At 35.6% G+C, this 119,602-nt stretch overlaps 4 protein-coding genes, 1 long non-coding RNA gene and 2 pseudogenes across 5 annotated transcripts; 1 reads left to right on the top strand and 6 right to left on the bottom strand.

Annotated features, from left to right (window-relative positions):
* Positions 1–13,117: 13,117 nt before the first annotated feature.
* Positions 13,118–14,069, bottom strand: LOC132171272 (germin-like protein subfamily 1 member 17). The gene is made up of 2 exons (XM_059582554.2): positions 13,899–14,069; positions 13,118–13,793 (listed from the first exon to the last, which is right to left on the bottom strand). Exons 1-2 carry the CDS (start codon positions 14,023–14,025, stop codon positions 13,258–13,260), a joined length of 663 nt encoding a protein of 220 aa, XP_059438537.2. The 5' UTR covers positions 14,026–14,069; the 3' UTR covers positions 13,118–13,257.
* Positions 14,070–25,015: 10,946 nt separating this feature from the next.
* Positions 25,016–25,785, bottom strand: LOC132172193 (germin-like protein subfamily 1 member 17; annotated as a pseudogene).
* A 42,082-nt stretch (positions 25,786–67,867) lies between these two features.
* Positions 67,868–68,756, bottom strand: LOC132170757 (germin-like protein subfamily 1 member 13). The gene is made up of 2 exons (XM_059581853.2): positions 68,597–68,756; positions 67,868–68,489 (listed from the first exon to the last, which is right to left on the bottom strand). The coding sequence occupies exons 1-2, from the start codon at positions 68,721–68,723 to the stop codon at positions 67,954–67,956; spliced, it is 663 nt and encodes a 220-aa protein (XP_059437836.2). The 5' UTR covers positions 68,724–68,756; the 3' UTR covers positions 67,868–67,953.
* A 6,275-nt stretch (positions 68,757–75,031) lies between these two features.
* Positions 75,032–75,712, top strand: LOC148589788 (uncharacterized). Its single transcript, XM_088515059.1, has one exon. The coding sequence runs from the start codon at positions 75,032–75,034 to the stop codon at positions 75,710–75,712; it is 681 nt and encodes a 226-aa protein (XP_088371185.1).
* Positions 75,713–80,129: 4,417 nt separating this feature from the next.
* Positions 80,130–81,085, bottom strand: LOC132169687 (uncharacterized; annotated as a pseudogene).
* A 336-nt stretch (positions 81,086–81,421) lies between these two features.
* Positions 81,422–82,306, bottom strand: LOC132172171 (germin-like protein subfamily 1 member 13). The gene is made up of 2 exons (XM_059583621.2): positions 82,180–82,306; positions 81,422–81,957 (listed from the first exon to the last, which is right to left on the bottom strand). The coding sequence occupies exons 1-2, from the start codon at positions 82,304–82,306 to the stop codon at positions 81,422–81,424; spliced, it is 663 nt and encodes a 220-aa protein (XP_059439604.2).
* Positions 82,307–94,381: 12,075 nt separating this feature from the next.
* Positions 94,382–96,105, bottom strand: LOC132168595 (uncharacterized). The gene is made up of 6 exons (XR_015909808.1): positions 96,045–96,105; positions 95,818–95,886; positions 95,657–95,725; positions 94,742–94,810; positions 94,560–94,653; positions 94,382–94,447 (listed from the first exon to the last, which is right to left on the bottom strand). It is a non-coding gene; the product is annotated as an uncharacterized LOC132168595 (long non-coding RNA).
* Between the last annotated feature and the right edge of the window lie 23,497 nt (positions 96,106–119,602).

Here is a 119,602-nt window from a genome sequence, read left to right as displayed (position 1 = left end):
TATAATATAAATATCCATAATAGTCTCCAAGGGGTAGCTCAATTGGCTGTGAACCACGCCTAATGAAGCGGAGGTCACTAGTTCGAATCTCCTCTCCTCCTTCCCTTGTATGGACATATCAAAAAAAAAAAAATATATATCCATAATAAATTTAAATGCTATTTAACATACTGTTTTCACTATTCACCAATCAACACTTGATTTTTTTTTTTTTTTTTAATTTTTAATTTTTTGGTTCTATTAACAAATACAAATCTAAGGGTAAATAAGCAAATACACTATATCATCATAGTGAAATAATGGTGTAATGTATAACATTACTCTTTTATTCTACCATATAGCCTTATAGAAAAGTGTACTAATAATAGAAATTATATTTTTATTTTATAATTATCGATCTCACAATGCTAATGTGTTAGTCTCAAATAACCTTTAGATCATGAATATAGATTTTGTACTAGTGGCCCTCATAAGGTGACATGACCCAACATCGGTCAAGGGGTGACCCACTGCAAGGTCACCGCCAGACCTTACCATGGGTGGTGTAGTCATGACCCAATGTGGGTCACACCACAGGGAGTCACCTTTTTTAAAATTTTTAATTTTTAATTAAAGGTACGTGAATTTGAAAATTTTAGTATAAAGGTCATTTCATCGCTTTTGCCGTCTGACTTAACACCAAAATTTAACGGATGGGTGACATTGCAAAAATGAAAAGTTAAATATACTAAATTGAAAGTTTTTAATATTTGGAAAGATAATCGCAAATGTCATGAAAATTTATGGGGATTAAGTAGAGTTTCCAAAAAGAAAAAAGAAGTTACAATCACAACACAACTTATGTAAAATGTTAGAGTATATGTTTTTCAAATTAGGTTGATATTAAAATATTCCCAATTAGGGTTGATTGTAATCAAATATTTATATTTGTATTCCCTTACCTACCATAGGCCAGTTTCCATTAAATAGAGATCTTTGTATTGTAAATATTTTTTAAGTTAATGAAAGCAAAAGATAGTCATTCGGGCAATTCACAATGTTGAGCATATATGTCTAAGATTGAACCACTCCAAAATTCATTGTGTCAAGCATATATGTCTAAGATTGAACCACCCCAAAATTCATTGTGTCGTTTATCTCTATATACTTCCCCTATAATTCTCATATTTTATATTTCATATAAATTTTTATATGGTATCAGATCCTCTTTCCTTATGGACTCCGACATTCTCTCAATTTTTTTAGTGTTCTTTATGGTAAAGACTCCTCCGAAATTCCTGTTGGTTTGTTTATCCATTGTCCTCTTTGGATTTCAACTTCCCATGCCTTCTCTCAAATTGTTGTATACATACCATTCGCAAGCTTGGAAGCATTTCTACACTCTGCCGTACAAAACAGCCCTAACCGACCTGTAACGTGTCGTCACGCGCCGCCTAAAGTTCCTACTTATAATTCCACATGGTTCCAAGCGCCACCAGAGTCTTCCACGTACTGCCTGATGTTTCTAATCGCGATCCACGTGCTTATAAGTGCTACCAATACCCTGCACGCACTCTTAGTGTGGTCCATGTGTTGGCCATTCACATCCTTTATTGATCACGCTCTTTTACTCGTTGATCGGTTCCGGTTACCAGATCCAATAGCCAGCCCAAGTGGGTTAGTGCACACGCCGCACGCTTGAATCGAATTCGGTAACTAGCCCTAATGGGCTCCTACATGCGCGAGATGTATCCAAGTCCTACAAACTGTTAATTGCCCAAGTGAGCCCAACTCAAGTCGGATCTGATAACTGCCCAAGTTGGTCGAGTACACATGCTTCACGCGTGAGCCAAATTCGGGTCACTCGGTCCATTAACTAACCCAAGTGGGCCAACTAAGATGATTGCCAACACACCATTGGCTGCCACCGTCTTCGACCAGCTACCTACCGCGTAGTGTTGTCTCCGACTCTCCAACAACTGGTGCCGGCCACCTTCGTTCGCCACTCTCGCTGGTCTTAGTCTGACCACCTCTAGGAAACCACCGATCGTCACCACTGTGTTCACCACTTACAACATCCACCATCGTATCATGCCGGCTTCATAAGAGCGAGCACAAGCTTGGTTTGGGTCTACATCACACCTAATTTGGTCCCATCCAAGCTCACAAACAAGCTTTTGTTCGAGCTGCATAGGAATATCACCTGTTTTCATCAATGCATCATATATTTGATTAGTGGATGTGAAGCTCCAGCTCACACTTTGTTCTTGGTTGTTGCCACACCATATCTCTTCATCAAAAAAAAAAAAAAAAAAAAAAGACGACTCGTTTGTCTTCCAAACTCGGGCTTCTACTTTGAGTTTGAGGGGATGTTATAATATATTTAGAAAAGATGTTTTCCACATTAGGTTGGTAGTAGAATATTCACCATTTAGGACTGATTGTAATCAAATCATATTCCCTCACCTACCACATGTTTTTTTATAAATAAAGACTTTTGTATTATAAACATTTTTTAAGTTAATGATAGCACAATGTAGACATTGAGGCAATTCACGTACAATTGTAGACATAGGTGTCTAACACCGAACCACTCAAAAATTCCTTGTTCGTTTTTCTCTCTCTTTGCTTTTGCTATAGTTCTCATATTTTGTATTTTATATAAATTTCTTCAAAAAAAATTTGGCTCATCCATTTTTCTAATTTGTCTAACAACCCTTCACTTTTGATAGCAGGAAAACATTTATGCACATCCCTTGTTTTGTATAACTTTTGGTTTAAGAACACTAGCTGTTGTGCAAATATCTACCTAAATTAATAGGCAAATAATTGTACGTTTTACTTGCAAGTGCACAAGGTCAATATAGTCGTATATAATGCAAGTACGGGATCATTCCCATGAGGATTGCTAAACTTTACTTAAAATAAATTCCTTAAGTAAAACAAAACAAATATTGATTTTGATTTGATAATAATAAAAAGGTAGGGCTTTGATATCCACCACTAATCATGCTTACATAATATATCAATATGCCAATGCTTTGATCATGTTATGAATACTTAATGTTTGTCAACCTAAAGGCATGGGTGTATACTCCTTAGGCTATAAATTTCCCTAAACAATGAGTTAGACATGGGTGTATACTCTAACTCTTTTCTTTCTTAAAGGATTTAGCATGGGTGTATACTAAGTTGTTTTTTAAGAAAGCATGATTCTATGGAAATCGACAAACATACGGAACCTAAGGCATGGGTGTATACTCCTAAATTTTCATGTTGATTAACCCAAGAACCCGGTGTAGATTTCTTTTGTTACTTTTATTAAACCCAGGACTCGGTCATCCAAATTGATTTAACTAACTAGTCCATACCACATGCCTATGTTGATCAGGCAAACACATATGAGGAATTCATGAAAATATGAATTAATCAAGTTAAATATCACAACATGATCATCACAAAGGCACCAATATTGAATATTAACTAAACATAATTAGGGCTTCAATCTAGCCCTACTAAATAAATTAGTTACACATGAGTTTGATGTTAAACATCTTCATAAAAATAAAATAGAAATGAAAAGAATAAACCCGAAACTTGAACTTGAAGAGCTCCAATTCTTCTCCTTGGAAATTGTGTCTATTCTAGAGGTTTAAGGGTCTATTTATAAGTCTTAAGAATACTCTAGAAACCCTAAAATCGTAGGGTTTGAGCCCTAGTTCACGCAAAGTTACAAAACCCTAAAAATCACACTTTCCATATCAAGGCTAGCGGCTGACTTGCTCCTCATGCACGGGTGCGCTCGATCGCAACCCGTGTGCGATCGATCGCAGGCATGCGATCAATCCTTCGTGCTGGCGCTTGATTGCAGGTGCAATCGAGGCTTCCTCTGGTGCGAACGAGTGCAAGCCTTGCGCTTGTGGTCTTCGCCTGTATTGCACTCGATCGCAGCTCCCCTGCGATCAATTGCACTACCAAATCCTTCAATTTTTCCAAAATAGCTCTTTCATGCTCAAAACTTCCGAAATTGCTTCCTTTTCTTCTAACAACCTACTAAAACAAAGAAAACAATAAAAGAACTAAAATGGCATAAATTAATCAAAACTAAAGGATTAACAAATGTAAGTTAAGGGCTAAATATGAATATTTTAGCACTTAACACTAGCAGCAGACTTTCTAAATTTCATTTCATTCCTTAAATGTATGGAAAACTCCCAAAAAGTTCCATGCACCAAACTCCCTTGATGTTCCCTATAGTAAGAGGAGAGTTACAAGAACTCAAGTGATAAGAGTTACAGTTATGGTTATTAATGTAGAAGTAAAAGAGACATGTAACATTCATACTATTTCTCTATAAATAGAGCCTTGTATACAATCAAATGTTGAAGTGAAAGAAAAGATGTAGCAAAAAAAAGGCTTTAATGTGTGGACGTAGGCCATAGGCCGAACCACCTAAAATCTTTGTGTTTCATCTATTTTCTTTCCTTATTTAGTTTTTTATTTGTTCTAATATGGTATTAGAACCTCATATACTCATGAGAGTATCGATCTTGTGTCATTTTTTTCTCTCTCATCCCTTTCGCATCTACAACTACAATCAAAATTCAAAGACTCATATAATCACAACAACAAACAGACATCAACCTCTTTCATCTTCCACGGCCAAAATTCACCTATCGTTGCAACTTGTCGTGGGTTCTCAATGCAAGTTGATTTTAGTTTGTCGAAAAAAAAAAGCCCTAAGAGGCATATGTTTGGTCCATGTGACCTATTTAAGGCCCATAGTTGGCCTAATTCCGGCCATTGTAGCCGTTGCCGGCCAAATAATCATCGATGTCCATGTTTCGACCATAGTAGTTGATGACGGCTAGAGTTGCTGAAGTCCAAGTTTTGGTCATAGCAGTTGATGTTTCAATTCAAGCCATAGAAGCCATTTCTCAGCCCTTTGAGGTTCAAGATCAAATCTCAACGTACGTGATCTACCGTTGGGTTTGCAACGGCATATGAAGATGAGAGTTACAAGAACTCAAGTGATAAGAATTACAATTATGATTGTTAATATAGAAGTAAAAGAGACATGTAACATTCATACTCTTTCTCTATAAATAAAGTCTTGTATACAATCAAATAATGAAGTGAAAGAAAATATGTAGCCAAGAAAAGGCTTTGATGTGTGGACATAGGCCATAGGCCGAGCCACATAAAATCTCCATGTTTCATCTCTTTTATTTCTATATTTAGTTTCTTATTTGTTCTAATACCATAGACCAAGGGATCGAACAAAAGTACTGGGGCCACACTTTTGCTTCATTCAAAAAAAGGATTTTTCTCATCTTTCCTTTCCCTATCATTTATTTAGAAGAAAATTTAATTAGTATATGAGAAGAATAAAATTAGCTATTATGAAGTTTATTTGAATAGAGATGAAAAAAGTAGTTTGGTTCCCTAAATTTAAGAAAAGTTTAAGAAAAGGTGTTGCTAGTGTTCTAAGATATTAACTTTTTTTTATTTTATTTTTTTAAATTTTTGAAAGGAAAAATCATTCCAATCTCATTAATAAAAAGGATCACGACCATATAGTTCTTACATCACAAGAGCACAAAGCTCAGAGAATGCAAATCATAGCCGAAGTTACAAGGTTACAACATCATAGACACATACATAACATTCTATCATTTAAGACCTATATATTATTTCTAACTTCCACTAACCTATGACTAATCTTCAAATGAAATAATAGATTTGCTCCAGGAAAACATAATCCAATGCATAGGTAGCGCTTATTCCTTGGCCCTGGGCGCATAAAACGTCCATACCAACACTCATCCTCCTAGACCTGAAAGCCAGGATATAGTTTTTGTTCACAACCAAGGGTCTGGACTAACAACAAATACCCCACAGATCAACAAGAGAACAAGGCCTTATCACAAGCAAATAAAACAAGAACAAAAACTACAGGGAAAGCCAAAACCGAATATAAGGAAAATCAAGACAAACATAAACAAAACAAGGAAACAAAAAACAAAACCAACAACCAAGAATAGCATCGGAGGGGGAGTGGCCGCCAAGCCCTAGAGAATCAAGATCAAGCTTGAGGCAAACTGGATCTGAACCCCACAAGGAGACCGGAGCATTGGGGAAAAGTTAGCGCCCTGAAGGGGGGCTCAACAGCTGCGCTGCTAGGATCGGAAACAAGGCGCAGTGAAAACCCCTAAAGAGGCGGAGAACGGGAAACAAAACCCGCACATGCAGGGAGGGGGAGGGGGGGGGGGGGGGGGGAGAGGGAGAAAGAACAATTGCCTCAATGAGGATCTCAATAGAGCATCAATCTATTGTTACAGGCCCCTCCCCCCCTCTCTTCTTTGACCCTTCCCCCCTGTAATGACCCTGATGGAAAAATCAGTTAACTAGTAATTGATCTCATGGTTGTCTCCCAGCCCTATCCCTCGCGGAACAAGACTTAGGAATTTCAACATTTCTCGTCTAAACAAGAAAATCTCAGTGGAAGACTTTCGAAAAATATAGGAAATAGAGAGTAGTAAATTTAACATCCACACAACATGCACTAGAGTAAATATAAATCCTCATAATATAACGATAACCATCAACGGTACTGGTCATCAGACCGTCATCAAAATAGGATTACAAACCATAACATAAAGTCATAACATTGTTCCAACAAAAGATCAACAGATCAAATCCTAGATCTAAGCTTAAGCAGGGCTAACGAGATTAAAATCTCGAGCATATCATCACGGGCAGTTCCTCCATCCTTCCTCATAGACTTCAACCAAACCGAGTCCAAGTCCTTAAAAATGACTCGAATTAAGTTCTGTGCTATTACCCAAGTCGATTCTGACGGCATCCTCTTCTAAAATAGCTAAACCGTGCAGATATTCGTAATGATAGAGGAAAACATAAACAAAAAGGGGGGGGGGGGGGTAAGTCTAAGACTTAGTGAATGTTAATGCAAATAATGTCCATGCCAGTTTAGTAATGAACTCCATTTTCATAAAGCAAGAAACTGTTCCATATGATAGTTTTTATCACGAATGTGGTATGGATATATGATACATGCATATGATATGGAGTGACAGTCATAGTTCAACAGTATGGTCTACCCGAGATATTACCCCTTCCCAGCAGGGTTGGTGTTGTCCCGAGGGACCTGTAATACAATGTAGGTGCCCCAGCCATTGTATGCTACCGTACATAACACTAGCGGCACAACCGAGTCTGACCTTGGGTGGCCTACACCACTAATGATGGCCGTCCTGTAGTAACCTAGCCATTTGGGAATGGCTGCACTAGGTCACAAAACCATTGGATCCAAAGCCCACATAACACTTATACATTTGACCATAAAGCTAACATGTATAGTAAGCCAATGGCTATTATACCGCACGTATCGGTGTACCATGTCATACGATGTGAATTATCTTGTCTGTATTTTACATGCATGCTTTTACAAATCTCACTTTTTTAACATATTCAGCACACCATTTTTCTCAGAATGCTAGAGTTCTTGTATAACAAGTATAAATCGTGAGAGTTGCAAATATGCATATTTTTGGTACACAAAATAGTCGTGCAGTGCATGAAAAATAACAATGAGCATTATGTGAGTTAAAACTCACCTGGGTCGTCTAACGTCTCTGAGTATTCCAAATGATCTGGGTTCTCCAAATCTGCGGAAATCCTTCTATTAGTATTATTTCTATCAAAAAAACTCTAAAACAAGAAAATAGGAGCTATTGGACGATTGGCTAAAATAAAGTCCTCTGTCACACTCTGGGCTGTACGTCCGGGATCGGGACAGTACGTCCTTTGTTATATCTCCGACCGTACGTCCGCTTCGAGATTTTCAAGGAGAACCTCATTTTGTCCACTTGTCCTCCTATTCTCCAGAACCAAATTCTAAGGCTATCAAAGGGCTTCCTAAGGTCTCTTAACTCAAAACAACGTCTTCAAGCAAACAAAATCATGCTAAGTCAAGACAACGCTATTCTAACAAAATTTAAAGCATAACTAAAGCTAAAACTAAACTAACAACTCGAACAACAACGAAGACAACGTTTAAGTAGCATAACAATGTAAACACGAGCTACACTTAAGAGTGTTACTTCCTTGAAGCAAAACTTCAAGAACTTTCCTTCCGTTAGCAGCAAACGCGCACAATCTCATAAAACACTCATAAAAGGGTTTCTGGCAGCCTGGGGGTGAAAGAGAGAGGTGTGAAAAATTGAAGGGGGTAGAAGGGTATTTATAGTTGAGGGGCTCTACCAACTCTCCAGAAAAGTAGTGGACGTCTGCCAACCCTAGCGTACGTCCGGTACTATTTCCATCACAGTCCAAAGGGTGCCTCGTACGTCCACGTATTATCCAAAGGGTATTACAAAAAGTAGCGTATGTTCGTGTGATCCCGTGTACGTCCGTGTACTATTTGCAGAGCGTACGTACGGTACTCCCCCACGCGTACATCTAAACTACAAACAGAAGCGTACGTCGACTAACCCTAGCATACGTCCAATCCAAAAGTCCAAATTACCCTTCTAGTGTCCTTAATGACCAAAAGCCTAATTTAACCCACTAACTAAGCTACCTAAGCTTAGTTAATTATTTTGGTCACTACACCCTCCCCCCCTCCCTTCCCCACCTCTTCCCCCCCTCCCTTTTATTTTTGTTTACTTTTATTTTTGGTCACTACCGCGCCGGGTGTGCCATCTACCATTTCTACCGTGTCTTTTTTTGGGGTTTATGGGGCCTTGGATTGGACTGTTCAAAGCTCGATTTATGTCCCTCCATTTGACCCACCTCGACTTGCGCCTTTCCACCACAAGTGATGTGTGCCAAATATTACATATTTGAACCACTTAATTGACATTGGTTAATCCTTTAGCTGTGTCATAATCTAACGTTTTGTGTTAGTTCTATATTTTTAGTGTTTTGTAGGTTGCTAAATGAAAACTACCACTTTAAAGGGAAAAAATGCAAAGTTTGGAAGAAAGCATACTTTGAGAAGACCTAGATGATGTGGTTAAGTTTAACCGAATCAAGGAAATGATTAAATCGAAATTTCTCTAATTTGAGTCAAAATCGGATTGAGTTTAAATTTCAGATTCTGTATATGTCTCGGTATTTTGACCATAACTTTTCACTCAAGTGTTGCATTGAGGTGAAACTAGCGGCATTAAAAATATAACTCAAAATTATACAATTTATTGTGCAATAGGATTTTCCTAATTTTGACGTTTACTATGCCAAAATTGTCCTGCAATATAAGAATGCAAATTTGAACGAATCCTATTCCGATTTGTACTAAGATTGCTTCCTAATTTGATTGGGAGACAGACCTTCGAATTTCCTAGGATTACTAGGGCTTCTAGGTTTCTCCTAAGCCCTATAAATATACCTCTAAGCCTTCAAGTAAAATACACAATTTGGATCCACAGTTTTTCTCCCTTTTAGTTTTTCTTTAGGTTTAGGTTTTATTTTTCATAGTCATGTAGAGCTAAATTCTCAACTAAGGTTAAGGATCAATGAATAGCAACATTATTCTCATGTAAGTTAATGTTATCCAATTTTATTGAGTTTTTATTTCAATTGTTTTACTTCAAATCAATTTGTGGAGTGATTCTTGTATATCTTTTGTGATTCAAGGATACATTTGATGATTTGAGATAATTTCACATAATTGATTGCTTGTGTTTTTATTTATAAAACAATTGGATATCCCTAGTAATTTAGATACATGAGATGGTTTTGATTAATTTTTTGAAGTGAAAGTAAAACATACCTAAGATTCTATTGTGAGCACTTTGGATAATATTGATGAACATGAAACATGATGCTATGATTTGGTGTGTGTGGATTCCACAACTTTAGTACTTTATCTTTTGACTATTTTACTTTATTTAGTTTATGTTTTCTTTTTGTTGCAAACAAAAATCAAATCTCTTTTGGAACTGGGTTGAAATTAAATTAGTTTAGATATAAATTATGTTTTCAAAAACACAATTCCCTATAAGATCGACCTAGCACTTGCATCCCTATATTGCAAAACGATTTGTACACTTGTGAGTAATTAAAATTTTCACAACAGTGCGCACCGGCCACGCCTGCTTCCAATGGCTCTTGCCGCTTCTGATTTCGGCAACCCCACGACAGATCGTGACTCACACGCGCCTGAACGTGGTTTGTTTGCGCCCTGGCCAGAATCATCGAGCAGCCTTCCTCCAATGGTGTTTTATGGGATTTTATGCATTTTCTTTATTTTCCCTATATTTTGTGGTCCTCGCCTTTTGGGTTGAAGATGTGAATAATTTCCTTGCTTGTGAGTCGAGGAGGATGAGTTACTACCTATGCATTAGATTGAGTCTGTTTGGAGCAGACCTGTTGTTACAACTGAAGATTAGTCATGGGTTAGGGGATATTAAATTTAAATTAGTTGATTTGACAGAGTCAAGGTTCTATTTCAGGACCTTTAGCTCTAATACTATGTTAAATTAATGATGATGTGTAAATAATAGATGAAGCAATATAGAAAATAACACAAAGAACTTTATGGGTGGTTCGGTGTTAGACACCTACGTCCACCACTCGGAATACCCTTAAGGGTTACATTGTGCTCATTAACAAAATCAATGGGCCTAGATGCATAGAGCATATGCTCTCATCCTCAACAACTTTTTGTCCATATGCTTTTCAGAATCATTGCCATTGTTTGTTTAAAATTAAGAGTTTGTTTGGGTTTGTGATTTTAAAAAGTGCGATTTTTTAATATGCAATTTGAAAATATAATTTTTAATAACGCAATTAAATGCTCGGCAAAATCGTGGTTTGACCTTTAAAATCATAGTTTCACCTTTAAAATTGTGTGTTTTTTTAAAAAAGCATCTCCTTACTCGTAATTTGAAAGAGAATAACTTTAATTAGGTCTTGGTGTAAACGGAGTATTTTGCACCCTTTAATAGGAAGCAAACACCTCAGCTTGAAACATCAAAAAATAATATAACGATTCACATCAAATAATTTTGCTTTCCCTTGACAAAATACCTCATAGACAAAATAGCGATTGATAAAACCACTGGACCCACCGTCTTGGTTGATTTTGAAGACACTGGTGTTAAGGGCTTGGAGGTGGGTGGGGGTTTCGATGGTGGGTGATGGCATTGGGTTAGAATGAATGAAAATGTTCACAACATTGATTTGAGTTTAAGATGTAGTATTTTCGTTTCCATTGTAGTTGGTGTTTTTATCTAATGTATCAAGTTTCTATTGAAGGCTGTAAAAGGGAGTTTTATACTACATCCTGATAGAAGTAACTCTTAATTTGAAAATGCAAATTTTCTAATTTTTCAAATCGTAGTTATTTAAAAATGTAATTCCAAACAATTTATTTTCTATGATTCGGTTTAAAATAACACTTTTGTCTATAAAATCACAATCCCAAACACACTATAAATTTGGACTATTCAAATTTTTAATTAGGTGGAGGTGTTTAGTTTGTAAACTAATTAATTAGATGTAAGCCTTCCCTAGTGAGCTCCTCAAATAAAAGATAGATTTGTGGAAAAAGTTTACTTTTTCAAATTTGAAGTGCCACTTTTAAAAGTAACCAAATAACAATTACTCTTTGATATATTTCTCTACTTTTGTTCAATTTTTTTTTTTTTTTTTGTTAGTTTTAGAATGTGTTGTAGCAAGATCTAGAGTTAAAAGTAAGAAGTGTGTTATATTAAAGTGGAGAGAGAGTGAGGGGAAATAACAGTAAAAAAAATTAAAAAAGTAGGGAGTGAATTTTGGCTCTTCAGATGCGGGTAGAAGTTTCCAACAAAACTAAATATAGGGAGGGGAGTAGGGAGTTTTTTGGCGCTTTTTTGTGTTTTTTGTAAATTAATTAGACCAAACTTGACTAAAAGTAGTATTTAGCTAGCCCATTATGAATGCTTTAATTAGATGTAATCTAGGTCCCAAATATTATCCCTGAGAAAGAAGACAAAAAAAAAGAAAAATGTTTTTATTTGGGAAGTGAAATCTCATTCATTCAAAAAGCATCAAAGATTTTGTCAAAAATAATAAAAAAAAAGCATCAAAGATACAACTTTCAACATGTACAACTTCATGAATAAAATCAAGTTATTCTTCCATCCAAATTTCATACGTTGATGTTTTGAACGCCCTTTTTGCCAACAGATGTTTGCTTACCTTTTTGTATGTATTATGACCCAAAATTGGATACTGCGCAAAACAATCTTCGCATCTTTAACCAGCGTACAATATATTTCCACAATTGGTCTTCCGAATAAAGCATGAACAATCTTTAAAGCATTACCTTCCAAAATAACATTTCATAGTCTCAAATCTTTACCAAAAAATACGAAGGTTGGAAAGCTACTCGCTAACGGCAGTAACCCTTAACTGCTAACCGCTTTTAATAGATGTTAAGAAAAATCTGTAACTGGTAACCACCTATATATATATATTAAAAGTATATGAAACGACGTCGTTTTGATTTTTTTTTTTTTTTAATTTTAATTTTAACCTTTTATTTTAAAAAAATAAAATAAAAAAGTGATTAGTATTTATTAGGATTATTAACCGCTAGTCGTTGGTTAACCGCATAGGTGGTTATAGAATTGTACTAACCGACTTTCCGCCTCAAAAACATATTGTTTTCTATGGCGCATAAGCCTCTGCCATTGTGTTAGGGATGATTATGATATGAGTCCACCATCAGTCAATTATTTATTTATTTATTTATTTTTATGTTAATAGTGATGGAATGAGAAGAGTTCAATTTAAAATTCCTTGATTTTGTAAAAAAAAGTGAATAGAAAATAGTCAAACAAATTATTATTTTAGTAAAGTAGAGAATAATTTGAAATAAGTTGATGAAGACTTTTGAAAAAGGTGTGTAGTTACAATAAATAAATAAAAGTGAATTTTCTAGTTAAAATTTAGATAAAGGCTGATATGAATGCGTAGATGGTGGAAAATATTTTGGAAAATTGATAAGTGGTTAATATGACAAAAATTAGAATTGGCTCCTTATATCTTTATCTCATTTGTTTATTTGGGTTGTTATATATATATATATATATATATATATATATAGAGAGAGAGAGAGATATGCACGCTCAACAAATGTCAATATTATTTTATATTTCAACTCCACTTAGAGAGTGTTACATAAACAAACTTTTATTTTAATATTACTATAATGGAACAAGGCAAATTATTATAATTGTTTTAGAAGTTCCTCTAAATGATGTACAATTAGAACTTTTTCTGAAGATCTTCAATAACATTCTTGTCAAGTTGGAAGGCCTTGGCGAGAACATCAGGATTGATGGGAGGATTGGAGCCGAAAACAGTATTTGCTATTGTAATGACACCTGCATTTTGGCTGCTCAAACCCGCAAAGGCTATAGCATTAGTCTTTCCCACATTGAACTGGAAGTGAATGAGACCAATTGGGAACACGAAGACATCTCCCTCGTTTAGAACCTTGGTGAAAAGGCGATTCTCGGGGTTGGATGTGACAAAACCAACTAAAAGAGTACCTTCTATGACTGTCAGAATCTCAGTACCACGAGGGTGAGTGTGGGGAGGATTTTGGCCATATGGTGCGTAGTCAATACGAACCAAAGATATGCCTAGAGTGTTGAGGCCTGGTATTTTGTCCACATTCACAGTAGTAACACTCGATCCAATCTTGTCATCTATATTTCCAGGCTTTTGAAGCCCAGAGTAGAAGAAATCTTCAGCCTTGGCATACTTCAAATCCTTGCAGAATTTTCCATTCACAAACACTGCAGGAAACAATAGATTGCAAGATAGCATACAAGATCAGTAAGTAAACAATAACAATAGCAATGCTTCTGAGCAAAAGGTAATGAACATAATAATAAATATACCGGCAGACTTGGGGTCATCAACTGCAACACAGATATCCTGAAGAGGGCTGGGATCGAAGGCAGAGACAAGGGAGGATGCAAGTGACAAGAGAGCGACAATTGCAAGGAAATGGACTCCTTTCATCATATCTAAGTAAGCACCGTATTCTCTAATACTTTGGTTTAATGGTGATGGGTGAGATATCTTGTATGGGAAACATGCCTATTTATAGAGAACCAAATGGAAATGGTCATTGTTTCTGCTGCACCAAGTCTTTAGACATCAATGGCTATCGAATTAATGTGAAAGGACGTACGAAGTTCTTCAACAACTAGTGTAGACTTTTCACCTCCCATTCCCATTCCCATTCTAATTCGATTGCTGGGAAAAACATGCACGTAGGTACAAAGCTGTTTCCCACTTGATCACACTTAGAAAAAGTCAATTCGCAATTAACATTTTTGTTTTCTTTCTTTTCTCGTTTTCTGACGTATATATAGTTTTCGCAATTAACAATTCGCATCTTGGTGGAGCATAATCATATATAGCTAGAGAACAACCGAAGATATATAAATCAAAGTTAGTTTCGTTAAATACATTATTTATTGTACTAAGATGGAATTTTGAGCTTTTTCGTCTGATATAAATGGAGGAGTACCAGATGGCCGGTTGAGCTAGTTAGCCAAACTTTCTTTTTCTACAATTTATTTCCTTGGCTGTGTCATTGCCGTTTCTTCATGAGTATCATCTACTCCGGCCACCATCTACTCCACCATTTATTGCATAGGCTGTCTTTACCGTTGCTGCATGATTCTAGGTAGAGATACCTTAGTTAACACGCCTGACCATAAGATTTTTTGACGTAATATATAGTAGTTTTTTTTTTTTTTTTTTTTTTTTTTTTTTTTTTAATGCGGTTAGACAAGAGTTGTTCATGGGTGGTAGTAGGTGAAGTCTAGACGTGATTTATTTTTGCATGTAGATATATTTAAACTTAATTAATTATTAGCTCAACCAAACCAAAGGCCAAGTAATATCCCACCAAAGACTGATAAGTGGGGAACAAACCACAGATCAGAAGGAATTACCCGATGGATGTTGGGCTAATCGTCAAAGTTTAGAGGAAATTTGTTATGCTTGCTTCCAACTACAAATTAGGATAAAGTTCAGATACACCCTCAAACTACCACCCAATTGACAATATCCTCCCTCCCAAATTATCAAAACATTGTCAATGTCCCGCCAAAGCTAGAAAAAAGATAAAAATACCCCTATTATTTCTCCGTAAGGCAAAAATACCACTATAAATTTAAAATAATAATAATAATAATAATAAGAATAATATTAATAATATTTTTTTAAACAAAAAAATTTAATCTAAAAATAACGATTTTTTAACCAAAGTTTTTAATTTTTTTCGTTTAAAAATTTATTTTTTTAATGAATATATATTTTTTAAAGCTGAAATTTTTATTTAAAAATAATAATTTTTATTTTTATTTTTATTTTTTTGAGAAAGTGAAAATTTTTATGTTCTTAAACGAAAATTGTTAATTTTTTAAAAACATAATTTGTTTTTTTAAAAAAAAGTTAAATGCAAAAATTTTCAATTTTTATAACAAAAAAAAAAAAAAAAAATCGATTTTTTTTTTTTTTTTTAGTTTAAAATTTGCCACCCTGTGAATTTTATTTTTTATTTTTTTTATTTTTTTAGGTTTTTTTTTTTAGAAGTTTTGGTATTTTTTGTTTTTACTTTACTAATGGTAGTTTTGTCATTGGGAGAACATTGATAATTTTTTGTAATTTGGGAGGGACATTGTTAATTGGGTGGTAGTTTGAGGAGGATATGTGGGCTTTCCCCTACAAATTACCGGTCAAACCTGGTACGGAGAAATGTTTGCTTGGCATCCTCATCCTGGCGAGCAATCTAATGACTAGTTGTGCAAACTTGGTAAACCACAATAACTAAATAAGTCTACGACTTGGTAAGTAAACCTTGCGGTTGATCATGAAATGAGCTTGTGAGTTACAATATGCATTCGAATAGTAAACGTGAGTTTTCACAAATGTAATATGTTTTGCCCCTCTTACCAAACCTTAAAAATGTAGTTTTACTTTTTGAGAGATATCGGCATAATCTTAGTGACAATCACCAATATTTCTAATGTAAGAAGATATGCTTTATATAAGTCCTAGTTGTCTTGCCTGGTCTACACGAGATACTACTCATTCTTAGTAAAGTTGGCGCTGTATCAAGGGACCTGTAATACAATACCTGTACCCCGAATATTGTACGCTGCTGTCCATAAAACTTGCACCCTGAACGAGTTCGACATTGGGTGGCCACGTTATTAATGATGTACGTCCTGTACTGACCCGCTATTCAAACATGGTTGTGCAGGTCACGAACAACCATTGGATTCAAGACCCATATAAACACACCCGAAGCCCATGACCATTAAATCGCACGTACCGGTTTACCATGTCATACGATACATCTCATTAATCAATTAGTTAGGTATTTTAGAAATAGAATGCTCATAACATATCACACTTTTTTAGTAAAAAAAATTGTAAGTATTTACTTACCTTATCTGCTCATCCTTAGATTTTGACATCTCCTGGCTATTGCGAAGTATAGTCTAATGTCATTTGTAATATATCGATAACTTATGTCATGCATGCAATGCTAAACCTCGATAAAACCCTAATTAGACAGTTTTGGATATTATCGAACGTGCAGCCTCGACATCGATTGTTCGGTCTATAATGATCGATTGTTTGGTTACCAAGGGTCAAACATTTGGCGAGCACCAAAATGCATGCAAAACTCTAAAACTCTTAACTAACCAATGTTCTAATCTAATCAATGCTACTAATAGATCAACTAATCATATCAAACCATATAACATGTCAAACCTTAGAAAACAAGAGTGTGTGCATGACTTCCTTGAAAACTATTTACTTCAAAATAAGGGGACATTCATTAAACTATTAAAGCATGTTGAAAGCTTTCGTAAAACATGTCAAATCATGCAGGTAGAATTTAAATAACACGAAAATGAAATGAGGTTCAAAACTTACCTTGAAGAGGGTGTTTTTTAAACCAATATTGTAAAGGATAAATACTCTCACAAGATAATTTCCACTCTTGTCTCAATGGACTCAAGATAACCAGTTGTAACTGAAACACTTTAGATTAGGATAATTACATATTTGAAACTGTATAGATAGATTACATTATCTCACAAGATTGTAAAGGATAAATACTCTCACAAGATAATTTCCAGTCTTGTCTCAATAGACTCATGATAACAAGTTGCAACTGAAATACTTTAGATTAGGATAATTACATATTTGAAACTGTATAGATAGATTACATTATCTCAAGATTATTTTGTACATTTAAATTGTAGCTCTTCATATTATAAATATCATCAGCCTATGCTAGATTATAGCAAGGTGGCAAATATTCAACTTCTCTAACTTTACATGGTATCAGAGCTAGCAAAAGACTAACGTCAAAATTTCTCTCCTTTTGCAATTTTTTTTTTCCTACATAATTTTTTTTTCTCCTCACATCGTATATGCTACTCTTCATCAATAGCAGCCGAACCCACCATTCTCCAACTTGTTACCTTCCAACTTCAACCTCACCAAACTCACTCAAGAAAATTACCCTACATGGTTACCCCAAGTCATTCCACATCTTAAAGGGGGTAATCTTTTTGGATATTTTGATGGCTCTCTTCCATGTCCACCGCCCTCCATCACCACCATAAAGGAGCACATCTCCTCCACTACGAAAAATCCGGCTTGTCTCCACTGGGAGATGCAATATCAAATCATCCTTGGCTTCCTCACCTTTGCCATATCGGAGAAGATGATTTCTCATGTCGCAAGATGCACAACGTCCAAACAAGCCTGGACCAAACTAGAGACCCTCTTTGTGTCTCAATCCAAAGCACGTATTTTAAACATGCACTTTCAGTTGGCCACTTTGAAGAAAGGAAATCTATCCGTCATGGATTACTTCCACAAGTTTCTGACTCTCATCGACGCCCTTGCAGCCATCGATCAACCTCTCACTGACCTGGAGAAACAATCATTCCTACATGCTGGACTTGGTTCAGAATACCACCATTTTGTCACCTCTATTACAACAAAAGTTGACATACTTTCCATTGAAGAAATTTATGGTCACCTATTGACCCACGAGCTGCGTCTTGCACACACTCAATCAGACATGGACATCTCAGATGCAGCTGTGCATCTTGCCTCCCAAAATCCACCTCACTGTGATGGTCATAGTAATGGTGGAGACTACTACAACAACTTTGGTCATGGCTCCTCCTTCAACCGTGGAGGCTACAGATGGCAATGGTCGTGGCTCCTTCCCAACTGGCCATGGCTCATACAACTATGGATCTTCTTCCACACGTCCTCTTTGCCAGATCTGTAATCATTTGGGTCATGTTGCTATTGATTGCTACCAATGCTATGAAGAGCATAACACTACCCGAGAGCCTCATCCCCTCGTGCAAGCCAACATGTCAACTTCATCAGGTAGCCTAGACCAAAACCGGTACCCTAATTCCGGTGCCACTCATCACCTTACATCCAATTTCAATAATCTCATCCACCGATCCATTAGCTACACTGGATCTGACCTAGTCCATATGGGTAATGGTATGGGTTTAACCATTTAAAACATGGGTGACACCACTCTATCCTCTCCTAATGCATCTGTTCTGTTGCACAATGTTTTACATGTTTCATCCATCACAAAAAATTTATTACATGTTCATACATTCACTTTTAAGACCAATACTTTCATTGAGTTTCATCCTTGGTATTTTCTTGTGAAGAAACAGGGGTTGGGAAAAATTCTTCTTCAAGGCCTGAATGATCGTGGGCTATACAAGTTCCCAGTCAAGGTCTCTCCTAGTCGTCCATCTCCGTATGTCTCTTCGTCCGCAATCCAATCTCATTTATCCTATGTGTTGCCCAGAACTACATTTGCTCATGTTGGGAAACGCACGTCTCCTCAAAATTGGCACGCACGGCTTGGGCATCTTGCTTTTTTGCATTTTTTTTACTGTTTTGTCTAAATTTAATTTACCAGTTTCTTCAAATAATTAGCTTTTGACATGCTCTGCTTGTCACATGTCAAAAAGCAAACATCTTCCTTTTTTTTCGTCTTCAACACGTGTTAATCATCCTCTTGAGTTGATATGCACTAATGTTTGGGGACCAGCTCCTATATTTTCCATAAATGGCAATAAATTTTTTGTTTCCTTTTTTGATGCCTATAGTCATTATACTTGGTTATTTCTAATATCTCACAAAAGTGACGTTTGCTCTATTTTTCTGAAATTCCAAAAATATGTTGAATGGTATTTTAACTCAAAAATCAAAATCATTCAATCTGATTGGGGAGGCAAATATCGCTCCCTCAATAAAATTCTCACAAATTTGGATATTTCTCATTGTCTCTCTTGTCCACACACACAACAACAAAATGGTGTTGTGGAGCGCAAACACCGTCACATAGTCGAAACAGGATTAGCTCTACTCTCTCATACTCATGTTCCATTTGAATGTTGGGAACAAGGTTTTCAAATTGCATGTTATCTCATAAATCACATGCCTACACCTCTTTTGAAAAATTCATCTCCTTGTGAAATTTTATTAAAAAATTCTCCGAATTACACACTTTTACGTATTTTTGGGTGTGCTTGTTAGCCAAATCTTTGTCCATATAAATCTCAAAAACTACAACCTCGATCTGTACAGTGTATTTTTTTTTGGTTTATAGTATATGTCATAAGGGTTATCAATGTCTCAATCTCAAAAATGGTCGTCTTTACATCTCAAGAGATGTTGTTTTCAAAGAAACTGTTTTTCCCCTCCTAACTCCTTTACCTAATGAAACACAAAATCCTTACAATAATACCCATATTTATCCAAGAGCTCATCTTATTATCCAACAATCTTTATCCCCATCTCCACCCATTCATGGAAACACACCCCTAGCTAGAGTCTAAATCTCACAAGATAATACCCATCCAGCTATATTCCAAATCTCACAAGAGAAGACCCATCCAGCTAGAGTCCAAGCCTCACACGAAAATACCCCTCCAACTAGAGTCCAATCTATGCGCCCACACATTCCTCCAACTACATCTCAACACATGCACACCTCTACCCAACCCGTGACACACTCCTCTACATAGCCCACGCCTCAACCAACACCCACTCACGTGACTTTGTCCCAACTCACCAGCCACTCTCCACATCATCTTTTTCCTCTTCAATTATTAAAAATAACTCAGAATGCCTCTTCGAATAATACCGTCCCTTGAACCTGAACCAATGCAAAATTCCCCTCCCTCCACCGCATCACCCATACTAGTAAATACCCACCCAATGCTCACATGAGCAAAAAATAATATTAACAAACCAAAGCTTTTCCTTATGGATCCATAAAATACCCATCTCGACATGCTCATGGCTGACAGTGCTATCAATGTTATAGAACCCACATGTTACACTCAGGCATCCACGGACTCTCACTGGAGAACAACCATGAATTCTGAGTTTGATGCACTCTTATAGAATCACACCTGGTGTTTAGTCCCTGCTTCCACAACCAAGAATATAGTTGGATACAAAAGGGTATTCTGCATAAAAAGGAAAGCAGATGGCTCAATTGATTGCTACAAAGCTCGTTTAGTGGCAAAAGGCTTCCATCAACAAGCTGGAATCGACTACTCAGAAACCTATAGCTCGGTAATCAAACCAACAATGATAAGCTTAATTTTGTCTATTGCAATTTCATTTGGTTGGTCACTTAGACAAATTGACATTCAAAATGCATTTCTGCATGGTCACTAATATGGGGAAGTTTATATGTCCCAACCCCTGGATATGCTCACCCTTAGTTCCCTAACTATATTTGTGGACTGAAAAAGGCACTCTATGGCCTAAAATAGGCACCACGGGCCTAGTTTTCTAGGTTAAGCAATAAATTACTAGAATTTGATTTTAGGGCTTCAAAATCAGACACCTCTCTATTCATATATAAATCTGCTGCTTGTACCATATATATTCTTATATATGTCGACGACATAATTATCACTAGCTCAGTTGCATCAGAAATTGATAACTTACTCCATAGCATGGCCTCTGAGTTTGCAGTAAAAGATTTGGGTGAGTTAAATTTTTTTCTTGGAATTGAGGTCTTACGGCTACCAGATGGTGTTCATCTCTCTCAGCATCGTTATATGTTAGACATTTTACAGAGAACAAAAATGGCAGATGCAAAACCTATTTGCACTCCTACGTCTACTTCAGTTATTTTATCTGCATTTGATGGTGAGGTATTTTCAGATCCCACCATGTACCAAAGTACGATTCGTGCTCTACAATATCTGTCTATTACCCGACATAGCTTTCACAGTGAACAGATTGTCACAGTTCATGCACAAACCCTTACTTCCTCATTGGCAGGTTACAAAAAGGTTACTAAGATATTTAAAAGAAACCATTCCTCTTGGTTTAAAAATTATGCAATCCACATCCAATAACATGTAAGCATTCACTAATGCCGATTGGGCTGGGTGTCAAGATGACCGTCGGTCTGCTGGAGGGTACTTCGTATTTCTAGGAAAAAATCTCATCTCATGGAGTTGTAAAAGCAAGCAACAGTGGCTCGGTCAAGTACGGAAGCTGAATACAAGGCACTAGCAAACACAGCAACAAAATTATCATGGTTAAAATCCCTTTTATGCAAATTGGGGATCGCTGTCTCACATCCTCCAGTCTTCTGGTGTGACAACATAAGCACCAAATATCTCTTAACCAATCCAATTTTTTCATACTCAAATCAAACACATAGAGATTGACTTTCATTTTGTTAGGGATATGGTAGCTTCAAAATCTCTAGACGTTCGGTTTATCTCATCTAAAGACCAAGTCTCATATATCTTCACCAAGCCTTTATCCTCAATCCGGTTTTCAAATCTAGTAAGCAAGCTAAGAGTTGTTTCACCCCCACTGAGCTTGAGGAGGAGTGAAAAGGATAAATACTCTCACAATATAATCTCCAGTCTTATCTACACAGACTCAAGATAACAAGTTGCAACTGAAACACTTTAGAATAGGATAATTACATATTTGAAACTGTATAGATAGATTACATTATCTCAAGATTATTTTGTACATTTGAATTATAGCTCTTCATATTATAAATATCATCAGCCTATGCTAGATTATAGTAAGGTGGAAAATATTCAAATTCTCTGACTTTACAAAGATCAATCCTTTTTTCTCTCTAAAATTCCTTTATCTCACAAAATTGAGGTAGGGTGCAACATGGAAGCTATGTCTGATCTGAAGGGTTGAGTGAGGTGGGTTTATGTAGGAGTAGTTGGTGGACAAGGCTGGAAGAGGTTGCCAATACGTTAAATTTGCATCTAGAGATCATTGAATATTCGGTATACTATTCTCAAGCATTCGGTGTACTATTGTACTAAAGTTCTAGGTTTTTTATTGAATGTTCAATGGTCCACAGGGGACCATTCGATGCTAGGGTTTAAGTGAATGTTTGGTGGTCCATGGACGAACGTTCGGTGAGGAGGTAAAAGTTAAAATAGATATTTGGATTTTTCTAAAAATGTTTTATGCCATCTTTTAAAATAGTGTGTGTTTTATAAAATTTGATTAATGGTGGTTAAATGCATTTCTTAAATGTTTGGGGCATCACAATATATATAAATGGAGAAGATTAAATAATAAATATGAGAAGACTAAAGAATAGAAAAACTTTAATATTGCACAGAGCCATAAAAGTGCAAGCTAAGTGAAACACTTGGAGAATCATAATGGAATATCTGACTAGTCTAATAAGGTCATTAGTTCAAGATTAGCTCATTGATCAACTTGGCATAGTCTTGATATATTTACACTAGGTGGAGGTTCAAGCCCAAAAGACACCTTCATTGAAGCAACTTAATTTTGCCAAAAATGCAAAAAAGTTTTATTTTACCAATTTCAAAATTATTTGAAATAATGGGTAATTGTTACATTTATTTATTTCAAATAATTGTGAAATATATTTTATTTAAGGATTTGGAGGTTACAAAAGAGATTTGATTTGGTGGTTACAAAAGAGATTAAATATGTTATTTAAGGTTTTTGTGGTTACAAAAGATACTAATATGCTATTAAGTTGGATGTGGTAGTTTCGAATTGAGGAATGCTATGTGCTTTCATGGTATTCTTCTCATATCCTCCTAATCGTAGGTTGATATTATTTTCTGAAAAAGTAAAAAAGAAAGTGGTCTAAAATCACTATAAATATGACACTTTATAGCCTATTTGAAATTGCGTTTGAAAGACTTAAATGTGCTTTTAACATTCAAAAGTCCGTTTGAAAAAAAGTACTCATTTGTTAAAATTAATTAAAAGCGCTTTTAAAGGTCTAAAAAGCCTAAAAATTGTCAAAAACACTTTTGGCAAAAGCTTAAAAATGAAGTTTTTGCCCAAAAGCTCTTTTTGACTTAAAAGCTCTATTTCTCAAATTCGATTCTAAACAGGTTCGTAGTCATATTCAGAAAAACACAATCATATAGCTTCTTTCTTGTCTCTAACAAATTTGCTGTGCAATTTTCCAAAAGGGTGATTTCTTGTTACTCTAAAAAGTGTTATTTTAGTGCAACGCTTAGAGCATGTTTGAAATTGCGTTAGGGAAGTTAAAAAGTACTTTTAATTCGTAGAAAGCTGTGCCAAACTCACAGCTGACATGTTTCGTAAAAAATTTCAAAAATACTTTTTTTACTTTTTACTCTAAAAATGGTCAAAATGGACTTTTGAGAAAAACTTAAAGTTGAAACTTTTTTTTTAAAAAGCTCTTTTAAACTTTAAAAGTTTTACTTCTCAACACAATCTCGAACATACTCTTAGGATTCATTGTATTATGGGGACTATTTTGTCATATACCCTTACTTGAAAGGGGGACAAAATACGTTCTAAATATATATCGAGCCTTGAAGTCTTAGTTTTTAGTTTTTTTGCCTTCATATATTTTTCCTATATTGTATTATGGGGACTATTCTGTCATATACCCTTAGCACTTGAAAGGGGGACAAAATACGTTCTAAATATATATGGAGCCTTGAAGTCTTAGTTTTTATTTTTTGCCTTAATATATTTTTCACATATATTCTTTATATTTTTTAAATAATTTTCACCTACCATACGTGTATTATCTTACCGACCCCAATTCTCCTACAAATAGGAGTTTTTGTATTGAAAATATCATCAAAGAATAAGAGCAAGATGTAACCGTTTTAAGCTTTTCTCTCTTCATTCGACTTTTGTATCAATTTAATTTTCCATTGCATTATAAGTTTCTTAAATATGCGCTTCTAATCAGTTTGAGGTGCATTGTATATGCGTAACCAAGAAGCTGGGCTATAACTTTAGATCAATTTTCTTTCATTCTTGAATCCCTTCTCCATGCACTAAGAAGTGAACTTCATGTTGGGAGTTTGCATGTCAAAATTAATGCCATTGTTATAGCAGAGGTTGGTATTTTTCTGACTTCTTACAATATGCATCTATGAATTTGGCTGAACATTCTATTCTGATGCTTGTTACCATTTGTGCAGAATAAGTGTCTGTATTGTTGGGTATGGGAAGTGGCAAGTCAAATCGTTTACAGAGTTTGAGGATTATTATTTTAGTAAACTCGAAAATAATTTTAAATAAGTTGATGAAGACTTTCGAAAAAAGTGTGAAATTATTATTATTATTTTTTTTTTTGAAAAAAAAGACATTTTCCTAGTTAAAATTTAAATAAAGAATACATAGGCTGATATGTATGCGTGACATAAGTGGTTAATATGACAAAAATTAGAATAGACTCTTTATATCTTTATATCATTTGTTTATTTAGGATATTGTATGTATATATATATAGAGAGAGATATGCACTCTCAACAAAAGTCAATATTATTTTATATTCCAACTCTACCTAGAAAGTGTTACATAAACAAACTTTTATTTTAATATTATATGATGGAATGAGGCAATTATCATAATTGTTTCAGAAGTTACTCTAAATGTTGTACAATTAGAACTTTTCCCAAAGATTTTCAATAACATTCTTGTCAAGTTGGAAGGCCTTGGCAAGAACATCAGGACTAATGGGAGGATCAGATCCGAATACACCATTTGCTATCGTGATGACACCTGCATTTTGGCTGCTCAAACCAACGAAGGCTACTGCATTAGTTTTTCCCGCATTAAACTGGAAGTGAATGAGACCAATTGGGAACACAAAGACATCTCCCTTGTTTAGAACTTTGGTGAAAAGGCGATTATCTGGGTTGGATGTGACAAAGCCAACCAACAGAGTACCTTCTAGGACTACTAGAATCTCAGTAGCACGAGGGTGAGTGTACGTGAGGAGGATTTTGGCCATATGGTGCATAGTCAATGCGAACCAAAGATATGCCTAGAGTGTTGAGGCCTGGTATTTGTTCCACATTCATAGTAGTAACATTCGATCCAACTTTATTATCAGTATTTCTAGGCTTTTGGAGCCCAGGGAAGAAGAAATCTTCAGCCTTAGCATACTTCAAATCCTTGCAGAATTTTCCATTCACAAACACTGCAGGAAACAATAGATTACATGCATACAAGATGAGTAAGAAACCAATAATGGTATAGTAATGCTTGTAAGCAAAAAGTAATGAGCATAATTATATATATACCAGCAGACTTGGGGTCATCAATTGCAACACAGATGTCCTGAAGAGGGCTGGGATCAAAGGCAGAGATAAGGGAGGATGCAAGTGACAAAAGAGCCACAATTGCAAGGAAATAAACTCCTTTCATCATATCTAAGTAAGCTCTGTATTCTCTACTATTTTGGTTTAATGGTGATGGGTGTCTAGGTGATATATCTTGTATGGGAAACATGTGTATTTATAGAGAACCAATATGGAAATGGTCATTCGTTCTGCTACACCAAGTCTTTAGACTTCATTGGTTATCGAATTAATGTGATAAGGACGAAGGTCATCAACAAGTACTGTAGACTTTTAACCTGCTTTGGTTTATTCTTCTCAATTGATTACTTCTTCTTATGCTTAATTCAACAAATAATTGACAAGTTGTCATTTTTTAATTGGGTCATGCCACTTCAAGGCCGTATGATATTTGTAATGGTTCTTTAGTCAATTGGCAACCGAAGCACTCAAATCATCAAAAAATAAATAATAAAATAAGAATAAGTAGAATACAATAAGAGAAGAAGAAAGAAAAATTTTCCCATTCCCATTCTAATTGGATTGCTGGGAAGCATGCTCAAAGCCGTTTCCCACTTGATCATTCTTACCACTTGTAGGTATATATGATAGATTTAATGTATTAAGATGTAATACTCGGCCTCCCAATTGAAGGAAGAAATGTATTTGAAAACCATATAATTCTTCTTCTTCTTTTTTTTTTTTCTTTTTCTTTTATATATAATAATTAAAAGAACAAGTCCGTATGGACGTCAATTAAGAACAGGAGGTAATTGAAAGAGTCCCTTGTCCAAGCATTAGGATAATTAGTCAAAGACTCAAAGGATCAAATCTCGGCCAACAACATATCCCCAAATTGTCAATTGAGATGACCTCAGGCTCAGGGGACTTTAATATTACCTGAGAAAGAAGGTACAAGAAAACAAAATGAAAAGGATAGTTGTTGTTGTTGTTGTTTTTTTTTTTTTTTTTTTTTTTTTTTTTTTTTTTTCTAACATGAACATATTCAACAAGCTAAAAAGAGGGGTTTAAGGACGTTTGGGAAAACGTCACTAAAAGTCTTCTTTATATATATATATATTTATTTATTTTTTTTATTTTTTTATTTTACTGTTCAATTGACATCATTCTTAAGTGGTGTCCTTTGAATCATGTTATTGTTCACGCCTCAGTATTCACGCGTCAGAAGATGTCGTTTGAACAGTAACATTGTTCAAAGAACACTAACTAATTTTTGAAAAGTTGGCACTTATAAACTGGACATCTCTCTTTCTCTCACTCGAAATGTCTCTCTCTGAAATGGAATTTTTTTTTATATAGAGGGGTGGCTTGCTAGCCACCCCGAAAGGTGGCCGGGGGTGGCGCGTAGCCACATCTAGGGTGGTTAGGATGGCTCGCGAGCCACTCCAATGGTTAGGGTGGCCTTGCGCCATGCCACCCTTCCCTTCAATGAACCGGCAGCCACCTTTCTATTTTTTTTTTTAAAAAAAAATTCCTTCTAGAAATTTATATTTTTTCGGTGTAAAAAATTTAAGGTCACTTGCACAGTAAACACATTAATTAATGTCGTTAGAACAGTAAACTACACTTCATGAAAAGTGGCGTTTCAATGTTAAAACATCACTTTTCATGTAGTGATGTTTGAACGGTAATGGCACCATTGATGAGGTGTCGTGTGAGCCAAAAAGACATTAGATAATGTCATTTGAACAATAAACGACACATTCTCAACCCCATGTTTAATGTCTTTAACCAAGTGTCATTATTCAAACATCACTAAATAAATAGTAACTTTTTTAGTCTTAAACGTCACTATTCAAGTGTTACCGAAGGGGTTTTTGGTTTTTTGTTTTTGTAGTGAAGTTCTCTCATTTTCCACTTCAAAATGGCTTCTAGTGGTAAGCTTGACCTAGAAGTTGAGGTGAAGTCTCACGCAGATAAGTTATGGGGAAGTATAAGGGACTCTCCCACTATCCTGTATACATAACGCATTTCCTAACCATTGAATTATATCATTACTCATATATTTATATTATTTTGTAATATATTTAAACACTTATCTTATTGTAAATAACACGTATCTTTAAAAAATAATAATGACTTTTTAAAATTCAAAAACTGTTTGTGATAACTCAAAACCACGTACACCAAGTTTAGATTTATCCCTTGAAAATGTTGAAGGAATTATAAGTTGTACATTACTGCAACAAGGCCTTGAGAGGGAGTCTAATTTTATATTTGTGGCGTTACATAATGATGGCATTGACAAATGATAGTAATAAAAAGACTTAGAATAGTAGGTAGTGGACATTAATGACAAATATTCCTTCTTATCCAAACAAAATACGCAACCCGGCCATATTCCTTGTATCTGGATTCAAACGGATCTGTGGATTCTTTTAGATATTGCTTGAAATTGCGCAGATAACTTCCTTGCTGCAAGTATGTAATTATAGAGTGCAATTTTCTTCAGAAAATGTGCCTTTCTTGAGTTAAATGCAAGTATTTCCTTCACCACTCTGATTACCAATTGGGTGATTTGGGGTGGTTGTAATTTTGTAAACCAGCCATGGCTTTGTTTTACCAAACTCTTCAAGTTGGAATCTTGGGTGTAGCTTTTTCAGAACAAACGCCATGGTTTGTATAAAATTAAATCGACTATTCAAATTTTGAACCGGAGGTGTTTAGTTTGTAAACTAATTAGATGTAAGCATATATACTACAAAAATCAGGCAGTTTTTTGACGTGTCAAACAGTAATACACTTTTTGCCACATCAATAATTATTGATGTGGCTAAAGTCACACGTCAATAAAAACTTTATTGACGTGGCGCATTTCGACACGTCAATAATTATTGACGTGTCAAAGCGCAACGTCCATAATTATTGACGTGTGGAAAAGGCACATCAATAATTTATTGACATTCCAAAAAGGCACGTTAATAATTATCGACGTGGCAGTTTGCCACATTAAAATTTTTTGACATGTTAGAATGACACGTTAAAATTTTTTGACGCGTTATTTTTAACACGTCAAAAATTATTGACGTGCGATTATTTCACACGTCAATAATTATAATTAATTATAATTAATTTCAATCATATTAATTATATGTGTTTGAAAAAAAAGGGTAATAAAATTTAATTGGTGTACAATATATACGTATAATTATACCTAATTCAAAATATTTTTATGATTTCCTGAAAAAATATATGGTGCAATTTAGCTAGAAATCATTATAATAATATTAATATAATAGCCATATTAATTTTTAAAAAAATAAACTACAGAATACATTTATTTTATACGACCCGCAAACCCCACATGAACCTGGCTAACACAAAATATGGGTTTCTTGTTATTTCCAAGTGCCAAAACAAACATTTATTTCTTTAATATTCTGGCATGCAGTGTATTACTATCGTACTACCATTAATACACTGCATGCCAGAATATTAAAGAAATGAAAAGACAAAGAAACAACAAGCAAGCAATTATAAGGAATGGAGTATCAGTTTCTTGTCGTGAATAATGGTAGAGGGGCGGATGATCTTGAAGAAGTACGAGGGTATCGTAGCCGCCATCGAACTCTAGTTCGGTGCTTGACTTAGCTCAATTGTTCATTAATCCTACAGTGGAAATGCCTGGAAGCTTAGCTTTGATTCTCGGAGAGTGGATTATTGAGCCATCATGAAAAAATGGATTTTATTATTAACAATCTAAAATATTAATTTATTTGTTTTCTAATTAGTCTTAAGTATATTGTATTTATAAAAAATATAAGAGAAAAAAATGAAATATATATATTGTAGGTATAAAAATTTAAAAAATTATTTTTCTCTTGTTGACGTGTCTATTTATGACACGTCAATAATTCTTGACGTGCCACACGTGACACGTCAATAATTCTTGACGTGCCACACGTGACACGTCAAGAATTTCTTGACGTGCCACATGTAACACGTTAAGAAACTTCATCGGGAAGGCGCAAACACTAGTTGCCCCCCTTTTTCTTTTTTTCTTTTTTTCTTTCTTTTTCCCCTCCTCTCTTTCTTTCTCCCCCTGCGCGCCCACAGCCCTCCCTCCGATCCATTTTTTTTCACTGCCAGTGGGCAACTGGTTTCTCCGTCTCCGTCGATCAACTCGCACGCATTCTCTCACTCACTCACTCACCCTCTCACTCGTTCTCTCCCTCACTAGCTCGCTTAGTACCGGTTCTCTCTCTCACTGGCCGTCACAACGCCGCTCCTCCCTCTGGACGTCATGAGCTCTCCCTCCGGCGATTCTCCGGCCTCTCTCCTGATCAGGTATATATATATATATATAATTTACAGTGTATATAATTATATATTAATTGATGTGGTTATTAGCAAATTTTACATGTTAGCTAATTAATTTATTTGTTTGAGATATATGTTTTGTATTTATGAATTTGTTTAATTAATTTGTATGCTGGGATTGTTATATATGACCATGCATACAAAATTACGTATGTAAATTGTTTGAAATTAGGTTTTTTTGTACAGGTTTTTGCATTTAGCTTTAGACTTTAATTTTGTGTAGGTTTTGCAAATGTACGTTATCAAAAAAAAAAAAAAAAAAAAAAAAAACAAAAAACAAAAAACAAACCTAAAAATAAAAAAACAACAAATAACAAATGCATATCCGTTTTGGACTTTAAGTTTGTTTAGGTTTTGAAAATTTAGAATATATATGTAAATGGTAAAAAAAAAAACAAAAGAAAACAAATAACATAGCTAGCTAGATTTATTTTATCTAGGTTCCCCATATATAACAAATGCATAAATGTTATAATAAACGAAAATAAATAAATAAAACAACACAAATAACCTAGCTAGCTAGATCTATTTTATCTAGGGTCCCCATATATAAAAAATGCATTTAAGTCTTGCAAATTTAGACTATGTAAATGTTATAAAAAAGGAAAAAAAATAAATAACAACAAATAACCTAGCTAGCTAGATCTATTTTATCTAGGGTCCTCATATATAACAAATGCATTTAAATTTGGACATTAATTCTGTTTAGGCTTTGCAAATTTAGATTATGTAAATGTTATAAAAATAAAATAAAAAATAACAAAAAATAAAAATAAATAAAAATAAAAAAATAAAAAAACAACAACAACAACAACAAATAACCTAGCTAGCTAGATCTATTTTATCTAGGGTCCCCATATATAACAAATGCATCCTTAATTCTGTTTAGGTCTTGCAAATTTAGACTATGTAAATGTTATAAAAAACAAAAAAAATAAAAATAAAAATAACAACAAATAACCTAGCTAGCTAGATCTATTTTATATAGGGTCCCCATATATAACAAGCATTTAAATTTGGACCTTAATTCTGTTTAGGTTTTGCAAATTTAGATTATGTAAATGTTATAAAAAAATTATAACAAAAAAAAAAAAAAGAGGGGGAAACTTCAGAAAGCCCCCTCTGAACTTCCAGCTGTTTTGACAAGCACCCCCTGAATTTTCAAAACTCTCACTTAGGTCCCCTGAACTTTGGTTTGCTTTCACTTTGGACCATTTTAACGTTAAAGTCAAATAATTTGACTTTTTATACCCATTTTACCCTCCCCCAAAACTACGTCGTTTTGTGTCCTAAAACTACAATACCTACCTAGCCCAAAACGACGTCGTTTTGGGCCTTAATTTTTTAATTTTTTTTTTTCAAAAAAAAAAGCAAAATATTAAAAAAAAAAAAAAAAAAAAACCGAAATCGGGGTGGCTCCTTGGCCAAAATAGGGTGGCCGGACCACCCCATTTCTGGCCAAGCGGGTGGCTGGAGCCACCACCTGGCCGATCTGGGGGTGGTCGAACCACCCCCATGGCCTAGGGGGTGGTCCGGCCACCCCCTTGGCCAAAAAAAAAAAAAAAAGGGATCGGATGCTTTTGGGGGTGGCCAGACCATCCCCAAGGGGTTAGGCATGCAGTGTCCCAGAATTTTCAAAGCTATTTAAATAGATTATTTTGATAATGATGTTATTTTAATATCCATTGTAGCTAAGGATTTTAATTCTTGGGAAATTTATGAGAGTGGTAATTAGAGAATGGTAATTGGTAAAATAATAGGATAGTAAATGGTAGGTATAAGGATGGTAGAATAAGAAGGTAGAATAGTATAGGTAGAATAGTATAGGGTTGGTAGAATAGTATAGGGTTGGTGAAATAGTATAGGGTTGGTGAAATAGTATAGGGTTGGTGAAATAGTAAAATGAGGGTATAATTGTAAATTGAAGGTAGAATAGTGTTTGATTTTCTCCTATAAATAGAGCTCTTCTCCTTCACAATTTTCACCACTCATCTCCTCTCCCATCTCTTGCATATATTCTTCCTTCTTCCGCTTTTTACTCGGTCTTTCTTCTTTCTAAGAGTGTTTACTCAGAACAGAGAGAGAAAGGGCGAGACCAAGCGCTACAAGAAAGAAAGAACACAAGAGATAGCGGACTTTAGAAATTAGTTTCAAAAGATATACTAGTGGTGTTAGTCATATTGGAGCAACTAGATTCCTTCATACCACTTTTAGCTTCAGTCTAGAGGTAAGTAAATTCACTACCCCTTCTAAAATTACTTCATGTCATGCTATTTATTCATTCTTTAGTAAATTGTAAATGATTATTTTATTTATGTATTATAAAGTTATGTTGCATGCATGAAGGATTTCTAAAAGAATTATCTAGAAAGTTTCTATTTATTTAAACGCTTTCTAAATACAACAAGTTTATATTTGAAAAGGTTTTCAATTTGAGAAAAGAAAGTTGAGAAATGATGATGATTATAAGAAAGAAAAATGATGATAAACCCTCCTACATGTTGCCCTAAGATGCATCAAAAGAAGTACAAAGAAAAGTACAAGAGATGAGATAAATGTTTATGAAATGAGGGCACATGTATGGAGGAGAGTATTTTTGGCCCCAAGATAAGTAAGAATGAGAAAAAGTTCGGTACCGATACTCGGATGGAGGCGAAACCACTGAAGGAGGCTATGCCAGAAGGTGGTATTCCATCAACTAGACCGTTGAGTGCACCAAGAAAGAGTTAATTGACGGTCGGGCATGGCTGTGGCCACAGTTCAGTGCCATGGTCACAAGGACCCGCAACCCTCGTGCACAGGGGTAATAGTGTACATGGGCCCTATTATGAGAAAATGATACTATATTTTCAACGATGATATGCTATGATGATTTACAAAGATTATTTATAATGATGCATTATGATGATGATTTATAAAGATGATTTACAACGATGATCTATTACTAGATGTAATAGTATGTATATGTTACGGGAGATGCAACCGTACATACAGATATTATTATGGCTAGAATTATATTTATTTGCGAAAACGATTTTCAAAACTGAGAACAAGGAGTAAAACTATTTATGGTTGTGGATTTTACTTGCTGGGCCCCCTTTGGGCTCATTCAGTTTTATTTCTTGTTTTCAGGTAGAAAGGATGCTGGAATAGGAGGCCGGAATGGGGTGGGAATAATTATTAATTTTCAAAGTCTTTTCATATAAGTTATTGTAATGATATGATATTCCGCAACTAAAATCTAATGTTTTTTTTAATTCCGCTTGTAATAAAATCTCTTGAAAGAAAATGTTTTACGCATTTATTGTATCTTTTAAAATCAAGTACTCTGATAGACCTTATAGATCTTTGCAAGAATTTTTGTTGAAAAAGAAGAAAAGTGGCAAACTCAGTCTTAACGGACTAGGGATGTTACAAGGCAGGCCGTATGGGGTGGCCGAAACTACCCCCAGCCTCGGACCACCCCCCAAATACACCCAATCCATAACCCCCCCCTCCCCCCCCTTTTTTTTCTTGGCCTTTTGGGGGTGGCCAAACCACCCCCACGGACCACCCCATTTTGGCCAAGGGGGTGGCTTTCAAATCTTTTTTTTAATATTATGCTCAAAACGACGTCATTTTGGGTCAGGTGGTGATGTACTGTTGAAGCCCAAAACGGTGTAGTTTTGGAGTCCAAAACGACTTAGTTTTGGTTGAGGGTTAAATGGGTATAAAAAGTCAAATTGTTTGACTTTAAAGTTAAAAAGGTCCAAAGTGAGAGCAAACCAAAGTTCAGGGGGCCTAAGTGAGAGTTTTGGAAATTCAAGGGGTGCTTGTTAAAACGGCTGGAAGTTCAGGGGGGCTTTTTGAAGTTCCCCAAAAAACAAACAAACAACAACAACAACAACAAATAACCTAGCTAGCTAGATCTAGTTTGTCTAGGGTCCCCATATATAACAAATGCATCTTTAATTCTGTTTAGGTTGCAAATTTAGACTATGTAAGTGTTATGAAAAAAGAAAAGGAAAAAAAAAATAAACAAAAAATAAACAAAAAACCTAGCTAGTTAGATCTATTTTATCTAAGGGTTCCCACATATAACAAATGCATTTAAATTTTGACCTTAATTTTGTTTAGGTTTCGTAAATTTAGCTTATGTAATGTTATAATTAAAACTAAATGTATGTGTTTATTTGTTAAAAATAAATAAAAAAATGAAACGATGTAATTAAAGAAATACACTAAAAAAAATAACAACTAACTAACTAACCTAGATTTATTTTATTCAATTAGTTTTCCAGTAACTAAAGCTATGGACAAGAGTTGGATGACAAAGTCTAGAGGTACGAGGGAATATAAAGACGGGTGTAGATTATTCGTGGACTTCACAGTTATGAACTGTACAATCCTTGATGAAAAAATTCACTGCCTCTGTAAGGTGTGTCGAAATAAGCAGCGCCACCCGCCAGGTTTCATACTTAACCACTTGACAGGGGCTAAAGGAATAATGACTACATACAGAAACTGGTATTATCACGGTGATAAGCTTGTACAGTCTCCTATTGCAGTCTCTAGTTCGACTACCACAATCACAGATGCGGGTATAAGCGTAGGACAAGGTGGAAACATGCATGCAATGTTGCGTGATCTATTCGGCATGCAGCTACCAGGGAAGACAATTATGAGCCTCAAGTCGTGGTGTAGGGGAATAAAGAAGCCGTTGAAGGTGCCGTACTAAAGTACTGCGAGTTGCTTAAAAAGGCAGAGAAGCTACTTCATGATGGGACCAAACATAGTATGCTTAGTGCTACTGTACATCTGTACAACTTGAAGTGCATTAGTGGACTTAGTAATGTAATATTCTCGTCTTTCCTTGAGTTCATCAATCAGTTGCTGCCTAGGAGTGATAAAGTTTTGCCAGTTAATACATATAAGGTGAAAAAGTTTCTAAGGGATATGGGACTCTGGTATGAGAAGATCCCAGCGTGTCGTAATGACTGTATGTTATTCTAGAAGAGTAATAAGGATTTAGATTCATGTACCATTTGTGGTGTATCTAAGTGGAATGATGAAATTCATTTAGATGAGGATGGTCAACCTATATCGTCGAGTAAGAAACGCCTGGTCAAGGTGTTGCGGTGGTTTCCACTCATACCATGACTACAGAGGCTGTTTATGTCAGAGTATACTACCCTCTATATGAGGTGGCATGCAGAAGACCGAACTAAGGACGGTGTATTGAAGCATCCGGCTGACGGTGAATCATAGAGGTCATTCAAAAATTTACATCCAGAATTTTCAGTGGACAACAGGAACGTAAGGCATGGACTAACCTCAGATGAATTTAATCTATTTGGGAACATGAGCACATCCCACAACAGTTAGCCTGTAATGTTTGTACCGTACAACTTGCCTCCTTGGACATGCATGAAACAAACGTCTTTTATACTATCCTAGGCCCCAAGTCACCTCGAATGGATATAGATGTCTATCTTCAACCCTTAATTGAGGAGTTACAGGAACTATGGATTGTAGTTGTACGCACATTTGACGTCTCCAAGAAAAATAACTTTGTGTTGTGAGTGCAGTTGATGTGGACAATTAATGACTTCCTAGTATACGTAGATTTGTCCGGGTTGCCTAACAAGGATAAGAAGGCATGTCCTTGCTGTATGTACTCGACAAGGTCCACAAGGTTAAAACACGGCAAGAAATCTTGTTATATGGGACACAGGCAATACTTGCCTATAGATCATCCGTGGAGGAGGAACAAAAGAACATTTGACGGCAATAGAGAACTAGAATGTGCCTCCGATGTGCCAAGTGGAGATGAAATCCTGAGACAATTAGAAGAGATGGTATTTGGGGATGAGAATGCCAGTAAAGCAAAGACGGATACTAAGAAAAGAAAAAAGAAGCGGAAGAAGAGTGGGCGTACAGAACGAGGAGGAGAGACTGCTAATGTATTGTGGAAGAAGAAAAGTGTTTTCTTTAGGTTGCCGTACTAGAAAAATAATTTATTGCGGCATAACCTTGAAGTCATGCACATGGAGAAAAATGTGATGGACAACATACGTGGCACAATACTGGATATTCTAGGGAAAACAAAGGACAACCTCCAAGCCCGCATAGACTTGCAATAAATGGGGTTGAAACATACACTTCATTTGTACACAGGCGAGGATGGTCAAACCTATATGCCCCCAGCTTGCCACACGATGTCTAAGGATGAGAAAACACATTTTTTGAAAGTGCTTCGAAATGTAAAGGTGCCAGACGGATATGCCTTGAACATTTCCCGATGTGTACGACTTAAGGATCGTACGATATTGGGTTTGAAAAGTCATGACAGTCATGTGATTATGCAACAACTTCTTCTTATTGCATTGTGTGGATCACTGCCAGGTAACGTGGTTAGACCACTTGTTGGGATGTCTGCATTCTTCAGGGGCTTACGTTCAACGTCATTGACACAAGAGGATCTGGACCGACTAGAGGATGACGTTTGTATCACTTTGTGCACGATAGAACAGGTCTTACCCCCCAATTTTTTTACCATCATGGTTCACTTGGTCGTGCATCTTGTCCGTGAATGCCGACTCGGTGGTACCATGACTACGTAAGACTAACGTGATGTTTAACTATTACAGTCTAATTGTATTTACTTCTGGTTCATAACAACTAGCAAAACTAACTTCTTTATGGCTAATTGTACGTAATATACTCACAGGTCGATCGACGTAGGAATAAAATAGGTAACAAACTAGTAATGCATGTAGAGGGCCTAGGGAGACATCTATCAGATATAACAGATATGTGGTTAACAGGAAGCTGTTTTGCACTCTTGTATTCGATGCCAGAAAGAGGACGCAAAACAGCGGCTTGTGCGTGCCAACTTTTGATGATGAAATGTATTACGGGAAGTTAACAGAAGTAGTTGAGGTGGAGTACTTTGACAGGACCAAGTACGTTCTGTTCAAGTGTGATTGGCGGACAACACGAGGGATAGGGGGTACAAGGTAGACGAGTATGGCATGATGCTTGTCAACTTCAAAAACCTTATCCATTGGGATAGCAAATTACTGATGAGCCGTATGTGCTAATGTCACAAGTTGACGAAGTCTTTTACGTTGAAGATGAAAGGGACCCTGGTTGGGCTTGCGTTGTAAGGACTAAACCTAGAAACGTATACGACGTTGGTCAGGGCAAAGGTCCTGATAATGAATGTGCCAACTACCACGAGTGTGAGCCGCTCCTATTGACTAGCAATAATGAAGTGGATCAACAGGAAGACATTGAATACGTCCGACCAGACTAAGATCCAATATAATCGTATATGGTTCAAAAAAATAAAATTATATATGTAGTTTACATTAATTGACTGGTTTTCTGTTATTTCTTTCTATATTGGTTGGTAATTGTGGTGCATATTGTATCTATTGTATACATAATTAATTGGATACGTGATGTGTTTCACAGGTAGATATGAGTATTAGGGGGAAGACTAGATGACGGAGGTCCCCACTTGTAGAGCGGATGTCTACGGCGCATGGGTCGACATCGTTCGACCAGGGGTATAGACTAGTACTTTCAGAGCATGTGGAAGGGTAGACCCAGCTGGGGTATCAGTCTCAGTCGTCTCCATACGACACAGATGGAGAGTATCATACACCTAGTTCAGTGCCTACGATGAGCGAGTTAGGGATATGTTCACATGGCCATGTACAACGGGTATTCCTCCCTGACATGAACACAAGTTTGAACTATAGTGAGCCACAGTGACCAGAGGACAATGAGACACAGGCACCGAAGGAAATGGATGACGGGACAGGTGCCGCACATGACTCGTAGCCCGATGACCCTTCTCCACAAGTGTTGCAGAATGACCAGGTCCGAACAATAAATAAGTATATATGCTTCAGATACCAATATTGAATATGTATATAAGTTATATAGTTAGTATTGAATTCCAAATAACTAACATCTATAATTATTAATGTGTTAGGCATTGGTCGAGATAGGTGCACCCATATTCAAGTGTTAACCATTAAAGCCTCGAACAAGACATGGGATGTTTCCAGCAGGCAAAGGGTCGTGTGCGAGTACAATAGAGCATGGCAGCCCCTAGGATTTAACGGTTTGAAATTCTGAAGGACAATTGGTAATATTATAAGGAGCGAAAATTATGTTAGATTACAGGACGATTGGACGGAGGGACCGCAAAGTACAAAGGAGGATATATGGGAAACCTTGATGGTATGGTTAAACTATATGTTATATTTTAGCATGTGTATTTCATTATGTCAAACACCCTTAATGCATGAATACAATCTCACATCCCACCTGAGTACGATCTCGATGCTATAAAACGGGACGCGTTCCGAGATATAGGCGTGAAGCTGAAGAGTTGGAGATACTCAGTGAAAGATGAGATTAAAATTCAACCGGGCGATACTCCTGACACTGTGAAGGCGAGAATGGGTCAAAAATTCATTGAGAAATACGACCTCTATGACTTGGATGTGTTGTAAGATAAATGGTTAGACCCTAAGAATTAGGTAGGTCACGAGTGTAGTTTCATTAATTTTAATTGTGTAGTTTCATTAATTCTAATTATGTTAGGACTGACATATTAAGAATGGTATTTGTGTAGGAGTATGCTATGTATATGAAGGGATTGCGAGCATTAAACAACACACCTCACTGCACCGGGTCGAGGAGCTTTGCTAGGGTAACACATGAAGAGGTATGTGTGTGTCTCATTTACCATATATATATATATATAACCGTATGTTTATGTTTTTTTTTCTTTTCATTTTTTTTATGCAGACCTTATCTGTGGGCACTCCTCCTACTCGAGCGCAATCTTATATCTCAACACACACGAAAAAGGATGGTGACTATTCAAATGATGTGATTAGGGAGAGATGTGTAAGTACTCACCGATATATCTTGTGATAACTTATTTATGATTAACCTTCTTTATATGAGGCACTAACTTTTTATTTAACATATAGGAGAGGATGAAGGAATTGATACCCACTGACCCTGCATTGACATCGAGCATGACTGAAGGGATGGTACGGTGGGCATTGAATGACGCGTATGCTCAGGCGCACGGAAATAAGCTGAGTACACTAGCAAGGTTTGATAGGTGGGTCTGAATGTTCTACCTGTGCGGGGCAGCATGCACTCGTACTGTACCCCGTCCCAGGCACGGTCACAGAACCTTGGGGACTCCACTTTCTCATAGATGACGGATAGGATTAGAGAACTTGAAGAGGAGATGGTAGCAAAAGATGTGATGATTGAGGCCCGTTTTGGCCAGCTTGAGGCCATGCTCGCGTCGACCTCTAGATCCGTACCCAACAGAGGTAATGCTATATTTCTGTTGTTTTTGTTAATTTTCTTTTAACACGATTATAGCCCGTATCGATTACTTTAACGGTTAGAATTATGTCTCCACAAAAGTCTCAGTTAGCAACGCATTGTTCCCATGGTTCATTTTAGAACTAACGTATATTTACATCACTGTATATTTGTGTTTTGAATTTTTTTTATTGATTATTGTTGGTTTACAACTCATTTGCAGGTAATGCAAATAAGGCGTTGGGTGATGATTATGTTAACTTGGATTGAGCAAGTGGTTTTCCATCGCAGTTTGTTAAGTTGTATATATATTTTATTACTGTTTGTTGATGTATATAGTTATATCAAATTATATGTTTGTTGAGACTAGTTGGTTTGTCTTGTGGCAGATGGAACTTATTTGTGTTGTGTATTTGTGTTTGATTATATATTTGTTTCAGATGGAACAGAGATAGTTTGATTATATATTTGTTTTGTGTTGGAACTTATTTTCGATGTAGATATTTGTAGTAGATATACAATTGTCTATATTTGTATTGTATCGAAAATATTTCGATGTAGGTATTTGTATGCAATTTTAGTAGATGTGTTGGAATTTCGATGTGTTGGTTTGTGTTGGAATTTCATATGTATTGGATGTATATGCAAATTGAATTGGAATTTAACATGTGTATATGTATTGGATTGAATGTATATGTCTCGGATGTATATGTATTGGATTGGATGTATTGGATGTAAATGTAAATATTGGATTGAATTGAATGTATTGACTTTCATATATATTGGATCTATCAGGTTAACACGTAAATCCGGGTATAAACCCGAAAATTCAGAAAAATACAGGAAAAAAAATTAAAAATTATTGACCTAGCAAGTTTCTGACACGTCAATAATTACTAATGTGTCAAATTGTGTGCCACGTCAAAAAAATTTTGACGTGGTGATTTTCACCACGTCAATAAATTTTGATGTTCTAGTTTCTGACACGTTAAAAATTTCTGACGTTTTAAAATTGACACGTCAAAAAATTGGAATTTTTGACACCCGCCTTCTTAACCTTTGACACACGTCAATAATGACACGTCAAAAAATGGTTTCTGACGTGTTAGTACCATTGACACGTCAGAAAATATTGGTAGAAAAAAATATGTTTTTTGTAGTGATAGCACCTCAAATAAAAGGCAAATTTGAGGAAAGAAGTTTACTTTTCAAATTTAAATAGCCACTTTTAAAATGAACCAAATAGCAAACTCTTTATATATGTCTTTAGCTACTTTAGTTAAATAGTTTTTATTAGTTTTAGAATGTGTTGTAGCAAGATCTTTTTTTTTTGAAATGGTGTTGTAGCAAGATCATTGGAAAAAAGAAGTGTGTTACATTAAAGTTGAGAGAGAGGGAGAGAAAATAACATTTTTTAAAAAATGAATAGGGAGTGAATTTCAGCTCTTCAAATATGGGGAGGTAGGGAGTAATTTGTTAGAGCATGTTTTCTTGTAAATTAGCCCAAATTTGATTGAAAGTGGTATTTAGGCCCATTATGAATGATCTAATTAGATGTATTCGAGATCCCTAATATTATCCATGAAAAAAAAAAAAAAAAAAAAAAAAAAAAAAAAAAAAAGAAGAGAGAAAAAAAAAATGAAAAGAAGAAATTGTAATTTTTTTAAAATTTTTTATTTAAGTGAAATCCCATTCATTCGATCATTTAAAAAGCATAAAAGATTGCAACTTTAAGAATGTACAACTTCATGAATAAAATCAAGGTATTCGTAGATGTGCCGCCATATTTGCTTCCCTTTCTATATGCATCATGACCTGATATTGAAAACTGTGCAAAACAATCTTCGTATCTTTAACCAACATACCGTATCTCTACCATGTTGGAAAACTGTTACAAGGATCTTTACATAGAAGGATTTTATCCCTTTAGGGTAGAAATCCAATATAGGACCAAAGAGGAGAGAAAATAGATTGAATGTAAAATATGATTGAATGAATTGTAACGTACTATTTTCTCCATATATATACTATTGCAATACAACTCTTCACAAAGAGTTGTATTGTTCTCTTCTAACCTATACAGAAGTTATCACCTTCCATGGAGATGATTAGGTGTGGAGATGACCACACTAATTATGGTGTGATCACCCCTACATCTATATCTCCCACTTGATCACACTATAACATTTTGTGATGAACTCTAGTACAACATGATTACTATGATAGTAATATTTTTAACCCAGGCCTACTCTCATCTGTAAAAGCTACAGGTCGGCATTAGATTACTACATGATTCCACATGCACACGTTTTGTCATTTTAATATAACCACATCTTTTACCATATACTGTTAAACCAACAACATATTAGAGATGATTTCATTTCATTATCTTAAAAACGAATGGCATCAATTTTTCATGGTTGGGAGTATAGTCCATACCCATTCCATAATTGACAACTTCAGCCATACACAATATTATGTGTTGACAAGTACTAAACTTTTAATCAAGTACTTCCTATAACATCACTTATTGCTAAATTATTTCCTTGATTCACCTTATTAGTGTCTTTAAAACTTCTAGAGCATAGATATTACTTAATTTCAACATAATGCCTTATAATGGACTTTGCACTTATGTAAAATCTAATATCTGTTCTTCGTAGTTTTTATTTGCCCTTAACTGACCAATTGTTTTATATTAGGCAAAAAAGCATAGAATCATTCTTCCAAACGTCCCCAGATTCTTCTGTTTCATGCGTCAACCCATGTAGCTATCATCTAGATGTATCTTTACCCCATTATTGCTACATGCCCTTTGAATTTATCCAAAGGCAATCCCTTGGTCATAGGATCGACTGCCATCTCTATTGATGAAATAAATTCAACCTTTATTTCACCTTTCTCCACTATATCTTGAATGTGATGATAATTTATATTAATGTGTTTGCCTTTGAAGCTATGTGCTCCACTTTTTATTAAAGAGATAGCAGACTTAATATTACAAAACACATTGACCGGTCTGTTAGGTATACCTAAATTTAAACTTTCAATGAAACATCCAATCCAGACCGCATTGCTTATCGTTGTGCTGCATGATATATATTCAGCATCCATAGTGGATTTTGCAACACAATTATGTTTTTTGCTAGACCAAGAAATAGTTGTTCCACCAAACAAGAATACATATCTACTTGTGGATTTTCTATCATTTGCATCACCTGCAAAATCTGCATTGGTGTATGCTGCAATTTTTAAATCACTTAAACCAAAACATAGATTGATATTTTTGGTGCCTTGAAAATATCTGAATATCCGCTTTACAGCTTTCCAATGTTCCTTTCCTAGATTGGACCGATATCTACTCACCAATCCTACCGCATGACAAATGTCAAGTCTTGTACTCGTCATGGCACACATAAGATTGCCTACTCCTTGAGCATATGGGACTGATTCCATTTCTTTGATCTCTGTCTCATTTCGGGGACACATTGTTTTGCTTAAATGTTGACCCTTTGAAATGTGTGTACTTAAATGTTTACATTTAGACATAATTTTTATGTATCTTTTCCGATATTTTCTTGATCCAAGTATAATAATTTTGAATTTCTATTTCTAGAGATTCTTATTCCCAAGACATAGTTAGCAGTGCCCATGTCTTTCAGTTCAAACTTGGATGCTAAGAAAGCTTTAGTGTTGTTTATCATATCTGGACAATTTCAAATCAACAATATATCATCTACATATATTAACAATATGGTTAATTTATCATTGTTTTTACATATGTAAACACAGTGATCTAGTGGACTTACCTCGAAACTATTTCCTAGTATAGCTTGGTTGAACTTCAAATACAATTGTCTCGAAGATTGTTTTTGTCCATATATGATCTTGAACATGATTATTCTTATTGAAGTGAACTTTGCTACAAGGGAATAAGTGTGTACAAAGTCTATACTAGGTTGCTGAGTAAACCCTTTAGCTACCAACCTAGCTTTGTACTTATCAAGTCTTCTGTCTGCTTTCAATTTGTTTCTAAGTATCCATTTACATCCGATTGCTTTCCTTTGTGTTGGTAAATCTGTGAGTTCCCATGCGTCATTGTTTTCTATTGAATTAATCTCATCATTCATAGCTTTGATCCATTCATTAGCATCATTACTGTTCATAGCCTCTTTAAAATTCATTGGATCATCTTGCAGATTTATGTCATCTACACTTAGAACATAATGATCTTTGAGTATAATAGATGGTCGCCTTTGCCTTTTACTCACACTATTTTGATTATTTGTTCCCATGTTAGAAAGATTATCAGATTTTTGGGTTAGATCATCATATTTCCTTTTAATTCTCCCACTAATCTGGGGACCTATCTCATGTTGCTCTTATAAATGAGTATTTGTTAGAGTCAGAGGCTCTTCTTCTTCTTGAAAAAATCTGATCTGATCTATAGGATTTATTTGATTGGTGTCTTCCAGGAAAACAACATCACAACGCTCTATCAATCCTTTTTTAGAATGATAAAATCTGTAACCACTACCATTTTCCACGTAACCAATGAACCTACATTCCCAAGTTTTGCTCCTTAATTTATCTCTTAAAGGTTTTGGAATTAGAACATGTGCTTTGCATCCCCATACCTTGAGATGTTCAAAATGTGGTTAGAGGCCTGTCCAACATTCATAGGGTGTGAGTGGTTTTGATTTATTTTAACTTTATTAAGAATATATATATGTTGCTTTTGATAATGCCTCTCCCCAAAAATGAACGGGCAAATCAGCATATGCCATCATAGTTCTTGTCATTTCCATTAAAGTTTTATTTCTTCTTTCTGCAATTCCATTTTGTTGCGGCTTATAAGGCATTGTAAACAACTGTCTTATTCCATTTTCTTTACAGAAACAATCCATAGCTTCGTACTCACCTCCCCTATCATTATTCAAGCTTTTGATGGATCTACCAAGTTGATTTTCTATTTCTAACTTGTATTCTTTGAATTTTTCAATTGTCTTAGACTTATGTCTGATTAGGTAAATATGTCCATACCGTGAATAGTCATCAGTAAAAGTAATGAAATATTCCAGTCCTTTATGTGTTTTAGTTCTTAAAGATCCACATATATCTGAGTGAATTATTTCCAATAATTCTGATGATTTCCAAAGTTTTGAAAAAGACTTGTTAGTCATTTTCCCTTTTATACATGATTCACATATATTAAAATTTTTAGAAAGAATTTTTGGTAATAATCCACTCTTGCTCATACGAATTAATTTATCCTTATTTATGTGACCTAATCTTAAAAGAAGGATCTATCAATTGACACATTTAAATAATCAGAAATAGATTTTTTATTATCAACTGTTAGAAAGTACATATTGTCTATTTTTGTACCCTTTACCGATATATTCCATCTCCTAATGTAGACTTTTCTAGACTTGAACTTTATACCATATCCTTTGTCATCTAATGTAGGTACATATATTAGATTTCTAAGGATACTTGGTACATCCTGTACATTTTATAAGACAATAACAGACCCATTAACAGAAATCTTACATTTTCCTTCTTCTAATACATCACTGTAAGTTTTGTTTCCCATGTAAACTGTGTGTTCACCGACTGTTTTTTCCTTGAAATCGACAAAAAATTTATGGCTTCTTGCAATATGTCTAGTAGCTGCCGAATCTATCCACCAGGAATTTGTGGTTGCTTCTGCCAGCATTACTTTAGTGATTGTCATAGCAATTTCTTTCTGTTTCTTACTGCCATAGTTCTTTGGACAGTTAACTTTAAAATGTCCCGTCTTTCCACATCTGTATCATGCTCTTTTGTTTTTAAAGTTACCTTTTGGTTTTCCCTTCCATCTTCGTTTAAATTTCTTTGATTTTTGTTATGCCAATATCCACCTAATGTTCAACTCTTAGATCCACATGGAAAGGCTTTACTATTCATAAGAACTTGTAAATGAGTTAAGAAAACCATAACTAAAGGTAAGGAAAATAAAAAGCAATTTTTTAAATTAGAAATTAGTTGGCTAAAAATACTTGTACTCTCTTAATAAATGAGTGATCTCGATAAAGATAAGAAATAATGAAAGACACCAGTTTCGTAACTTTTATAGAATTACAAGTTTGCTCTTTATTACAAATTTGATCAATCAATGACATTTATAATTAACACATAAAAGCATTTAAATAAACATAGAAATAAGGGATTTGGAGGAATATAATTCTCCAAGGCTATACTCTTAGTAGTACTCCTAGGAGGCCAATGCCCATGACAAAGAGGAGAAATTTTCGGAGGACCACAAATGTTCAGACCAAATCCCACATATCCCACCTCTGTATCGAAGGAAGTCTGGATTCCAACTAGTTGAGTGTTCCCAATAACAGATGTAGTATCATTGGTAAGGACAAATGCAAAACAGAAAATGCCCTCACTAACAAAATATTCTTGCTCAACTACAATGTTGAACATTTGCAATGTTAGAATTGGTCCACCTGAGAAGAAGAATAATACATTTGGAACCTGAACCGACTCTAAGCTGGATAGCTTGTAGCACGTGTCATGCACGGAGGTCACAGGAGCCTGAGGAAGATTTACGATTTTTGCAAGGTAGGCACTGAAACCACGTAACGTCACTCCCCGTGTTTATAATCATAAGCTAGCTGACAAGACGGTTACCCACTCCTATCGGTATAATATATGCTCCAAGTGTTTGGGGGAAAATCACTGCAGACATGAGGATATCAAGCGGTGTTGGTGGAGTTCTTGGCAATGGAGGGGGAGGTGGTGAAGGAGATAGCAATGGAGCATAGGGGGTGGTGGTCGAAGGTTGTGCTAAAGCTGATACGGTGAGTATTGTACGAAGGGAGAGGAGAGATGCCACGACTATGATTTCTTGCCTGTGAGTTGTGAGAGTGGATGATACATGATTCAGTACATCAATTAAACTTGAGAGAAAGCTGCGCAGGAAATAAGCTACATATAACCTAAAGCAAGCCACGCGGGAAGTAATCTATAGTCAACATTCTGTGGTGAATTTCTCTATAATTTGCAAAAAATTTCAATAACATGCCAAGTTTTTAATAGTTAGAATTTTTCAACCGTTTTGATGCTTAAAAATGGCATAAATTACGTAATTTTAGAATCTACAATTTTTTTGTATGGGATCCCGATCACCCTCTTCAATTTTAAAGAGGGTGCAGAAAATTATGAATTATTAAAAATGTGACATATTTTAGTTGAGAATTAAGTATACTTTCGTAAGATTTTTTCTCTCTATGTTGTAAAAAAACTTTGAACCAATGTCTTTTAATTTTATGAAGAAGAAACGTTTCTACAAAAGTGAAAAGAAACACTTTTGGGAGGAAAGTTTTTTAGGTTACCTCAATAACATGCCACGCTTATAATTTGTAGTATTTTTCAAGCATTTTGATGCTTAAAAATGGCCTAACTTACGTAATTTGAAAATCTATAATTTTTTGTAATTGATCCTAATCATCCTCTTCAATTTTAAAGAAATAGTAGACTCTCAAATTGTACAATTTGGGTTGTTTTTAGGCATCGAAACACTTGAAAAATATCAATCATTAAAAATGTGATATGATCCAATTGAGAATTGAGTATATTTTCATAAAATTCTTGCTTTCTACGTTGTAAAAATGCTTTGACCCAAAAATTGTCTTTTAATTTTATGAAGACTAAACGTTTTTACAATAGTGAAGAGAAACCGTTTTTGGGAGGAAAATTTTTTATTGTTATTTCAATAACATATCATATTTTTAATAGGTAGCATTTTTTAAGCGTTTTGATGCTTAAAAATGGCATAAACTACCTAATTTGAGAATCTACAATTTTTTGTAAGGAATTTTGATAATTTTCTACAATTTTAAAGAAATATTAGATTCTCAAATTGCGCAATTTTAGTTGGTTTTAAGCATTGAAACGTTTGAAAAATGTCAATTATTAGAAAGTGATAAGTTTCAGTTGAGAATTGAGTATATTTTCATTATATTCTTGCTATATACGTTGTAAAAAATATTTGACCTAAAAATTGTCTTTTAATTTTATGAAGAATAAATGTTTCTACAAAAAAGAAGAGGAACCCTTTTGGGAGGAAATTTTTTTTTGGTTACCTCAATAACATGCCACGTTTTTAATAGGTAGAGTTTTTCAAGCATTTTGATGCTTAAAATAGGCCTAAATTACATAATTTAAGAATATACAATTTTTTTAAAAAATAATTATAATAATTTTAGGCTATCTTGATCATCCTCTACAATTTTAAAGAAATAGTAGACTCTTAAATTGCGCAATTTTGGCATTTTTTGTAGTAGAAACTTTTCCGACAAAAAAGATAAAATTTGCTTATTCCGTGCAATCTTCTTCTTCTCATTCACGCAAGCAGTTTTTTTGGCTATTTCTCTCTTATATGAACCTTAAGCTAAAGTCAGTATAGTAGAGTATCATATAACGCATGAAAACGTGGCAGTGAAGTATTGAGCATTGAACGCAAGGTGAATTAGTTCTTACAACTCAAGTAGGTTGATATGATAGAGAAATAGTAGAAGAAGTGCATGACTAAGAAAAATAACCAAGCACGGAAGAATCACATTTTATCATTTTATGTTTTATTTCCTTCATGCGTGTTGCTATCAGTTTGGAATCATTATTAGAGTGCGGGAGAGGGCATGAAATAAGCTTTGAAAATTATTGTTAGTGTCAATATGTGAGAGAGAGGGAGTGAAGTAATATTATTAGACAGCGTTGATAAAATATAAAAATTTATATATTAAATATATAAAAAGCGGAAGAAGGAGAGAGAGAGAGAGAGCAAAAGTATGTAATACTTGGTACGTTTACTCAAGTTCAAACGATAGAATAGCAGGCAAATACAAAATCATTCCCACGAGGATTGGTAAATTATGTTTAGAAGTAATTTCCTATTTAATTAATAGATAAAATTCAATTGTCGTGATTGAATTAAATAAAGAAATAAAATAAAAGATAAACTAAAACTAAAGAGGATTAGGGTTTTGATATCCACCACTAATCAAACTGATTAAGATAACAATATGCCAATGTGCCAATCATACCAGTATATTTAATGTTTGCCAACCTAAGGGCATGGGTGTATACTCCTTAAGCTATAGATTTCTCTAAGCAACGAGTTAGGCATGGGTGTATACTCTAACTCTTTTCTTTCTTAAAGGATTTAGCATGGGTGTATACTAAGTCGTTCTTTAAGAAAACATGAAACTATGAAAATCGACAAGGTTTATACTCCCAGTTTTCCATGTTGATTAACCCAAGAACCCGGTGTGGAATTCTTTTGTTACTTTTATTAAACTCAGGACTCGATCATCCAAATTGATTTAATTAACTAATATATACCACATGCATATGTTAATCAGGCAAACACATATGAGGAATTCAACAAAATAGGAATTAATCAAGTTAAATACACCAAAATATAATTGTAGCAAATGCGTCAATATTGAAATCCTAAAAAGACATGAGTTGGGCTTCAATCTAGCCCCAATTAAAATATAAACTACATAACAAAATAAAAGGTGGAAGAGAAGAAAAACCCAAACTCCTCTTGATTTAGCCTTCAGTTCCTTTCCAGAGCTTGTGTCTCTTTCTCCACCCCTTTTCCTAGAAGCTAAGAGGTCTATTTATAGGCCTAAAGAAATCCTAGAACCCCTAGTAAACCTAGAAAATTTGTAGGGTTTATTCCTATTACAAGTGGGACTTAGAATACCCTAATATGGAAGGAAAGGGAATTCTGGCCGCAGCTGACTGTTCTCCAGAGCACGGGTGCAATTGATCGCAGCCCGTGTGCACTCAATCGTACATCTGCGATCGAGTCACCTTGTGTGCACACAAGAGCAAGGCTGCACTCGTCTGGTCCTTTTGCTTGTAGTACGCTCGATCCAGGTCCCCTGCGAGCGATCGCACTACCAGAGCCTCCAGCTTTTCCCAAATTTGCTTTTTAAGCCCAATACTTCCAGATTTGCTTCCTTTTCTTCCAAATGCCTACAAAAACAAAGAACACACATAAAAGAACTCAAATAGCATAAACTAACAAAACTAAGGAATTAACACATATAAGTTAATGGCTAAAATATGAATATTTTGGCACTTAACAATTTTCCATGGAATGTGAGTGCATGCGATTTTTGTGCAGTTCCACATGCCATTAGTAGATTTGTAGCTGTCCCTTCTATTCGTCTTCTCTCCATTCTCTCTTCTTCTAACACAAGTAATACTGGGAGAGATGTCATGGAAATTTCTTTGCCACTATGTGTCAAAGAAGTTTCCACATGCTCCCATGATAGAGGAAGACTATTCAGTATGGTTGTAACTTGCATTTTGTCTGACACTGGGTGACCTGCATTAGATAATTCTTTTGCAACAAGTTCCATTTTATTAACATAATCATCTACATAATCACTTTCTTCCATAAGAGCATTGTTATCTAGGTCTATCCTTTTCCTGTTTCATGTTCTTCAAAAAGATGAAAGATATTATCTTTCATATTGTGAAGAAGGGTAGCTCTTGCCCTAAGGTCGTCTTCTAACCATTTTTCTTGTTTCTTGACAACTTCTTCATCTCTTTGACCATCTAATTCTGTTTTAACAGAATTTAGAGTGTATAATATTTTCTCATGCGTTAGTACATCAGAAAGTTTCCGTTTCTACATTCTAAAATTGATGTCGTTAAGGTTTTCAACCTTGGAGGCATCTATACCGCCTTTTATAGCCATTTTAAAATTTGGATAGGATAACATATAAGTAATAAATACAAACCAATACAAATGTATCTGTATCACACTTACAAGAAAATAAATATGTGTTGTGCCAAACACTACCTAAATTAATAGATAATATTTAGTACGTTTTAACCCGCAAGTGCACAAGATCAAAACAATAGTATAGTGCAGCAAGTACGAGGTCGAACCCACGAAGATTGTGATTTCGTTTAGAATTAATTAAAAATATCAATTTGTCACTAAATTGATATTGTGAAAAAGAAATAAAGAGATATAAAGATAAAATAGAGGTAAAGGCAGGGTTTGTGTATCCACCACTAATTATATTTAGATAATATGTCAATATGCCAATGTTTTGATCATGTTATATATATCTAATGTTTGTAAACCTAAGGACATGGGTGTACACTCCTTAAGCTATAGATTTCTCGAAGCAACGAGTTAGGCATGGGTGTATACTCTAACACTTTTCTTTCCTAAAGGATTTAGCATGGGTGTATACTAAGTCGTTCTTTAGGAAAGCATATATTATGTGAAAATCGACAAACACATGAGGCCTAGGGCATGGGTGTATACTCCTGGTTCCCCATGTTGATTAACCCAAGAACCGTGGTGTGGATTCTTTTGTTACTTTTATTAAACCCAGGACTCGGTCATCCAAATTGATTTAACTAACTAGTCCATACCACATGCATATAATGGCTAGTCACATACATATGAGGAATTCATGAAAATAGAAATTAATCAAGTTAAATATCACAACATGATCATCACAAAGGCGCCAATATTGAAATATTAAATAAGCATAATTACGGATTCAATCTAGCCCTCCTTAAGAGTTAGTTACACATAATAAAACTAAAAAGAAAAGGGAAAGAAAGAACTGGAAGATAGCCTCCAATTCCTCTCCCCAAATTTTTGCTCCTTCCAAGGATGTTCCCAGGATGTTTAATCTTGAGGTTTAGAGGTCTATTTATAGGCTTTAGAAGTCCTTGACAAACTAGTAAACCTAGGAATTTTGTAGGGTTTTAATCCTATTACAATTGGGAGTTGGAAAACCCTAATATGGAAGGAAAGGGAGTCTATCCACAGCTTCTTGAATTCTCCAGCGCACAGGTGCGATCGATCGCAACCCGTGTGCAATCGATCGCAAGTGCAAATTGATCACAAGTCACCTGCGATCGATCACACTACCAGAAACTCCAACTTTTCCAAAATTCTCTCTTTGAGCCCAAATATTTCAGATTTACTTCATTTTTTTCCAAAAGCCTACAAAAGTATGAAAAAACACAAAAATGAATTAAAATAACCTAATTAACCAAAACCAAAGGATTAAAACATGCAAGTTAAGGGCTGAAAATATGAATATTTTAGCACTTATCAATATGTGGTTCTAAATAAATACACACCAAACAATAAAATCAAATAGGATAGTTGGAAAATCAATTATCAAGAGAATAGGTGAAACTGGCTTGATAATTGTTTAAATAGGCCCAATAATATGCTTGATCTGAATCTAGTGGTTTGCCCCGTTCATCTCTTCTAGGAAGAGTGTATCGATGTGTGCCAAAAGGCCACAGGTCCCTTGGGTGCTGTGCAACAGTTTGAACAATCCTTAAAAGGGTGTTGACCCTTTAATTAACGGTCAATTGTAATCTCCAATTGTAGCAAATCTGGAATAGTAAATTCAACTTTCTTGTGTTGTATTGGAGACAACCAACATGGTTGAACAAATTGTCGGTGCACGTCTTGATTACCTTGATTCGAAGATTCTCCCATTTCCCTTTTTTTTTTTTTTTTTTTTCTGATACTTACTTTGAAAATTGTTGTGGTAGAACCCTTTAGTCTTCTGTCACTTCCAATTATCTTTCCAATGGTTTTGGAATCATCTAAATTGGGGTTGAAACGAGGTAGAACAACCAAAAACAGTGAAAGAACCTTGATTCGAGCGGTTTGGGTGAACTCGGCAATACGGGCGAACTGTACAATTCAGGTGAACTAGGTTTGCTCTCATAGATCTTTCTTCTAGGTCAACAACTGAATTCAGGGTAAAATCCGGTTCTTCCACAAGTTTGGGCTCTAGATCCGAGTCTGAAACTAGGTCAGGTGAGATGGAGGCTTGGGTCTTGAGCTTCTGGGCTTGGGCTTGGGCTTGGGCTTTGAGGATGGATTTACAGGCCCTGTGTTACCACTTCGAGCTAGTGTAGGTTGTATATTGGGTCAGGTTAGATTCTGGTATGGTGCCCAAAACAACGTTGTGGGCCTTTTTCCTCACACCTTCTATGGTTCTTGGACCAGCATCGTTTAGTAGTGAAACGGCATCGTACTGCATGTCCGGAACAAATGGTGCAGGTGCCTTCGAAACAGCGTCGTTCGTAGTGGACAAAATGACATCGTTCCCAAAAGGACCTTGAGGCGCCTTCTAGAAACGGCGTCGTTTCTAGAAGGGCCAAAAGACGCCTTCTGGTTTGGACACGAAACAGCACCCTTCCACTTAGGTGAAGCAACGTCGTCACTGTTAGGGCACCAAGGGTTGATTTTAGCCCCTTTTTTGACCAAAACGCTGCCGTTTTAACCAAAATATGGGTTGTCTTCAACCTCCGAATCAAAATTGGAAATTTCAAAGGAAAAAGATGAAGAAAAACATGAAATTTTTGATTCCTCTTGCTTTGATTCTTCTTCTTTTTCCAAAATTGCCAAAATCTTCTTGCTTTTTGGGGTTGATTCTACAACATGCTCAAAACCCGATGGAGGAGTTGCTTCCTTTTGGTAGAGAAATTTTTTCTCAAAGTCCGTTGATGGAGTTTTCAGGTAATTATTCCAATAATTCTCCTCAAACAAATAACGTCGCTAAAAAATCTCAACATTGCTAGTAAATTGTTAACCTCCCACTGTAACGGCAAGAGGTTTTTCATTTGGATTTGCAAACGATTGATGAAGATTGAACAAATCGATTGTAGATGCCAAACCCACCACTTGTCTGTTGATCGTTTGGATGATTTGCCTCAGAAGAGTCTGAACACCTTCAAATTGTTTGGATTCTTCTTCAAATTTTTCTTTGCCTTTGTCCATAACTCCTTGTGCTCTAATACCACTATTAGAAAATTGTTACAAGGATCTTTACATAAAAGGATATTATACCATTATGGTAGAAATCCAATAAAGGACCAAAAAGAAGAGAGAAAATAGATTGAATGTAAAATATGACTAAATGAATTATAACGTACTGTTTTCTCCATGTATATATATAACTCTTCATGAGGAGTTGTATTGTTCTCTTTTAACTCTAACTTCTATGGAAGTTATCACTTTCCATGGAGATGATTACGTGTGGGATGACCACACTAATTATGGTGTGATCACCCTTACATCTATAAACCACAGTTGGTGTTTTTACTGAAAAACATGAATAATCTCCAAAGCATGCATCAGCTTTGATAAGTACTGAATGTTGTACATTCAAGCCTCTTCACTCGCATATGTTAATTCCTTGTCATTTGTATTTGTTTGATTTTAGGGTAAATATATCATAAAACCCTGAGTCAACACGCCAAAATTAAATAGTCTCTACGTTTTTTTTTTTAAAAAAATTTACTCCCTAGGCCAATTAAAATACCAGAAAAATCCCTACCATCAGACTTTTGTAACTGCCGTTACTCCCTTCTAAATGGTGCGTTTTACAAATGCCAGATTGACAGAAAATGTTGATCCCTCGTGTCCAAGTTTACACGTAGGACCAAAACTCACCGTTTTGGTCACATCCAAAACGGTGAGATTTGGAAACTTGGGGGTTTCAAATAAAACCCCCAAGTCATATCTCTTCCCCAACGAAACCAACCACCGACAGGCATACCCACCGACGCGTTCAATCCCTGTACCCACCGCCCCACGCAGCGGCTGAACGAAGACCCACCGGCGCGATAGAATCCATCGTCGAGCCTAGCGGTCCGGCGTCCACCCATTTTCTAACCTAGAACCGAGACCCACCGGCAGGCAACCCATCGAAGGTAATTTTTCATACTTTTTTTGTGGTCTGTACTGGTCTAATAGTGTGGAACAGTTTTCTTCTAGTTTCATTTTGCTTTTTGTTCTATTGTCAGATGCATGTCGAAACCTCCATCCCCAAATTTTTTGTCGAATCTGTTTTGGATTTATATATACAATATATAATGTGTTGGAATCTTACAAAACATACTTTTTTGCATTGTTGGCATCGGGTGTGGTCCATATTGGTTATGGTTGGAATGGAATCTGACTTTATTCCATTGTTGTTGTCAACTTTTGGGCTGTAATTGCTTTGTCCATAGTAGCCTATGTTTGTCGTGTTTTGTCCTTTGACAACTCATTGTGGGTCATAGAGGGGGTTGGGAGTAATTACAACTTGGCTGGGGTGGTAGTTTGGTATTGTGATTAAAGAAAGACATAGTCTTGACCTTGGATAAAAGAACACACACTAAAGAGCACGTATTGCATGGAATGAAACAATGTTGCATGTTCTCAATCTTATGTAAGCCGCTTTACATGCATATGTATAGAAAACACTTAGCAAAATATTGTTTGCTTATTGCATGAACTTATGACTTTCTTCGTATGTTCACATGAATCATATGATCATCTGATATTTTAGGTCTCTTTTATATGTTTATAGATATGCTGATCAATATAAGCGTCCATCATGGTGGGATAATGTGCCATATCCCATTTTCATACGTTGATGGTGACGTCCATAAAATAAGAGCGTACGACGTCGACTATTTGAGTTTGTGGGAGGTGAAAGAGTTGGTTCGTGATTTAGGTTACTTGAACGACTTTAGACTCTAGTATAACGTCGGTGACCATCATGACCAATTGATATCTTTGAAGGACTTCAAGGATAATCCCACCTGGACCCCATATGCATTGCAACAGAGGGTGAAAAGAGACCTTAACATAGACGTTCCCATTGCTTGTTGCTATAGGGCAAAGAAGGAGCCATTGCATCAACTCTTTGGGAGCCATTCCAAGCAGTATCGCCTCACAAGGAGGTACGCCTCGGCGGTACGAAGCACCAACCCTGGTAGTAGTGCATTTATTCAGAGAGACGGAGCATTCTTCCAGAGAATGTATATTTGCCTTGATGCGTGTAAGAAGGGCTTCACGCATGGTTGTCGACCAGCTATTTGTTTAGATGCTTGTCATCTAAAGGAGGAATATGGGGGGCAATTATTGTGTGTCATAGGCAAGGATGGAAATGACGACATGTTCCCAATAGCATTTGCAGTGGCTAAGGCCGAAACTAGAGAGTCGTGGCAATGGTTTATTACCATTTTGCTGGAAGATTTATGCGGCTCAGAAGGTGGACTAGGTTAGACTATAATGTCTGACAGACAGAAGGTAGTTGGTGTCATAAAATGCTTATATTCTTTTTGATCAATTAAAATTTTATTATGTTCTTACATATTATTCAATGTTATATTCATTTGTGTAGGACCTTGGAACTGCAGTTGATGTAGTGCTGCCACATGCTGAGCATCATGTTTGTGTTCGGCACCTACATGCAAACTTCAAAGCTCGAGGGTATACAGGAAAAGCCTTCAAAGATGAGCTGTGGTGGGCAGCACGGGCAGCCAATGTTTATGCATTTTAGCACCACATGAAGAATATTTTGTCAGGATAAAGAAGCACATGCTTACCTGACCGGTGTACCTGAAGCGTCATGGTCTAGACATGTTTTCAATTGCCAATCCAAAAGTGATATGCTATTGAACAACTTGGCTAAGAGCTTTAATGCTTGGATTAAAGAAGCTAGGGGTAAGCCGATCCTCACAATGGTTGAAGAAATCCGTCGAATGATAATGTCACGCTTCCAGCAAAAAAGAAATGGAGTCCGGGCAGCACAATACACTATATGCCCAAAGATTTAAAAATTTTTTTGGAGAGATCAAAAAGTGAAGCAAGAAATTGTATCAGTCGGTGGCAGAATGAACTGGAGTTCGAGGTCGACCACGTGTACGATGCACGACGTTTAGTCAAGTTAGATCATCACACGTATACATGTGGGAGATGGCAGTTGAATGGGATCCCTTGCTCACATGCTTGTGCTGCAATTTACATGCATAAGCAAAAGCCGGAGGAGTATTTGGATGGGTATTATAAGATGGCCAAGTACATGGAAGGATATGCATCTTGAGTATATGGCATAGAAAGTCCGAATACATGACCAGCTAATGATGCATGCGATGAGATTCTGCCACCTATCATTAGAAAGGCTCCTGGTAGATCAAAGATTGCTAGGAAAAAAACACCAGATGAGCCAACTAACCCCTACAAGCTAACTCGAAGTGGCTATGTTGTAAGATGTGGAAATTGTGGGGGTTTAGGGCATAATTACAAAGGTTGTGCCTTACCTTTGAGGGAAGACCGGAAGAGGTGGAAACCAAAGAAATATAATCCTAAAAATGATACTACTCGAGTACAAGTAAAACCAAAATTTCTAAACTTACTACTTATTGAATAGACGAATATTAGTATTATTGTTGCTAACTTAGTTACTTACTAAAAATCATACTACATTATCTTAGCCTAAAAATGTTCTATTCTGACTATGTTTGGTTAATGCATGCATTCTAGGGATCACAATATGGACCACACACAAAAGCAGCAGGAGGGTCATCACAAGCAACTGTTCGTACCTATATGGCTAATGAGTCACAGGTAAAACTAGAAATAACTAAATGGTTTAGTAATCATACAACATGCTGTATTATTAGTTTTGTTAGTGTGCGATTATATATGCCAAAATATCGATCGACTTTCTATGTAATTGTTGGTACTTATGTTTTTTACTTTTTTTGTTTTGTTTTGTTTTATTTATTTGTTTGTTTTTTTCTGAATGCATTGTAGATATCACAATCTTAGCCCCAGAAAGAAGGACAAGCAAGGTCGTCACCTCCGACGGTTCGTACACATAGGCTACTCAGTCATAGGTAAAACAAAATAAATTATTTCACATTTTATTCTGTTTATTTTATTTTTGCTAATGCATTGTATGGACCCCAACATGAACCATAGGCAGAAGCTAGTAGGACAAGGTCATCACATCATGGTGGTACACGTAGTTCTACTCGTCTACTAAGGAGCTGAAAATGTAGTGCTACACAATGACATTAGTGATGTTATGAAGTAACTTAAGTGTTTTTTTTTTTTTTTTTTTTTTTTTTTTTTTAAATTGTTAGTGATGTTGTATTAAACACTTATCACATTCCCCGATACCTTTGGCATGAAGTACCTTCAGTGTTTTTTTATTTTTATTTATTTATTTATTTTATTATTATTATTTTTTTAATGTTAGTGATGTATTAAACACTTATCAGTTATCACCTTCCCCGTTACCTTTGGTTTAAGACGTTCTATTTTGCTTGTCGTATATGAATGTAATATGCCATAATATATGACAATGGTGGCGCTTTTGCTCAAAACTTGTTGACATTGTTGATTTTGTGTAATGTGCGTATGTATGCAAATAAATAAGACAAAGCAAGAAACAAACATTTGCACCAAACCATTTTTATGTCCTTCAAACAATTTTTCTTCTATGTTTTCCCTTTTCTTTTTCTAAAAACAAATTGTTGCCGAGTCAGTCACTTATTAATCACTTGGCTAATTCTTATGATTTCATAGCTTTTTCTAAAAACAAATTGTTGCTGAGTCGATTCGGTGTCGGTCGGTACATTCGGTATATATAGTTCTACTAGAAGTATTTTGCATTGAAACAGATGTAACAAAACAGGTAACCACCAAATATAGCGTGCTCACATTCGGTCCAAACATTAACGTACATATAATTATACAAATTCAAGAAGTTATTGGGGTTTTAATAATCACTTGGCCTAATCCCCTAATTGAAGCAAGGTGATACAAAACATGCAATAAAAAAAGCATTAATCAATGCCCTATCAACCTTAGACAAATCAGCAAAACACAAACCACCAAAGAAAAAACTAACATATATGTTTGAATCCTTAGTCTAGCCCTAAGTGATGACACTTCGCCCTTCAAGTAATTAACTTGTTTGTACAACCCAGGTAGGACCTTCCTTCCGCGAGCACAAGTTTGTTCGTCATACTATTGGAAAAAACGACATTGTCCAACTTTGTGTCAGTACACAAACAAATTGACAATTACGAACAAGTACGAATTAACAACTATTTCACGGCACTAGATTTGCCAAATTCAAATACCTTTTTGTAGTCATACATTGCACATCCATAAAATCGCCTCCCAGGATTTCTTATAGTCGTGGATGTCATAATTGGGGTTGTAAGGCCGCACCTACACTGCACAGGTTCTATGTCCTCTTTGGCCAACGATATTATAGATGCCGACGACTTTGACTGTTCATTCTACAGTGAAACCCTAAATCATTAGCAGTAATCACAATTCCATTATGGGTTTAACAAAATAAAATTTACAAACCTTTTTGGGCTTCACTGTGTAGAGTTCGTCTTCATTGTCTCCATCCACAAGAATTTTCTTCTTCCTATTCATCTTACTATCTGAACAAAATATACACAGAACTAAACAATATATAAGGGGAATAAGACTGGCCACACTTTAACAAGAAAGCTTGGGCAGGCATGGTCACAATATTTGGAATGGTCACAAATTTATTAGAATCACATATCTGGAATCACCTACCTATATCATTTTCAAACTTGAACAAAACGAGGCACTTGTGAGTGTTTGTCAAATGCTATATTCTCTACAATAAATTATAAGATTACTAATGCTTCTATTGATGAATACTCTACATTTAATATAGTCATTGTCAAAGTATCTATCGAAACAGTAGCATAAATATTATACTCATTCAAAAGGGGGTTTGTTGGGATGAAAAACAACAAAAAGTGGTAGTTGATGATTTAAGCCAGAATTACTTTCTGCTATTCCACACCCACATTGTTAGACTAGCACAGACCACAAAAAAAGTATGGGAAATTACCTTGGATGGGTTGCCAGCCGGTGGGTCTCGGTTCTAGGTCAGAAAATGGGTGGTCGGACCGCTAGGCTCGACAATGGATTCTATCGTGCCGGTGGGTCTCTGTTCAGCCGTCGGTGGGTGCATCGGTGGGTCTCCGTTCAGCTGCTGCATGGGTCGGTGGGTATGCCGGGGATTGAATGCGTCTGTGGTGTGTTTCGTTGGGGAAGAGATATGACATGGGGGTTTTATTTGAAACCCCCAAGTTTCCAAAACTCACCGTTTTGGATGTGACCAAAACGGTGAGTTTTGGTCCTACGTGTAAACTTGGACACGTGGGATTAACATTTTTTGTCAATCTGGCATTCGTAAAATGCACTGTTTAGAAGGGAGTAACGACAGTTACAAAAGTCTGACGGCAGGGATTTTTCTGGTATTTTAATTAGCTCAGGGAGTAAATTTTCGAAAAAAAAAAAACTTAAGGACTATTTAATTTTGGCGCGTTGACTCAAGGTTTTATGATATATTTACCCTTGATTTTATTTTGTTTTCATGTTTTTAGGATTTTAGGGAGAATACAAGAAAAATCATTGATTTTGGGCTTAAAGCAGACTTTGAGAAGGCCTAGCACACGTTTCAATATTTTGATCATAACTTTCTGTTCCAGTATTGGATTGAGGTGAAACTAGTGGCATTGGAAAGCTAACTCAAATGGCTATAAAATATTGTGAAATAAAAAGTTCCTAATTTGGACGTTGGTTATGCCCAAATCATCCCGCAAGATAAGACACAAAACAGCCACATGCGTAGGTGCGCACGAGCCCACCATCAGTGAGATCGAGCGTACATCAGCCCACATGCGTAAGTGGGATCGAGCGCACTCATGTTGAAAAGTCCGGAAAGTGCCCAATCCACCCTAGAGAAGGTTTTCAGTCTCCTACTTGGACTGGGAGACTGAGCTACGATTTACCTAGGGTTTTTAGCATTTTTAGAGTTCTCCTACTCCCTATAAATAGGCCTCTAACCCTTGAAGAAAGACACACTGCTACTGAGAACAAAAATTCAGCAAATAGTTATTGAGGCTTAGCAGAGTCATGAACGGCTAAAACCCTTTGTCGGGTATTGATGTAACCCTATCCAAGGATAATCGTTTGATTGTATCTTAATTTGTAGATTTTCAGTTTATGCATGTTGGTTGTATAATTATGAGAATTGCTACAGTTTAATATAGTTCTTAATGTTTAAATGCGATTGTTCTTAATTTCAAAATCAATATTTGTAAAATTCTTATCTTGTCTAAGAAAGTCTTTTACTTTTATTAAATTCAAATCATTTTTATTTTCTATAATTATGGGGATGATGGTTATACAATGATTTTAATTGACATATGATTAAAAGAGTTAGATAGACCATGCCTAAGAAAGACAGATTGTACTACATAGTAGAACCAATGATAATGCCACAACAATGAAAGGATTAAAGAGTGAATCAAAATCAAGAGATGGCTGCATAAATCAAGGGATATAACCGTTAGTAGTATATCAAGGGAAATAGCAGTTACTTATTTTCTTCTCTCATGTAATCTTAGCATATCTTCCTAAGATCTCTCTTTGTAATCAATGCATGGGTGTATAAATATAACTCACCACCTCTGTACAATGTAAGAAGAAAGATATTCAAAAATACAAAATTCTCTCAAATATTCTCATGATATCAGAGCCACACACAAACTGAGTTGTGTGGGTTGAATATACATTTTTTTTTTCTTAGTTGCATCAAACGTTTTCTTGTGTTTCTTTTTCTTAGTTGACCAAAGTCCACATACTCACAAGACTTCAAATCTTTCTCCACCACAAAATCCATCTCTTGAAACTTGTGCGCTTGACCACCTATACCCAAGATTTTTTTTTTTTCTTTCCTCTTCTACTCTATTCCATTCCTTTTTCATTTTATTTTCATTTTTTTTCCCTTTTTTATTTTTGTTTCCTTTCTTGTTCTTCTCTAACATGAAATACCTCAGAACCTCCATCTCTCATGGCTACTTCATATCCTTACCCATCTACCTTGAATATCGGCAATTTTGTGTCCTTGAAACTCACTCAAACCAATTATCTTCGATGGTAAACTCAAATGTTAGGCTTGATAGAAAGCCAAGAGCTTCAAAGTTTCATTGATGGAAAAATTTCCCTTCCCCCAACGGGGGTGCCTGCTTTAGATGCAACTCCAACAAATCCAACATTGGTGGATAATCCAGAATTTACAGCATGGAGAAGTTCAGATCGTCTTTTGAAATGATGGATCACTGGTACATTGTCCGAAGATACATTGAGCCTTGTCATTGGGCTTGACTCATCACTAAAGGTATGGAATGCTTTATATACTGCTTTTGCTCATGACTCTCAAGAAAGAGAATTTCATCTTACTCAAAAATTGCAAACCCTCAGAAAGGGAACTTTAACCATGACTGAGTATCTCATAGATTTTAAGATTATTTGTGATGACTTGGCTGCTATTTGCAAGCCAATTGAGAGCCAAAAGAAAGTTTTTTTGGTTATTGAATGGTTTAGGCAGTGAATATAAGTCCTTTGTCACCACCATGCTTAAACCACCAACACCCACCTACACTAAGATTATTCCACTTTAGCAAAGTCATGAAACATGGCTCTCCATACATGAACCACACACTTCAAATAACCAACCAGTTGCCTTTGTAAGTCAGAAGGGGCCTTATTTTTCTCAAAGGGGACGTGCCAACAACAAGTTTTCCTCTCGAGGAAGGGGATTTACCCAATTTGGTCATCATAACCAATGGAATCATGCTCCAAATCTTCCTCCACCTACCAAAAACCAGGGGCCTCACACACCAACTTCTCATGACCATAGTCAGTTTTTTAATTCTGGCTCTACTTTACCATGTCAAATATGTGGAAAACAATGGGCATTCTGCACTCAAATGTTAGCGTAGGTTCAATCAGTCCTTTGCTCTCACTGATATTCCACAAGCTCTGCTGCCATGGCCATTACAAATAGTTAGGATAATGAATGGTTTCCAGACACAGCCCCTATTAATCACATGACTGGTGATTCAGGTACGTTAGTTAATTTGAAACCTTATAATGGTCGTGATAGTGTTATGGTTGGAAATGGTGACTTGCTTAACATCTCTCACACTGGTGATACTTTTCTAAATACTACGCATGGAAAAATGATTATGAAGAAGGTTCTTTTAGTACCTAAGCTTAAGAAAAATATTTTATCTGTGTGTCAATTCACTGATGATTATCCTTGTAAAGTTGAGTTCTCAAATGTTAATGTTGTGATGAAGGACAAGGAAACCCAAAATATCATGATCCAGAACAGTAGGCGAGGTAATCTGTATGCACTTGATGATGCTCAACCAAAGGTCTTTTTCTCCAATCGTCACCAGAGTGCAAGTGAATGGATATGGCATTGGCGGCTTGGTCATCCACAATCTAAGGTGGTTCAGTTTTTACATAAGAGCAATTGAATTAGAGTTGCTAGTTGGAAGAAGAATAAATCTATTTGTGATAGTTGTTAAATTGGAAAATCATGTTGTTTGCCTTTTATTTCCACTAGAGATTGTTCTACTAAGCCTATTTCTATTATTCATTCTGATTTGTGGGGACCTTCTCTGGTTACATCACATGATTGGTATCGTTATTATATTATTTTTATTGATGAATGCACATGATTTACATATGTTTTATCCTCTTAGGCGTAAATCTGATTTCTTTCAATGCTTTCTTACTTTACAATCAATGGTAGAACGGCAGTTTGATACAAAATTTTTAACATTTCAATCTGTTGGTGGCGATGAGTATATTGATAGGGTTTTCACAAACCATCTTCGCCAATTGGGTATTATTCATCATGTGTCTTGTCCTAAAACACCTGAACAGAATGGGATGGCTGAAAGAAAATATCACAATATTACTGAGCTTGGTTTAACCATGATGGCCCACTCCAAAATCCCTAAATGATTTTGGGTTGATGCTTTTATCACATCTGTTTTCCTCATTAATCGCTTGCCATCTTCTGTGCTTAACATATCTTCACCATTTGAAGCATTATTTAGCAAAATTCCTGATTTTAGCTCATTTAGAGTTTTTGGTAGTAAGTGTTTTCCTTATCTTCGTGATTATGCTTCGGACAAACTTGGGCCAAAATCAATGCCTTGTGTCTTCATTGGTTACAATTCCAAATACAATGGATATCGTTGTTTACATCCTCCTACTGGTCGTATCTACACGTCTAGGAATGTTGTTTTTGATGAGCATATTTTTCCTTTTGCTACTCCACATTTATGGCATACTCCTCTTGAAAATCGTCTAATGACCTCCTTCAAGGAGTGGGTTGACACTGTTGCAGATTCCTCTACCTCATCATTAACTTTCAATTGGCCACAAGAACCTGTTATAAGCCCTATTGCGCCTTTCGATTCACCTACTAATGCCACCTTGACGGTTCCTACATCTGTTCCAATTGCTCAAGGCTTACAAAATTCAAGTTCATCAAGCCCACCACCATTCAGTGGGCCATAATAACTTGCTATTAGCCCAATTGTTCCATTGGATTCGCCCATTGATGCCACTTTGGCAGTTCCTCCACTCAACCTAATCGGTCAGGGTCAACAAAGCCCAAGTTCACCGAGCCCACCACCATCCATTGACATGTGTCCAAATCCTGATATGTCATCTTCTATTGATGCAAGTTTGAATGTTGAAACTTCAAGTTCGAGATCCGGTCTTGATCCTCATACACCAGCTCGTCATACTATGGTAACCCGTTCCAAATCTGGTATCACCAAGCCTAATCCACGGTATGCACTTCTCTCTCTCCTTGATCTTCCTCAAGAACCCAAAAATATAAAATATGCTCTTCAACATGAGGGCTGGGGATGCTCTCAAACATAATGACACTTGGGAGCTTGTTCCCAGTTCCCCACATATGAATGTGGTCAGTAGCAAATGGGTTTATAAAACTAAGGTTTGCTCTGATGGAACTTTGGAACGCCTTAAGGCTCACCTAGTTGCTAATGGTTTTAGCTAAATTGAAGGCCTTGATTATATTGAGACTTTCTCTCCTGTTATCAAACATGGCAATATCCGTACCATTCTAACATTTGCACTGATGAAAGGTTGGGATATTCGCCAACTTGATGTTAAAAATGCTTTTCTTCATGGGCACCTTTCTGAATCAGTTTATATGGAACAACCCCCTGGTTTTAAAGATGTTGTTTATCCTGATTATGTGTGCCGACTTAAGAAAGCTCTTTATGGGCTTAAGCAAGCCCCCCGTGGTTGGTTTGATCGTTTTAGTGCCTTTCTTCTCACCCTAGGTTTTTTGTGTAGCACTGCTGATCCTTCTATGTTTGTTTGTCGAAATAAGCATGTTACGCTCATCCTACTTCTATATGTTGATGATATGTTAGTTACTGGTGACAATATTGTTATGCTCCATCATTTTATTTCTTTATTAAGTAGTGAATTTGCTATGAAGGATCTTGGTTTTATCCATTACTTTCTTGGTATTGAGATTACACGTACCAGTGAAAGCCTCCATCTCTCTCAAGCCAAATATTCTATAGATCTCCTTGATCGCACTCACATGACATCTTGTACATCTGTTTCTAGCCCTATGGTGCAAAAGCTAGCTCATCATGATACGTTACCTTCATTTGGCAACCCTACTTTATTTCATAGTCGTGGTGGACTTCAGTATCTCACAATGACTCGGCCGGACATATCTTTCAGTGTTAATTATGTTTCTCAATTTATGGCGTTTCCTTCTGAAGCAAATTACCATGCAATTAAGTGGATTCTTCGTTACATTTCTGGCACTCTCTCTCATGGCCTACAATATCAAGCCTGCGATTCACTTGATCTATATGCTTATTCACATGCTGATTGGACTGGTTGTCCTCTCACCCATCGATCAACTTCTGGGTTTTGTACTTTTTGAGGACCTAATTGTCTTTCATGGAGTGCGAAGAAACAACCTACTATCGCTAAGTCTAGCACCGAAGCTGAATATCATTCCATGGTCTCTGCTTTAGCTGAACTTACATGGCTTGGTTTTGTGCTTTGTGATATTGGGATTCCATTGGCTACACCACCTACATTGTATTGTGATAATTTGAGCTCTCTTTATCTTACTATCATTCCCATTTTTCATGGTCGCTCCAAGCATATTACAGTATACTATCACTATATTCGTGAGAAGGTTGCTCTTGGCGCTCTTGTGACCAAGTTTGTATATTCTTCAAATCAATTGGCTAATGTCTTCACCAAACCTCTATCACGGGATTCATTTACTACAGTATCTATCAAACTTGGCCTTAGTCCTCGGCCTAGTTTGTGGGGGAGTATTAGAACCAACAATAATGCCACATCAATGAAAGGATTAAAGAGTGAATCAAAATCAAGAGATGGCTGCATAAATCAAGGGATGTAACCGTTAGTAGTATATCAAGGGAAATAGTCGTTACTTATTTTCTTCTCTCATGTAATCTTAGCATATCTTCCTAAGATCTCTCTTTGTAATCAATGCATGGGTGTATAAATATAACTCACCCCCTCTGTACAATGTAAGAAGAAAGATATTCAAAAATACAAAATTTTTTCAAATATTCTCACTACACCCTAGTTTAGTATAATTTAAGTAGACAGTCTGTGCCAACCGAAGATGGGTTATACTATTCCCTTGATTGTATGTATCCTATTAAATAATTAAATAATCTATAACTAGGGAAGATGGGTCAAACTACATCTTAATGGTTAGGTGAATAGTCCATGCCAACCGAAGATGGATTATACTTATTCTTTAAAGTACTGCATTCCAAGCCGCATAAACCTCCACCATTGTTGGGTCAGCGATATACGGAAGAGACATGCACGTTGATGCCAAGACCTTATAACCCATGCTGTCTCTTACAATAACACCCACACCCCCATCAACTTTCTAGTCTTATCAATAGCCACATTGCAATTTATTTTAGGGAAAAATATAAAAAAGCCCTCAAAACTATTAGTTGTTCGCAATATAGTTCCCTAATCTTCAAAAAGTACTAAAATAGCACCCTAAACTACAAAAATGTATCAAAAAGGCCAATTATTTTTTTTATATTCTTATAATACCCCTATTCTTTTAACAAATAAAATAATAAAATAATTGTAAAAAAAAAACCAAAAAAAAAAAAGTAGTTTTTTGGAATAAATAAATAATTAGTCACTGTAGTTGGCCTACATTACAAATTGATTCATGTCGTATTAAAGTAAAATCAATTGGCGAATAAAAACAATTTTTTAACAGAATTTAACTCTATGGACTAAATTGTTTTTTTTTTTTTTTTGTATATCTCAAGAACCGTATCTTTGATTTTACTTTAATACGACATGAATAGTCACTGTAGTTGGCCTAAATTAGTCACTATAGTTGGCCTGAATGATTTATTTATTCCAAAAAACTTTTTTTTTATTTATTTATTCGCCCATTGCTTTTTTTGTATTGTTAAAAAAATTGTTTGGTTTTTTTTTACAATTATTTTATTATTGTATTTGTTAAAAGAATAGGGGTATGATAGGAATATAAAAAAATAAGTGGCATTTTTAATACATTTTGGTAGTTTGGGGTACTACTTTAGTACCTTTTGAACAATGGGGAGCTATATTATAAAAAGGGCTGATAGTTTTGAGGAGCTTTTTTATATTTTCCCCTTTATTTTATATAAACAAGCTGGAGTTGCTTACCACCGAAGAAGGATCACATTCATTTGTTAAAAAGTTATTCCCAACATATCAACTTAAATTAAAGATGGGCCCTAATTAAACAACTTTTAGTCTCTTTTCTTGGATTTTGATGGATATGAATGAACTATACATGTTCATGCATACTGGAGTATAGAACGTGTAACCTAGAAAGAGTGAAACTTTTGAAATAACATAAACTTATTATCTAGACGGAACATTCATGTTTAAAAAGGAAAATTAAGCATAAATTTATTTCCTTGCATAACTAATCATTTTTAAAAATTTAATACAATTATAAAATAAGCTAAGAACAATCAATACAAAAATAAGTGATAATTAAGAGGATAAAAAAATGTCTACTTCCCAACACAATACGAAACATGCTCATGGTGCTCTCTTATTATGGGGAAGTCCCTGTAGTCACATTTGGTTAATGTATAACCATGTCATGATTTTGTGCAATCAATATTAGTGTATTTGACCTCATCATGGGTTTGTGATTGGAAAATCTACGTGGTCTGGGATTTATTTATTTATTTTTAGGTTAATAGTGATGAAATGAGAATAGTTCAATTTAAAAGTCCTTGATTTTGTAAAAAAATGAATAGAAAATTATTAAACAAATTATTATTCTAGTAAAGTAGAGAATAATTTTAAATAAGTTGATGAAAACTTTTGAAAAAAGTGTGAAGTTAAAATAAATAAATAAAGTGAATTTTCTAGTTAAAATTTAGATAAAGAATACATAGGCTGATATGAATGCTCGAATGGTTGAAAATCTTTTGAAAAATTGAGGCACGCGACTTAAGTGGTTAATATGACAAAAATTAGAATAGACTCCTTATATCTTTATATCATTTGTTTATTTGGGATGTTATATATATATATATATATATAGAGAGAGAGAGAGAGAGAGAGAGAGATATGCACACTCAACAAACGTCAATATTATTTTATATTCCAACTCCACCTAGAAAGTGTTACATAAACAAACTTTTATTTTAATATTATTATGATGGAATGAGGCAAATTATCATAATTGTTTCAGAAGTTCCTCTACGTGTTATACAATTAGAACTTTTTCTGAAGATCTTCAATAACATTCTTGTCAAGCTGGAAGGCCTTGGCAAGAACATCAGGATTGATGGGAGGATCGGATCCGAAAACAGCATTTGCTATTGTGATGACACCTGGATTTTGGCTGCTCAAACCAGCAAAGGCTACTGCATTAGTTTTTCCCTCATTGAACTGAAAGTGAATGAGACCAATTGGGAACACAAAGACATCTCCCTTCTTTAAAACTTTGGTGAAAAGGCGATTCTCTGGGTTGGATGTGACAAAACCAACCAACAGAGTACCTTCAACGACTACCAGAATCTCAGTGGCACGAGGGTGAGTGTGGGGAGGATTTTGGCCATATGGTGCATAGTCAATGCGAACCAAAGATATGCCTAGAGTGTTGAGACCTGGTATTTGTTCCACATTCACAGTAGTGACATTCGATCCAACTTTATTATTTGTATTTCCAGGCTTTTGGAGCCCAGAGAAGAAGAAATCTTCGGCCTTGGCATGCTTCAAATCCTTGCAAAATTTTCCATTCACAAACACTGCAAGAAACAATAGATTGCAAAATACCATGCATACAAGATCGGTAAGAAACCAATAATGATAGTAATGCTTCTAAGAAGAAAGTAATGAAAATAATAATATATACCAGCAGACTTGGGGTCATCAATTGCAACACAAATGTCCTGAAGAGGGCTGGGATCGAAGGCAGAGACAAGGGAGGATGCAAGTGACAAGAGAGCCACAATTGCAAGAAAATGGACTCCTTTCATCATATCTTAGCAAGCTCTATATTCTCTAATATCTTGGTTTGGTGATGGGTGATATATCTTATATGGGAAACATGTCTATTTATAGAGAACTAATATGGAAATGGTCATTGTTTCTGCTATACCAAGTCTTCAGACATCAATCGAATTAATGTGATAAGGACGAAGTTTTTCAACAACTACTGTAGACTTTTAACCTGCTTTGGTTTATTCTTCTCAATTGATTACTTCTTACACTTCAACGCCGTATGATAATTGTAATGGTTCTTTGGTCAATTGGCAACCGAAGCACTCAAATTAATCTAGATTGCTGCTGAAGATGTCAAATTAGACGGCTTTGTTTATGAAACCTTAATTCATCAAAAAATATATAATAAAAAAAAAAATAGGTATAATAAAATAAGAGAAGAAGAAAGAAAAAATATTCCCATTCCCATTCTAATTCGATTGCTGGGAAGCATGCATGCACAAAAGCAGTTTACCACTTGATCATTCTTACCACTTGTTGGTATATGGTAGATTTAGTGTATTACGATGTAATACTCGGCCTCCCAATTGAAGAAAGAAAATGTATTTGAAAACCATATAATTCTTTTTTTTTCTTTTTTTCTTTTTCTTTTATAATAATTAAAAGAAAAGGTTCTTATGGACATCAATTAAGAACAGGAGCTAGATAATTGAAAGAGTCCCTTGTCCAAGCATTAGGATAAGTAGCTTATAACCCGCGCAATGTGCAAGAGTCTTCATTACAATTTAATTATAAAATTTAAAAAATATTATAATCGTACTTTTCATAAGTATTAAGAAATTTACTTTTCATAAGGAAAACTTGAATTTTGCTTAATCAAAACATTAATATAAAATTAGAAAGAATCTCTAATATTGTTGGTGTAATACTTATTAGATTTCAATACAAATAAAACTCAAAATCATGAACGTTAATCAAAAAAGTACTTTGGTTGTAGAAAAAAATATGCATGAGATTCGTTATTATAGTTTAATTTCAAATTTTAAATACATTTCTATCGAACTTTTCATTATAAGTTGTAAAAAAAAAAAAAAAAACAATCACGCCCATTTAAATAAAAAGACATACTAAAGATTATACATCAATATATTACTCAACATAATGACACACAATCATAAACTAAACATTGTATAAATGCATTAAGTCGCATAAAAATTTTCTATATATTATAAGGCATTTAACTTTAATTAGTTTAATCCATATAAATTAAAACATGTTAAAATCTTTGTTCCCATATGTATAGTTTAAAATGAAAAATATAAAGAAAAAAAATAACGAAAAGAAAACTTGGATTGTGATTATCAAAACATTAATAGAAAGTTAGTAAGAATCATTAATATTATTAGTGTTATACTTATTATATTTCATACAAATTATAAAACCCATATAATCATGAACCTTAAAAAAAAGTAATTACAAATCTTTTAGTCAACAATGCAATCAAATAATCATCTCATATTATATTTATTCTTAATTATCTCTTAGGTGTTTTGAAGTTCCTTTTTTGGTATAATAATCAAATAAATTTTTGCCTTTTTTTACTTTCAAAAGAGTAAAAAAAATTAAAAAATAAAAACCAAAAATTAAAAATTAAAAATTAAAAAAAAATTAAAAAAAAAGGTACTCTAAAAAAAATATCTAAAAATCCGAGTAAATCATACAAATAAACAAAAAATCTCATAGGCAAAATGGCCTCGGACAAATATCAAGTAAGATGCATGTTATATCGAACAGTTAACAATTTTATAAACTAATGGACACTAAGCAAAAGTAAGCCCCAAGATGACGGTTGTGATTTTACGCTTTGGTTTGGACATCGAATATATAATTGCTCGTAAGATGCTAACCGTGTGTGTGTGTGTCTATATATATATTATTACTAAAGATTATTTTTGCTAATGAAATCAAAAATAAATACCTAATCATTATGTTGAGTAAAAATCCGACAATCGATACAATTAATAATTAATATACAATTATATATTTTAAAAAACAAAAATAATGCAATGAAATTTTTTTCTATTTTGTTTCTACATCCTATCATTTAATTCATCTAATTCAACTATAACATATAATATTATGTTATATACATATTAAAGTGATTAAACATAATAATACATAATTTGATTAGCATTATTTGTTTTCTTATTTGATTTTGACATTAATAATACTTAATTTATTGAATAATTTATATATGAAAAACTCTTCAAATATAATTAAACATCATTAATTATGCTAATTTAATGAACTAGTTTTTAAAGTAAAAACCGGTTCACTCTTAAAAAACGGCTCACAAATTATGCCTTAAAAAAACTGGTTTAGCATTAAAATAAGAAAAATGCTTGGCTTCATTAAAAAGTCCATCTTTTGGCCATTCTAATTTTAGGTGGCATAGCCCATTTTCCATAAATCTATTAATTTATTGTTTAAAATCTATTAATTTTAAAATGGGTCATGCCACCTAGGATTAAATTTGCCAAAAGATTGACTTTTTAGTGAAGCCAAGCATTTCTCTTAAAATAAAAAAGGGTTCATGCCACATGTCGCAATATTAAGGCACTTCTAAGAGTGATTCGACTTATATATATATACGATTAATTAGTCAAAGACTCGAAGGATCAAGTCTCGGCCAACAACATATCCACTAAATATTGTCAATTGAGATGATATTACCCAAAAAAAGAGGGGTTTAAGGATGTTTGGGAAAAAGGTGTCTTTTTTTTTTTTTTTTTTTAAATTTTACTGTTCAAACGACACCATTTCTATAAAGTGGAGTCCTTTGAACAGTAACATTGTTCAAGCCGCACTATTCACGTATTAGAAGGTCTCGTTTGAACAGTAACAATGTTCAAACAACACTAACTCATTTTTGAAAATTAGGCGCCTAAAATTGGCGCTTATAAGCTGGACATGTCTCTCTCTCTCTCTCTCTCTCTCTCTCTCTCTCACTCGAAATGTCTCTCTCTCTCTCTCTCTCTCAAATGGATTATTTTTTTTTTAAAAAAATAATATATATATAGAGGGGTGGTTCACTCGCCACCCCCAAAGGTGGCCGGGGGTGGTGTGCAACCACCTCGAGGGTGGCTAGGGTGGCCCACGAGCCACCCCAAAGGTGAAGGTGGCCTCAAGCCATGCCCAGCCACATCTGGGGGTGGCTTGCTGGCTACCCCTCCCTCAATGAACTGCCAGCCACCTCTCTATTTTTTTTCTTAAAAAAAAAAAAAAAAAAAAAATTAACTTTTTTACCCTTCCAGAAATATATATATATAAATTTAATGTCAATTGTACAGGTAAACGACATTGATTAATGTTGTTTGAACGGTAAATGACACTTCATGAAAAGTTGCATTTCACTGTTCAAACATCACTTTTCATGTAGTGACATTTGAACAATAACGGCACCATTGATGAGGTGTCGTATGAGCCAAAAGACATTAGATAGTGTCGTTTAAACAGTAAACAACGCTATCACTGATTCTCTACCCCATGTTTAATGTCCTTTACCAAGCGTCATTATTCAAACATTACTAAATAAATAGTGCTAAAGTTTTTTGGGCTTAAAACGTCACTATGTAAGTGTTACCGAATGAGTGATTTTTTTGTAGTGAAGTTCTCTCATTTTCCACTTAAAAATGGCTTCTAGTGGTAAGCATGACCTAGAAGTTGAGGTGAAGCCTCACGCAGATAAGTTATGGCCGAGGAAGTATAAGGGACTCCCCCCACCATCCTGTATATATATTATATAACGCATTACCTAACCATTGAATTTTTTCGTTTATTACATCAAGTGTTTCTTTTCATTATATATACATTTATATGAGTTTTTAATATCTTTAAATACTTATCTTATTGTAAATAACACGTATATCTTTAAATAAAAATAATGACTTTTTAAAATTCAAAAACTGTTTGTGATAATTCAAAACCACGTACACCAAGTTTATATTTATCCCTAGAAAATGTTGAAGGACTTATGACTTGTACATTACTGCAACAAAGCTTTGAGTGAGAGGGAGTCTAATATATATGATGGCATTGACAAATGGAAGTAATATAAAGACTTGGAATAGTAGGCAGTGGAAATTAATGAAAAATATTCCTTCTTATCCAAGCAAAATACGCAACCCATATTCCTTGTATCTGGATTCAAACGGATCATATCTGTGGATTCTTTTAGATATCTCTTACGTTTTGTATCCATAAATTTTCTAGTAATTAAGAAGCCTGTTCTTTTCCGGCAATTTTCTTCAGAAAATGTTCCTTTCTTGAGTTAAATGCAAGTAAATCTTATGATGACATATTCTTTCCTTCACCACTCTGATCATACCAATTGGGTGATTTGGGGAGGTTGTAATTTCGTAAGCCAGCCATGGCTGTGTTTTACCAAACTCTTCAAGTTTGAATCTTGGGTGTAGATTTTTCAGAACAACCGCCATGGTTTGTATAAAATTAAATCTTGACTATTCAAATTTTTAACCGGAGGTGTATATATAGTTTGTAAACTAATTAGATATGTAAGCATAGCTCCTCAAATAAAAATATTACTTTTCAAATTTGAAAAGTAACCAAATAACAAACTCTTTATATATTTCTCTTCTTTATTTCAATATTTTTTTTATTAGTTTTAGAATGTGTTGTAGCAAGATGTAGAGTTGGAAGAAAGAAGTGTATTACATTAAAGTGGAGAGAGAGTGAGAGGAAATAACATTTAAAAAAAAATGAATAGGGAGTGAATTTCAGCTCTTCAAATGTGGGGAGGCTTCTCACAAAACTAAATATAGGAAGGCAAGTAGGGAGTAATTTGTTAGAGCATGTTTTTCTTGTAAATTAAATTAGCCCAAATTTGATTGAAAGTGGTATTTAGGGCCCATTATGATGCTCTAATTAGATGTATTCGAGATCTCTAATATTATCCATGAGAAAGAAGAAAGAAAAAAAAAATGAAACGCAAAATTGTAAAATTTTTTTTGTATAACTTCATGAATAAAATCATGGTATTCTTCCATTCAAATTTTCTCTGTTGATGTTTTGAGCGCCCTTTTTGCCAACGGATGTGCCGTCATATTTGCTTTCTCCATCATGACCTAAGATTAGAAACTGTGCAAAACAATCTTCGCATCTTTAACCAACGTACCGTCTCTCTACCATAGTTGGTCTTCCAATTGAAAAACATGAATAATCTCTAGAGCATCACCTTCCAAAATAATATTCCGTAGGCTTAAATCTCTGCCAAAAAAATACTATCTTCCAAGCTGCATAAACCTCCGCCATTATTGCGTTGGTGATATATATATGGAAGAGACTGCACACACATTAATGCCAAGACCTTATCCAAAATTGTTTCAAAAAAAAAAAAAAAAGACCTTATCCAAACTGTCTCTTACAATAACACCCACAGCCATCAACTTTATAGTCTTATCAATAGCCGCATCGCAATTTATTTTATATACACAAGCCGGAGGCGCCTTCCGCCTAGAGATCACATTCATTTGTTAAAAAAGTTATTCCCAGCATATCAACTTAAATTAAAGTTGGGCCCTAATTAAACAACTTTTAATCTCTTTTCTTGGATTTTGATGGATATGAACCACCTGTACATGTTCACGCATAATGGAGTATAGAACGTGTAACTGAAAAAGAGTGAAGCTTTTGAAATAACATAAACTTATTATCTAGACTGAACATTCATGTTTCAAAAAGTAAAATTAAGGATAAATTTCTTTCCTTGTATAACTAATCATTTTTAAAAACTTTTTATTACAATTATAAAATAAGCTAAAAACAATCAATAAAAAAATAAGTGATATATAATTAAGAGGATAAAAAAATGGTAGCGTTACACTACTTGATATGTTATGGCCAAAAAGAAAATAAATAAATAAAACATATCTCTCCCACCGACTCAGTGGCGGAGCCAGACAATTGATGTTGGGGTGCCGCTAAAATTTTTTTGAGAGTGCCGAGTGGTAACTTGCGTAAGTAGGAGGAAAAAAAAAAAAAAAAAAAAAAAAATTTTTTGGAAGTACCGTGTGGAACTTGGGTAGAAAAATAGCAAAAAATAAAATAAAATTAAAATTAAAAGCTCACGGCATCCCCAAATTAAAGCCTCAAGTGGCTCTGCCACTCCAACCGACTCAATTTGAAATTCCTTGAATATTACGACCCTCTCTTTGATCTCCTTATCTTCCAAGTATTAATTAAGCCCAACGGTTTCTCTTCAACAATTCAACCCTATTTATATATTCATAGTATTCCATTGGCTTCTTCAATTCCTTTTCCCGCCGACATGGAGTTTGACAACTATTGCAGCGCTCTGCCGCTAGATATTGTAATGCCCGAAGACGACGACGACAATGCCTCCTCTGACGTGGACTTCGTCGTCGAGATCGAAGCTTCACATACTTACGTCCCTCACTCCATGCTTGAAGACGATTCCTGCGATCTACGGCTTTTTGATAACCTCGAGAGCGAGACATTCCGGAAAACATTCAAGGTGAAGCGCGACGCTATTCTTCATCAAACCACGTCCACGTCAACCGTATCCGACATGCTTTTTGAAGTCGGCGTTCCCTTGGGGATTCAAGAATTCATGATACAAAGAATCTTGGGTTGCGCGAATGACATGGCGAGACAGAAACACTACGCGGGTTGGAAGGTTCTGAGGATGCGTGTGACGGCTGAGGTGACGCAGTTCGTCGATGACGATTTTGTTTTGGGGTTGGCCGTCGACGACCGGGTTTGTGGGTTGGTTCCGGCAAGTGAGTCGTCGATTGAAGCGTTGGAGAAGGTGGAGATTGAACAAGGAACAGGGGAGACGTGTAGCATCTGTTTGGAAGAGCTCATCGGTGGCGCGGCAGCCGCTCGCATGCCATGTATGCACCTGTTTGATCAAAACTGCATCGTGAATTGGCTGCACAGGAATAATTTTTGCCCGCTCTGTCGATTCAAGTTGCCTGCCCGTGAATGATTTGATATGAATTGATGAGGAATTTTGTTTAGAAAAATTATATATAATTCTGATTGTCAATTACGAATTTATTAAAAATATATATCTCTATTTGATGTCTATAATTATGTGGTGTATGGGACTTGGGAACCATGACTAATTGCCTTATGGAAAGCCCGTTTAGTAAAGAGTTTTGTTATGAATTTTTTGTTTTAATAGTAATAAAAAATAATGTGATATAAAGGTAAAAAGATATTTGAGAAAAGGACACAGAAGATTTTTATTTTATTTTAATTTAGGCTATTTCTTTACATCGAATTATGCCACCTATTAAGACCGTGGCATTGTTATTGAGACAATTAGAAAGAATTTTCTTCCTAAAAGACTTCATTCTTTACTTTTGTACCGGCACTTCATTTTCAGAAACCAAAAGATAATTTTTTGCTATTTACAACATAGAGAGTAAGAACATTATAACAATATATACTAAATTCTCAATAATAACATGCCACATTTTTAATATATAGTATTTTTCAAGCGTTTCAATGTAAAGAAATGACTTAAACTACCTAATTTGAAAATCCACAATTTCTTTTATAGTCTATAGAAAAAATGAATGAGCATTGATTCAAATAGCTAAGGCGGATTTATCGAATTCATACTCCTATAAAAGGAATCGTAAGTTCTAGTCATACATAATACTCAAAAACATAGGTTGACGTTCCTAAATGGTAGCTCAATTTGTTGGAGATTATGGCCCATGAAACGGAGTTGAATCCGCCTCCGCTTTTCCCCTCTTTTTGTGCGGACATGTAAAAAAAAAAAAAAAAAAGAAGGGGGGGTTAATATGGTTGGACCTACTAAATGTAGAAACCAGTCTAGTTATTCGGCAGAAATTCACATATTGACTAGAAGAACAATCCCTCGCTCAGCTCCCAGCTGCACATTTGTTACAAGTACCTGATGAAGCAAAATCAAATAACTTATTCTCTATCTTTCTCTTCTTCTTCTTTTTTTTTTCTAAAAAAAAAATTTCCAATACCCATCTGAAAGCAACAAAAATCCAAATTCTACAAGGCCTAATCCAACTACTGAGGGATAGTTGATCAACAACAGAGTGAATCTCCATTCTGGTAAGAATCAGAGAAAACTTCACGATTTAGCCATGTAATTAACATTATGGGTGTCTTGTCAGCAGCCGCTTTCAAAACAAGATGCAATTTCAATTATATTTACATTATTTATGGAGAAATGTTATAGGTTAATACGTTCTTCATATTTGACCCATATTCTCCTATAAATTCAATAGATCAACCATTAGATTTGTGGCGTCTACAATTCACTTATATGGAATCCATATAAGGCTACAAATCTAATGGTTAATTTGTAAGATGAAATAAAATAGGAAAAAATATGGCTCCCCAAACTACCAGCTAGTTGCAAGTTGGCCCCCCAATGTTTAAAATGTAATAAAGTAGCCCCATGAAGTTCCAAAAAATGTCAAATTGGCTACTCCGTTAGTCAGCACTGTCAAATTAGATGAAAAATGCAATATGACATCGTTTTTTGAGGTTAAGTTACTAAAAGCCTTTCTCGGAAGAAAAAAATCAATTTAAAAAAAGTCCCCCAAAACGACGTTGTTTGGGTTGAGAAAAAAATTAATTAAAAAACAAATTTAGAAGGGGTGGTTTAGGGGGTGGCTTGCCGGCCACCCCCAGGCTTTTTTAATTTTTTTTTTCAAGCCAATCGACATCATTTTGGGGAGCCTTTTTTTAATTGATTTTTCTTTTTTTCAAAAAGGCATTTTAGTAACTTAACCTCAAAAAACAACGTCGTATTGCATTTTTCATCTAATTTGACAGTACTGACTAACTGAGTGGCCAATTTGACATTTTTTGAAACTTTATGGGACTACTTTATTACATTTTCAACATTGGGAGGCCAACTTGCGACTAATTGGTTATTTGGGGGGCCATTTTATATTTTTCCCTATAAAAGAAATATGATCAAAATATTAACACCAATCATTAACAAGGCTAGGCATGTTGGATGATTTTCCAAAGGATATGAGTAATGACTATAGAACCATACTAAGAGAATTTTACTCTGAAAGATATGAAGATATAATATAATTGGATTCAACACCTATAAATTCACCACCCCATATCTCAAAAGTAAACATTGAGTTCATGGCTTGGTAATTCTGATTAAGGTCACCTTCACCTTTCCACAGAAAATGAGAAACAGCAAGAGAGATGAGCATGAAAGCAAAACAGAAGCTAGAGAGCAAGAAGAATAATGTTGGAGACAATTAGGTATAAATTGTAAGATGGGCAACCAAAATTCCCAAATAATTTGCTTTGAACAACTAAATTACAAAGTATGACATTACTAGATAGGGATATATATACTAATCCCAATTCAAGATGCAGCCCAAAATTGTTCACATGCTCCAGCCAAGTTCATAGTCTTCAAGAGGTAGCTCAATCGGCTAGGACTACGCCTAATGAAGTAAAGGTCACTAGTTCGAATCACCTTCCCCGCTCCTATGCGGATATGTCAAAAAAAACTACTAAAATTTTGGACAGCAACTGTTGTGTACTGCAGCTTACTCAAGACATTAGTATGTCCTCACCAAACAAAGATACATAAAGTACATGGTATTATTCAAAGACAATCATTAATAAGACTCGGGGGGAAAATACACTTTACTCCCCCAAGTTTAGAACGATTTTTAATTTGACCTCCAATGTTTCAATTTTTGCAATGCACCCCCCAAACTTCTAAATTTTTGCAATTCGACCAATTTTATCCCAAAATAACTAAATTGCCCCTAATTTTTTTTTTTAACAAAAATAAAAATAAAAATTGGGGTTTAAAAATGGTGAGATGGCCAAAGGGGTGGCCACCCCGAATTTTTTTTTTAAATTTTTTATAAAAAATTAGGGGCAATATGGGAATTTTAGGATAAAATTAGTTGAATTGCAAAAATTTGGAAGTTTGCGGTGATGTATTGCAAAAATTGAAATATTGGAGGTTGAATTGAAAATCGTCCCAAACTTTGGGGGGGTAAAGTGTAGTTTTCCCTAAGACTCGACAGTAAATTACAGCAAACACAAAAACTTGAATTTTTGTTCTTTTCTATTTTCAGCTTGTTTTGCCACATTCAAATCCCAATGATGCCTTACTCTAATACCCTAATTCTGGGAGAGTTATCCCATGTACAGGGGTTCTAAACTCAATACTATATATATATATATATATATTCACTTCATATACCCCATTTTCTTGGGTAAACTTCGGACTCATGTAAAGTGCTCTCTCCACACGAATCAAATAATATTCCGGCTTCGTCAACAGGCTGGCTCCAAGAAATTGTTTGCACCCAAGGTGATTCGAACTTTAGACCCCATAGAATGCCACCAAGACTAAGACCCTTACGACTTGAGTCTAGTTTTTTAAAGCCAATACTCTCATTGATGATCAAATATTATTTTGGCAGCCACTCAGAAGCTGCTTGTCACAGACACTCTTATTGGTGAAGCTTTAGCCGCTATTGTTGTGATGGAAACCCACAACAATGAATAGAAATATTGAACTCCTTTCGGGTAGGAGAGACCACAATTAAATCCAATTAGAGTTGGAAACAAACCATAAACAAGCTTTCGCTTAATAATTCTTCACTCTTCTCGATCAATGACAATATGCTCTTTAAATAGAGTACAATAGAATGATAAACTGATAAGAACTCTAATTAATCATAATTCTAATCTAGTTCCAATTTTAAATAATATAATCTTAATGAATTGGAATGAAATACAAATCTAATCTCTATCATCTTGCATCTCAGTTGTCTTTATCCTCGGCCTTCAATTCTCTTTTTTTGGAGGGTGATGCTCTTCTTGTGATTTTGGCTATCAATACTCTTTTTCCCTCTTGGAATTTTTCTAATATCATTTTTGATATTATATTAGGTTTGTCCTCCTTTCAAAGTTAGAATGTTTTAAAAGTGTCTCTTAATACAAATTTCTGTGCACATGCTCTTACAAAGTGGGCCGCTTCCCATCTTGTTTTTAGAAGCATTCCCAAAAGATATTACATTGTCTCTTCCATCCTGATCAAGAATAGAAAACATCCTCCCCTTTAACCCTTTTTCCCTATTCAATTAAAAAAAAAAAAAAAAAAAAACCACTAAAATTTTGGAAAGCAACTATTGTAGGTCCTCACCAAACAAAAATACATAAAGCAGATGTTATATATCCATATAACAACAAACACTAAACTTGAATTTTTTGGAGAACTATACAATTTTATTAGGTTGCTCCAGTAATTTGGAATCCAACATGAAGAAGCCAAAAATTGAATAATAAGTCATAATTTGTATAAAAAGTAAATTGAAAATGAAACCCCAAATAAGAAATTAAAATCCTTGCTTATCTCAATGGACAGGGGGCAATGGGTAGCGGCAGAGGGGACAGAGGCGACTCATCTTCAGCCACTTGACAATGCAACCTCCGTGATAGACATGGGAGCACGGCAGCCGAGTGAGCTCCAGCCCACCCTCAAATTCCTCCGTGCAAATTATGCACTCTCCGATCCACCCCAACCCATCTTCAAAGGTTACCTTCTCCAATCGCTCGATTGCAGATCGAGCGGCCGGGATGGGTCTGCCCACATCGACCGCCATAGACTCCCTCAAAAGTATATCTATAACCTCCTTGGTCTCATCATCATCATCATCATCATCATCAACCTCCTCAGAAACGACCGTCATGTGTTCAAGGGCTACCACGATCGGCGCCCTTCCCGTCCCGGCGGCGGCCGCCAATGAGATATCTCGCAATACGGCTTGGCGGTGTTCTGCGAGGGCACCCATTTCCGAAAGCACGGACAACATGCGAGCTCCACCATTGCACAACAGAACCGCGTGTTTTGGGACCCAGAAGGTTCTCAATCGGGTGGGAGATCGCGTTGGCACGACGGACACCGGATGGTCGACATCGCCGATGAATTTCTCGATTCGTTGCCACTCCACTCAGTGACGCGAAATTCGATGGCAACCTCACCCGCTGCGTGTGGGTGCGCGTTGATGGGTGGTCTTGGTTAGACCTTTTATTGTGTAGAATGGGTGTTTGTTCTCTTCTAATTTTGTGGCTGGTTAAAAAAAAAAAAAATCAGTTGAAAGAAAAAGAACGGGTGTTCGTTCTCTGCATTTAAGGCCCATAATTGACCTCATTTATGGCTCATAGTTGACTTTTATTTCATCTCGTAGTTGACTCCCATTTAAAGCTCATAGTTGGCCTCATTTTTCACCATTTTGTTGGCCTTCATTTTGGTATATTGTTATTTAATTAGGCAAATCTCCAGTCACCGTTGCCAACCGCCTCCAGTCATCACCACCAGTGAGACTTTGGTTCAACCCTTTCTATTCGTTATTTCGGTGAAACTCTAAATTAACAAGAGAAGTATTTTAATTTTTGTTGTTTTCATCTATTTTGTTGGCAAGTCCCTTCTGTCTTGCATCCATATCTTTCTGTGTTTTACTTAGAGAGAGAGAGAGAGAGAGAGAGGAGCTCAAAAAACATAAATATTATATATTATACCTCAACTCCACCTAGAGAGAGTTACATAGGCAACCTTTTATTCTATTATCATTACGATGGAATGAGGCTAACATGGCTAAAAGATGAAGGTCATAACAGTTCCATAAGTTTCATAGTTGTTGTTCCATTAGAATGTTTTATGAAGATATTCAATAATCTTCGACTCAAGTTGGAAGGTCTTGGCGAGAACATCAGGATTGATAGGAGGATTAGATCCGAAAACAGCGTCTGCTATCCTCATAACACTTGGATTTTGGCTGCTTAGACTAGCAAAGGCTACAGCATTGGTGTGCCCCACGTTGAACTGGAAGTGAATGAGACCAATTGGAAACACAAACACATCTCCCTTTTTTAGAACTTTGGAGAAAAGACGATTTTCCGGGTTGGATGTGACAAAACCAATGTACAGAGTACCCTCCATGACTATTAGAATCTCAGAGGCATGAGGGTGAGTGTGGGGAGGGTTTACGCCATATGGTGCATAGTCAATGCGAACTATGGATATCCCTAAAGTGTTGAGGCCTGGAATCAGGTCCACATTCACAAGAGTAACATTCGACCCAAGTGGATTGGCCGTATTTCTAGGAATCTGAAGCCCTTGGAAGAAGAAATCATTGGCATTGGCAAGCTTAAAATTCTTGCAGAATTTTCCATTCACAAACACTGCAAGAAAGAAATCTTTGTCAGTACTAAAGGAAAAAGAAAAGTGACACATTCATAATAATAGTTTGTAAGATGCCATACAACTAACAGTCTTGCTTCTAAGCAGAATGTAATGAGCTTTAATACTTCACATGATCAGAACCATTATATATATATATATATATATATATATGCAGAAGCTTGATAAATAAATAAGTAAAAACTATATATGTATATATATACCTGCAGACTTGGGATCATCAATTGCTACACAAATGTCTTGAAGAGGGCTGGGATCATAGGCAGAGACAAGGGAGGATGTGAGTGACAAGAGAGCCACAATTGCAAGGAAATGGACTCCTTTCATCATATCTAATATATTACTTTAATGGTGATGGGTGATAAATCTTGCATGGAAAACCTGTGTATTTATAGATAAAAGCTGTTGAACAGGGCAATGTTTGAGTCAAAGAAAACACAGCAAGTCTTCAGAGATTATGGATTAAATAAGAGAAAGTTGGAAGTTCTTCAACAACTACTGCATGCATAATTTTAAGCTCGTTAGGTTTCATCTTCTCATGCTTTTTCTCTTTGCTTAATGGATTCGTCTTATTCTTGACATGTGCTCATTTTTTGATTGGGCCATGGCAGCACTTCATTATTGCCATAACATATTTGTAAAGGTACCTTCGTCAATCAACAAAGAAATTAAGCACTCAAATCTTTTGCCTCATTGGATATGATCTTGCTTCAGCATAGCGTGTACAACAGAATTATAAGTCTATGTCTTAAGATATGTTAGGTAAATATTTATTGCGTTAAGAAATATTTATTGTATTAAGGTGTGATAATGGAAAACCAAAAACAAAAAAACAAGAAAGAAAGTATTTGCAAAGTTCATGTAATTCAACCTAATATAATGACTTGTGCATTAAGGCAACAAAGCCTTGAGAAGGAGTTTATAATCAGGATTTTGTATTTGGGGGGTCCGAAGATATATATAGTCTCTTTATGTGTGTGCGCATTCGTGTTTATGTAAAATAAAAATAGGCAAGTTTTAAATTCAATTTCATATGAAATCATAGTGTATTTGTGTGTTTTTTAAAATGATGTTTTGCTTTCAAATAGTAAGCGCGTTCGAGACGCATCCCAAGTTTAAAATTAAAAAGATTTGACATAATAGTAGACATGTCATTTGAGGGTGAAAAATTAAACATTTGACGGGGCAACAATATAAGAAATAGTATTTCTATAGAATTTTTTTAAAAATAAAATAAAATTAAAAATTTGAACCTATGTTAGTTCGCCGTGCCTATAATTAGAGGAGTGTTAGGCTTACAAACAAATTTTACAAAAAAAATTTTACAATCTGGTGTGGCACAATATGATTAAGTTTTTCAAAATTTGAACTTATTTTATATTCAATCATGTTGTGCCACATCAGTTTGTAAAAATTTTTTTTTGTAAAATTTGTTTGTAAACCTAGCATTCCTCCAATAATTAATGTTAAAGTGCTTGAAATTTGTACTTAATGGATTTCATGGGGAAAAAAAAAAAAAACAACAGGGTAAAACTTTGAATTTTTTTCACATAACTGCATATGAATTTCTTCTTAAAACAAAAACAAAAAGAAATTGGAAACCAAACAAGGCTTTAGTACACTAGTGGAAATTACTGTAATTTCCTTCTAATCCAATCCAAATACACTCCCATTCCTTGTAGAGCTGTAAATGAGCCGACACACTCGACAGCTCGCTCGCTACCCGCTCGACTAAGCTCGACTCAAACTCGAGCTCGTCACTGTAAAAACTCGCTCGTTATTGTTGAAACTCGCTCGATTAGCTAGTGACACATACCCGACTCGCTCGATTAAGCTCGACGGGGGCTCGTGAGCTCAACTCGTTTAACTTGGGATCGGCAGGCTCACCCGAGCTTGTTTAGGGATCGTGAGCTCGATTCGTTTAACTAGATAATCGCTCGACTCGTTTAGGGCTCGTGAGCTCGACCCGTTTTATCATCTGACCTGACCCAACCCACACGACAATGTAACTAAAAAAAAAATTAACCATGTTATTAATCAATAATAATCATAGCTTGATAGCTTCAATATGTATACAATTAAGTAATTAAGATCTAAGGTTATAGTATAACTAACATTATATGGAATATGTTATTATTTATAGGTTTAATGTCCAATTAATTAGTTGAAAATAATAATAATAATAGTAATCATCATATTCATAGGTTCAATGTGTGTACAATTAATTAATTAAGATATAAGGGTATAGTATAACTTATACTATAAGTATACAACTAACATTGTATAGAGTATAGACAATGTTATTATTTATAGGTTTAATGTCCAGTGTCCAATTAATTAGTTAAAAATAATAATAATAGTAATCATCATATTCATAGGTTCAATGTGTGTACAATTAATTAATTAAGATATAAGGGTATAGTATAACTTATACTATAAGTGTACAACTAACATTACATAGAGTATAGACTATGTTATTATTTTTAGGTTTAATGTGCACTGTCCAATTAATTAGTTAAAAATAATAATAATAATAATAGTAATCATCATATTCATATGTTCAATGTATGTACAGTTAATTAATTAAGATATAAGGGTATAGTATAACTTATACTATAAGTGTACAACTAACATTGTATAGAGTATAGACAACGTTATTATTTATAGGTTTAATGTCCAATATCCAATTAATTAGTTAAAAATAATAATAATAGTAATCATCATATTCATAGGTTCAATGTGTGTACAATTAATTAATGAAGATATAAGGGTATAGTATAACTTATACTATAAGTGTACAACTAACATTGCATAGAGTATAGACTACGTTATTATTTTTAGGTTTAATGTCCAATGTCCAATTAATTAGTTAATAATAATAATAATAATAGTAATCATCATATTCATATGTTCAATGTATGTACAGTTAATTAATTAAGATATAAGGGTATGGTATAACTTATACTATAATTTATAGGTATTAGGTTTAATGTCCAATGTCCAATTAATAAGCTATTTATAGATTTAATAATAATAATAATAATTTATAGGTATTAGGTTTAATGTCCATTGTCCAATTAATAAGCTATTTAAAAAATTAAATTATATGGTACTACTTAAATGCAATAAAATGTATTAAGTAGTATTTAAGTTTTTACCTTTTAAGTATTGTTTTAATCTGTTAACTAATGTCCAATGGTATTGCAAAATAAATGACAATAAATATAATGTTATAATTCCTATAAAGTATAAACTATAAAACTAATCTTACGATTCCTACCAAACACAAGTTACAACTTACAAGTTACAACACACGTTTTTTTTAAAAAAAAGAAAAAAAAAGAAAAAAAAAAACCAAACATATGTTTAGAGTTTTTTTAGGGTACTAAAATGAACAACTTGTTAACTTAAATAAACGGTTGTGGTTGAATTCATTTGAATTTTATTAAAGATCTACGGTTTAGATCATTTATGGGAAAACAGAGAAGCGAGCTCACATAAAATTGTGCACACGGGATAATTCAATTTTTTTGAATTTTGAAAAAATCTGAACTTTTACTTTAATTAATCTTATCCGTCCGATTAATTTCCATTATTTCGTAGCCGTTCGATTTGCAAAGTGGACGACAGCTGTATACCACCCCGCAGAGATATTTATCTGGTGTTTCGCCTAACACCATGGGCTTATTGATCGAATGGTCATAACTTAAATGAAAATTTTAAGATCATAATCAACGGTATAAAAAAATCACGTTCGCAAATGAAACCGGACTCACTTAAGTCACGCCGCAGAGAATTACTTCCAGTACTCTCTTTTCGCACGCAACGCACAGGAAAAGAGATTGACGCGCCTCGATTATGCAAGATTTATTTCCAGCCGTCCATTTTTTCGAGATTAAACGTCAACCGTTAGATTGAGAAATTGGAACCCAGCTGTCACGCACGCCTACATGTGGTAGTTATCTGGTGTTACAATTTGCCTGATGAGCTCACTAATCCAACCGTCTGAAATAAATCCAAAAATAAATCTTAGATTTAACGGTCAAGATGGAATATTTTGCATATATGGCACTAGATTCACCAACTCACGCACGCGGTGGATAAATTATCCACTTCTCGTTCTTCACGTACGCACGGGAAAACGAGCCTTCAATTATGACTCACATATCAGTCGTCCATTGTTTTGAGATTAAACTACAGCCGTTGGATCAATGAAATGGAGGACAGCTGTAAACCATGCCCAATGTGAGAGTGATTTGGTGTTCCGCTAGATAGAGTAAGCTACCTATAATCACCTGATCGAACGATTGAAAGAATATAAATAAAATATTCTATATAATCTACGGATTGTATTAAAGGGTTGCACGGGATTGCAGTAGTCACGGCCGTATTGGATTAAAAAATTTAAAACTTAAAAGAAGGACACGCGGCAGGCTAGGACAAAATAAAAATTTTTGGATTAAATCCAACCGTTCATTTTTTATTTTTGTTAAAACATTTATTAAATCCAACGGCTGGGAATCGTTTTGAGAAAAAAAAAAAACCCTAAAACTAATCGTCCATTCGTCTGCCTGGGGCGGGGAGATCAAGAGACGAGAGGGAGAGGGATTGAGTCTGAGGGAGATGAAGAGACGAGAAGGAGAGGGACTGAGGGAGAACCGGAGAAAGCGATCTCATTTGCAGATTCGCAATGGTCACTGCAGGAACTATGAAGTCACTGCAGTGAGCATTCAATGCCAGTCTCAGCCCTCTCCCATTGTGGTTGAAGAATTGAATGCTCGCATTCAATCCTTCTCAACCCCCACCCAACAACCCGTTTGTTCCAGTTTCCCAATTAAGCCTACCCAGCCGTTGATCGATCATTTCTCCACTACATCTAATGGCTTCTAGCCATTCGTACAATATTTTTGAGAGAAGCTCTTGAGGTAACACGTGAATCTCTTCCAGTCTTCCATTTCAAACCAAAAGATTTGAGTTTGTGTATACAAGAGACTACCAGAGTACCAGTTGTTCACCGAATCACCTATGCGGCTATGCCGTCCAATCTCGCCGCCAAATCCCCATTTTTTTTTTTTTTTTGCTTATTTAAGTTATTTGAGTTATTTAATTGATTTCTGATTTTTTTTTTTTTTTGTTAACATGTGGTTCTAATGTGTGTCGTGTGCCCCTGACTGTGTGTTGTGGTGTGGCAGGTTTCTCTTCTCCAAACCCTAGCCCCTAGGCGTAGCATATACCATTCCGATGGCTATTGATCTGACGGTGATGGTCCTGATGGACATGGCACTTGAGTATTGGGGTTCCAGTTCCAGTCTCTTGCTTTTTTTTTTATTCATTCCCATCCCCTTTTTATACATGCTCTGTAACTTTGTTTGCTCTATCCTTTATTATCGATTCGACAAAACGAACTTGTTCATTCTTTTGAAGAGTGAAGCTAGCAGACTCTGTCACTCGACTCACTCTAACTCTCTAAGTTATGTTTATCCTAACTCCTATCTTCCTGAATCATACCTTGTTTGGTCTCTTAAATTATTTTCTGATTTGATTGTGAGTTGTTTAGTTAATTTCTAATTATATTGTGTGTTTTTATCATTTCAGAGAGGAAATTGTGCACACTGCCTCCTTAAATTGGTGGGTTGTATACTTGTATTTGCAAAGTACAAACCCTATTGTAAGTTGCAACATATTCAGTTGTCTGTCGGAGGCTCAGGTTTTTAACAACTTATGCTAAATTAATAGGAAACCCTAATTAAGTTATGCTATGTTTTTTATCCCCGAGTAGTAATGTATGTTTGTTATATTTTGTTATGTATAAGTATAATGCATTAATGTGCCTAATTAAGTTATGCTTTGAGCCTTTGATTAAGTTCTGTTAAGTTATGCATTTATTCTCAATGTGATGAATTTTTGCCCATCTCATTAATTCATGATCTAAAAAATTTATGCTTTGATATTTGCTCTCTAATTAATGATGTAAATGTTTGTTATATTCTGTTATGTACAAGAATAATGCATTAATGTGCCTAACTAAGCTATGCTTTGAGCCTTTGATTAAATTCTGTTAAGTTATGCATATATTCTCAATGTGATGAATTTTTGCCCATCTCATTAATTCATGATCTAAACACTTTATGCTTTGATTTTTGCTCTCTGATTAATGATGTAAATGTTTGTTATATTCTGTTATGTACAAGTAAAATGCATTAATGTGCCTAATTAAGGCTATTAAGCTATGCTTTGAGCCTTTGATTAAGTTCTGTTAAGTTATGCACACTGCCTATGTTAAAGCAAAAACATAAGTTATTCTGTTATGTATAATGTATTCTGTTAATGTAGTTTCTGTTAATTGATTTTTTATTTTCCATTAATGTATTATGTTATTTTATTTATCGAGTTTTTTAATTTTACAAATTATTAACAGTTATCATGGACAATACATTTCAACTCAATGATGTTGATATGGGTGATGATTCACCCACTGCCGACCCTACTCTTGGATCTAGTGTGTCTGCTAGCACTGAATGCACACCAGATGAACATGTTAATCTGGTTTCTCCTGCTGTTGTTGTATCTAGGGATGAGGCTGGTCTTGGGGATGGGGATGGGAATGGGGATGGGGATGGGGTTGGGCCTGGGGCTGGGGGTGAAGGTGGGTCAGTTGCCTTCCAAAGGAGGGAAAGGCAAAGGACTTCCAAAGTCTGGAATGACTTTTCTTCTATTGAAATAAATGGTGTGAAAAAATCCCAGTGTAATTGGTGTAAGAGGTTGTTTTCTGTAGGGAAATCTAGTACTACCTCCACCCTTAGTAGGCATCTAGCTGCTTGTGTGAAGTTTGTGGAGTTGAATAGCCTTAAGAAGCAAAAGACTTTGTCTTTTGAACCTAGTGATGACAATGATGGATTAGGGACCTTGACAAACTTTACTTTCAATGAGAAGAAAGTTAGAGAACTTGCTGCCCATATGGTACTTCTACATGAATATCCCTTTAATATGATGGAGCATGAACTTTTTAACAAGTTCATGAGGGCTTGCACACCATACTGGAAAAAAATTAGTCGTGCCACTGTAAAAAGTGATTGCATTGCCACTTATAACATTGAAAAGCAAAAGTTGAAAACACTTCTAAGTGGGATTGATAGGGTAAACATAACTACTGATATGTGGACCTCCTCCCAAAGGGTTTCATATATGGTGGTTACTTGCCATTTTGTGGATTCTAATTGGCTACTCCAAAAGAGGATTTTAAATTTTTGTAATGTACCTCCTCCACATTCGGGTGTTGTTATTGCTGAAGCCTTAAGAAACAATTTTATTGAATGGGGCATTTTGGATAAAGTACTTATAATAACTGTTGATAATGCAAGTGCTAATACTGCTGCCATTGACATTTTGAGAGATGATTTTGAGTTGAGGGGTAGTTTGCCTATTGGGGGGACTTATGTTTCATGTTAGGTGTTGTGCTCATATTACCAATTTATTGGTGCAAGCAGGACTTTCAGAAATAGGGGACATAATAGATTCTGTTAGGGCAGGGGATTAAATATATAGCGGCTTCTGAGAGGTGGTTGATTGCATTTAGTGATATAGCAAAGTGTTTGGACTTGGGTTCTAATAAACTTGTTTTAGATGTTCCTACCAGATGGAATAGCACCTACTTGATGTTGAAGACTGCAATTAGGTTTAAGGAAGTGTTTCCTAGATACCATAGAGTAGAGCAGGCTTTTCTGTGGGTGGTAAGTCCTGAACAGTGGGAAAAGGTTGAGAATGTGAACCAAGTTTTAGCTGTTTTCAATGATGTGACCAATGTTGTCTCTGGAAGTGACTACCCTACATCCAATCTGTTTCTACCTGAGGTGTGGAGAATGAAAGGAATTGTGGATATTAAGGGTGGGGATATGAATGAATATATGAGATTAATGTCAGCTAAGATGAGTGATAAATTTGATAAGTATTGGGGTGAATCTAATATGGTGATGGCTTTAGCTACTATGTTGGATCCTAGATACAAAATGAAGTTGATTAGGTTCTGTTTTCCTATCATTTATCTACTTGATACAAAAGGTGATAACATAAAGGCTGTGTTGAGTACTTTGAAAGAGTTGTTTGAGGTTTAAATTGCTGCCCATAATGCATCTATCATTCAACAACAAGCAGCTGCTGAAGTCAGTGTTGCTACTACTTCAATTGCCTCTGTTACAGAGGAAGTTTCTGGTGGCAGATCACGCTTTAGGCAACATATTAGAAGCAATGACATCATCCAGCCCATAAAAAAAATAGATTTGGATGTATATCTGAAGAAGATGTATTCATTTCTAATAGTGAGAATGGTGAAGATAGTGATGCAAACTTTGACGCTTTGGGATGGTGGAAATCCAATGCCTTAAAGTACCGCATCTTATCTAAGATGGCACGGGATGTATTGGCTGTTCCAATCAGTACAGTTGCTTCAGAATCATCTTTCAGTGCGGGTGGTAGAGTTATTAAACCCCATAGAGCATCATTATCAATTGATACTGTTGAGATGCTCCTATATGGTGCAGATTGGGTTAGAGCACTTCATGGCATTAAGAAAAAATCTCGAACACCTGTAAGTTAATGATTCTGTTATTTTATTTATTTCCATTTTCCAAGCTCTTTTTACTTATAATTGCACCTTATTAACTTTGTGTTTGTGTTTGTAGAAAAATGGTGGAAGTGGAATTGCCAAATGTGTCGTGAATGCTTTTTTCTCATTTCTGTGAGGTTATGATTCTGTTATTTTATTTATTTCAATTTTTCAACCTCTTTGTTACTTATAATTTCACCTTATGAACTTTGTGTTTGTGTTTGTAGAAAATGGTGGAAGTGGAATTGCCAAATTTGCTGTGAATGCTGTTTTCTCATTTTCTGTGAGGGATTCTCTGAAAAAACTGAATCTATTTACTGTTTTCCTATGCTTATTAAATATGTAATTTGAATGTCACATTTTATTTTGATGTTATGTTCTGTATTAATTGTTATACTTTGTTGGCTTTGTTGGAATTTGGAATGTTGAACACTTGGATTACCTGTTTTAATTTTTATACCTTTGCTAGCTTTGTTGGAACTTGGAATATTGGACATTTGGACAACCTGTTTTAATTGTGTAATCTTTATTATAGGTTCATTTTGAGTTTGCTTGTAACCTATTATTAGCCTATATCATGCATCAACCTGTGTTCATACTGCCCTCCCATTGTTTTTGCAGATCTGGTTTTTGAACAATCATTAAAAGGTCCATTTGCAATTTTGAATAATCGTAAGTGATAATTCTCCCTTGACATGTTGCAAGGGAGTTAAATACTTCTAACAAATTTTTTTTTTTTCATTGAATGCAGTGACTGTCTATGTGGGTTTGTGGCAACTAGTGCTGTGTAATTTAGGTGCATATTTCTCATTGGTCTTTAGGTTAATCTCTCTATGAATTTGATTATATTAACTTGTTCATGTAACTAGTTTTAAATCATTGAATGCAAGTTCTTTATGATTCTGTTATTTGATTTATTTCCATTTTCTAAGCTCTTTTTTATTAGTAATTTCATATTATTAACTTTGTTTTTGTGTTTGGGGAAAATGTTGGAAGTGGAATTGTCAAATTTGCCATGAATGCTGTTTTCTCATTTCTGTGAGGGAATTTGTTTACTGCTTTCCTTTGCTTATTGAATATGTAATTTGAATGTCAACATTAGATTTTGATGTTATATTATGTAATAATTGTTATACCTTTGCTAGCTTTGGTGGAACTTGGAATATTGGACATTTGGATAATCTGTTTTAATTTTTATACCTTTGTTAGCTTTGTTGGAACTTGGAATATTGGACATTTGGACAACCTGTTTTAATTGTGTAATCTTTATTATAGGTTCATTTTGAGTTTGCTTGTAACCTATTATTAGCCTATATCATGCATCAACCTGTGTTCATACTGCCCTCCCATTGTTTTTGCAGATCTGGTTTTTGAACAATCATTAAAATGTCCATTTGCAATTTTGCATAATCATAAGTGATAATTCTCCCTTGACAAAATGCAAGGGAGTTAAAAACATCTAACAATTTTTTTTTTCTTTCAATACAGAGACTTAGAGAGCCAATTTGTGGTAACTGCAAGTCTGTAACTGGGAACCAAAAGTGATGTATTTTGTTTTAAGTAATCTTGTTGTTTATGTTTATTTTGAATTTGCTTGTAATCTCTATTATAGGTTCATTTTGAGTTTGCTTGTAATCTCTATTATTGGTTCATTTTTAGTTTCCTTGTAATCTCTATTATAGGTTCATTTTTATTTCCTTGTAATCTTTATTATAGGTTCATTTTGAGTTTGCATGTATTCTCTATTTTAGGTTTATTTTGAGTTTACTTGTAAAGTTGTAATCTCTATTTTAGGTTCATTTTGAGTTTGCTTGTAATCTCTATTTTAGATTCATTTTGAGTTTCCTTGTAATCTCTATTTTAGGTTCATTTTGTGTTGGCTTGTAATCCCTGTTTTTGGTTCATTTTCAATTTGCTTGTAATCTATATTATAGGCTTATAGTTTCATTTTCAATTAGCTTGTAATCTTTATTAAAGGTTCATTTAGAATTTGCTTTGTAATCTCTATTATGTTCATTTCCAATTTGCTTGTATTTTGTCATATGGCTGTTTGCTGATGTAGGTACACTCATACAATTATATTGAATTTCTATGATGAATTTTGTGTTTTTGTTCACTGACTTTGAATTTTTACTTCTTTTTTAACCATTAAACGAGCCTTAAATGAGCTGGGCCACACAGTTAAGGCTCGTTTGACCCATTTACTGGGCTCGGGCTCAATAAAATGGACCATTAAACGAGCCTTACACGGGCCGAGCCACACATTTAAGGCTCGGCTGGCCCATAAACCGGGCTCGGGCTTGGGCTCGGGCTCGATAAACTGGAAAGAAATTAACCCATCATTTTCGAGCTTGGGCCGAGTCGAGCCACTCAAGTACTTGACTCGGCCCGAATTCCCCATTCTAGTGAGCCCAAGCTCGATCCTGAGCCAATGTTGTTTCCAATGAGTCGAGTTCGAGCAATGGTTTTGTAGCTCGGCTCGAGCTCGAGACCGGCTCAATTATTTGCACTCTGTAATGAGCTAACCCAATATTGGCAAAACTCGACTCGGCTCGGCTCATTTACAGCCCTAATTCCTTGTATCCAAACAGCCGTGTACGAATTTGAAATTTAGAATGCTTTGGATTAAAACAAATATGTGTATTCTTATACATATCGTTTACGACACGTTTTCTATCCAGAAATATGTTGTCCTTTTTATTTTATTTTTTCTTTGTTTGAAATTGCCCACATAATCATTATTTCCTTGTTGGCAAGCACCAAGAAAACGTAATCTATAAAGCAATTTCCTTCAAAAAAAATTTGATCTTCTTGAGTTAATTTAAGTGTGGGGTCGAGCACTGTCCAATCAGAATCGAGATTACTGTTAATCCAAATCCTAGGCTGTGAAAAAATATGAGAGAGAGGGAGGAGTTGTACCTAAAGGTTGACTGATAATTGTTGAACCTTTTTTTCTCATTGATGGGAAACAAGAGTTGTTGATGGCCACGTAGGGAGATAGTGACCGTTAATCCTAATCTTAGGTTGTAATCGTTATCTAATTGAAACCGACATATACATCATCCCTAATAGGCAAATGGGATAATTCTTTGATTCCCTATATAACAAAGTGTTATCTTCTTCCTTGCTTTCATATTTTACATTTTTTTTGTTCCTTTTTTTTTTTAATATATTTTACATAATTTGTTTTTTTTTTTTTTTTACTGTTTGTTTTGATTATGGGATTCTTCGTTCTAACAGGCCATTAGGGAAAATGTGCCGAAACTAGTCAGGACAGTTGAACGGCTTTGAATTACATTGAGATTCAATGTAATTTGAACAGCTAATGTGATAAAATATATATGAGTTACCTACTCGGACAAGTAAAACTCATATATCTTCTTTCATATTAACTATCCGAATTCATTCATTCATTTTGCATATAATTTTAACATTATTAGTGTAAAATTGTTAAAATCCCACATATACCTACAGATTCCATGAGATATAGTAAAACTAGAATGAACAGTAAAATAGCAATAAATGCGAGAATATTTAATTTCTTAATATATAGTAGACTACGGTAGAAGAGCAAATGCCAAGACCAATATAATGATTGGTTTAGGTAAGGCAGCCAGCCAAGTACGGGCACTTACAGAGAATTTAATAGCAAGTGCTTCTCACAAAATTTTTTAAGTCCTATCTAGAGAAGATTGATCAGTGTTTCTCGATTATGGTATTTTCACATATATTTAAGCGGATAAAATAATTAAGAATTGTCCATCTGGCATTATAATTACCAATGTCAATGCAGGAAAAAAACAAAAAAACAAAAAACAAAAGTTTGTTGTTGTTGGCTGATACTCTACAATGAGATAATTCATCTCCACCTGTGAAAGTAACAGAATATTATCATTAAAACTCATTGACACGTTGAAGACTCCAATACCAAAAAAGAAAATAATAAAGCAGATAATAATAACACAAATTATTATCACCAACCTTTATCAGAAAGCTATTAACGAGAGAGGTGTTTTGCATGGATATGTTTCGATGCCATGCCGTGCAGCTGTGAGGGTCCCATGTCAGACTGGTCCTGGAACAAGAAGGGTAATCAACAATAATTTAAGTAAATCCATGGAAAGCAAAAAGCTTGAAAAATCCTAACCGATGATGTTAAGTACCATATCTTGCAAACTATCCTGCACATCAAAACAAGTCTCTGTAGTTTGTGGTCTGAAATGCAACTGCCCCTGCATGAAACAGAGTATCATTATTTATTAAACACATAGTAGCAAGGTTTTGATAATCAACAATACTAATAATCCAAGGATCCACAAAATCTTTTGGGTATATCAAGGTATCCATAACACAAATGGCCCAGAGAAATGTGAATTGAACTCCTTTTATTTTTAGATGACTTCCTTGACATATCTATCAAGCCAACAAAAACCCGCAAGGGTCAACTTCAATAATCGACTCATTTGGATTATATCATGAGATTGGTTGTTAGAGTCCTCACCTAACCGATACACGGTTCTTACGGGCGGAATCATGTATCCGTAGTTTACCCAGCAATTGCTGCAACAGTTGGGTCACGATGTGGCTCTGCCTTGAAGGTGTTCTACATCATCAAAATATATCAGCCAACAAAACTACAAGTTTTTTTTTTTTTTTAATGAGTAACGCAAATTATATTAAAAAAAGCATAAGACACCCTTGTGTACACACGCCCTAGCATAATCATTTGTTTTGTTTTGGGCCCATATTGGGATGGGCCAATTTAGTGAACACATGAGGTAGCCATTTACTCTCAACCCTAATTTTCACATAATGACCTAATGAAGCCTAATGGGCAAACTTAACTTATATATAGGGTGAGAATAAATGGCTTCCTCATGTGTTCACAAAATTGGCCCATCCCATTATGGGCTCAAAACAAAACAAATGATTATGCTAATCCACCCAAAAAGAATAAATACAGCAAGAAAGGCGCAACATGCCACCGACCCAACCCAAACAAAAGCCTCGTAGAACATCGAAAACCCTTAATACTCAAAAGCCAACAAAACTACAACTAACATGATAGAACGCCATACCATCCCATGCAACCTTTGTTGAGTTAGGTAATGGCCATCATGGATAGGTGCAATTGAGTTCAGTTGTCCCTACAACAAAAAATAAGAGCCCAATTTAGGTATTGCATTTATAGACAAAATAAAACAATATCCAAGAAATCAATTAGTCAAATATCGATTACCAGCCCTTGCATGTTATGTTGGTTGCTGTAATATTCATCGCGACTTGGAACTATTGAGTTTAATTGTCCCTATGAGAAGCAAAAGATGGATGAAAGAAGTTATTGATAAACATAAAAGTTATGTCGTTGGAAATACTTATCTATGGTTCCTTGATGGAACTCCATACTATTATGGTAATAATAAGGTAAATAAATAAACCAATAAACAAATAAAAGTAGGATCTTACCATTCCCTGCACGATTTGTTGAGTGCCAAAATAGCCATCAAAGGCAGCCCTTGAGTTCAGTTGTTCCGATAATAAATATATGGAAACAATGAAAAAACTCTAATGCTAAGTGACAGTCATAGTCAAATGAGTAGTGTTGAAAACAAGAATGTCTTCCTGTTGCATGCATAATGGTAGCTATTTAAACCACATCATACCATGTCTTGCATGCTCTCTTGCGATTCATAGGACATATCAATTAAGCACGTGTGCTCGTAAATTCGTGTGTCCCTACAACAAGTACGGAACCCACATCAAGATGTCCCTTTAAAATATAATACCAGAACCTGCATTTCTTTAGATAAAATGAGCAAGTCTAAACAATGACATTACGAACCACTGGTTGCCAGTTGTCATGGGTTCCAATTGATATGACCTCAGGCTCTGAATGTACCTAAAATTACAAACAAGACCTGCTCAAATAAAAAATACATTTACAAAAATTCATTATAAAGTTTCAAGATTAAATTAATAACCACCAAAAACTTAACTAACCTGTCGTTTTTTGGATGCACTGTTTTTTTTATTTGTCTTGCTAGAGCTGCTAGTTTGGTTCACTTCTTCAACTCCTTGAGGACCACGAATTGATGGTGAGCTTGGTTCTATTAAACTCTGAATTGAGTTATTTACACACTCACACTTTCTCAAAGCTTCTTCGAGTGCCTTCAACGCAATATTGTAGGTCGCTGGGGATAAAGATGCTTCATCACCCAACTTAAAAGGCCCGTTGACATAAATCATTGTAGCCTTGAACCCTACACTCAACAACAACTGAAACTTCCCTTGTTATTTGTCTACTCTTTTCATCCTTTGTCCAACGTTTCAATACATACTGAGATGGAATGCTGCGTACACCAGACATTTGCAGAACAATCATTACATGCCTACAAAGGAAACCACTGAATTCAAATAAACGGCACAAGCAAGATATATCTTACGTTGTTTCATTCCACACCACAATAAAATCTTGATTCTCTTCAAAATCTTGAACCCTAAAAGTTTTGGTTGCTCCATCTTCACTTTCTTTTCTTGGATGACAAGCAACTACTCCCAAAACCTCATTCTGGAATTTCCTGAATATCGCATGTGTGTACGAAGTTGCACATTCTAACCCAGAAAACCGCCTGATCAAATACAATTTCAGATGGTGAAGATAGGCCATCGGAATCTTCGACGGAAAACAGATTTCCTTCGAATATTCATGGCTGCCCTTCCAACACCCTTACTTTATCCCACTCCTTCTCAAATTCCACTAAAAACAAGTTCTCTCCCATCACCTTAAAAGTAAGGTGTCCCGTTGGATGCCATCCCTTGATCAACTGGCGTCTGATAATCTCTTTTCCCACATAGCGATCTGTCAGCAATGTCCCTATCAGACAGACCTTTCCACGTGATACTACATTCTCCACCGACCGTGGTTGGATCGCCGTCTCCAATGATTCACCCTCATCAAGAGACAACTTCCCCCATAACTTCACCAGATCGTCCGCCATGACACACACCAATCACCAGATAGCAGAAAATACGATTGCAATATGCCTCCACAGTCTTCAAGAGACTTGGAAAAAGTTTCCCTCTCCTCTAGGGTTTGAGTCTTGAGGGAAAACTTTGTTTTTGTTTTCTGATTACAATTTCTTTTAAAGTCTATAGAAAAAATGAATGAGTATTGATTCAAATAGCTAAGGCGCATGTATCGATTTCATACTCCTATAAAAGGAATCATAAGTTCTAGTCATATATAATACTCAAAAACATAGGTTGACGTCCCTAATTAGGGGTAACTCAATTTGTTGGAGATCATGGCCCTCGAAACGGAGTTGAATCCTCCTCCCCCCCTTCCCTCTCTCTGTTCGGACATGTTTTAAAAAAAAAAAAAAATGCCTTAATATGGTTGGACCTACAAAATGTAGAAACCAATCTACAATACAAGAAATTAGATCTTTAGGGGTGACTTTGAGTCGACCCTAAAGGTCCTAAAGTAGACGATGTTGCCAACAGCGTCGACTTTTCGACCCTAAAGGTGTCGACGCTAATAGTCCAACCCTAATGATCAAATATCTGATTATCAGGGTCCACTTAAAAGTCAACCCTAATGATCACTTTTAGCGTCCACTTTATCGACCCTAAAAGTCGCAATGTTTTGACCCTAAAGATGATGTAAACGGAAGCGAAAGTCGACCCTAATAGTCCACTATTAGCGTCCACTTTTAGTTAACCATTAGCGTCCACAAAGTGGACCCTAATGGTCCTTAAAAAAATAATAATAATAACTATCAGCGTCCAAACCAAAGTGGACGTTGATAGTTAGCCATTAGTGTCCACAAAGTGGACCTTAATGGTCCTAAAAAATTAAAAAAAAAAAAAAAAAAATTAACTATCAGCGTCCACTTAGAGTCGACCCTAATGATCACTTTTAGCATCCACTTTATCGACCCTAAAAGGCACAATGTTTTGACCCTAAAGATGATGTAAACGAAAGAATTAGTCGACGCTGATAGTCAACATTAGCGTCCACTTTGTGGACGCTAATGGTCCAAAAAAATTAAAAAAATTGACTATCAGCGATCACTTTTAGCGTCCACTTTATCGACCCTAAAAGGCGCAATGTTTTGACCCTAAAGATGATGTAAACGAAAGAATTAGTCGACGCTGATAGTCAACATTAGCGTCCACTTTGTGGACGCTAATGGTCCAAAAAAATTAAAAAAATTGACTATCAGCGATCACTTTTAGCGTCCACTTTATCGACCCTAAAAGGCGCAATGTTTTGACCCTAAAGATGATGTAAACGAAAGAATTAGTCGACGCTGATAGTCAACATTAGCGTCCACAAGGTCCAAAAAAAAATAAAAAAATTGACTATCAGCGTCCACATCAAAGTGGACGCTGATAGTTAACCATTAGGGTCCACTCTTTGTGGACCTTAATGGTCCTAAAAAATAAAATAATAATAATAATAATCTGCGATCGATCGCACTTGGAGTGCGATCGATCGCAGCATCAGTAGGTTTTCGACATTTTGCGATCGATCGCACTTGGAGTGCGATCGATCACAGCATCAGTATGTTTTCGACATTTTGAGATCGATCGCACTTGGAGTGTGATCGATCGCAGCATCAGTATGTTTTCAACATTCTGCGATCGATCGCACTTAGAGTGCGATCGATCGCAGAATCAGTAGGTTTTCGAAATTTGCAGATCGATCGCACTTGGAGTGCAATCGATCGCAGCATCAGTAGATTTTCGAAATTTGGAGATCGATTGCACTTAAATTTGGTGATCAATCGCACTCCAAGTGCGATCGATCACAGCATCAGTAGGTTTTCTAATGATTTCCAGTTCAAGTGAAGAACCACTTGGTTTTGTTCACTGCAAATAACATCAAAAGTCAACTGACCATATCTAGTCTTAGCAAAAGAGTCACTAATAGAGCCTAGATCTTGAAGGCTTAAGAACATAGCATATTTGTAACTCTGACAAAAGACAACTAAAAGGCCAAACTGCAGTCCATTCTTATCCATGCAACCACATGCATATCAACTGATGTTAAAAATTAGACTTTTAGTCAGCTCATTATTTATCAACCCACTTAGCTTGTCTCAAGTGTCATGGAGAGATCAAGACCACATTAAATTAGTCAAAATACAACCACCAACCTCTTGTTGAATGTGGACACCGAAATCTCCAAATACAATGTTCCCAGACGCATCTTTAGCATTAGTTTTCTGAAGAAAATTCTGCATCAGAAAACAACAACATACTGAATTTTACTCTTTATCTTGGGAAAAAATATAATGAAGAAGTTATAAGATCTATGCAATGCAATGAAATGAACACAGGCAGTTTTTCATAGTATTTCATGAAGCCAAAAAAGGACTGCACAATTTAAATCACCTGATCAATTAATAGTATTCAACCCACAAGTGAAAATATGAATTCCTTACGTAACTCACCTGCCCTGCTCCCTCAGACACATATAATAGCCGAACCCATTGTCTCAATCAGGTATTTCAGATGACTCAAAACACCATGAGGCCCGTGCAAATTAAAAGATACCTTAAATGTGCATATCAGTAGAATCAGTAACAACTCACAAAGATAACTATCCAATTAATTGCTAGTAATAAGTACCTCAGGAATCAAACATATGTCAATTTGTCCACTAGCTAGGGATGCATGCATAGCTATATATCCACTGCTACGGCCCATCAATTTCACAATGCCAACACCATGATAAGCACTGTGCGCCTAATAACAAGATTGAGACAAAAAAAAAAAAAAAAAAAAAAAAAAAAAAAAGTTCACTATGAAGAAACCAACACTGAAAGAATTCAGCAGGAAAACTTATCCAGAGAAACATAACTCCATGCATGGGCAAGTAAAATGCACGTAGAGTACCGCTATAAGAAACATTGCATTTATGTTTAAGTACACAACAACATTGTTTGATGAATCAATTAATGTATGAAATAATCAAACTAATCTAAATGCCCACAAGAAACGTAACTCAAAATGACTAACCTCATCAAAATCATAAAAAATATGTGAGAACTACCCCATTAACAAAACCAGCCAAGGGAGAAAACTATTAAATATATGTTTTACAATCCATGGGCAACAAAATTCCAGAACCCAAAATAAAGTACTTATCTGCATCCTCTTCCTTGCCAATTCATCCTCATAAGCAATTTGAGTAATCTACCACAATGAACCAATATATAATATCAAAGACAATAGAATGAAACCCAACATAATAGTGAAAGAGATACTAAAAATGTGTTTCTTCATGAAATATATTAAAGCGAGAACCTGCTTGAGTGGTTTAACTTTCTTGTACTCTTATCATCCTGCATACACTTAAAAATAAAATTTAGAAAGATATTATTACTCCCTTGCATTGTTTACTCAAAGTTCTTTAACCTTGATAACCATGTCAAGGCAGATTTACTAACTCAAAAGTTCTTGAACCAAAAATTTTGCGAATATCTTAACATAATATAAATCAAATAAAAAGTACCAACAAATATATATTACCAAACAGATCACGATCAACAAATAGTCAAATACACATTAGCAAATAGAAAGTAGCAACAACTATCCAAATATATAGTATCAAAAAATATATCCCTAATAGATGCTATCAAAAAGTACAGCCTAAATAAATAGTTATTCGAAAGCTCCCTCAATAGTTGGCTTCACTTGATGCACCTCCAAGCAAGCTCCCTCCAGACCTAAGAAGAATAAAATTTCATATAATGATCAATAAGCTTTTTAACGATTACTTAGTCTGCGTGTTTTTGTAAAATTAATGCATAGGTAGAGTTTCACTAACCCTCCAATACGTGACATTAAGAACTCAACAGTGGCTTTCAATTTGTTCGTTTCCTCAACATTGGCTTTCAAATTCTCCTTGTACTGATGAAGTTCGATTCTAGTCTGTTGAAGCTCGCTTTGAGTATCTTCTTGTCTTTTCCTACACTCATCATGGTTGTCGAAGTGGGTGAATGCTTGAGATGAAGTACTTAAAGGGGTAGGAATAAGACCGCATCCCATTCCTCTAACGTGCCCAGCTCGTCGGCCCCCTAGTACTTGTATGACTATTTCTTGCATTCGGTCATCCACACTTGTTCCCTCCACATTGCCTTTCTCTAAGGCCTCACTGGTTGTTAATTGTTGCATTTGAAGCTGCACAAGTCATAGTTAGCCTTAGTTTAATATATACTCCATGCAAGTTTACTATTCATGTTCTTCACTAATCAACTTAATGATTGGAGCGTAAACAGTTACTTACATATAGACTTTTGCATTTGTCGTTCACAAACTGTTTATCCTTTTTTCTTGTATGGGTAGCCTCATATAGTTCAACAGGATTGGACTTCACTTTTGTTTCTTGTTCCTACACATAATACATATAATCAAAGTTTACACTAAATAATGTTACTTTCATTAAATTATGGTACGAGATACTTATCTTTTGGTAAATGACGTTGACAAATGAACAAGTCCCAGCTGTGTGCTTTGTTTCCAATTTGCTTCTGTTTTTTATATTTCGTTCAGACTTTTTCTATGAAATTTTGGAGAAAAAAAAAAAACACAATTATTCATAAATGTCTTCAAGTGCATGCAAATTATATCAATCTGAATTTTCTAATCAGTATAATAATATATATTTACCTTCCATTTACCGTCATCAAATGAGTCACATATTAGGTTCCACTGTTCAGGACCATACCCTGCTGGCACGTTTTCCCTCCCAATAGCCTTAGCCTTGGCAATCCCCTCATCATCATCTTTATCAATGCCGTCAAAATATTTCTTGTAAGGGTCCCTATACAAGTTCGAACGAAGCCTAGCATATGCACGACCCAATTTATGTTCAACAGCTTTGATGTGCTCGTATCGTTCCATATTCAGTGCGAAGTTTGACTGATACATAATAGATAAGAAAACAATGGTAAAAAATGTGTTACATTATTTTTTCATATGAAACATATTATTAAACATTACATTGATATTCATACCTGAACATGAAATAACAACTTGCCCCGACCTTGACCTTGGCCTCGGCCTCATGCTGCTGGAACACGTTTGCGTCCTGTTGTTGTCATTGTTATGATCAATCTGCTAACAAGTCAAAAACCACAAAATTATATTAGTCAAATTATAACCATATAGCATGTTCAATATTTTTGACAAACATACAATAATCATGCTAGTAAAAAAAAAAAAACACCATAATATATATATATATATATATATATATATATATATATATATATAGAGAGAGAGAGAGAGAGAGAGAGAGAGAGAGCATCAACTTCATTAAATATGCTAATACACTTTGTACTTACACCAAATATGAGCTTATGTTCAACACATTTCATCATCAGATTCATATTCAGAATCTATATCACTGTTACTTGAAGATGATTGTTCGTGTTCAGAGTCCTCTTCGTGTTTAGAGTCTATATCGTTGTCGCTACATAACTCTTCTTCCTCATCAAAGTTTGTATCATAGTCCTCGTCTGGCAAGTTATCGTTAGCAAACATGCTTGCATCAAGTTGAATATATAATTCGTCAATTGCTATTGTCGCATCATCTCTACGTAATTGAGTGGAGGCTTCAACATTTGCTTCATCAACAAAGATCATATTACCCCCAACATATTCACCTTCCTGGTATACGTCATCACTGAGTCTTTGGTCATCTTCTGTATTAACTCCCTTTTGTACTGTTGGAATATCATAGATGTCTCTATTGATCCACTTCTGCACCATTTTTCAATTACCACCCAATTTGGGATCATCCAAGTAAAACACTTGCGAAGCTTGACATGCCAAGATGAACGGGTCGGATTCACACCATTTACGAGAAGTATTCACAATCGTGAAGCCTTGGTCCATTCGTACTCCTGTTGCACTCCCAGTATCCCACCAATCGTATTCAAACAAGTACACGAGATTTTGGCCAGGGTAACATAACTCTAAAATATTTTTTAACTCACCATAATACTCCGTTATTGAGGTTTCGTCCTCACTTGAAACAGAAACACCACTGTTCTGGGTACCTAACCCCATTCACGATGCAACCTCTATACGATCTAACATGACGATCAGGCCCACATGCAAGATCATATAATTGTTTTGAGCCATTGTCTGCAGTACGCCCACTATTATATAAACGTTAATGGAACCAACGTTCAAAGTTAGCCTCATGCTTTTTATCAATGTCATGGCCGCCTTCTCTTTTGATCATATTATAATGTTCACTGCATGAAAAATAAACGTATTGGTAAATGATCATCAACCCTACAATTATAACATGTTGTAACAGGTAAAACACAAAGACTATTACTAAACTTACTCCAAATATGAGGCCGTTTCATTACAGTTGGTAAGCACATACGATTGTGCCCTACCAAAATCATTAGCATCCAGTGTTACTAATTTAGCTGCTCCTAACGGCCGAACTCGTTGGGAGAACACATCCAAGCGTTGGCTCATTTCTACAACATCAACGTCAACATTTCTCCGTTCATGGTTCCATCTTGTCTCAATCCCCCGAAGATATACCTAGAACAGAAGGTCAAGTTCTCCTCAGCTAGGTAACACTCGACAATAGACCCCTTTGGACGCGCTTTGTTACGCGTCCACTTCTTATATCTTCCAAGTTCTCTTTCGAACAGATACATCCAACGGTTTTGTATGGGACCGGCAAGCTTGACCTCCCGAGGTAAATGAAGTGCTAGATGGATCATAACATCAAAAAAAGCTGGCGGAAATATTTTTTCCATTTTGCATAAAATTATTACAATGTTGACTTTCATTTGTTTCAGGATATCAACTTTCAACGTCCGTGCACATAACTGCGTAAAAAAGGTACTGAACTCGGTCAATGTTGTTCGTATTTCCGAAGTCGAGAAATTTCGAATTGCAACAGGAAGCAAGCGCTGTAAGAAGACATGACAATCGTGGCTTTTTATACCCAAAATTTTACCAGGAAGCTTGTTCACACATCGACCAATGTTAGATGCATACCCGTCAGGAAATTTAACACCTTTCAACCACTCACATAAACTCTTCTTCTCATCTCTTGTCAAGGTGTACTTCGCAAGTGGCATCCTATAAGTTTCACCATTTGGCTGCACATGCAATTCTTTACGTATACCCATCAACTGTAAATCTCTTCGTGCCTTGACTGTGTCCTTGGTCTTCCCATCAATATTCATCAATGTACCTAAGATACTTTCACATATGTTCTTCTCAATATGCATTACATCTAAATTATGACGTAGTTTCAAGCTTGACCAGTAAGGCAACTCAAAGAAAATACTTCTCTTCTTCCAATTCAACACAACATCTGTGTACTTTCTCTTTCTCCCGCTTGTTTTTCCAAATTGTGAACCCTCAGCATTCCTTAGCTGTTTCAACAATTGACTTGCAGACAATTCTTCAGGTTTCAATCTATGCTTCTCTGTACCATCGAACAAATCTCCTCTTTTGCGCCATGGATGCTCTTGAGGAAGCCACCGACGATGACACATGAAGCACACCTTATGCCCATACTTCAAATACCTGAACGATGTATCCTTATTACATACTGGACATGCAAGATTTCTAATTGTAGACCACCCAGATAATTTTTCATACGCGGGAAAATCATTTATAGTCCATAGTAATGTCGCATGCAATTGAAATGTCTCTTTCTTTGATGCATCGTTCACGCGTATGCCTTCATTCCATAAATCTTTCAAGTCATCAACCAATGGTCGCAAATATACATCAATATTCTTTCCAGGATCTGAAGGCCCTGGGATAATAAGGGGCAACATCAAATTTTGACTCTTCATACACATCCACGGAGGGAGATTATACACCGTTAACATTACTGCCCATATGCTATATGTTGTACTCATATTACCATATGGGTTGAAACCATCACTTGCTAAACCAAGCCGCACGTTGCGGGAATCACTTGCAAACCACTCATGTCTTTTATCAAACTCTTTCCATACAATAGAATCGGCGGGGTGTCTGAGAGTATTGCCATCATCTTCTCGACCTTCTTTGTACCACCGCATTTCCTTGGCCATTTCTTTTGTCATAAACAACCGTTGTAACCTCGATTTTATTGGGAATACCGTAAGACCTTTTGAGGAATATTACTTTTTCTGCCTTTGCCATCAATCCATCTTGAATTGTTGCACTTTGGGCATACCACTTTGTCTGCATATTCTTTCCAAAAAAGCACACAACCATTCTTGCATGCGAGTATCTTATCGTAACCGAATCCCAAGTGTCGCCTAAACTGTATTGCTTCTCTATACGAGCGTGGCAATGTCTCTCCATCTGGGAGGGCCGTCTTTATTAAGTCAATCATCATATCAAATGCCTTGTTACTCATGTTGCAGAACGCCTTTATATGAAGCATCTTCAGTACAAAAGCAATTTGTGTAAATTTCTTGCAGCCTAGATAAAGTTCTCGTAAACCATCTTCCCAAAATTGGTAGAAGGAGCTTGTTTGTTCGTGATTATCAGTTGTGGGGCCCTGTGAAGTAGAGGATTCTCCGATGTTAGCATCAACAAATGTCCCCATACATACATCGTCTAACAATTCTTCAACTACATCAACCTCCTCCATCATTTCACTTGTATGTGTGTGCATGTTTGTAGAAGTGTTTTTCCTAAAATGATTTTCTTCCCCGTGAAATATCCATCGAGTGTATGTCGGAGTAAATCCATTCATATACAAGTGGCCCTTCACCTCGCTAATATGAGAATAATATCGATTTGCACAATCACGGCATGGACACTTTGTCATATCACGTGAATCAACTGATTTAACTGTCATTCCCATGAATTCTTTCACACCTTTTTGAAATCGCTCTAAACATCGAGTACTTTCCCGCATCCAGCTCCTATCCATATTGATGTCCCTATTAGAGGTTATTTGTTACGTACATGTACGCACACAAGGGAATTAGAAGATCAGATTTTTAAGAATTAATAGAATTAAATGGGAAGTCTGTTCTCAAATATTAAGGGAGGGAAAGTTTAAAAGGAGCATGGGTAATGAGATAATTCTAGAAGTGAGTTACTAGTTTAGAACAAATATACACGAAATGATGCTAGCTCAATGCGATGTTACCTAACAAAATATTCTAGAAGTGGGTTACTAGTTTAGAACAAATATACACGAAATGATGTTAGCTCAATGCGATGTTACCTAACAAAATATTCTAGAACTGGGTTACTAGTTTAGAACAAATTTCTATTTGTAATTTATTTACTAGTTTAGCTCAATGACAGTTTTACATTTTTTAGTATTGTTGTTAGGTTTGATATTTATTATAGAATGTTGTCTTGTTTCAAGTTTACTGTGTTGCTTCCTTATTGAACTTAAATAGAAAAGACAATACAATCATAATCCATACCAACTTTGATAACAGAAGTAGATGTGAAGTAGAAAATTAATAACATAATCCTAATATAAGAATAAGACTTAATACTAATCTAAAAGTAATAATAAGAGAAGAAGCAAGGTTTAATACAACCACAAGAGAAGAAGAGGGGTTTAATGGAACCACAAAAGATTATGTGTTTATATATGTTAAAGCTTGTCCTTAGGGGATCGAGCGCAGGTCACATGTGATCGATCACAGGATCGATCGCAGTACCAAAAGCTCAAGGTGAGAATTAGAGCAAACTGCGATCGATCGTAGGATCAGTAGCTGAAGGTGAGAATCAGACTAATTTGCGATCGATCGCAGTATCAGAAGCCCAAAATGTGAATCAGAGTACTCTGCGATCAATCGCAGGCCTGATGCGATCGATCGCAGATAGGCGTTCATTGCCATAAAAACAGAAGGAACAAACTTCATTGTAGCCTGTATTTCATGTAAACTTGAAACAGGACATGTTCTGAAAATGGAGCATGTGCCTAGGCATAAACGGGGGAGGGCATAAATATAGGAGGGTAGGAAGCAACTGTCATTATCTTTGTCATATGCATGCATTGGTGATGGGAGTTTGGGAACACGGAAACCTGAATTTATTTAGCCAAATTTCGCTATGGGCCATATGGCATGCATGTTCTTTGCCAGCAGAAAATTGAAAATGAAAACCATCCGAAAATGACTTTTTTCATGTCATAGTGGATGACTTCTAGGAAACCTAACAACTCTGTAAATAGAGAAATGAGAGAGGAGACATTTCTGTTCTAGAGGAAGTATTCCAAATTTCCAATGCAGCTTTATTGAATACTTTCAAAGCCATCCACTAAATTATAATAATAATAGAGAGACAACTGCCAAACACACCCTAACATTTTAGCCTACCCAAAAAGGGCATGAACAGATAAATGGTGGGAGTTTACTTGTAATCTTGTTTTTAGGCCCTAACATGTGCCTAAAGAAAAATCTTTAGACTATTTCCCTCTAACTCTTTAAACTTTAGTCAATTTGTCAAATAAACTACTCTCTATTATTATTCGCTCTCCATTCAAATATTATTTCTTTCCGCCAATTAGATTTTTGGTGAAAAATTTGTTCCGAAAATTTTAGAACCCCCGCACCAGTTTACCGCCATCTATTGGTAAACTATTTTGTGCAGCTAAATATTTGGGGTATTTTATTTACAAAAAAAATAAAAGAGAAAAATAGAAATAAAAACCCTCCAAATTACGAGCCGTTTGTAATATAGTCCTTCAATGTTCATAACGGACTAAAGTAGCCTGTCAAACTACCAAATTGTATCAAAAAGTCTACTTATTTTGTTATATTTCTATAATACCCCTATTCTTTTAACAAAGTACAATCAAATGTACGGTTCTTTAGATATTTTTAAAAAATAAACAGTTTATTCCCTGAAGTCAAATTTTGTACCTTTAATTTTACTTTAATACGATATGAAGCAATTTGTAATTTAGCCAAACTACAGTGATTAATTATTTATTATTTATTCCAAAAAACATTTTCTTTTTTTGTTTTTATTCACCCATTGGTTTTCTTGTATTTTTTTAAAAATTGTTTCGTTCTTTTTTCAATTATTTTATTATTTATTTGTTAAAATAATAGGGGTATTCTAGGAATATTCAAAATAAGTGGCATTTTTATACAATTTGGTAGTTCGGGAGGCTACTTTAGTATCTTTTGAACATTTGACGGTTATATTGCAAACGACGGGTACTTTTGGTGGCTTTTTTATATTTTTTTCCAAACAAAAAATATACTTCCAATTTTTTAATTTTTTTTATTTATTTATTTTAAATTTGTCTCTTATTATATGTTTTTATTATTATAATATTAACTAAAAATTTTCGTTTAGTAAATTTTTATGATAAAGATCATTAAGTTGATATTTATCTTATAATTAGTTATAAAATAATACAAAATCCAAAGGTAATATAAGATCAATATAACTAAGGCACTAAGATAATATAAAAAGCTAACAGTTCAATTGAATGTTCGATTGAACTTTCAATTGTATCCAGTTTGATTTATCAATTGATCGTACCATAGTCAATCGAACTAATTCAGTAGGATCGATCGGACATTTGATTCTATCACGATCAATCTAACTAATTCATTATGATCGATCAGATGTTTGATCGAACGATTGATCCTATCGCGATCAATCGAACTAATTCATTATGATCGATCGGATGTTTGATCGGTCATTTAATCATATCACGATCAATCGAATTAATGAATTAGGATCGATCGGATGTTTGATCGATCATTTAATCATTTCGCGATCAATCGAACTAATTCATTAGGATCGATCGGATGTTTAATCAATCATTTAATCATATCAGGATCAATCGAATTAATTTATTAGGATGGATCGGATGTTTGATCGATCATTTAATCATATCACGATCAATTGAACTAATTCATTATGATCGATCGGATGTTTGTTCGAACATTTGATCCCATTACGATCGATCAAACTAATATGTAATAGTATCGATCGGAATTGATTTTATCAGATGTTTGATTGAACCTTCAATCATGTCAAGTTTTATTGATTGTATCCCGATCAATTTAAGTAATGCACTAATATAATATAAAATGCTTAGAGTTCAATTCAATGTTCGATCGAACATTTAATTTGTTTGAATTTTGTTCGATCATTTGATCTTATCACAATCGATCGAACGAATGCACTAGGTAGGACCAATTGGATGTCTGATCAAACATTCAATTTCAATTGTTTCAAGTTTGATCGATCATTTGATCATATCATGATCGAAGTTGTTGTGCATTATGCAATAAAAATTTTTTTAAAAAAAATAATTGCATAAAATATATATATGAGCCATTCTGTTATTGCGATCGATCGCACCTTGGGTGTGATCGATCGCAATAACAGAATCATCCCGCCTCTCCCTTGGCCGAATGCGATCGATCGCACTCGGACAGCACACCACGTGACCTATTTTAGGTCACTTTCCCTCCCACCCCCACAAAATTTTCTTCTCCTGCTCCGTACACCTCTCCAAGCACCCACGCACCTTCGGCACAACCACTCGTCCACCATTTTTAATCACCTCTACCACACAACCACCACATGGTTCTCTTCTCCGACAACCATACCAGGTACTTTATACCCCATTCCCCATTCCCCATTCCCATCAACACCCCAACCATGATCACTTTCGCAACTTTTTTTTTTTTTTTTTCTCATATTTCTGCAATTGTGGGTGTTCATCCACCCACATTGCTTTGTTCTAGTTGGATTTTGGTGTTTTTGCAGGGGGTTTTGAGCGGAGTTGCGTTGTTTTGCAATTTTGGCTATCTCTAGTGCACACCAGGTGTTCGACAAAAGTCCCCAATCAAGCTCATCATGCCAAGAACTCGAGCTTCGTCCTCCCGAGGGTCCGATACCCGAGCCATTTCTCCCCCGCCCACTTTTGAGGAGCGGGAGCTGCTATTTGAGACCACTTTCGCCATTCGCGAAGACTTTGAAAATCTTGAGGGGACTCAATGGGCAGTCGCCGAGTTGAAGCGACGGGGGCTTAAGAAGCTTTTCAAGCCGGTCACCCCCACTGCTTACAGAAAATTGGTGATCGAGTTTTATGCCCACCTGTCTCATGACTGCAGGAGGTTGGCTGCCCTCTCTTCGAAAGTGCAAGGCAAAGCTATTGATGTAACACGGGCCGACATTGCTGCTGCCCTTCAATGCAATGATGAGCAACCTCCAGAAGCCGCACAACTTACTGACAAACCGGCCACCTTCTACGTGGCGGAAATCATTGAGGACATGTGCGAAGGGATATATGCCGATGCCCACCATAATGCCTACAGCCGATCCAAGCTACCTCAACGACTTTTCCCTTGGGGCACAAAAGTCAGAGGTGGGATCAATTTCTTCAAACACTCTACGCCTTCCATAAAGGTGCTTGGTACTCCATTCCCGACATAATTTAGAAGCAAATTTACAAATTTTGGAATGGGATGCACGTTGGAGGAGCGGGGTCCACACATTCATGGGGGTTGCCTTTCCCATACTTAATCTCCTACATCCTCCGGAAGAAAGGCGTCAAGGGTACCGCAGCTGATGAACCAGTCACTACTACTCCCATATTTGGCATTCGCCAATGGAACAAGAGCCTCTCCCACATGCCCCAAGTAGCTCTAGCACCAGCAGCTGGTGCGGAAAAGTATGAGGCCGAGCCAATGGCCGAAGATGAACCTGTAGTTGATTCAAAGACAGCTGAGGAGGAGGTCCCGAGAATTTTTCGTGAAGCACGAAACCGCTCACTTAGTGAAGAAATAGCGGGCCTTCGGAGAGAGTTGGCTGGCCAAAGAAAGGAGGCTCGGAAAAATAACGAATCGATGGACAAACGCCTAGGCGCCTTAGAAGAATTGATGCAGTCCATTGTCAACCGGTTGCCACTGCCATCTGCAGGAGCATCATCTTCTGGACAACAGTAAGCAGGGACTACCATCTGGTAGGGCCGGCAATTTTGACACGACCCGCGAACCCGACACGAACACGACACGAAAAAACAGGTATTGGGTTTGGGCTAATCGGGTTCGGGTCGTAATCGGGTCTACCCGATTAAGACCCGAAAATTTCGTGTCTGGCGGGTTGACCCGCCGGGTCTGACGGGTCAACCCGTTAGACACGTTACTGTACGGGTCTGGCGGGTCGACCCGCCAGACCCGCACAGTATCCGGGTCTGGCGGGTTGGCGGGTCGACCCGCCAGACCCGGATTTTTTTTTTTTTTTCCTCTTTTTTTTTTTTTTTTTTTTTCCTGCCTTGCCGCCAGACCCGGATTTTTTTTTTTTTTTTTTCTCTTTTTTTTTTTCTGCCTTGCGGACTCCTCACGTTTACACAGACTTTAAGACTTTTTTTTTTTTTTTTTCTTTTTTTTTTTTCTACCTTGCGGATTCCTCATGTGTAACTTTAAGACCCTTTTTTTTTTTTTTTTTTTTTTTTTTTTTTCTGCCTTGCGGACTCCTCATGTGTAACTTTAAGACTTTTTTATTTTTTTAGTTTTATTTATTTTATTTTTAAAAAAAGTACAGACTTTAAGAAATTAAGACTTACTTTAACATTTTTAGCCTTTGGGAACAAGGAAGCCTGCTTCAAGAAATAAGTTAATACATAATTACCAACAAAAGAGAAAGCCAACAAGAAAACTTAGATTTTCATTGTTTAAATTAATTTTTTAACGCTTTTGTTACATGTGGGACTAAATAATAAGTGGACTATTTTAATAAATGAACTTACTTGTTTTAACTTTTAACTTTTAAGTTTAGGTGAAATTATGAGTTTAGTAATTTTTTTTGGAATACAATTTGTCAATTACAGTCACTTTCCGATATATATATATTTTTCTTATCCTTTATTAAAGCCTTTAATCTCTTGGAACTCAATTTTTTGTATTGACTATATTGATGTATTATTGTATTAGTATTATTATTACAATTTTAAAATTTTTTATTTTTATTTTTTAAATTTATAGTTTAAAGTAATCGGGTCGTGTCTACCCAATTAGACCCGGTTATTTTAAACGGGTAAAACGGGTCGTGTCGGGTTACCCGGCTATTTTCGTGTCATAATCGTGTCAAACCCGATTACCCGTTTAGCTAAACGGGTCGTGTCTAGGTATAGGCTAATCGTGTAACGGGTACCCGCGGGTCGTAATCGGGTCGTGTCAGGTACCCATTTTGCCACCCCTACCATCTGGCTGAAGACGTTAAACTTAGCGCTCATGGGAGGCACCCCATAGTTTACCCTTTTTATTTTGTTTAGTATGTTTTAAGTTAATCTTTTTATTTGTCTTTAGTTTTGTTTCTTTTTACTTGCTTTTGTGTTTTCTTACGGGAATGACCTCGTATTTGCACATGACCGGTTTTTGAATTGCAAGGTATCAATATATTCATCATATAATATATATACACTATTAGATCTGTAAAATTTAATATGAATTATGAAATGGGAATTAACTCTTCAAATTAGTCCAAATGTAACTCCTAACCAAATGACAAATATATACAAATTAAAATCTTTCTTTAGGAGGATGGAATTCACGGTGCATATTGTGTCACTTTATTTGAAAATTTTAAATAATGCAGTGATATATACACAATTTTAGTGGACGTTATTGGACAGCAATAAAATATATATATATATTTGAGCCTTTCTGTTATTGCGATCAATCTCACCTTGGGTACGATCGACCGCAGTAATCGAATATTGGCTTTGAACATTTTGTTACTACGATCGATCGCACCTTGGGTGCGATCGATCACTGTAACAAAATCACCACGCACATCCTTGGCTGAATGCGATCGATCGCACACATGGTGCGATCGATCGCATTCAGACAGCACACCACATACGTGACCTAGGTCACTTATTTTTATTTTTCTACATACTCTTTAGGGTCGATAAAGTCGACCCTAATACTTAAGCATTAGGGTCGACTTTGAAAGTCGACCCTAATAATGCGTCTTCAACGTCCACTTTTAGTGGACGCTATTGCTCATCAATTTTAATTTTTAATTTTTTTAAAATTTTTGAACCTACTCTTTAGGGGCGACAAAGTCGACCCTAATACGTAAGCATTAGGGTCGACTTTTAATGTGTCTTCAGCGTCCACTTTCAGTGGACGCTATTGCTCATCAATTTTTATTTTTTATTTTTTATTAATTTTTTTACCTACTCTTTAGGGTCGATAAAGTCGACCCTAATACTTAAGCATTAGGGTCAACTTTGAAAGTGGACCCTAATAATGTGTCTTCAGCATCCACTAAAAGTGGATGCTATTGGTCATCAAGTTTAATTTTTTATTTATTTTTTAATTTTTCAACCTACTCTTTAGAGGCGACAAAGTCGACCCTAATACATAAGCATTAGGGTCGACTTTGAAAGTCGACCTTAATAATGTGTCTTCAACGTCCACTTTTAGTGGACGCTATTGCTCATCAATTTTAATTTTTTATTTTTGTTTAATTTTTTTACCAACTCTTTAGGGTCGATAAAGTCGACCCTAATATTTAAGCATTAGGGTCGACTTTGAAAGTCGACACTAGTAAGGTGTCTTCAGCATCCACTAAAAGTGGACGCTATTGATCATCAAGTTTAATTTTTTATTTATTTTTTAATTTTTCAACCTACTTTTTAGGGGCGACAAAGTCGACCCTAATACGTAAGCATTAGGGTCGACTTTGAAAGTCGACCCTAATAATGTGTCTTCAACGTCCACTAAAAGTGGACGCTATTGGTCATCAAGTTTAATTTTTTATTTATTTTTTAATTTTTTTAACCTACTCTTTAGGGGTGACAAAGTCGACCCTAATACGTAAGCATTAGGGTCAACTTTGCAAGTCGACCCTAATAATGTGACTTCAACGTCCACTTTTAGTGGATGCTATTGCTTATCAATTTTAATTTTTTATTTTTGTTTAATTTGTTTACCTACTCTTTAGGGTCGATAAAGTCGACCCTAATACTTAAGCATTAGGGTCGACTTTAATAATGTGTCTTCAGCGTCCACTAAAAGTGGACGCTATTGGACATCAAGTATAATTTTTTATTTATTTTTTAATTTTTCAACCTCACTACAAGAAAGTTGCTCATTAGGGGCGACTTATTAGGGGCGACTAAAAAGTCGCCCCTAATACTCAACTATTAGGGGCGACTTTCAAAGTCGCCCCTAATAGTTACGTATTAGCGTCCATCTACTAGTGGACGCTAATAATGGGTCGAAAATTGGACTATTAGCGTCCACTTTACAGTGGACGCTAATAAGTCGACCGTAATATACGCGCGGAAATTATCCGAGGGGCGGGAAAAATTTAAGCGGCAAAAAAAAAAACTTTTAGGGTCGATAATAGTTGACCCTAATAATTAACAAATAGCGTCCACTTATAAGCTGAAAAAAAAAAAAAAAAAAAAAAACAAAAAAAACAAAAAAAAAACAAAAAACAAAAAACAAAAAAGCACATAAAAGCTCAATAGGGTCGACTTTCATCGTCGACCCTAATAGTTAGTTATTAGGGTCGACAAAAGTCGACCCTAAAGAGTCAGTAGTAAATCAAAAAAAAAAATTAAAAATTAAAATAGATAACTAATAGCGTCCACTCTAAGTGGACGCTAAAGATACCTCATTAGGGTCGACTTTTAAAGTCGACCCTAATGCTTACGTATTAGGGTCGACAAAAGTCGACCCTAAAGAATTGGTAGTAAATCAAAAAAAAAATAAAAAATAAAAATAGATAACTAATAGCGTCCACTCTAAGTAGACGCTGAAGATACCTCATTAGGGTCGACTTTTAAAGTCGACCCTAATGCTTATGTATTAGGGTCGACAAAAGTCGACCCTAAAGAATCGGTAGTAAATCAAAAAAAAAAATAAAAAAATTAAAATAGATAACTAATAGCGTCCACTCTAAGTAGACGCTGAAGATACCTCATTAGGGTCGACTTTTAAAGTCGACCCTAATGCTTATGTATTAGGGTCGACTTTTTGTCGACCCCAAAGAGTCCATAGTAAAATAAATAAAAAATAAAAAATAAAAATAGATAACTAATAGCGTCCACTATAAGTGGACGCTGAAGATACCTCATTAGGGTCGACTTTTAAAGTCGACCCTAATGCTTATATATTAGAAGAGTCCGTAGTAAAATAAAAAAAAATAAAAAATAAAAATAGATAACTAATAGCGTCCACTATAAGTGGACGCTGAAGATACCTCATTAGGGTCGACTTTTAAAGTCGACCCTAATGCTTATGTATTAGGGTCGACTTAAAGAGTCCGTAGTAAAATAAAATAAAAAAAAATAAAAAAAAATAGATAACTAATAGCGTCCACTCTAAGTGGACGCTGAAGATGCCTCATTAGGGTCGACTTTTAAAGTCGACCCTAATGCTTATGTATTAGGGTCGACAAAAGTCGACCCTAAAGAGTCCGTAGTAAAATAAAAAAAAAAAAAAAATAAAAATAGATAACTAATAGCGTCCACTCTAAGTGGACGCTGAAGATACCTCGACTTTTAAAGTCGACCCTAATGCTTATGTATTAGGGTCGACAAAAGTCGACCCTAAAGAGTCCGTAGAAAATCAAAAAAAAAATAAAAAATCTGTTATTGCGATCGATCGCACCCAAGGTGCGATCGATCGTAATAACAGAATGTTGAAATCCAATATTCGATTACTGCGATCGATCGTAACCATGGTGCGACCGATCGCAATAACAGAAAGTTGGATTTCAACATTCTGTTACTGCGATCGATCGCACCTTGTGTGCAATCGATCGCAGTAACAGAATGTTGGAATCAAACTTTCTGTTATTGCGATCGGTCGCACACAAGGTGCGATCGATCGCAGAAACAGAAAGTTTGATTCCAACTTTCTGTTATTGCAATCGGTCGCACCCATGCAGAAAGGCTCAAATATATATATATATTTTATTGCTGCCCAATAACGTCTACTAAAATTGTGTATATATATATCACTGCATTATTTAAAATTTTTAAATAAAGTGACACAATATGCACCGTCGATTCCATCCTCCTAAAGAAAGATTTTAAATTGTATATATTTGCCATTTGGTTAGTTGTTACATTTGGACTAATTTGAAGAGTTAATTCTCATTTCATAATTCATATTAAATTTTACAGATCTAATAGTGTATATATATTATATGATGAATATATTGATACCTTATGGAAAGATTTTACACTGTTAAATATAACAAAATAAAATCTAAACCGTAAAATAATTCATCTCAGTTTTAAGTGAAAATATATTGATACCTTGCAATTCAAAAACCAATCACATGTGCAAATACGGGGTCATTCCCATAAGAAAACACAAAAGCAAGTCAAAAGAAACAAAACTAAAGACAAATAAAAAGATTAACTTAAAACATACTAAACAAAATAAAAAGGGTAAACTATGGGGTGCCTCCCATGAGCGCTAAGTTTAATGTCTTCAGCCAGACGATAGTCCCTGCTTACTGTTGTCTAGAAGATGATGCTCCTGCAGATGGTGGTGGCAACCGGTTGACAATGGACTGCATCAATTCTTCTAAGGCGCCTAGGCGTTTGTCCATCGATTCGTTATTTTTCCGAGCCTCCTTTCTTTGGCCAGCCAACTCTCTCCGAAGGCCCGCTATTTCTTCACTAACTGAGCGGTTTCGTGCTTCACGAAAAATTCTCAGGGCCTCCTCCTCAGCTGTCTCTGAATCAACTATTGGTTCATCTTCGGCCATTGGCTCGGCCTCATACTCTTCCGCAGCAGCTGCTGGTGCTGGAGCTACCTGGGGCATGTGGGAGAGGCTCTTGTTCCATTGGCGAATGCCAAATATGGGAGTAGTAGTGACTGGTTCATCAGCTGCGGTACCCTTGACGCCTTTCTTCCGGAGGATGTAGGAGATTAAGTATGGGAAAGGCAACCCCCATGAATGTGTGGACCCCGCTCCTCCAACGTGCACCCCATTCCAAAATTTGTAAATTTGCCTCCAAATTATGTCGGGAATGGAGTACCAAGCACCTTTATGGAAGGCGTAGAGTGCTTGAAGAAATTGATCCCGCCTCTGACTTTTGTGCCCCAAGGGAAACGCATTACGGTGTAATACGGAGTCCACAAACCAAAGCCGTTGAGGTAGCTTTGATCGGCTGGCGGCATTATGGTGGGCATCGGCATACATCCCTTCGCACATGTCGTCAATAATTTCCGCCACGTAGAAGCTGTCCGGTTGGTCAGCAAGTTGTGCGGCTTCTGGAGGTTGCTCATCATTACATTGAAGGGCAGCAGCAATGTCGGCCCGTGTTATGTCAATAGCTTTGCCTTGCACTTTCGAAGAAAGGGCAGCTATGTTCCTGCAGTCATGATATAGGTGGACATAAAACTCGATCACCAATTTTTTGTAAGCAGTGGGGGTGACCGGCTTGAAAAGCTTCTTTAGCCCCCGTCGCTTGAACTCGGCGACCGCCCATTGAGTCCCCTCAAGATTTTCAAAGTCTTCGCGAATGGCGAAAGTGGTCTCAAATAGCAGCTCCCGTTCCTCAAAAGTGGGCGGGGGAGAAATGGCTCGGGTATCAGACCCTCGGGAGGACGAAGCTCGAGTTCTTGGCATGATGAGCTTGATTGGGGACTTTTGTCGAACACCTGGCGTGCACTAGAGATAGGCAAAATTGCAAAACAACACAACTTCGCTCAAAACCCCCTGCAAAAACATCCAAACCCAACCACAACAAAGCAATGTGGGTGGATGAACACCCACAATTGCAGAAATATGAGAAAAAAAAAAATCTTGTGAAGGTGCTCGTGGTTGGGGTGTTGATGGGAATGGGGAATGGGGTGTAAAGTACTAGAGGTGGTGAAAAGTACCTGGTATGGTTGCCGGAGAAGACAACCGTGTGGTGGTTGTGTGGTAGAAGTGATTGGCAATGGTGGACGAGTCAGTTGTGCCGGAGGTGCGTGGACCAAGCCTTGGAGAGGTGTACGGCGCAGTGGGGAGAAGAAAATTTTTGTGGGGGTGGGGGGAAAGTGACCTAAAATAGGTCACGTGGTGTGCTGTCCGAGTGCGATCGATCGCACTCGGCCAAGGATCCGCGTGTTGATTCTGTGATTGCGATCGATCGCACCCAATGTGCGATCGATCGCAATCACAGAATCACCATACATACATATATATATATATATATATATATGTTATGCAATTATTATTTTTTTTAATTTTTATTGCATAATGTACAACAACTTCGATTATGATATGATCAAATGTGAGATCAAACTTGAAACAATTGAAATTGAATGTTTGATTAGACATCCAATTGGTCCAACCTAGTGCATTCGTAAGATCGATCGTGATAACATCAAATAATCGAACAAAATTCAAACAAATTAAATGTTCGATCGAACATTTAATTGAACTCTAAGCATTTTCTATTATATTAGTGCATTACTTAAATTGATCGGGATACAATCAATAAAACTTGACATGATTGAAGGTTCAATCAAACATCTGCTAAAATCAATTCCGATCGATACTATTACATATTAGTTCGATTGATCGCGATAGGATCAATCGTTCGATCAAACATCCGATCGATCATAATGAATTAGTTCGATTGATCGCGATATGATTAAATGATCGATCCAACATCCGGTCGATCCTAATGAATTAGTTCGATTGATCGCGATATGATTAAATGATCGATCAAACATCCGGTCGATCCTAATGAATTAGTTCGATTGATCGCGATATGATTAAATGATCGATCAAACATCCGGTCGATCCTAATGAATTAGTTCGATTGATCGCGATATGATTAAATGATCGATCAAACATCCGGTCGATCCTAATGAATTAGTTCGATTGATCGCGATATGATTAAATGATCGATCAAACATCCGGTCGATCCTAATGAATTAGTTCGATTGATCGCGATATGATTAAATGATCGATCAAACATCCGGTCGATCCTAATGAATTAGTTCGATTGATCGCGATATGATTAAATGATCGATCAAACATCCGGTCGATCCTAATGA

The sequence above is a fragment of the Corylus avellana genome, chromosome 1 (genome assembly GCF_965113065.1).
Source record: "Corylus avellana chromosome 1, dhCorAvel1.hap1.2, whole genome shotgun sequence".
In the NCBI taxonomy this organism is placed as follows: Eukaryota; Viridiplantae; Streptophyta; class Magnoliopsida; order Fagales; family Betulaceae; genus Corylus; species Corylus avellana.
This window is presented reverse-complemented; position numbering and strand designations above follow the sequence as displayed.

What these genes read in the sequence shown, in the direction of transcription:
- LOC132171272 (XM_059582554.2), bottom strand. Translation starts at nt 14,025, where the DNA reads ATGATGAAAGGAGTCCATTTCCTTGCAATTGTCGCTCTCTTGTCACTT. An exon ending in TGATGACCCCAAGTCTGCCG is followed by an intron (nt 13,794 to 13,898) that starts GTATATTTATTA and finishes TGTTTCCTGCAG; the next exon opens with TGTTTGTGAATGGAAAATTC.
- LOC148589788 (XM_088515059.1), top strand. Translation starts at nt 75,032, where the DNA reads ATGGAGTTTGACAACTATTGCAGCGCTCTGCCGCTAGATATTGTAATG.
- LOC132170757 (XM_059581853.2), bottom strand. Translation starts at nt 68,723, where the DNA reads ATGATGAAAGGAGTCCATTTTCTTGCAATTGTGGCTCTCTTGTCACTT. An exon ending in TGATGACCCCAAGTCTGCTG is followed by an intron (nt 68,490 to 68,596) that starts GTATATATTATT and finishes TGTTTCTTGCAG; the next exon opens with TGTTTGTGAATGGAAAATTT.
- LOC132172171 (XM_059583621.2), bottom strand. Translation starts at nt 82,306, where the DNA reads ATGATGAAAGGAGTCCATTTCCTTGCAATTGTGGCTCTCTTGTCACTC. An exon ending in TGATGATCCCAAGTCTGCAG is followed by an intron (nt 81,958 to 82,179) that starts GTATATATATAC and finishes TCTTTCTTGCAG; the next exon opens with TGTTTGTGAATGGAAAATTC.